Below are 144,179 nucleotides of genomic sequence, written 5' to 3'. Positions count from 1 at the left end.
GAGCCTTGTAGTATCCCAAACAGAGGCTGTAATCTTTGGGAGGCTTGGCCTATTTGAAAATCTGATGAAAAATATGGACCATCTCCTAAGGAAGGAATAGGGGTGCATACGACAAATCCACATTTTGCATGTAATATGGAAGAGCCATAGAAACCCCCCCACCCCTCCCCCCCCCTACACACACACACATACACAATAATCCGTGGATCTCAGAGTAAAATTTTCTGTTCTGGAAATGTTCTTTTTAATGACAGTGAGCCATTAGAGGTTTTTTACCCCTTTTTTTATTTTAAAATCATTTTTATTTTCAATTATAGTTGACATACATTATTACATTATTTTCAGATGTATAGTCCAGTGATTAGACATTATATAACTTACTAAGTGATCATCCTGGTAAGTCTCATACTCACCGGACACCATACATAATTATTAGAATGTTATCGATTAGTTTCCCTGTGTTGTACTTTCTATCCCCATGATGTTTCTGTAATTGCCAATTATATTTCTTAATCCGTTCACCTTTTTCACACATCTCCCAACCTCCTTCCATCTGGCACCTGTCAAAATGTGTCTCTATTTCTGAGTCTGTTTCTGTTCTGCTTCCTCACTTATTTTGTTCTTTAGATTTAATTGTTGATATATATGTGTTTGTTGCCATTTTACTGTTCATATTTTTATCTTTTTCTTCTCTTTCTTTTTAAATTTTATTTATTGATTTTAGTGAGAGAGAGAGAGAGAGAGAAACATCAAATTGGTCCTGTATATGCCCTGACCAGACCGGGGATCGAACCAGGAACCTCTGTGCTTCAGGACGGTTCTCTACCTAACCGACCTATCCAGTCAGGGCTCTTCTTCTCTTAAATAAGACCCTGTATCATTTCATTGAGTACTGGTTTGATGATGATGAACTCCTTTAGCATTGGCAGGTCTTAAACACGTAAGTGGAAAAGTCTGGTTCATTATGTTTTTAAATTAAATTTAAATGTTCAAAAATTGAAGTGTATTTAATGTATATTATATTAGTTTCAGGTGTAATGATTCAATATTTGTATGTTCTATCATATTTTTTTCATTTATTGGTTTGAGAGAGAGAGATAAGAAGGGAGAGAAAGATACCTTGCTTTGTTGTTTCACTTATTTGTGTATTCATTGGTTGAGTCTTGTCTGTGCCCTGACTGGGGATGGAACCTGCAACCTTGACATGTCCGGGCGACACTCTAACCAACTGAGCTGCCCAGCCAGGGTTGTATATATTATTGCAAAATGACTGCCACAATAAGTCCATGGCACTTTTAACTCTGCCCCTTTTCACCACTGAAATTGACATACTTTATTTCCATAAATTGGAGAATGTTTGAATTAGAAGTGTTAGCAGCAACCTAGTGCTCCCAGCCCCTTCATGTCAAAACTGAGAGAGCTCAGATGCAGAGGCAATATGCTCACAAATCCTCTTTTAAAATGCCATGACCGGCCCTGGCCGGTTGGCTCAGCGGTAGAGCGTTGGCCTGGCGTGCAGGGGGACCCAGGTTCGATTCCCGGCCAGGGCACATAGGAGAAGCGCCCATTTGCTTCTCCACCTCCCCCTCCTTCCTCTCTGTCTCTCTCTTCCCCTCCCGCAGCCAAGGCTCCATTGGAGCAAAGATGGCCCAGGCGCTGGGGATGGCTCCTTGGCCTCTGCCCCAGGCGCTAGAGTGGCTTTGGTCGCGGCAGAATGATGCCCCTGGAGGGGCAGAGCATCGCCCCCTGGTGGGCAGAGCGTCGCTCCCGGTGGGCGTGCCGGGTGGATCCCGGTCGGGCGCATGAGGGAGTCAGTCTGACTGTCTCTCCCCGTTTCCAGCTTTAGAAAAATACAAAAAAAAAAACAAAACAAAAAAAGTAAAATGCCATGACCTTGCTACCATGGAGTTTCCTGCCATTTCCTCTCCTGTGGTCAATTCCCATGGAGGAGTGGAAGAAGAGCAGATGTGATTCAAGTGCTCTGGGAACCTTCAGCTATTCTTCTGCATAAGGTGGGATTTATGGGTTAAATTGCATTCTCCCCCCAAAACTCCTATGTTGAAGTCCTAAGCCCCAGTTCCTCAGAATATGACCTTATTCATAAAGGAGGTCATTGAAGATGTAATTAGTTAAGACTAGTAAGGTGGTGCCCTACTCCAATATGACTGCTGACCTTATCAAAAGGAGAAATTTGGACAAGGAGGCGTGCACACAGACAGAAAGACATGTGAGGACAGAGGCAGAGATCAGGTGCCAGGGCTGCCAGCAAAGCCCCAGAAGCTGGGAGAGCGGCCTGGAACAGAGGGTCCCTCAGGGTCCTCAGAAGGAACAAACGCTGCTGACACCTTGGTCTCGCCCCCTGCCTTCCAGAACTGGGAGACAATATGTTTCTGTTGTTTACGCAGCCCGCTGGGTGAGGCTTTGGTACAGCTGCCCTCGCAAATGCATGCAGCAGAGGAAGTACCTACCTCTCCTGTCTGGGCACAGTGCTGCCCAGACACATGCTGGTGACAGAGTCTTATGGGAAATTGAATGAGCATTCTTTGATTAAAAAAAAAGGCAGGAGGGAAGGGACGTGAAGCATGCTGAGGCCCAGTCACAAAGGCCAGCTGGCCGTGGTCAAGAGGAGGCAGGTTTGCTTGGTTAGGAGTGAGCAGACTTCAGAGCTGGGAAATGATGAGAAATGAGGTCACAGAGTGGAGCCGGATGCTCCAATAGCTCACAGAAAACGAGATGGGCTTTGGATGGATTTGGTCACGGAAAGAGGGCCTTTGTGGGTAGAGGGCTTGAATGCCTTTATGAAACCTACCTTAAATAAACATACAGTCTAAATAAAAACAGTGTGTTGATGTAAACATACAGTCTTTAAAGGGAGTTTGCCTGGACCAATTCATTGTCACACACCCTTTGTATTAGTCCACTAGGGCTGCCATAACAACACAGCAAGCCTGGGCGGCTTAATCAACAACAATCTGTTTTCTCATGATTCTGGAATGTCCAAGATCAAGGTCCCAGACCTCCTGAGTCCTGTCTCATTGGCTTGCAGACAGCTGCCATCTTCCTGAGTCCTCACGTGGCCCTTCGTCCGCAGGCGCACATCTCTGGTGCCTCTTCCTCTAGTAAAGACACCAGTCACATTGGATTAGAACCTATCCCACAGGCCACGCTTAACCTCAGTTACCCCTGTAAAGGCCCTATCTCCAAATACGGTTACACCGGCGATCAGGGCTGCAGCGTATGAACTTGGGGGGTAACACAATTCCTTCCCTGGTACCTCCCGTGAAATGCTCTGCCGCTGTCGTTGTGAATGGAGATAAAGAACTGGAGAACTGCAAGGTGCACCACTTTAATATTACCTTGGAAAAGGGAGCAAGAGCTGCTAGCTGGCAGGAGATTGAACAGGAGGACCGGCCAAAAGGGAGACATCATGCAAGTTAGTTGTGGCAGAGAGATTTTTTAAAAATTGTAAGTGGTGAGTGAGGGATTGAGAAATTCATGGCACTTATGTGATGGGAGAGAGTACAGGTGAGAGAAAAGGGAAAACTGGGTTATAAAATTGTGGGAGGTGCCCACTGGGCCTGCCTTGGCACTCTCAGGGACCCCAGTGCAGTTCAGTTACTGGTGGAGGCGGGATGGTGCTGCTTTGAATGCCAGTATGTAGACTGGATTGTGTGGGGGGCTGGCTTTTACCTGAGTTACAAAAGAAGCCAAGTGCACAAATCAGGAAAGAGGGGACAATATGGGTTCTACCCATGATTTGCACATTTTTGAGTCAGGTGCCAGAGTAACAGACACCACTACAACTAGATGCTTTCAGCAAGACAAAATGTGAAGCAAGAAAAAAGAAGAAAAGGAAAAAAGAAAAGTGAGTAGCTGAGACATTAAGCATAGACAGAGGATTTCCGTGATGGTGTCAGTTGGCACCACTGCTCCCTCAAATAGGTTAACTATGACTAATTCTTTTTCTTTTTTTTTTTTTTTAAAGAATTCTTGGGATGACGTCAGAGTAAAGGCGGGGTAGGAAGCGATACCGATAAATCTCCCCCAAAACTCAACAAGATCTTCAACCAGAAACAGAAAAACCTATACTTGGAGCTTCCAGATGCTTCGCAATACACCCAAAGGTATGATTGAGTGAAAAATTGGCTAAATATATAACCAAACCCCGAAGGAAATAGGGAGTAAGAAATGCTCCACCTTCCTCACTAACCTAAACAGGGCGGCTTTCTCTGGTAACTGTGAATATAGAAACTGAGGCGGGCAAAGGGGGTGAATACATCCAGGCCACGGCACAAACGGCCGAACCAGGCTGTGGCACGGAGATCCAAGCCGAGGAAAATCTGATCCTGTGGCAACCCGGGCAATACAAGCTAACACTCGCGCCAAACCCAAACAAAGAAAGACAAGCGGCGCGGACATTTTACCCGGTCTCCTGGTTGGTGCGCAGTTAGTGGGCAAGAGATTTCTTCCTAAGCCCCGGAAGTGGGTGCCCGTGTTGCCCCACGGAGAGGCAGGGTCAGAGGCCTTTCTGTGGGCCGAGGGCAGAGTCTCTGGGCAGCCCCAGCGCCCTGGGAAAGCCACGCATGGGAGGGAGTGAGAACTAATTCCAACGGTGGAGATTTTCCGTACTGGAGGGTGTTTCACTCAGAGGGAAACGCGGCCGGCCTCATATCCTGGTTTGCACGCGCAGATAAGGAGTGAGCGATTCCTCTGAGTGCTTCGGCAGTGCGCGCCCGTGTTATCGCACAGAGGGGTAGAGTCAGGGGCCTTTGTGTGGGCCAAAGCGGAATCTCGGGCCGCCCCAGCGCCTTGCAAAAGCCGCACACGGGGACGGAGCGAGACTCAATTCCAATGCTGCAATTTTTCCCTGCAGTTGGGGGTTTCACTCAGAGCGTGAGACTGCTGGCCGGATATCCTGGTCTACGTGCACAGCCAGTGAGTGAGAGTTTCCTCCAAGCACCTCGGAAGTGGGCGCCCGCTTGTGTTACCGGACAGAGTGGCAGAGCCAGAGGTCTTTGAATGGCCGGAAAGCCCGCCTGATTATGCTAGCAGCTCTGACTGACTGAGCCTTACCCAGAGCCCTGTGCTGAGTGGAAATAGAGTGGGGAGTTGCCAGCTCTTTGAGCCTCTTACTATCCAGGCAGAGGCAGCAGCAACCCCATAGCTGGATTATCAGGCTACTAATTGAGGAAGGAAAGACTAGGAGAAAGGCTCCAGGAACACGGACTCTCTCACTGTCGGAGCCTATAAATGCTAATAGCCTCGACTGCCAACGAGACTAAAGCACAATACATGACATTGCCATAGAGACTTATCAACTGCAAACCTCCACCTGAGCGTGGCAAAGGGGCAAAACCCGGGGTACAGAGTCACCGACCAGGAAGAGGGAGAGAAAAGAAAAAGCAAGAAGATAACCTCTCAAAATCAAGAATAATCTGCAGACTTTATAACCTATCCCATTTTATTATATTTGTTCGTTTGTTTCTCTTATCTTCATTCTTGATACTTTTTTTTTCCTCCTCCAATTTGGCCGATTAACTCTCTACCGGTCTTACTCTCTCCTCTCCTTGAACTACACTACCCATAAGTGTTACATCTCCCATTATCTTTTCTCTTCTCTTCCTTTCTCTCTATGAGGGTTGCACTCCAAAACCCTTAACTCTCTCTCTCTCTCTCTCCTTTCTTTTTTCTTCTTTTAGTGGTTCCCTCTTTTTTTTTCTCTCTCTCTCTCTCTTTCTTTTCTCCCTCTATATTAGTTTCTTCCTTTCTCCTTTACATCTCCTCTCATTCAAACCTCAATAACAAACAAATTATCTTATCTGGGACTCAAACTTATGTTTGTGGCATTTTGGGGGGTTTTTACTTCACCTTTTTAACTCACTAGCAATGCTCCCATCCCTGGCTCTCCATATTATCTAGTTCTTGTTCCACTAAATACAATAGTAATTTTTTAATTTGTCCCCCCATTTTTCCATTTTCCTCTTAATCCTCTCATCATAACTCTTAGACAACCAACACCTAAAAGCAAATCATTTTATTCTTGACCCAAATTTTTTCCTTATTTGCTTTTTGTGGGTCCATACACTCTTTTTTTTTTTTTTCTTTTTTCTTTCTTTTTTTTTTTTTTTTTTTGCCCCTTTATTACTTTTCCCCAATTCAGGCCCTCCATCACAGGCATTGTTTGTTATAATTCACAGTCCACCACAAGATTTTATCAAGAAAGAGGGGAGAGGAGAGGAGAGGAAAAAAGGAGGGGGGGAATAATTTCCTTTTTTTTTTTTTTTTAATTTTTATTTTATTTTATTTTTCTTTATTTCATTATTAATTTTTTTTAAAAAAACAACTCTTTTCGATTTTTTTTTATTATTTTTTTAAACTTTTTATTCTTTATTAAATCTCATTAATACTATCAACAAAACCACCCTCAGATGCCATTAAGGAAGAGAAAATCGAATATCATGGATACAAAAGAAAGAGAGGTAACACAGCTAGATGAGGAAAAATCTATGGAGAAAAAATTTAATATATTGGAAACCTTGGAGCTAAATGACAGAGACTTCAAGTTAGAAATCCTAAAAATCCTCCGAGATATACAAGAAAACACAGAAAGGCAATTTAGGGAGCTCAGAAAACAACTCAATGAACACAAAGAATATATGTCCAAGGAAATTGAAACTATAAAAACAAATCAAACAGAGATGAAAAACTCAATTCACGAGCTGAAAAACGAAGTAACAAGCTTAGCTAATAGAACAGGTCAGATAGAAGAGAGGATTAGTGAAATAGAAGACAAGCAACTTGAGGCACAACAGAGAGGAGAAGAAAGAGACTCAAAAATTAAAAAAAATGAGATAGCCCTACAAGAATTATCTGACTCCATCAAAAAGAATAACATAAGAATAATAGGTATATCAGAGGGAGAAGAGAGAGAAAATGGAATGGAGAACATACTCAAACAAATAATAGATGAGAACTTCCCAAGCCTGTGGAAAGAACTAAAGCCTCAAGTTCAAGAAGCAAACAGAACTCCAAGTTTTCTTAACCCCAACAAACCTACTCCAAGGCATATCATAATGAAATTGACACAAACCAACAGCAAAGAAAAAATTCTCAAGGCAGCCAGGGAAAAGAAGAATACAACATATAAAGGAAGGCCCATTAGATTATCATCAGATTTCTCAGCAGAAACTCTACAAGCTAGAAGAGAGTGGACCCCAATATTTAAAGTCCTGAAAGAGAGGAACTTTCAGCCACGAATACTATACCCATCAAAGCTATCCTTCAAATATGAAGGAGAAATAAAAACATTCACAGATACTGAAAAGATGAGGGAATTTATCATCAGAAAACCCCCACTCCAGGAATTACTAAAGGGGGTTCTCCAATCACATACAAAGAACAAAAAAAAACAAAGCCACAAGTAAAAGCTCCAAGAAGAACACAATAAAACCACATTTAAACTGTGACAACAACAAAAAGAAAGAGGGGGAGAAGATGGAGATTAACAGTAGCAAAGGACGATGGAGTGCAAAAGTACTCACAAAATAGTTCGCTACAATGAACAGGGTAGGGACCCTTTTCATTATTCAAAGGTAACCACCATTGAAAAAACCACCACAGAAGCACATGAGATAAAAAAGATAGCAACAGTGGAAAGATGTATGGAATACAACCAAATAAAAACAAAAGATAGAAAAACAAAAGAGAAGGATCAAACAAGACACAGAACTAACAGAAAGCAAGATATAAAATGGCAATAGGGAACTCACAAGTATCAATAATTACACTAAATGTAAACGGATTAAACTCACCAATAAAAAGGCACAGAGTAGCAGAATGGATTAAAAAAGAAAATCCAACTGTATGCTGCCTACAGGAAACTCATCTAAGTAACAAGGATAAAAACAAATTCAAAGTGAAAGGCTGGAAAACAATACTCCAAGCAAATAACATCCAAAAAAAAGCAGGTGTAGCAATACTCATATCGGATAATGCTGACTACAAGACAGGAAAAGTACTCAGAGACAAAAATGGCCATTTCATCATGGCTAAGGGGACACTGAATCAAGAAGACATAACAATTCTTAATATATATGCACCAAACCAAGAAGCACCAAAATATATAAGACAGCTACTTATTGATCTTAAAACAAAAACTGACAAAAATACAATCATACTTGGAGACCTCAATACACCGCTGACGGCTCTAGATCGGTCATCCAAACAGAGAATCAACAAAGACATAGTGGCCTTAAACAAAACACTAGAGCACCTGGATATGATAGACATCTACAGGACATTTCATCCCAAAGTGACTGAGTATACATTTTTCTCCAGTGTACATGGATCATTCTCAAGAATTGACCATATGTTGGGCCACAAAAACAACATCAGCAAATTCAGAAAAATCGAAGTTCTACCAAGCATATTTTCTGATCATAAAGCCTTGAAACTAGAATTCAACTGCAAAAAAGAGGAAAAAAATCCCACAAAAATGTGGAAACTAAACAACATACTTTTAAAAAATGAATGGGTCAAAGAAGAAATAAGTGCAGAGATCAAAAGATATATACAGACTAATGAAAATGACAATACGACATATCAGAATCTATGGGATGCAGCAAAAGCAGTGATAAGAGGGAAGTTCATATCACTTCAGGCATATATGAACAAACAAGAGAGAGCCCAAGTGAACCACTTAACTTCACACCTTAAGGAACTAGAAAAAGAAGAACAAAGACAACCCAAAACTAGCCGAAGAAAGGAGATAATAAAAATCAGAGCAGAAATAAATGAATTAGAGAACAGAAAAACTATAGAAAAAATTAATAGAACAAGGAGCTGGTTCTTTGAAAAGATCAACAAAATTGACAAACCCTTGGCAAGACTTACCAAGGAAAAAAGAGAAAGAACTCATATAAACAAAATCCAAAATGAAAGAGGAGAAATCACCACGGACACCGTAGATATACAAAGAATTATTGTGGAATACTATGAAAAACTTTATGCCACTAAATTCAACAACCTAGAAGAAATGGATAAATTCCTAGAAAAACACAACCTTCCTAGACTGAGTCAAGAAGAAGCAGAAAGCCTAAACAGACCTATCAGTAGAGAAGAAATAGAAAAAACCATTAAAAACCTCCCCAAAAATAAAAGTCCAGGCCCTGACGGCTATACCAGCAAATTTTATCAAACATTCAAAGAAGACTTGGTTCCTATTCTACTCAAAGTCTTCCAAAAAATTGAAGAAGAAGCAATACTTCCAAACACATTTTATGAGGCCAACATAACCCTCATACCAAAACCAGGCAAGGATGGCACAAAAAAAGAAAACTACAGACCAATATCTCTAATGAATACAGATGCTAAAATACTAAACAAAATACTAGCAAATCGAATACAACAACATATTAAAAAAATAATACATCATGATCAAGTGGGATTCATCCCAGAATCTCAAGGATGGTTCAACATACGTAAAACGGTTAATGTAATACACCATATCAACAAAACAAAGAACAAAAACCACATGATCTTATCAATAGACGCAGAAAAGGCTTTCGATAAAATACAACACAATTTTATGTTTAAGACTCTCAACAAAATGGGTAGAGAAGGAAAATATCTCAACATGATAAAGGCCATATATGATAAACCATCAGCTAACATCATATTAAATGGCACTAAACTGAAGGCTTTCCCCCTTAAATCAGGAACAAGACAGGGTTGTCCACTCTCTCCACTCTTATCTAATGTGGTACTAGAGGTTCTAGCCAGAGCAATCAGACAAGACAAAGAAATAAAAGGCATCCATATCGGAAAAGAAGAAGTAAAGGTATCACTTTTTGCAGATGATATGATACTATACATCGAAAACCCCAAAGAATCCACAAAAAGACTACTAGAAACAATAAGCCAATACAGTAAGGTCGCAGGATACAAAATTAACATACAGAAGTCAATAGCCTTTCTATATGCCAACAATGAAACAACTGAGAAGGAACTCAAAAGAATAATCCCCTTCACGATTGCAACAAAAAAAATAAAATACTTAGGAATAAACATAACAAAGAATGTAAAGGACTTATATAATGAAAACTATAAACCATTGTTAAGGGAAATCGAAAAAGATATAATGAGATGGAAGAATATACCTTGTTCTTGGCTAGGAAGAATAAATATAATCAAGATGGCTATATTACCCAAAGCAATATACAAATTTAATGCAATGCCCATCAAACTTCCAATGACATTTTTTAAAGAAATAGAGCAAAAAATCATCAGATTTATATGGAACTATAAAAAACCCCGAATAGCCAAAGCAATCCTAAAGAAAAAGAATGAAGCTGGGGGCATTTCAATACCTGACTTCAAACTCTATTATAGGGCCACGACAATCAAAACAGCATGGTATTGGCAGAAAAATAGACACTCAGACCAATGGAACAGAATAGAAAGTCCAGAAATAAAACCACATATATATAGTCAAATAATTTTTGATAAAGGGGCCAACAACACACAATGGAGAAAAGAAAGCCTCTTCAATAAATGGTGCTGGGAAAACTGGAAAGCCACATGCAAAAGAATGAAACTGGACTACAGTCTCTCCCCCTGTACAAAAATTAACTCAAAATGGATCAAAGATCTAAACATAAGACCTGAAACAATTAAGTACATAGAAGAAGACATAGGTACTCAACTCAGGGACCTGGGTTTTAAAGAGCATTTTATGAATTTGACTCCAATGGCAAGAGAAGTGAAGGCAAAAATTAATGAATGGGACTACATCAGACTAAGAAGTTTTTGCTCAGCAAGAGAAACTGATAACAAAATAAACAGAAAGCCAACTAAATAGGAAATGATTTTTTCAAACGACAGCTCAGATAAGGGCCTAATATCCAAAATATACAAAGAACTCATAAAACTCAACAACAAACAAACAAACAATCCAATAAAAAAATGGGAAGAGGATATGAATAGACACTTCTCCCAGGAAGAAATACAAATGGCCAACAGATATATGAAAAGATGCTCATCTTCTTTAGCTATTAGAGAAATGCAAATCAAAACGGCAATGAGATACCACCTCACACCTGTTCGATTAGCTGTTATTAGCAAGTCAGGTAACAGCAAATGTTGGAGAGGCTGTGGAGAAAAAGGAACCCTCATACACTGTTGGTGGGAATGTAAAGTAGTACAACCATTATGGAAGAAAGTATGGTGGTTCCTCAAAAAACTGAAAATAGAACTACCTTATGACCCAGCAATCCCTCTACTGGGTATATATCCCAAAAACTCAGAAACATTGATACGTAAAGACACATGCAGCCCCATGTTTATTGCAGCATTGTTCACAGTGGCCAGGACATGGAAACAACCAAAAAGCCCATCAATAGATGAATGGATAAAGAAGATGTGGCACATATACACTATGGAATACTACTCAGCCATAAGAAATGATGACATCGGAACATTTACAGTAAAATGGTGGGATCTTGATAACATGATACGAAGCGAAATAAGTAAATCAGAAAAAAACAGGAACTGTATTATTCCATACGTAGGTGGGACATAATAGTGAAACTAAGAGACATTTATAAGAGTGTGGTGGTTACGGGGGGGAGGGGGGAATGGGAGAGGGATAGGGGGTGGGGAGGGGCACAAAGAAAACAAGATAGAAGGTGACAGAGGACAATCTGACTTTGGGTGATGGGTATGCAACATAATTGAACGACAAGATAACCTGGACTTGTTATCTTTGAATATATGTATCCTGATTTATTGATGTCACCCCATTAAAAAAATAAAATTATTTAAAAAAAAAAAAAGAATTCTTTTATTTTTTGAGACAAATGCATTTTTTTTTCAGAGAGTCAGAGAGAGGGATAGACAGGAACGAAGAGAGATGAGAAGCATCAATCATTAGTTTTTCATTGCGCGTTGCAACACCTTAGTTGTTCATTGATTGCTTTCTCATATGTGCCTTGACCGTGGGCCTTCAGCAGACCGAGTAACCCCTTGCTCAAGCCAGTGACCTTGGCTTTGCTCAAACCAGATGAGCCCGTGCTCAAGCTGGCGACCTCAGGGTCTCGAACCTGGGTCTTCTGCATCCCAGTCGGACACTCTTATCCACTGTGCTACCGCCTGGTCAGGCTAATTCTTTTTCTTAATTTCACATTTTGAAATAAACTTATTGGAACCGTTTAAAATCTGAATTAGAAGCAAAGAAACCTTTGGGTTTCTGAGTAAATACAGGCCTCGTTGCCATCATTTCAGTTGTAGTCACATTACAGTAGTAGAACCTGATACTTTCTGAGTTCTAACTAATCTCAGTCCAATTAGGAGGAAACCAAGACTTAAAGAGGGGCAGTTGCTTGGCCAGGGCCCCCCAGCCTGTGAGGCCTCTGAGGTGTGTGCAAGGTGATTGCGGCGCTGCAGGTGGGCCTGCGCCCGCCTTCCCTTCCTCATGTTCTGTCCACAGAAATGTGCCACAACTTAATGAATGGAGGAAATTAATGTGCATCTTCTGAACTCGTAGATTTAGAAAATTGCAAAGGTTGTCACCTTTGATGCTTGGTGTGTGTGTGTGTGTGTGTGTGTGTGTGTGTGTGTGTGTATAGGAAGAGAGGGAAAAAGGAGGAAGGCAAAAAGGAAGAGGAGGAGGTAGAAGAGGAGAGCGGCTTCAACTTCAACATAAGACATTTTGCTCCAAAATTTTATTTTTAAATTAATGGCCGTTTACCTCAGAGACAGGGTTATAGCTTAAGAGCCCAGGTCAGGCTGGGAAAGTACATTTAATCGAATTCCCAGGAGCAAGCAGTATCACAGAACCCAAACCCCATTTAATGACAGTGTTTCTGTGGAAACCGTGTTGAGGATTCTGACTTGAAATGCCAGGGATATGTGTCCCTATGGACCTTCCTCTTCTCCCCTGCCCGCCTGCAGGTAACTCCCCTAATGCCAGGTGCAGATGGAAGCTTCTGTGCTCAGGAGCAGAGGCATGCAAAATCAGTAGTGGTCAGGGATGGGCTGATAGATAGGGCTGGGAGCAGGCCTGGGCCCCTGGGGGCAGTGGGGAGTGTGACAGGGTACTTTTTGGGGCTTGGGATGCTCCCATACCCACCTTTTAGTCCTTTAGCTGGACCCAGCAATGGCCACCTGCTTCCCTTCTTCCTACTACTCCCAACCCAAGCCTCCAAGAATGTTTTTATCTGGTCCCTTCTGGAACAACACTTGGGACTCCATGTTTCTTCTTTATATTCCTGTCCCTGAAGCAAACACTCGACATTGTAGAAATTGAGTCACCTTTAGAAGAATAGTCAGACTTTGGCTGTCCTTGCATTTTATATTAAGACAGCGGTGCTCAACCGCTTTAGGCGACCCCTGTGTTTTGGTCATTCAACCCCCACCAGGGTCGCAACCTACAGGTTGAGAACCGCTGTATTAAGAGAATCCCTTCTGGTGACAAGTTGGATAAAGCTTGGGACCACTGGGTAGGGAAATGGTTGAGAAATGGGGACATTACTGTGACCAGTACATGTCCCCTGAGGAAGATTTGAGTGGCACAAAAGGGCCACTAGCCCCCAAATATCCACACTTGATTTTTTTTTTTTTTTTGTATTTTCCTGAAGCTAGAAACGGGGAGAGACAGTCAGACAGACTCCCGCATGCGCCCGACCGGGATCCACTGGCACGCCCACCAGGGGGCGACGCTCTGCCCACCAGGGGGCGATGCTCTGCCCCTCCAGGGCGTCGCTCTGTCGCGACCAGAGCCACTCTAACGCCTGGGGCAGAGGCCAAGGAGCCATCCCCAGCGCCCAGGCCATCTTTGCTCCAATGGAGCCTCGGCTGCGGGAGGGGAAGAGAGAGACAGAGAGGAAGGAGAGGGGGAGGGGTGGAGAAGCAGATGGGCGCTTCTCCTGTGTGCCCTGGCTGGGAATCGAACCTGGGACCCCTGCACTCCAGGCCGACGCTCTACCACTGAGCCAACCGACCAGGGCCACACACTTGATTTTTTTTTAAAGAAAGAGGCAGTGTAAGAAGGCTTTTCCATTTGTAGATTGCTCGAGAGTCATGATGCTGTAGACATCATCTTAGCCAGAGTTGCCTAATGAAAATGGAGCTTTGGGGATTAATGGAGAAGCTAGCTATCTGTACTGATATCTTGCTAAATTATAAAATGCTCTTTTATTTCTCATTTCCTCCTGTAATGTTTCACTTTTCTACTGACTATGTGATGAATTTTTAGTAAAAAATAATGAGAATTGAGACTTGTCACAGGTTGGGTTCCCCAGAGAGCAGACTCTGAGATAGACACAGGATGTGTATTAGGATGTGCTCTTAAGGTCAAGCCCTGTGGAAGGGAGCGGTGGGCATGTGAAGAGGCAGTAGTCCATCTGTCATACTGGCCCAACCACAGTGTCAGGGGTGATCTGGAGCTCTGTCCTGATTTGGGCCAAGATGGCCGGGCATTTCTAACCTCACATCCATAAGTCATCGGATGCAGGCCGCCTGGGCCAGGTGGTTCTCTGCAGTTGAGGCATCTCTGTAAGTGGCCAATGGCTGGAGGCTGCCTGCTGATACCACTCCCGGCTGCTGGAGCTACAAGGCCATCACTGAAGGGGCTCGGGTGGTGTGCCAAGGTGTCTCTTTCAACACTCAAAATCGAAATGGATCAGAACTAGGAATTTAGTGTGTAAAATCAAAAAGCACACCTATTTAAACTGCTGTTTCCTTTTGTGCAACTCCTTCAGCAGGAGGAGCAACAGACTGCAGTCTGTGGGCCAGCAGTTTTCCACAACTGTGGCTGAGCACAGAACCTGGGCTGAGACCAAGACCTTTCTATTTCCACCAGGGCAACCTCCAGCAGACACACCATGACGATCAGGGAAAGAAAAGCCTGCCTAGCTTCAACACTTGTCTTTAAGGTATGAAATAAATTCAATTATTTATTGATCCTGACTGTAAAAGCAACTCTAAAGAATATGCAAAGTACAAAAATGGTATAATAGCAGGAAAAATATTCACCAATAAGTCCACCCACTAGAACTAATCAGAGAATCATTGTTAACATTTTTGTGTATTTTTCTTAATCTTCTCCGATATATATATCCCCCCCCCCCGTAGTGGAGTTCATGTTGGACTAATGGCAGTTATAATTAGGAACATGAACTCTGAAGGCAGAAAGATCTGGTTTGAATTCTGTCTCTGCCACGTATTCATAATGAGATATTCATTCAAAAAATAATGATTCTGTAGCACTGGGAATATGAAGGTTAAAAAGATAGTCTTTCCTTCCTGAGCTCACATATTAATGGAAACTTACTCTTTCTTCAAGTCCCCACTTTCTCACCTGTAAAGAAGAGATAATAATACCTACTCCTCAAGGGTTCCATGAGCATTCTTATCTTGTTAAATGAGATAATGTATATTAAATGCCCGCATGGAGTAGTTGCTCAAAAAATGACAACATGTAAATTTTGCCTTTTTTCTCTGAATATTATGTCATAGTTCCCCACGTCATAAAAATCCCCTCTGTTGGGGGCATGATGGGGTTCTTGCAACATCAGTGGGGATACAGGTGTTTGGCTTTCCTCAAGGAGAACAGCCTTTCGAACTCCAGCAAAGCCAGCAGCGCAGCCCGTGGGAGTTCAAGGGAGCCCTGTTTGCCCATTTGCTTTCCAGCTGGAGGGGTGACAGGGCTTTCTGAATCAGTGATCTTTGGATAAACTCATATTCCCCCTTTCACTTCTTCAGCTCTCCCACCTTAAAAAAATTTACTAATTTGAGAGAGAGAGAGAGACAGAGAGAGAGAGAGAGAGAGAGAGAAAGAAACATCAAGTTGTTGTTCCACTCATCCATACATTCATTGGTTGATTCCTATATGTGCTCACACCGGGGATTGAACCAGCAACCTTGGTGCATTGGGCTAACACTCCAACCAACTGGGCTACCGACCAGGGCCCTGCCACCTCTTTTGTAGGAAACTTATTCCACTGAGTTCTTTCTGTTTGGTATATCTAGAGTGGGTTTTGTTTTCCTGCTGGGACCCGATGAAGCTCACCGTTGTGTTCCATCTTGGTTCCCCATTTTAAATGCAACATCTAAGAAATCGACAAAGGTCAATTGGATAATTGTGAAAAGAACTGAAGACTTGAAAAATGGGGCAGATAAGCAATTGTAAAAGTGAACAGGCAAAAGGCTGATGGTAATCAATAAAGGATTTAAAAATCTGAAAAGTTGTTCTAAGACTTTGACCATTTATTTATCATCTCCGTTAAGAAAAGAACCAGAGGAAAATTTCACAAAGCCAGGAAATTAGACTCTTTTGGAGAAAAAAGCTTTCTAATCATAAAGATGGGGCTAACTATGTCCTAGTCTGTGGTTCTCATTTTGTGCCCCAGGGGACACTTGGCAATGGCTGCCTTGTATGTTCCAGTTGGTACAACTTGGGAGGGGATGCTACTAGCATGTAGTGGGTAGAGACTGGGGATGCTGCTAAACATCTTATCATGCACAGGACAATACCTACAACAAGGGATGATTCAGCCCAAAAGGTCACTAGTGCTGAGGTTGAAAAACCCTGGTATAAATAAAGTAGAATTTCTAGGCACTGCGAAGTATTATTACCAACTCTACAAAATGCCTCTCCTGCTTGTCTTGCTGACTTTTTAAAAATAACAATTTTATTGAAACATGCAGTAATTCATATATCATAATGTTTGCCCTTTTAAATCTTACAATGCAGCGGTTTTTAGTTTATTCACTAAGCTGTGCCTTGAACACCACTAATTCCAGAACCTTTTCACTGCCCCCAGCCGGAATACCATACTCATTAGTAGTCACCCTCCATTCCCCTTCCCCAAAGTCCTACAGTGCTATCTGGTCTTGGAAAGCAACAAGCACTCGTAAATTACTTTACCATGTATTTTATAACAGTATTTGCTTTTTTTTTTTTGCAAGAGAAACAGAGACAAGGGCGGGGGGGGGGGCAAACAGGAAGGGAGAGAGATGAGAAGCATCAACTGGTAGTTACAACACTTTAGTTGTTCATTGATTGCTTTCTTATACGTGCCTTGAGGAGGGAGGTTGGTTCCAGCTGAGCCAGTGACCCCTTGCTCAAGCCAGCAACCTTGGGCTTCAAGCCAGTGACCATGGAGTCACATCTGTGATCCCACACTCAAGCTGGTGACTTCGCGCTCAAGCCGGCCACCTCGGGATTTTTGAACCTGAGTCCTCTGCATTTCAGGTCGATGCTCTATCCATTGTGCCACCACCTGGTCAGGCAGCATTTCTTTTTCTTGAAAGACACAATGATTATTTCCTTGCTTTGCTTTGCTTGATTTGTAACATGACTGAAGACTTTTCAAAAGTTTTAGATCAGCTAAGAAGACATTGCCCAAGGAGTCAAGTCTGTCGTAGGGGTTTGGGCTTGAGATTTTGCATTTCTCACAAGCTTTCAGGTGATGCCACTGTTGCTGGTCTAAGGACCACATTTGAGTAGGGAGGGGATTGACAAGAGTAGCAAACGTGCCTGGATGGGGGACTTTTATAGTGTAACCTGCTGTATATTCTCTTGCACCCACTAAAATTTTTTTTATTAAGCTATAATTCACAACCTATATAATTCATGAACTTAAATAACATATTCCAGTGGTTTTTAGTATATTAACAGAGTTGTGCAACTATCACCACCATCAATATTTTTTGTTTTTATTGTTGTTTGTTAAAAACAACATAGAAATAGCATTCAGACTTCCACCCCTTTAAAGTGCTCTTCTCTCTCTCTCTCTCTCTCTCTCTCTCTCTCTCATACACACACACACACACACACACACACACACACAATTTGCTTTTTCTTTAACATAGCAATATATCATGGATTTCTTTCCTAACCAGTACATAAAGATTTCCTTCCTTTTAAAAATGTCTTAATTTAGAAATTAAATTTAATGAGGTGGCATTGATAGGAACACAGAAGTTTCAAGTATATATCTCCATAGCATGTGAACTATTCATTTTGTTGTGTGCCCTTCACCCAAAGTCTCCCATCCAAGTACTAACCAGGCTTAGCTTCGAGATCAGATGAGATCGGGAGCGTTCAGGGTGGTATGGCCGTAGACCATCACCCGAAGTCAAAACACTTTCTGTCACCATATATTTGGTCCCCTTTACTCCCCTCCGCCCCCAAACCTTCTATATATTCTTACCTCTATCTGGTTCGCAGAAGAGAATGACATATAGGTAGGCATATCCCCAAATATAAGAAATAAAACAAATAAGAAAATATATATGACAAATATATATATGGCCTGGTGTAGTTTTAAGTCAATTTTTTGGAAGGTTCTATGGTGCAAGTAATAAGTGAATTCAGTGGAGAATGTTACTTATGTGTAGAATATTAAGTATCTCTATTTTGGAATTATCATGGCAATATAAGTTAATGATTTATGTTGTGTGTGTGTATGTGTGTGCATATGTGTATTTGTAGCTGGTCCTAATTAATGTTGGAATACTGAGGCTGGCTAGCTGTAATTTGGTTGTGACTTAGTGTGAAATCCTGAATTTGAAATCATAAAGCAACATATATATTTCTATCAAAGTAGCATTTTCCCTGACATTTTAACCAAAAATTTCAAAATACAAAATGTTTAAAGAATTACAGAGTGGACATCTACACATACCCACCACCCAGATTCTACAATGAACGTTTTACTCTATTTTCTTCAGCACATATCTACTCATCCATCCATCCGTCTCTCTACTCATCCACCAATCTATCTTGTTTTTTTATACACTTCAAAGTAACTTGCACTCACCAGTACACTGGTGAGTTCTGTTTAAAAATGTGGACACTTTCTCTTTCTTATTTTAGTCTATCTTGTAAAAATCATATTTGACAAAGATGTAAAATCAGGTAGACTTGATCTTTTGTCATCATATTAAAAATGAAATCTGGCCCTGGCCGGTTGGCTCAGTGGTAGAGCATCGGCCTGGCGTGCAGGAGTCCCAGGCTCAATTCCCAGCCAGGGCACACAGGAGAAGCGCCCATCTGCTTCTCCACCCCTCCCCCTCTCCTTCCTCTCTGTCTCTCTCTTCCCCTCCCGCAGCCAAGGCTCCATTGGAGCAAAGATGGCCCGGGCACTGGGGATGGCTCCTTGGCCTCTGCCCCAGGCGCTAGAGTGGCTCTGGTCGCGGCAGAGCGACGCCCTGGAGGGGCAGAGCATCGCCCCCTGGTGGGCGTGCCGGGTGGATCCCGGTCGGGCGCATGCAGGAGTCTGTCTGTCTCTCCCCGTTTCTAGCTTCAGAAAAATACAACAACAACAACAAAAAATGAAATCTGTGAGAATTTGGTAGCAAAGTTGCTGGAGAAGCAAACTGTACAGAGTGTGCTCTGTGATACACATTATTTAATGTGCTTCAGATCATATCTTTGTCTTCAGTTGAGGATGTAATAAAAACTTATACATTTTAAACTGAATAGCTGTGTCCCTTGACAGTAAAAAGGCTGACAAATGAATAAAATAAGCATTGTACCTTTTCATTTCCTTCAGTATGTTGGAAGCCAAATTGGATTTTTTTAATCTGTAAAACTGGTCAAGAATTTCTTTTAGAGAAATGAAACCAAGGCTCAAGGCAATTATACAGGTAGATGAGGTTCATGCACAGCTCCCATACCGTTCTATTCCAACCTACCCCTCCAAATGGTAGAGCCTCAATTTACCTAGTCACTTTGTGGTGATCTTTCTTTTCTTCTTCTTTAAAAAATTATATATATTCTTCAGGTACTAGGCTGAATCCTTAATTTTCCTTTCTTGGGTATCAACACAGCACAAAATAATGTGAAGACTCATTAATCAGTTCATTGATTCATTCATACTTTCAACAAATGCTTAGTGAGTGTCATGTCCTGTGCTAGGCATTAGGAAAACAAAAATGAAGAAGACACAATCTGTATTTCCAATGCAAAGCAATGAATATGGTACATTGATCAATATATAGATGACAAAACTGAGTAACTGAGACCTGTTAGATTTTTCTCACTTTTCCAATGGCAGTAACTGTTGTTTTTACCCATTCTCTGCTTTATGTTGTACAGAAACCCAATAGGAGCAAACACGGAAAACCAATGTTATACTAATGACTCATTATTATATCAGAACATTTTTAAAAAGCAAGAATTGTTTTACAGTTTTGAGAAGAAGCAAGATCAATATGTTTTCCATTACGTGTGTATTTATATAACTAGCAGAGAATTCCAAAGTGTCTTATAAACAGTATGTGAAATTGCATTGAATCAGGTCTGAATTAACCTAGAAAATGAAAGCTATAGCCGTTTTATTACATTTTAGTACTTAGACTCTATGAACTTGTTTCCTTTAGAAAGTAAATGCTGTGTGTGTTTTTAATTTTTTCATATTTAATTTAAATCTTGAGAGAAGATTTTATATGCTGTATCTCAGTCTATCTGCGTATTTTCAAGGCAAGGACATCATTTGGGGTCATTTAAAATTTTCAGAACCCTTTGAGAGAAGGCTATTAGTAAAGTGCTTCTTAAGTCACCTCATACTAGAGCTAGACAAGTAAGCAAAGGACAAAGATGAAATGGATGATAGCGCTGCTTCCTCTTATAGCTTCCTGCATATCATTAGCATTGATTCTCATAAGAAGACAGTTAACTGATGGCTTTGAAAGGCAGAGAAAAGTCTTCCTTGCAGACCTGTTGTGGGAATAAATGAGGCAGTGTAAGGAAGTTTCTGGCACATAGCACTATTGTCTAAATGGTTTCTATTGTTGGAAAGTTAGCTTAGCTGTTAAGGATTAGGTTTCTGGAGTCTGTCGCCCAGGTCATCTGCATCCTGGATGCACCGCTTCCTGCCTGGGTAACGTTGGGTAAATAACTACAACCTTGTCTGTAAAATGAGGATACAATCAACTTGCATTAATTATCCATTGCTGCATAACAAGTTATCTCCCAACTTAGTGGTGTAAAACAATAAACTTTTATCTCATAGTTTCTGAGGGTCTGAAATCCAGGAGTGGCTTAGCTGGGTGGCTCTGGCTCAGGAGCTCTCGTGAGGTTACACTGAGGATGTCAGCCAGGGCTGCGGTCACCTGAAGGCTTGACTGGGGCTGAAGAATCTGCTTCCAGAATGGTGCTCTCACTCCACTCAGCTGTGGGCAGTTCCTTGCTTGCTACTGACAGGATTCTTCAGTTCCTCATGCCCTGACACTTCAGTTCCTCAAGCCCTGATCTCTTCAGACCATGGGGCAGGAAAATTTTTGGCTCAGAGAGTCCTGAACACCACATATTTTAAAATGTAATTCCATGAGAGCCATACAATGACCCGTGTACGTGAAGCATTATCTAATAAAAATTTGGTGTTGTCCCGGAAGACAGCTGTGATTGGCTCCAGCCACCCACAACCATGAACATGAGTGGTAGGAAATGAATGGATGAGAATGTTTTATATTTTTAACGTTATTAATTTTTTTTATTAAAGACTTGTCTGCAAGCCAGATGCAGCCATCAAAAGAGCCACCTCTGGCTCGCGAGCCACAGGTTCCCGAGCCCTGCTCCAGAGGGTATCTTGAGAATATCCTCACAACATGTCGCTGGCTTCCCCCACAGTGTGCGATTCAAGAGAGAGAGAGCAAGGAGGAAGCTGCAACACCTTTTATGACCTAGTCTGGTCATGACCACCTGTAGCCCACAATTAAAGGGAGAGGTTTTAGCTCTATCTTTTGTGTGTGTGTGTGTGTATGACAGGGACAGAAAGAGTCAGAGAGAGGGACAGATAGGGACAGACAGGCAGGAAGGGAGAGAGATGAGAAGCATCAATTCTTCGTTGCTGCACCTTAGTTGTTCATCGATTGCTTCCTCATATGTGCCTTGCCCGGTGGCTACAGCAGACCGAGTGACCCCTTGCTCGAGCCAGCAACTCTGGGCTTAAGCTGGTGAGCCTTGCTCAAACCAGATGAGCCCGTACTTAAAATGGTGACCTCGGTGTCTCGAACCTGGATCCTCCGTGTCCCAGTCCGACTCTGTCCACTGCGCCACTGACTGGAGAGGCTAGCTCTACCTTTTGAAGGGAGGAGTAGGGGGGAAAATTTGTGGGGATATCTTAAAACCACTCCATGACTTCCTGGAGGTATTGCAAGGATTAAATGAGATAATCAATGCAAAACAATGCCTGGCACACAGTAAGCACTCCACAAATATTGATTAATATTATTTCTTTTTTCTTCTAATTTTATGTATTGATTTTTACAGAAAAGAGAGAAAGAAAAGGGGGAAAACAGGAAGCATCAACTTAGAGTAGTTGCTTTCTGTACATGCCTTGACCACACAACCCTGGGGTTTCAAACCAGTGACCTAGGTGTTACACGTCGATGCTTTATCCACTGCGCCACCACAGGTCAGGCAATTAATATTATCTCTAAAGAAAGATGAAAAGACTGCTGTTTACTTAGCAAAAATGGTTTCATCCGGATTAAGACATTAACATATGGAAAACAAATTTAGCTCTATTGGTATTTTAAAATCACGTAGAATTGTGAAAGTTCAGTTGAAACAGGTACCTGAAACAACGAGTATTTTTGACACATTTTCTGGCTTTGAGCATCTTTCATAATTCTTCGTGCAGGGTGTTGGGGAGGAAGGGGAACTGGATGTTAGTACTGCTTTTATACCTAAAACCATTAGATCAGGGTGTACAGAACTTATAGGCCAGATACAAAGATGCTAGAATTACTCTTCATTATGTGCCCAGTTCTCACTGTTATTTTCCTATTTTTATCTATAAAATTAGCTGGTTTGCTTCTTACAAAGACAAAGGCAGTACCTCTCCATTATCTTATTAGCTACTTCTCTTGAAATAAAAAGTCCTTCTAGATCAGTAACGGCATGCCTTATCACCACCACATTCCAGCTCCCTGGATACCACTGATCTCAGGTGATCTGAACATACACTAAGGTAGCTCAGAGAGTCCACCTCAGTGGATGGAAAATGGTCAGCTCGTGTGCCTGAGTCACAAGCCTGGCAGTGACAATGGTGGGAAGGGTAATGGCAGGAGGGAATGGGATTTAAATCAAATATAACAATTGAGTTTTAACTGGATTGATTTTTAATAGCTGAAAAAGATTTAAGAGTTGTTAAAACTGTCCAAGATGTGAAGGGACACGAAAGGCAACTTTGCCATAAAAACATGGTTCAAAGTAGTGACTGAAGAAAAATAAACTGCTTCAGTTTATAGCCTATGGGATTGAGCCTCTCAGTAACAGCTAATCCTTATAAAGTCCTTACCGCTGCTAAGCATTACAAAAACAGTCACTCACCTAGACCTATAAGGTGAGCACTGTTATTATCACCATTTTACAGAGGAGAAGTTGAGTGATCTCCCCAAGGACATAACTAGAGCTGGCATTTGAAGGTAGGTGATCTATAGTAGCTCTGGAATCTATGGTTTTACCCACTAAGCTATACTGCTTTACCAACCATCCACTTTCATATGGCACTCTGCTCTAATGTGGTTTTCCCTCTTGGGTCTTTTGAGGCTGACATTTTTGTTCTTTCTACACTGTTTGTGGTTAAGCTCACTGCCTGGAGGACAGAGATAGAGGTTTTAATAGTTTAAAATGAGGTACTGGACTTATATTTCTCAAATGACATTTTCCCAAATGGTATGACCTCTAAATGAAAACATGTAAGATCTGACAGTCTGATTTAAGTTCTGAGCAGGGCCAAGGAATAACTAATGCTCACCTTTTCCTATAAACACTACAAATTTACACAATGATTTGATTCTTAAGCTTTCTCCTAGATCTTGATTGCATTTTGAGATGTATGGCCAGATGGGCATTTCATAAATGCTTTTTGACAGTGATTAGAAGGCTTATTTAGTTTTTTAGACTTGTCTCATATATATCCAGGATAAAAATATCTTTTTATTTTTTCCTCTTTTCCAAGTGAGAGGAGGGGAGATAAAGAGACAGACTCTCTCATACACCCGGTCCCAGATCTAAATGGCAGCGCCATCTGGGGCCAATGCTTTGCCTATATGGGGCCATGCTGGCAACCAAGCTATTTTTAGCACTGAGGTAGGGGGTCCATGAAGCCATCCTCAGTGCCCTGGGCCAATGCGCTTGAACCAATCGTGCCATGGCTGCAGGAGGGGGAAGAATGGGGGGGGGGAGAAGGGGAGGAGGGCTGGAGAAGCAGGTGGTCATTTCTCCTGTGTGCCCTGACCAGGAATTGAGCCTGGGACATCCACACACTGGGCCAATGCTCTACCACTGAGCCAACTGGCCAAGGCCAGAAATATCTTACATTTTGATGATCACCTGGTTATTTATTACTGAGACCCCTAATGAGTAGAACGCATGGGCTCTGTCATCTATAGTGGGATGCTTCTGAGGCATCAAATAGAAACTCTGACTCTAAGTGTTTTAATCCCAAGGAAAAAGCAGAATTTGTTTAAGCAATTCATGGTGTCATCAAAAATCCAGCTTTTTTTTTTTTTAATCTTTCTATTTTTCAACTCTGCCTTCCTTAATGCATAGGCTTTCATCTAAAGCTAGTTTTCCTTCTAGTCACAAAATGGCTGCCAGGGGCAACTGGGGTACTTCCTTGTTCATCTAACAGGATAGACAGGGAAAACCTCTCTCTCAAACCAAAGGATGTTAAATACTTTCCTTTAGGTTAATTGGGCCCCACATAGATTGACTAAGATTAATCAGCATCTACAACCCTAGAAGTGTGAACACAGTCTGGGTTCTCTTAGGAAGGGGGAGGAACAAATAGATCGTAGAGAGGCTCTGAAACTGTTTCTTCATCTGGAAAATGGTGACCTAACAGTAAATCTTGCAGAAAATCATGAAGCTCAGAAATAATGTATTTAGGGTTGCCAGATTTAGTATATAAATATAGAGGATGCCCAGTGAAATTTGCATTTCAGATAAACAGCAAGTAACTTTTTTTTAGTATAAGTATATGTGCACCTCTTAGAAACACTAGAAATTTACATATTAATTTGAGTCTTAAGCTTTTCTCTTAGATCCTGATTGCATTATGAGGTCTTGTCCCAGAGCAGGGGTCGGGAAACTTTTTGGCTGAGACAGCCTTGAACGCCACATATTTTAAAATGTAATTCTGTGTGAGTCATACAACGACCCGTGTATATTAGGCATTATCCAATAAAAATTTTGTGTTGTCCCAGAGGACAGCTCTGATTGGCTCCAGCCAGCTGCAACCATGAACATGAGCAGTAGGAAATGAATGTTTTATATTTTTAACGTTACTATTTTTTTTTATTAAAGACTTGTCTGCTAGCCAGGTGCAGCCATCAAAAGAGCCATAGGTTCCTGACCCCTGTCCCAGAGGGACATTTCAAATAAAAAACATTTTTTTTACAATGATCAGAAAGCATATTTAATCTACCCTTCTTCTACATGTATCCAGGATAAAAATACATACTTATACTAAAAGAATTTATTCATTGCTTATCTGAAATTCAAATTTAATGGGCCTCCTGTATTTTATCTGGCGACTCTAAATGTATATAATATTCCTGGCACAAAGCAGGCATTCATTCCGTGGTAAATATTAGTGTTCTTTCTACACAGGAAAAGAGCTCAGTTGAATGGCAGCATGGTACTTCTTAACTCTTACAAATCTTCTAGAAAAGATAATTTTGATGAAAATTGCAATTAACTGACCTGGATGTGACTCCAAGAAATCCTTCACCACTACTAAAAACCAAATCAAAGCAAATATCCCTAAGTGGAAGGTTATATGTGTATATCTGGCACATTATAAAGCATTTAATATCACCACTTAACACTAAATTGAACTTTCACTAATAGATATTCAATTATTGTTTTTTCCTTACCTTGTTCTGACTCTATACAGATAAACCATTCTACATTTAACATACAGGGATGAAAATGGAATGACTGCCCCAGTAATTCTGGCTCCATATGGGTGATGCTTGAGGTCATAGTACGGTTACTTTGCATCTGGAGGAGGCAGGAGACTTGGCAAAGCTCTGCTGTTGCCTCTTACTCCATTTTCCTTCACTGCTAATTCACTGTTCCTACCTGTAAAATTTTCTAACATGCTTCCTGCAAAGCTGAAGAGAAAGCAGGTACCTTTATTTCCTCATCAAATATTCACCATGTTATGATAAAGAAAACTCTTGGCTTGGCGCAGAGTGGCCAAACCCAGCATATTGTTACCAGATTCATGACAGGAACAGAGTAAGTGAATTTCATTCAAGATATCTATTGGCCATTGCAGTATAGTACTGTATATTTCTAATTTGGAGGCTGCTATGACCTTACACACTGCCTATTTTCTGTGCTTTTCTGAAAAGAGAGAGGAATCCTGTTTTTCCTCTTTTTATAGTGGAAATTATTATGCAGCTTTACATAGATTTTGCTTGCGATGTCTTTTAAAAATTGTTATTATTAATTTTCAAAAAGTGGCATTGGAAATGTATCTCCTTTCATTTCATCACCTCTGCATCCTCATTGGAAACCTGATTCATGGTAGCTATTAAGATCTTTACATTTGTACTGGTTGCTCGATGACTTCATTACTTTCATGCCATTTGGGGAATCTTGCATGGTGGAGCATTGGACCTAAGTGGAGCTGTGGGTTGCTGCTGCTGTTGCCGCAACAGCCGTTTGCCTGCATCCAGCTGTTGTGTAAGGAATTCTCGGATACTCGTTCTTTGCTCCTAATTCACCAGGGATCACAGGCTGATGGATGAGTGTACGAGTGTGTGTGTGTGTGTGTGTGTGTGTGTGTGTGTGTGTACACGCGTAGCTGCAACAGTTGGACAGCAGCAGCAATGGACTTCGAAATTATTTTTACCAACGACAGGGATAAAGCGTCTTTTATCCTTTATTTCTAAGCAGTGTCTCAGTTCCCGCTCCAAATGTGCTGTCCCTGCTCTTCCCGGACGCCCTGTGCCCCCGCACGTGTCCCTCCGGAGCGAGGCCAGGATAGCAGCGCTGCAAGTAGGATTCCCCTTTTTATTCCGCAGTGACAGGCGGATTCCCGGGTCTGCTCCGCCCCGCTCCCCTGCAGCCACCCCTTTCCCAGTCACCATTTTTCCCCCCAACCGCGTCCCTCCCTCCCCACCGACAGCTCGCCGCTCGGGCCCCGCCCCTCGAAGCCACCCAGCCCAAGTTGCTGGGGCCGGGCGGGGCAACCAAACTGGCGCGCGTGCGCGCACAACAGAGCTTATACAAGGAGCCAGATCTCCTTGGCTCCGAGGACCCGAGCACGAGCGGAGCGGGCGGGGCGCGCGAGCCCGAGCCCGGGCACGAGCGCTCTGTCTGCATTGGCTCCTACTAGAAGTAGGCGAGGGCTGAGGCGGGACCTGGCGGGGCTTGAGAAGCTTTCCCAGTGGCTCGAGTGGACGGCCGGGGCGGGGTGGTTAGCGAATTAGGCTGCGCGTTGGCTTCGAGGAGAGGGCGGGGCCGGAAGTTTCGATTAGTTGGCGCTGCCGCTGGGGAAGGTAAAGCGGAGATGGCGGCCTCAGGAGCGGTGCGGTCGTCGGTCGGTCTCCAGCTGGAGGTGAGTAGTCCCGCCGCCACCCGCTCGCCAAGCCCTCTTGTCCGCGCATCGGGCCCTCGCCCACCCGGCCTCTCCCTGGCGAGGGCACCCGCCCGGTCCTCTTGGACAGATGTGGGAAGGGGCGGCGGCGCGGGTACCCCCGGAACAGGGCGACGCGGCGAGGACGCCCCAGCCTGGAGTGGCCCCTTCTCCGTGCCCATTGCACCCCTGGAAACACTTCCCCGCCGAGGGGCTGGGGCTGGGCCTGCAGCTTGGAGTGTGGGGAGACGAGCGAGTGTGAGGAGGGTCGGCGGGTCGCGGGTCGAGGCCGCCCCCCGGGACTCCCTCAGCGGCGGGTCTGCAGCGTCCCCGCTGTCCCCGCGGCACTCGCTCCCCGGGCTTTGCGGCGAGGGAAGCCCCTTCCCGCGGGCTGCGAGGAGGAGCCTGCGCTCCGGAGCCCCCCGCCCGAGTTCCGAGGGAGCCCAGGACCCGCCGGGGCAGCAAGCCGCGGCCCCGGCCCTGCTGACCTTGGCTGCCCGGAAGGCTGGGCGAGAGACCCACCGCTTGCCCCGCGTCTTCTCCAGCCTCTCCCGAACAAGTTTCGGGCAGTGCTATGAAGTTCACACGGCCGGCGTGGTGGGAGGAGGCAGAATTGGCCATTCCCCAGTTCTTCGTACCCTTTGTACCCTCAAAGAAATGAAATCCTAGGGTTTGGAAACATCTCCCAGAACGAACAGGTCCTACTCTCATTGACTTGTCTTGTGCCCACGTTGGCGGAAAAAATAACCTTGACCATATTTCGGGGTAAAGGCAGATCTTCCTTGAGGGTTTTGTTTTTCGCTTCACTTGAGTGTTAAAGCACAGATGCCTGAAGAGGAAAAACCTGACCTTAGTATCTTAGATTAGACGGATGCTGTGATATTTAAGTAGTTGCAGAACAGCGTTCAGTTTTAACACCATCTACTTTATTCGGTTGAAATGTAAGCTGATTTTACAAAGTCTTGCAGACAATAATTTCTTTTCGTGCATCTGAATTAGGTTGGTATCCACGTAATGGTTATGTAGTTAATGTGAAAGATTAATTTGTATTGAGAGCATTTGACTGAAACAGGAGGCATAAATACGAATAGAATAGGATTCTCGTTTTAGGTAACATCTACTGGAACGTTTCCAGCTTCTTGTTTTCTTGCTGTAAGGTTAACAAAAGACATTTTTACCGAAGCTATTCGGAATTGTATGTGAATGACATTTCGATGTAAATTTGTTTTTACTTCCTTTAAGGGTTTTGAAATATTTTGTTCATAAAATGTGAAAAAGCTGTGTTTACTTGTCTCTGTGTTTAGTGTTGGGGGGGGCAATATAGTCTTATATTTAACAACCCAGTTAGGATTTATTTATAATACATTTTTAAAAGGTATTTGTATTTTTGAGAACATGATCGTTGAGTACCCTTAGCAATTCTTTTAATTTCTTTATTAAAAGTACTATCTTAGGTTTGAGCATTTTTGGCGTTGACACTGGAACCACCAGTTTGACACCACCAGTGGGTGTTTCTGTTGACAAATGCAGAGAAGAGAACGTTTGGGAAGTAAATCTTTTTTTTCCTAGGGGGTTGGAGGGGTGGGGTGGGGTCCCGGTGGGGAATGAGCCAGAGAAGAAAGAAGCTGTGGGGAAAAAAAAAAAGCAACCTGTACAGTGTATGCTGAGCATTTCACCAGTATAAGGAAACCTAATTGGGCTAAAGAAAAATTCAGTTTGGTTGTATTAAATACTAGAACTCCCAAAGGAGCATGGTCAATAAAGTTAATCATGCCAAGAGTGTTAAATAATCTACCATTTCAGAGGAGTTGGGAGGGTCTTCAGTTGGAGAGTCAAATCTCTTTGAATCATCTTGCCTTTTTAACATAATGCAGCGATTAATTTGATATATGTAACAGTTTAATATTTTAATTTTGTTTCTTGAGCATGTTTCCTAAGCCTAATTGTTTTAAAAATAAAACCTGATGTATTTAAAAAAATAATTAGAAATGAGCATTCTTTCTCCGGAGAGGATTCCTTTTTTTTTTTTTTTTCCTGTTCAGATTTAGAATTTAGTCATGATTTTGGGGCTTGTGGTAGGGATTTTTTTACCCCTTAATGTCAGGTTTTTTATTTTTACTTATGCAGGTTCCCTGGTCTAAATCTGCCATTATTTTCATTGTAGTTTTTTTGGAGTTATAAAGCAGAGTGTGGCATCTACAGGATGCCCTGGGGTTTTATAAGAAAAGGCTCCCATGGAGGGAAACTGCGGGGCCATCTCACATAGATGAGTAATAGAAGGTTAACTGATTGCGAATCAGATGTCTTCTGTTCCAAATATGCTGCATGGAGTTAAGGCTGTCTCATTTAATGAGGAGCAAATTTTATGTGTTATTTCTACTTTGAAGTTGCAGTATTGTTACATTACAAACTGAAATACAGAGGTGGAGAAAATTCAAGTATGCTCTTAGTCCCCAGCTTTGCTTTACCTCTGTGTCCAAGAATCTATGAGAGACTCTTTCAAGAATAGTTGCATTGTTGGAAATGACAGTGACTTCTGTTGGAGAAATTTAACCTTTCATTATGATTTATGTTTCATTTCATCTTGTGATAGAAAAGTCAGCTGTATCTGAGAATATTTTAAGGAAATGAGCAGGGAAAAGGAGCCTTCTCTGCTGTCTGTTGAAAGTTGACCATTTTCCCCTTCCATTTTGATAACTTTGGTTATCTGCTTTACTTCTTCTAGATATTAGAAAGTATGCTAATATAGTGCTTTATTTTTGGCAGTTAATGTGGAGACATGATTTTTCATGCAATAAATTGATTTTAAATAATAACAGAAGGCATTTAATAACAAATGAATTCACATGCATAGATCCAAAATGTGGGGAAATCCTTTAGGAAACCCTTAACTTTGGTACAAGAAACAACATTTGAAGTTAACATTAAGTTGCTTTCTATAATAAGTAGAAAAGGATTTGATCATTTATATTCTAAAGTTTTATTTTTTGGCAGCATCAAATTTCTTGCTAGAGGAGGAGAAAGAATCTCAAGGACTCTCGAAGGTTCTTTATCATCTGATGATGGTGTCAGTTGGATCACATATTTCAACTTATGAAAATAATGTAATTAAAAGACTACATTTAAACTTTCTGTTTGCAGCAGGTTTTTCCAATTTACTTTCAATCATAAACTCAACGTTAGAAATTTTTTTGCTGGCGATACATCACTTTAGTGTTTGGATTGCAATTTTTGATAAGTTTCTACACTGGTTCCGTTACATAGAGCAGTCCATGAATGCTGAGGTCGCTGGTTCGAAGCCCCGAGCTTGCCTGGACAAGGCACATATGGGACTTGATGCTTCCTGTTCCTCCCCCTTCTCTCTTTTTCTCTCTAAAATGAATAAATAAAATCTAAAAAAAGTAATATTACCACTAAAATTTAAGGTTGGTATTGCAGAGGAAAAGCAAAAGTTTTAATTGTTAATAATCAAAAATAGTTGAGGGGGAGACAAAAGCTAATTTTGTACAAATCGATTTCATACTTTGCCAGTTATTTCTTTCTAAAATAACCTGCCCTAGATCCTGAGGATCTGTCCTTCATCAAACAAATCCTAATCGAGTGTCCTATGTACCAGACTGATAGAGGCTGGATGGATGATACATAACACAGGGAAGTAGGCCTTGCCCTCATTGACGGTCTTCAGGTGGAGGCAGAGCAGTACAGGGCGCGATGGGAGTGTATTGCAGATAGGGGTGGAGTGTCGGTTCTGGGAGGAGCAGTAGGAAGGCCATACTGAGGAGGTAACATTGAAGTCAGACGCAGAGGATGAGAAGGGCTTGGTCTAGTTAAGGAAATAAGTTTTTGTGACAGAAGGTGCAGATGCCCTCAGGCAAGGTTATGTGAGATAGAGGCTTTTGAAAACCAGAACCTTTTAAAGAACGGAAGCAGTCCAGAAAGGAGAGGAGCAGGTGATGAAGCGGAAGTAGGCAGGGCCCAGGTCTTGAAAAGGCTTAAAGGCCAGCTGCTGGGTTTTTGAACTTGTCCTAAGTCTCCTGGGAAGCTATTGAACGTTTTCAACCGGGATGTGACAGGAAATGAAATGCCACAGAAAACAAGAGTTTTAGCTCAATGGGAACCTTGATAATTTACCAAAAAGGTCATATCTCTGCAAGGTAAAATATTATTTTCTAACCTCATTAAAATCAAGTTTTTGCCACTGCTTCCTGAGTGATTGTCATCTGTGATACTCGCTTCATTGCTTTTATAGGAATGATCTTTAATTTTCTGAAGGCTCCTCCTTTTCTTTTATCCTTCCCCATTTTGTTAACCTTATACAGGAGTACCATTTCTGTTTATAACTGAGTTAAATTTTTCCCCCTAATAGTTTTAGCTCTCTTCCACATTTAAACTTAAAACTCGGCTGGGTTCCCCCCACCCCAGATACATACCTTTAACTAGCTCAGGATATTTAATACTTTAACAAAATGTTTCATTTTGCTTTATTCTCCCTCCCCCCAATGCAGTGGCTTAGGTGTAATTTTAATATTTTTCAGCATTTGTGCTGTCTCATATTAATCAGATCTCATTTTGAGCACTTACAGTGTTTTTAGAGATTTTTTTAATATTGTTTAAGATACTAATCTTTCCTGACCAGGCAGTGGCACAGTGGATAGAGCGCCGGACTGGGATGTGGAGGACCCAGGTTCAAGACCCTGAGGTCCCCAGCTTGAGCGTGGGCTCTTCTGGTTTGAGCAAAGCTCACCAGCTAGACCCAAGGTCGCTGGCTTGAGCAAGGGGGGGGTGTCACTTGGTCTGTGGTAGCCCCCGGTCAAGGCACATATGATAAAGCAATCAATGAACAACTAAGGAACCAGAACAAAGAATTGATGCTTCTCATCTCTCTCCCTTCCTGTCTGTCCCTCTCTCTGTCTCTGCCCCCACCCATACAATTACTAATCTTTATCAAGAGTACCACTTTCAAATCTGGTTCACGTTCTGTGCCCATATCATCTTTCATGTTAAAACTGGTCTCTGTTGAGCACTTTATGTTCAAGTGAGCTTAAGTATAGAAAGTACTGTGAAGGTGTTGTTTTATATATACTTTTTTCCTCCTTCTGTGTAAATGTCCCTATATGCTCAGTTCTTTTTTGGAAATCTTCAGCCCTACTAAATTTTTGCTTGCCTTGTTGATTGAAAAGTCATTCAGGGGCCTGACCGATTAGCTCAATTGGTTAAGAATGTTCTCCAGAAACGACAAGTTTGCAGGTTTAATCCCTGGTCAGGGCATACACGGAAAGCAACCAACGAATGCACGACTGAGGGGAACAACAAATGAATGCTTCCCTTCCCCCTTCCTTTTCTCCCTTCCTCTCTCTGTCTCTGTAAAAGCCAATTTAAAAAAATTAAGCCATTTGGTTGGAGTGTCCTCCTGGAGTGTGGAGGTTTCTGGTTCGATCCCGGGTCAGGGCACATACAGGAGGAGCAGCTCGATGTTCCTCTCTACCTTTCTCTTTAAAAAAGGAAAAGAAAGTCATTCTGGTCTTCCTTGCTGTAAGAGTTTGTGCCTGTATGAAACGCTGCCCCCCCCCCCCCCAACACACATAGAATGTCCACAGCACCACCTCCTCCTCCAGATCTTTCCTTTGAAGTCTACATTTTGATGCCTCTTCTAACTTAGCTCACTTTGGTCTTGAGTTCTGAAGCTTTTCTGGACCATTCTATACCTGCTCTGTATTCTTATTTCTTTAATCTTTTTTCTTTTCCTGGTGCTTGCTGGTCACTTGAAGAGTTTGCAGTGGCTTGTGTCATTACTTTTTTCACTTCCTACTCAGCCCACGACCTTTATTTTAAAAGAGTTGCCTCATTTCAGATTTTAGAGCTCGGAACTGATGTTTTTGTGCGAGTGGTTTCTGTAGCATCTAAAACGACTGCTCTTGATTTTGAGGTGTGCTTTCAAGTCTGTTCCTCTGTGCAGGATTGGTGAAGGAAGGCCACATTTGTCTTTCTTTGGCTGAGTTTATGATAGGGTATTGATTTGGGTGTCTTGGTGTCAGGTGTTGTTCAGGCAACTGAAAGGGTGTTAGCATCATGGTAAGTGCTGGAGATACAAAGCCAAGCTGCAATGCCATGCTCTAAACAGGTTTGTAATGCAGCAGAAGAGGCAGAGAACAGCGACTGAAGTACAGGATGGTATGAAGTGCAGGACGGGATGTACGTTTAGGTGGCAATGCAGGGTGCTGGTACTTTAGACAAGAGGTGCACTTAGCTCAGCCATGGAGGGGACTGCTGAAGGCAGTGATTCCTGAGTGCCTGTGAAGAGTCTTAAAGGAGGCCCAGAATGTCGGCAAGGGTTTTTCAAAGATGGTGTGTTCACAGATATGCATCTAAGAATGAGCATGTAAAACTGAGGGAAGAGCAGAAAAATAACATGTTTGTGTATCACATGCCTTGCTTTGATGCTTCTACCCCAGTTATATCCCAGGGTCTTGATTTTCTTTTCAGCCATCTTTTGGCTTTTTCTGTCCATTTTCAATTTTACCTGAGACTATAGAAAAGAAATACCATGACCAGGAATTTAAATAGGAGATGGGCCTCCGGAAAAATGGACAGGCAGATGGTTTTTTAGTGCCAGGTCGTGGAGGCTTGGAATGTTGTCTGCTGTTGCCCCAGCATCTAGTGCATTGCCTGCTGCTTAGGAAAGGCTCAATAAATGTTTCTCTTCTGAAAGGCACCTCCTTGCCCCGTCCCCATCTCCTCATGTCAGTGCCTTTTTCCTTGTTCAGTGGCTTCTCTTTGTCAGGTGCCTACCTAGAGGATCTCTCTGCTCACCTTATCGACACGCTTGTCCCATATCTAGTCACTGGGCGTAACTGTTATAATTGGGTCCACATTACTGTATGACTGTGCTATGCATACAGAGCTGCTAATGGTTCCATGTGCGGCTCCTGAAACTTCTGATGTTGACAGTATGGCAGGTGAAGACAGTCTGGCAGGTGCCACAGTTGGCACCTCTAAGAGTGACATTTCTTTGAGTTTTTTTCATGAATGATTACGAGTTCATTGAAGTGCTGAGCTGTACTTCCTAATAAACTCTTGTGTGTGCATGCATATGCGTTTATATATATCTGCATTGTACATTACTTGCCATTAAGCAAAAATGACATTCTGGGAAGATGTTTGCTTATTTGTCATGTGGCTTTACACACCACAGATGATCGCTAATGTCCCTCAGATTGGGAAGCTGCTTTTAAGGGTGTTGCCACTTTGAGGTCAAGTATTTGTCTTATAGAAAGGTCCTCTGGGGATGCAGTGTCTTCACCAGATAGTTTACTGTACAATAGTAGCTGGCTAGTTAGATGGAGGGGGTTTTAATTATTTACTTATTTATTTTGGTTTATTTGTTTTTTTAACACGGGTAGTAGACTTTTACTTACTTACTCTACATTTTGTAATTTGCCATAGTATGGGTCCCACTTTCCCAGAAAATGCACACCCGCAAGCTCTTTTACAGCCAGGATAAAGGCTTATGAACTAGGGTGGACCAGTCATTTTCACAGAGTAAGACTTGTACATAGAGGTGAGTATTGTGCAATAGACATCATGTACGTTTGAATTGGTATTACTGGCAGGAGTGTTCGGTTTGTAAGGCGTGGCAATGGCAGAGCTTATGGGATTCAGTCGAGTGATGTTAGTGCTGAGTGGTGGCAATACTTTTTTTTTTTTTTGCATCTGACTTCTTATTCTCTGACCATCTGGGATTTGTGGGTAGATGTCATATTAGTTTTGGAATATTTTCGGCCATTATCTCTTCAAATATTTTTGTTCCATTCTCTCTCTTATTTCTGTAATTCCAGATACCAGTATAATAGAACCTTTGATCTTGTCCCATGGCTCTGAATGTTCTGTTCTGTTTGGTTTTCACTCTGTGTTTTGGTCGAGGTAATTTCTGTTGACCTATCTTCTTTTGGCTGAGTTGAGTCCACTGAAGATCCTATTGAACACACTCTTTTCTCTTAACCATGTTTTTCATATGTAGTATTTCTATTTTATTTTTTCTTATAGTTTCCATCTCTCTGCTGAATTACCCTTCTGATTTTACATACTGTTCTCTTTTTGGGTTAGAGCCCTAGACATGTTACTCACAGTATTTAAAATTTCATGCTAGGTATTTCCAACATCTGATTCTCTGTCTAGTTCTGGTACAGTCTTTTTTTTTTTGAATATTCTTTCTTTGCCTTTTCTTATACTTTGTGGTTATTTTTTGTTGCAACCCTGATCTGTTTTGTAGAACATTAGAGAAAAATGTACATAATTTTTATGTCTGTGAATATGGGCATATCTTTCTCCTAGGCAGGGATCTGGATTAATCTAGTTAAGAGTTAGGCAAAATTGCCAAAAAAAAAAAAGAAAAGAAAGAAAATACTGACTTTTGTTTGCTCCAGATCCCGCTCTGGACTTGTTATAAATGCTCACCTGCATGTTAATGTGTCTGCTGCGTTCTGGGCTCTGAACAGTGCTGAGGTAGTTCTCTGCGATTCAGGTGGAACGAGAGCCTCGTGGCTCCGTCGGGGGGCACAGGACAGCAGGTCGGTTCTGTTCCGTTTTCTGTCGCCGTCATTGTTCATAGTGTATCTGGATAGCAGTTTGTTTTATTTGTGATGTTTGTTGAATGAATAAGTGAGTGAATGAACAAACAAATGCACGGGTAGCGCCCCCACATGCCTTTCTAGTTTCTGTGCCCTGGAGCAGCCACCAGACAGAGGAGGCGGGTCTTCCTGCACCCGTGGAAGAAGCAGGTGATGGTGGGCGAGGCAGAAGCAGGTGATGGTGGGGGAGGCAGAAGCAGGTGATGGTGGGGGAGGGCTCTCAGAGGGCAGTCTCCCTTCAGAGAAGCTGCCTTCAGGAACTTGCCCGTTGTGTTGTCTGCCCCTTCGGTTTTTATTCTTTCAGTACTCTGCTTCTGTGTTATGCTCTTAATGTGATCGAGGTATGGGAAGTTTCTGTCCTGTGGAGTCCCCTCAACCGTCCCCCTCAGGAGAAAGGAGGGACCTTGGTTGCCCTGTTTGTACACCAGATGTTAATACAACCCAGCCTTGGGGACAAAAAGATGTTCCTATTTGTGTCACACCGTTCTGAAAAGCCCGTGAGGTCTTGCAGGGGAGGAGGCGGTAAGGAATGAGGCCGTGGAACCTCAGATTGAAAATAGTCCTGGTGGGGAATTAGACATTGCACCAATTTCTTTCTTCTGAACTGTCTTTAATATCATCTAGGGTTGGTGCTAAAGCCACTACTTTTTTGTTGTTGTTAGAATCTTTAGATGTCTGCTGTCTCAAACGGCAGCCACTGTCTGCATGTGACTGTTTAAACTCGAGTCAGTTAAAATGAAACACAGATGTAAAAGTCAGTTCCTCCATTGCACTAGCCACGTTTCAAGTGCTCTATGGCCTTGTGTGGGGGTGAGGGAGTTCTACTGAGTGGGACACCTGAATCCATCTTAACACAATAAAGTTAATAAAAATTAATTTAAAAACCCCAACAAATCAATAAGGGAAAGTCAAACAATCCCAAATAAAAATGAGCCAAGGCAATGATCAGGTAATAGTGAACAATGTTAAATACATTAAAAATATATATATATATATATATATATCATACTAATGATCCAGTAAATGCAAACGATCATTAATAAAAATTAAGAAAAAGAGGAGCCCTTTGCCTCACCTCACCTGTATTTTACTTTTTAAAACTATGTAATGTATTACTTGAAACAATAAAAATGGTTTGGGAGATGGAAACATATGGGATATATGCCTCCTGTGAAATTATAGAAATTTTAGTGTGGTCAACCTTGGTCATTCTGGTATTTGGGGCAGTTTTTTAGAACCCGGAGCCAATGAAGTGGTTCAGAATTTCTGCCACTCAAATGCCCCGTCACCTCTAGTACCCATCTCAGCCCCTGGCCCAGTTATTGCAGGCCTCCCTGAACACCGAAGAGGACTCAGGAGGGAACTGCAGCTTCTTTGTCATGCTCAGTGGTTCTGAAAACATGCTTCAGACTTTCCCCTTCATTCTCGTGATGGTACAGGTCAAATTTCTCGGGAGTGGGAATGTCAACCACCAGACCAACCGGGGGGAAAATAGCAGACCCTTTGGTGTATATTCCCGGGCTCAGTGGCTGCAGGACACGTTTCTGCTATCTCCCTCCCTACGTGGGCTCTCCTCTTCCGAGTTCTCGGTTTGCTTCTCTGCACGTGTGTTGCCTTGAATTTTCAAGGGATGTCAACAGGAAAACGGTTCCTCAGATTTTGTGATGTGGAAGAAACCTCATAAATAACTTAATACCCTCATTTCACAGCTGAGTAGTCTCTGATCCAGAGAGAGCGTCTTATCATTAACGAGGAGCAAACTGAGGACCATGAGTCTGCTCTTTCTCATTTTTTTTTTTTTTTGATGCCGTGTACGTGCACAGTGAGGCGGTGGCCTGGAGGCAGAATGGGGCAGCGACGGGGACTGGGAGCCCGGCCAGGTTGCCAGCACCTTCCCAGCCACGTGTGCTGAGTGTGGTCTGCGGCACGTGAGCCCTGTGAGCTCGGAGATGATGAAAGGAAAGGAGGCGGGAAGGATTGTGCATGTTATCTTTCCGGGAGATGCTCTTCGTGGAGGCTGCACCTGACTGGACCACTCTGGGAGGGGGGCGCTTGGCAGGTTTGGTGCTCAGGTCCACCCTGAGCCAGCGGTCTCTGGGCCATCAGCACCACCACCGCTGTTCATGCTGTGAGCCAAATAGTGAAGTCCTTCAGCAACAACCCGTTCTGGGAGTTCCCTGCATCCTGACTGTCCCTTCCCGTGAGATGAGCTCCCATCCCACTGCCTGCACACAGCAGATGGGGGATTACAAGCTGGCCCAGCTAGGAGCGTGCCATCCACAGGGCCGACTTGCCCAGGCAAGACTTCATGCACCAACAGGAGCACCACCTCCTGCAAGAAGCCTCCCTGGATTTCTCCCACACCATGAACATACAAACAAGAGGCGGAGTGACCCTGTCAGTTGTGTCCTTCTTGTCTCTCATCTCTCAGCAGTTATTTGCTCATCACTCCCTGAATTTTCGGAGGTGTCTGTCACTAGAAGCCGAATTGTGCTGAATTCTAGAAATACCGCTTTCACTTGGTGTGCGTGAGGGTGATGTAGAAACGTGTCTGTTGTTCGAGCAGGGTTTTCAGTTGCGGAAACGACGGGCTTGGTCCTGAGCTTGCGTGAACGTTGGCACAGGTGTGTGTGTGCACGGTATAAACAGTCATGAGCCTGAAATTCAGCCATGACCGTGTCTGCCACCTGCCACGGACATTGCTTCGGCTCCTAATGCCCTGACTCGGGTACGTGCCTTCTTATGGAACCATCAAGAACATATCTGTACTTCAGCATGTGCCCATGGACACTGTTGCCTCACTTTGGGTATTTTTTTCATTAACAGGTGACTGCAGACAGAAGACAGGCGTAAACACAGACCCGAGAAGGAAGGAAGAAGGGATTTGCCCCCGTCTGGCTCGGAGTAAGTGAAGTTGTCCGAGGGATTTGTTATTACAGAGGGAACGGCCTGTCACCCTCTTTATGTCTCTGGTGTGGGAAAGTTAAACAGGGCTGCACTGGCTGTGCCTACCGGAAACAGAGAGGTCTTTAGGTTTCTCGTGGCAGGTGATTTTGCCTACACCAGCACGTCTTAACAAAACTTTTTATTTAGATCCGGAAGTCGGGGGTTCCAGGGAGGAGAGCGGAGGTGGTGATTACGGCGTGTCTGCTTCCTAGACGTTGCTGCCTCCGGTTTCTCTCCCACAGCCGCTAGGAGCTCCTTGTTTTTTCCCAGGGGGGCTGATTGGGAAGACCCACCGGCGGGTGGAGGCGGGCTCCTGTGGTCGCATGCGCTGCTCGTAGGACGAGCTTGGGAAATGACAGGCGGCGGTGTCACTGCTTGGGGGACCAGCCAGGATGCTTGATGGCAATCTTGGCTGGCACCGTGCTGCTGAGACGGCGTGGCTGCGGCAGGGACCCCCGGGAGGCGTTTCTCTTCCGGCGGATCCGCACGTGGGCTCTTGTGTTGGAGAGACTCCATGCTCGCGGGGCCGGGCCCTCCTGGGTCTACAGCTGCCAGATCGTCACCTCTCTGTCACCCAGTTCCTCACTCAAATCAAGAGCACCCTTTGCAGACCGCGCTGTATGAAAACAATCTCCCGTGTCTGGCGTGACTGCCCCTTGGATCTGCCGTCGCTGGAGCCCCAGGGAGTGTGGAGTGTGTGAGGACGAGTGAGACTGTCTGTCTGGGGGCTCGGCTGGTCTCTGCACCGAAGGGCTCAGCGCCCGTGGTTCCGATAACGCGGGTTCCGTCAGTGCGAGGGCGGGGCGAGGCGAGGAACCAGGGCTGGCTTCAAACCCACCGGGTCCCCCTGTCAGTACCGGCCTTCATCACCTGCGCCCTCAGGGGCTTCCGGGAAGGTGGGTGCATCCACTCAGCTGCACCGGGCAGGGAGCACTGTGGTGAGAAATGACACAAGTTTGGCCCCCATACACTGACTCTGATACTCAATACAACTAGCAATTTGGGAGGAAATATGGGTATAGATTTGGGTTTCCATTCCTCAGTTACGTTTTTCTTTGCATTAGGAAATGTATTTTTGACAACACGATTATATGTGTAATTTTATAGGCATCTGTTAATTCCGTTTAACTGATTTAATTGACATTAATTAAACTTACGTTAAGGTAAATAAATTGTTTTTATGTGCTGTAACTTTATTAAATCATTAACTTAAAATGACTTATTTTGAAACATTAGATGATAAATCAAAGTTTCTTCATTTAATTGACTTAATGCATTTGTATTAAACTTAAATTCCTATCTAAAGAGAAAACAATTTGTGTAATGTGCATTTCATGGTGGGTACTAAATTGGAGTTTGATGATTACTTAGAATAATTATGGAATTCTCCAAATTTCCCACCTTTATAAGACACCCATGTGACTAATTAGCAGATTTTTTAATGGAACCCACAGTGTGAAAGTAGTCCCTGAAGAAGAGACTTTAACTCAAAGATCGTGCCTTCCGTTGACACCTATTTAACTCAGATTTACAAAGGATTCTCTTTCTATTGTGATGAACTTCACGTGACACACTATTTACCACCATAACCATTTTTAAGTATACATTTTGGGGGCACCAAGTATGTTCATGTTGTTGTAGAACCATCACCACCACCTGTCTCCAGAACTCTTCTCGTCTTCTCAAACTGAAACCCTGTCCCTGTTAAACACCCCTCACTCCCTCCCCCCCAGCCCCGGGCCACCACCATGCAACTTTCTGTGTCTGAATGTGACTGCTCTGGGTACTGATCTAAGTGTAATTATTCCATTCTTGTCCTTTTAACCTAGTTTATCTCTGGTTCGTTCGTGTCGTAGCACGTGTCAGAATTTCCTTCCTTTTCAGGGCTAATATTCCACTGTGGGCGTGGACCACCCTTTTCTGTTGATCCATCCATCCATTGACAGACAGGTGTGCCTTTTCCCTAGAAGCATTTTAGAGTTGGACGCAGTCAGCTTCTGACAACAGTTGGGTCGTAGGAAATGATTCTGGTTGGTGTGTGGTGAGGTCAAGGCGTGCCCACACTCAAACCCCGGGACTTTCTTCATGTCCTTCCTCGGTACTGTGAACACAGCCCTCCACTGCTTAAGGAAGTCCTCTGAGGAGAGCTGACATGTCCCCCCACCTCTACTTCTTTGTTGCCTTGAACTCCCAAGGAGAGCGCAGTGGAAGAAATATTTAACGTCTCCAGAATGGCTCCGCACGCCAGCCCACTTCCCGCCATGATCTCTCGCAGTGAGGTGTCTTCCTCCCACCATTCCCTTCTCTCCTTATGGCCGCAACTCCCTCCAACATCTCACGTGACAGTGCCCCATCTGTCCCTCACTTTACTGTCCTCTTTCCCCCTCCTGGGACTTGAGTTCCTGGCAAAGTACAGGTGGTCTACGGGTCACGAACAAGACATGTTCTGTGGGTTTGCTCTGAAGTTGAATGCGTGTGTAAGTTGGACCTGGTCCATTTACCTATGAAAAGTAACTTAGATGTCTGTCTTCACCTAGTGTTTATTTTTACCTCTCTGTGCCTGTAAATACTTAAACATTTTCCAGTATACCCTTACACAATCTTGGATGATGCAGACGATGACGGACTTGTTGGAGAGGCTGGGACAGGTGTGTTAGAGAGTCAGGTCTGGTTCTGCTGCTGGAGTCAGAGTCTTGAAGTGTAGACATCAGGGAGATGCGTACAGAGCTTTTCTCCTCATCATCCAATGGCCTGTAGCATCTCCAGTCTTCAATGACCGTAAGGTAAACTTTGGTGAACCTCTCTGTGTCGGGATCTTGCTCCTCTAATGTTGCCATTCCTCCTTCAAGGAGACGAAAAGCGTCATCTAACTCTTGTGTAGAAAACTATTTCTCAGTTCTAGAATTTCTAGGCTTCTGTTTTCTTCCATAAATGCTGTTCTCGCTGCTCTAGTTCCATAAGGTCTTCATGGGTTAGTTCTTTGCCGTGGGGTTCAATGAACTATGATAGCATGATAGCATGTTCACGGGTGTCCAGGTGCAGTTGATTACCAATCTAACCCTTAGGGCTCTGCGTTCGTAAGCGCAAGTTGTACGTGAGTCAGTTGTTTGTCACTTGGGGACTTACTGTCTAGAGTTGGCTCTGCCCGTATGAACTTTTGAGACACTTTGCCATCAGCACGGTGACATCTTATCTTTTTTTTTTTTTTTTTTTTGTATTTTTTTGAAGCTGGAAACGGGGAGAGACAGACAGACTCCCGCATGCGCCCGACTGGGATCCACCCGGCACGCCCACCAGGGGGCAACGCTCTGTCCACCAGGGGGCGATGCTCTGCCCCTCCCGGGCGTCGCTCTGTTGCAACCAGAGCCACTCTAGCGCCTGGGGCAGAGGCCAAGGAGCCATCCCCAGCGCCCGGGCCATCTTTGCTCCAGTGGAGACTCCGCTGCGGGAGGGGAAGAGAGAGACAGAGAGGAAGGAGAGGGGGAGGGGTGGAGAAGCAGATGGGCGCTTCTCCTGTGTGCCCTGGCCGGGAATCGAACCCGGGACTCTTGCACGCCAGGCCGACGCTCTACCACTGAGCCAACCGGCCAGGGCGTGACATCTTATCTTTAAGGAAAAGACTCAACTATTCTGCAGTGGAAGTTGGGAACGGAGGCACCATCGCCAGAGACCAGCGCTGGGTTTGGACTCCGCCCGGGCCCCTCAGGGCAGCGCTGAATCCTGAACCCACCGCGGCTCCTTCCCGGGGCTGTCTTCCCAAGTCTGACAGGTGTGTGTGTCACATGACCGACGCAGGAGACGTGACAGGGATGTCTGACACGGTGGTGCAGAGCGGGGTGATGGGATGGACACTGACTGACCTGGGCTGTTCCGTGGAGAAGGAGTCTACCTCTGAGTGATGGCTCGTGGGCACGCAGGTGGGTTGTCCGGACCGGAGGGCTGCCTCAGCCCGGATGTGGTGAGCTTTTCTGTGGGGGGTGCCCCAGGTAGGGGAGACTGGAAGGAAGCTCCTTGAGACAGCTACAAAGTCTTTATTGTCCTTGGCTATTTACTTTCTCGAGGTGCTCTGGTCTTTATTAATTAGCATGTGTCTTTATTAATTAGAAAGGGAGCGAGAGAGATTGATTTGTTTTGCAGGGCTCTCTCTGGTGACGATTTTAAGTCCTTCGAAACAAGCATCTACCCGGTTATTTGCATCTTGTGACGGGCAGGTCCTCACGGTCAGACTTGGCGGCCGGTGCCCTGGGCTGCGCTGGCTGCTGGCATCGCTGGTGAACGTTACTCAGGGTTCATGTCATCCGCCCTTTTACGCGGATGGAATCGCACGTCGGGCGCTGCTGCTGCCGACCTCCCCCTTGGCGGCCCTGTCTTTGAGGGTGGGGCGGGGCGGGGCGGGGCGTTCTCTGACCTTTGATAGGCTTCCCAGCGACTTCCAAGGCGTTTTTCCTCGGGACGCCACAGGGTTCGGTTGGCCAAAGATCCGTTCCTCGGAAACGCCGTATGTCACTGCAGATCTCCTGCCTTCGACTCAGCGCTTTTCACGGTGGTTGCTCGGGGTAGGGTGTTGCCGCTCTGCAGCCATTGGCCCTTGTCAGCAGGCGTAGGTGGGCCGTTAACCTTGTCGTATGAAATTCAGAGGAACAGGGAGCCACTGGGTGTTTGGCTCTTGAGTCCTGGAAGCTCTGCCGCCGTGACGAGTTGTGGAACTCTGAAGAAAGGAACTCGGGCATGGCCAGATTGGCCACAGAAATGCGTCTCCCTGTCACGGGTGACAATTCTTGCCACATGGCTTCCCCGGGAAGGGCTGGATGCTGAGCGACTGCAGGACTGGGCTCCCTGGGAGAGGAAAGTGAGGGGTCCGGTGCCCACGCCACCCAGTCGTCCATGCCTGGGCGAGGGTACCCAGGTGCCGGGAGGCTGTGGGGTCTCAGTGGCAAAAGCAAGGTCTCGGGTTTTAGAGATTGAGGAGAGTGAGTGCCCCGGGTCCTGTGGCAGCCGGGGGGGGGGGGGACAGAAGAACCCAGCAGAGAGGGAGAGTCCTGGGACTTGCAGAAGGTGGGGAGGTGTGTCCCGCCCGCCATGTGGCGGTGTTGAAAGTGGCAGGAAAGCCGATGCGTTTGGGAATCCTTCTGCGGACTGTGGCTGGTCTGAGTGCAGCACAAAGTGTGTGTGCCTGCTGCTTCGACCCAAAAGGTTCGTTTGGACGCTGTGCCTCCCCAGGATGTGGCTGGAACTGACTACGTGTTGGAGAAAGTTACGAAATTCTTCTTCTTTGGCCAGAGGGAGGGGCAGACCAGACACAGACAGGAAGGGAGAGTGATGAGAAGCATCAACTCATAGTTGCGGCACCTTAGTTGTTCATTGATTGCTTTCTCATATGTGCCTTGACTGGGGGGGTTCCAGCTGAGCCAGTGACCCCTTGCTCAAGCCAGTGACCTTTGGGCTTAAACCAATGACCATGGGATCATGTTGATGATCCCACGCTCAACCTGGTGACCCTGCACTCACGCTGGATGAGCCCGTGCTCAAGCCGGCGACCTCAGAGTTTCGAACCTGGAAGCCTCAGCTCCTGAGGTTGGCAGTCCTTGCACTGCACCACCACTCGTCAGGCGATGAAACTCTTAACAGTAACCGATGAGCCCTCCCCCACTTCCCAGTTGCTGCAGACTAAGGCGCTGCTGCAGTTAGAGGTGCCCCCCCAGGCCCCCAGGTCAGAGCACCACAGCTGGTCCTCCAGAGGTGGTCCTGACGCTGAGAAATGCAGGTCTTCAGTGTCCTAATTAGTAGCACACATTGCGATTGGGATTGCGATTGAGCGGCGGCCTTGCTGAGTGAGGCTGGAAAGGACCCCGAGAGGCGGGAGGCTGAGCTGCCGTCCACCGGGAGCATGAAGGGAAGGAAGTCGGCCGGGCAGCAGGCGGCGGGCGCCCTGAGCTCCGCACAGACCAGCCGCCCGTGGCCGGGGGCAGCGCGGCTTTGGCCGGCTCACCACTCCTGGCGTGACGGAATTGAAGCGGCTGCTTCTAACGCTTCTAACTCTCAGGGCCACTGATTCTTGACCGCCTCAGTCGGTCTGGGTGCTCAGACCACAGGCACAACCGCTGATGTCGATGATAACGGAAAAATGAACCGCCACGCCTCTATTCCATGAACCTCATTTTGATCCTGTCGGCAAAAACTGTAGATTTCAGGAGGACAGATTTCAGATGTTATTTAACGTGAAATTCCTTGACGCAAGGACTAGCAAGCATTAGATAAGGGGTTCGGGCAGTTTATTGGGGTGTTTCCCGACTAAATATTTGTGACTGTGTGAATTACCCTCCGTGCCAGCCAGGGGAAGGAAACCCACAGAGAAGGGGGTGTGTGTGTGTCAGATCAGTGCCTTCCCAGCAGAGTTGAAGCGTCTTGTTGTAACAGAATCCATCTCTGCAACAGCATGATGCAAGAGAGCTGCAACAGGTCTGAGATACGCAGCATCTTTGCGCTGGGGGACCCTCTCCCAGGCGTCACCCCGAGTGCCGGCCATAACTGGGCGTGGTGGGGGCTTCAGGTCACTCCCCGCAGTGGGGCCTGACGCTGTCATTCCGAAACAGTTTCTCTGTCCCCGTCCCTCGGGGCCATCCATCCTGGAGAGTGAGACGCAACTTGGCGATGTTGGCTTGCACAGTCCCTTCTCGCAGTCCCTGCGAAGGTAACGGGTAGGTTCTTCCATGTCGTCTCCACCAGGTTGCACGGGAAGCAGGCAAGAGTTCACCTTCTGCCCCGGGTCATTCCTGGGATTGGGCTCAGCGGGGACGGGCTTTCTAGGACTCTGGTTAGCACTGAGGGGGCATTTTACCACCACCGCCCCAGACAGCGCCTGGCACTGTCTAAAGGTATGCTTGGTTGTCCCAGTTGGGGGGCTGCTGTTGGCACTTGGTGGGGGGGGGAGGGCACGGATGCTGCATAACACCAGACAGCGCTCAGGAAGCCCCCACACCCCAGAGAAGGATTGGCCCCAGACGCAGCAGTGCCCAGGCTGAGAAAGCTAGCTCCAGGATACTTCTCTCTTGGTGAGCACTGCAGGAAAGAATTTTCATCTGCCAAAAGGGGGTCTCCTTGCAGAACACCAAGCCCCTAGCCAGTCAGACACATGGGGGTCCAGATTCTGAAAGGAAGCTGGAACTCGGAGGGTCACATCAAAGGAAGCCTGCTGCAGGCAGGATGGAGGGAGAGGCCCCTGGGAGCTGGGGGTGGGGCTGGGGGGCTGCTCAGCCCCCAGGGTCCTGGCTGTTTCTCCTTCCATTTTCCATTTTGATAACACCCAGGTTTCTGCTGAGAGATGGTGACCCAGTGCTACCCCTTTCAGGTTCCATTTCTTTCCAGGGTAATTTAGACAAAGCTGGCGAGGGACTGTGAGAATCGGGCCCGGGGCGCAGCTACGTAAATGTACTGAGAATGGACCACGTCTTGACAAGAGCGTGGCTAACCATGTCCCAGAGTGTGGTGGGGGATGGGGGCCATGGAAACAGGGACTGAGACCTCCGTGGCACTGATTCAGTGTTTCAGGGTTTCCGGCAGGACAGTCACGTCCTTAGTGATCACTTCAGAGCTGTAAATTAATGCTGAAAAAGTGTTTTCCTAGTGGTATAAGTGCGAGCGAGCTCCGGGGCACTGGGGTCCTGTCCTTGGTCACGAGAATTAGGTCTGTTAGCAGAAGGTTTCCCTGTGAGCCGTTTCCCTGTCACAGGAGGGCTCTTCACAGCACTGACACACGTGGCCAGGTCGATGATGTCATCCTCCGCCATCATTTTGTAATGCCGAACAGGTTACTGCCGGGCACGGCCCACTGTCTGCCTCTCTTTCCGGGGATGGCATGCTCTCTGTGCCAATGGACAGCTCCTTTTCCTGGTCCCAGCTGATCTCGGCGTGTATTTAAATGTGTGTTAACAATAAATCCTTGTTCGTCTGAAATGGATGTATGCGTTCTGGGATGATTTGCTCACGGCTGGCTTTGTGCCAGTTTTTGCAATTAAAAAAAGGTTTTTTTATTGATTGATTTTAAAGAGAGAGGAAGGGGGAGAGAAAGAGAGAGAAGCATCAGTCTGTTCCTGTATGTGCCCTGACTGGGGATCGAACCCATGACCTTTGAGTATCGGGATGATACTCTAACCCAGGGGTCTCAAACTCGCGGCCCGCCGAACAATTTTGTGCGGCCCGCAGACTAGTCCACGAAGTTCAAAATATTTTGGATAAAATTAAGTAAGCCTAGGGGTCTACTTGTATTTTTCATTTCTCTAGCATCCTAGCTAGATATTAGCTTAGTTAACAGCAGTTGTGATGCGAACTACAGTTTCTGGTCGTTTTGTGACACTGAGTAAACTGCATGTACGATTGTGCTTGTTGTACTGATTTTTTTTTGTTTTCAACTGCAGTGAGAAAAGTGTTGCGTAACAGTTGCCTTTGGAAGACCTAGTGCGGCCCGCCGAACGGCTGTGATCTTGCACTGCGGCCCACATGCTGAGTTGAGTTTGAGACCCCTGCTCTAACCAACGCAACTCTTAGACCATGGCCAGTTCTTGTGATTTTAATGGTAGCAGGAGAGAGAGGAGCAGCTGAGCATCAATCATCTCAAAGAGTGCCCCGAAGGGAGGGAACAAGGGAGGGACACAAAGCCCCACACCTCCTGCTGGGGACAGAGGACCCTGGGCTTTCTCCTGTGGGGTGATGACAGAATCTGGAGGCTGCACCTGCCTGCTGCTGGTCAGGGAGGTGACATCTCAGCCAGGGACAGTGATGAAGAGGAGGTTTCCAGAGTTCAGATGAAGGCGCCTTGGGCTAAGAGGGTGACCTCCTAGGACATGTCTGGGAAATGGGTTTTTGGTGCAGCTGGGACATGGGAAGATGCCCAGGGGTCAGGGGCTGGCCTGGAGCACAGGACAGGAACCAGCTAGCTTATTTATTAATGACTCAGATCAGCCCGACCTGTGGTGGCGCAGTGGATGAAGCGTCGACCTAGAACACTGAGGTCGCTGGGTTGAAACCCTGGACTTGCCTGGTCAAGGCACAAATGGGAATTGATGCTTCCTGCTCCTCCTCCCCTCTTCTCTCTCTCTCTCCCTCTCTCTCTCTCTCTCTCCCTCTCCCTCTCCCTTTCCCCCTCTCCTCCCTAAAATGAATGAATAAATAAATGACTCAAATCAAGTCACTTGGTCCCCTGAGGAACAGCTACGATGATATTTTGAATGGGAATAGAAACTAAATTTTCCGTGATTTTTCCAGCATTTTTATTGCTGGCTCCTGTTTCCGTCTTCTGGTTTCCACTTTTTACTGAGTAGTCTGTGACTTCTCGACGGCTCTGGTTCCCAGTGGCTCTCTGTCCCCAGACCACCTTCGTTTATTTCCATGTGTCCACTCCACAACTGCCCCCTGGGCACCTTCGCCCGGCTCACTAAGGGTGTTGTAAGTGACATCAGTCGTGTCCCGGGTCTTGTGGTCAGCTGTGGCTTTTTATACGTGGGACATCCGACCCTTGTTAGCTGTGATAATTAGGGAAATCTTGACCCTTGGGGGTCGTTATTTTATGGCCGTTCAAAGAGAAGACCCAGGAATTATGACAACTCTCAAGTCCGATCACATATTCATTTCTTTTTTAATTGTGATAAAGTAGACGTAATGACATTTTAACCGTTTGTAAGCACACACAGTTCAGTGGCATTAAGCACAGTCACGCTGTTACACAACCGTCTACACCTCAGACGTTGTCATCATCTGCACCCAAAAAACTTTGACCCCATTAAACCATAATTCCCACTTGAAAGAGGAACCCACCTCTGACTCTGTCTCACCCATGTCCCCTCCCCCAGTCCCTGGTAACCTCTGTTCTGCTTGTCATCTCAGTGAGTTTACTGTTGTAGGTCCCCTGTATATGTAGATTCATGCAGTATTTTTCCTTCTGTGTCTGGCTTATATCCCTAAGCATAATGTTTATCAGGGCTGTCCATGTTGTAGCATATATCCAAATTTCACTCCTTTTCAGGGCCAACAGTCCATTACGTGGTCATACAGATTTTTTGGAATAGTGGTAGGTACCGTACCCATGTCGGGATGGTGGGGGGAGCTATTGTGTCCACACTGGATCTGTTTGACGTGATGTGCCATGTGGGGCATGGCACTTTGTCCCTTTGGGGGCCATCCGATCGCTCCCGTCCAGCCAAATGACTGACCGAGTGAAGGCATTCATTCATTGACCCGTTATCAGCTAACGTTTACTGTTACCAGCTAACGTTTACTGAGCGTGTACTGGGAGTCAGGCACGGGGTGGGTGCTGGGTGTGCACCCCTCTGCAAACCCCCGTTTCCTGTCCTCTCTCTGACGAGAGAGCCGCCACAGCCGTGAGAAGAGATGGCTTGGAGAGCGATTCATCGCCAGCATTCGGAGCTCCTTTTTAAGTGGGATTTGTCTGCTTCCCTGATTATTGTGATGCAATCAACGGGAATCCTCCACTGGAGGCAGGAAATCAACGTGTGTGTCTCTGGTGCCAGGTGGGTGGGCATCTTCTTGGTTTCCGGGGGTCAGTAGCCACTACACACCCCATCCTGGTGTTGTTCATGTGTGACTGGGAAATGAAGACACGTCTCTCAGAGAAGTGGTGATGGATGAAGCTGTGATATATCTATTTTAATGTTCTGTGTTGTAGAGCAATCAAGTGCATTTTTAGTCTAAATGGTTGGTACGTAGGCAACAAGATGGTGGGTGAGTGTCAGTGGCTGAGCTCAGGAGCGCACACAACTCTTCCTGGGGTCTCCTGAGTCCTGCTCGCTGCCTGGAACCCGGACCCCACCTCTGAAGCCCAGCTCTGTCCGCGGGTCGGGGGGATAGACCTGCATGGTGCAGCCTGGGTTCCTGTGTCCATGTGTGCTGCAGCCCTCTCGAACACCGTGGAGTGTGTTCAGATATACTCTGCCTGTAAGATGTTCAGGATGCGTGGACGGAAGGGGTGCTGGGTAATCATGCTCCCTTGTTGGAGCCATCACCCAGATGGACATTCATTGAGCAGATGGACCCGCCTGTGACTGCAGGCATCACCTGCCTTGACTTGGCCCTGAGGTCTGGGGAGAGGAGGTGTGGAGCCATGTGGGGTCCATGGCACATGCGCGCCCTTGGTCTACACTAGGGCTTGATGGGTAGGTCCTGCAGCTGCCGGGCTAGCGGTCTCTCCTACTGCTTCCTGGCCCACCTCCTTTCTCTCACCAGTCCCGCCCACCAGCACCCATTCCCCACCTGTGCACTCCTCCCTCCGCCCCCACATCCAGTGTCCTCTCCTGTCCCTGCATACCCCACCCTGTGCCCATCTGTCTGCCCACCACTTGTCTCCCTCCATGCGCCCCGTAGTCCCCCTCTGCCTTTCAGCCCTCCTCGCTGTGACTGCTCCCCTCCAATGCCCACACCTCCCACGCAGCTCCTCTTCCCTGTCCCCCCCCCCCCGCCTGCCCCGTGCGGGAGACGGTGGCTTTGTGGAGCCCCTTCCCCACTGGGCAGTCTCTCTGCAATTTCCCACCCACGCCCCGTGGTGCAAAGCAGGCTCTGGCTGGCCCGACGTCGCCAGGGACATGGTTTTCGGAGGGGGAGGCAGATAAGCAGGAACAGACTTCCAGTCACAGAGCAAGTCCCAGTGATGCGATCGTGTTCACGTCGTCAGAACTTTGCAGGGTGGCTGGTGGTCATTGCATGGTGAGGGGTAGAAATGTGGGATTGCTGTTGTGCACCTGGAAGTAACCTCATGTTGTGTGTCCACTCTCTCTGTGAGGGAGACAGGCACTATTTCTGGGGGTCGAGCTGTGCTGAAGGTGCTGTCGTGTGCCCTGAAGCACCAGGGAGGAGCCGTTCCCTTGGTGAGCAGGGCGGCTCTGGCACGGACTTGTTCATGATTTCCATCAAAATACCTTAAAACAGTTTGTTATGTCGGTGTATGACATTGTAATCACCTTCCCACTCTAAGTTGTCTTTCTTTTCAAAGGAGCACAATCGGACCTGACCAGGCGGTGGCGCAGTGGATAGAGCGTCAACCTGGGATGCTGAGGTCCCGGGTTCTAAACCCCGAGGTCACCGGCTTGAGTGTGCGGTTGTCAGCTTGATTGTGGGATTTTTTTTTGTTTTTTTCTTTTTACAGAGACAGAGAGAGAGATAGGGACAGACAGACAGGAACGGAGAGATGAGAAGCATCAATCATTAGTTTTTCGTTGGCGTGTTGCAACACCTTAGTTGTTCATTGATTGCTTTCTCATATGTGCCTTGACTGTGGACCTTCAGCAGACCGAGTAACCCCTTGCTTGAGCCAGCGACCTTGGGCCTAAGCTGGTGTGCTTTTTGCTCAAACCAGATGAGCCTGCACTCAAGCTGACGACCTCGGGGTCTCGAACCTGGGTCTTCCGCATCCCAGTCCGACGCTTTATCCACTGCGCCACCGCCTGGTCAGGCATTTGTGGGATTATTGACATGATCCCAGGGTCGCTGGCTTGAGCAAGGGGTCACTGGCTCGGCTGGAGCCCCAGGTCAAGGCACATATGAGAAAGCAATCAGTGAACAACTAAAGTGATGCAACTATGAGTTGATGCTTCTCATCTCTCTCCCTTCCTGTCTCTGTCTCTCATTTAAAAAAGGAAAAAAAAAAAGAACACACTTTCTTGCCTCCTTAAGTCACAAATTTCCTAAACTAAATCAGATATACTTAGGATTTACATAGTAAATTGACAATATTAGGTAGGAACTTTCTTTTCCTCTAAAATGAAAACAAGAATCACTGTTTGTACCATTTGGCCATGGGACGGTTTAGCCAAGCGGAGCCGGGGTATTTGCTGGGGGTTTCCGGGAAAAACACCAGCCTACTTTCCAAAGCTGCTTGAGTCTGGGAGGTAAATGATTTACCCCACAGACCCAGCTCTTACTGGAAGAGAACGATTTGGTGGTGGCAAGAGAGAGCCGTGCAGGTTGCTGGGCGTCTTGCTTGTTGGCACGCCTGCTTTAGAGAAAGGTTGCAACCTGGTGAGTTCGAGTGAATGACCTCCACCTGGTGGCTGAGGCTGAGTTTTGGATGAATTGAGATTTGCAGCGGGGAAAACTCGCTCCTGGGTGGTTTGACAACAATCACAGCTGTCGACCCAGATAGGATCGGTTTTTCTACCCAGGGAAGTGAGTCACCACATATGTTTAGTGACCCTGGACGTCTGAAGGAGTCCCAGTCGTGAATTTTGTCCACCGCCCCTTTGTTTGGGCTGATGTTTGCACAGGGTCAGACTTCAGGGAAGAGTTCTCGGGACGGAGACCGCAGAGGTCGCAGGCCCTGCCGATCATGTCACGTCGGGGTGTGTGCTGTCAGTGGGATGTGTCGCTCACGAGCTACACCCCATCGCTCGCGTGCAGCCATGAGCTGTGGGTTTCACCGATGTCAAGGTGGTGGTTTTGCCTTTCCATGCGCTCCTCCCTCAAAGCGGGTGCTCGGGGTGGTGGGAACATGCTGTTTCTCCTCCCGGACATTGATTCTATTTTCCCTTAGAGGGCATCAGGGCAGGTGACCCGACCAACAGCTCTTCCTTGGAAGAGGGTCCGATCGTCCCAGTTGGGACCAGCTTGCCTCTTCTTCCCCACCCACGGTGCACCCTCTGCGATTCCCGGTGTTGGTTTTGGGAAAGGGCAGTGGGAATTTAAACATCTGTGACGCCATCTTAGGGTGGAATCGTAAGTGTAATGACAGTTTACATAAGCTTGGCACGGGCAGGTTTGGGACCCGTGGACACCTTGGGTTTTTACAAAGTACGCAGTTGACCAGATCGAGCAGAAAGCACCCTTGGCTCACCGGGAAGGGAGGAGGCACCAGCCCATTGAGCCCGGGGCCCAGTAGGCAGCTGTCAGCACACCCACAAAATAGGCTGTTAATTTAGCGAGAAGGTCAGGTGGAGGCCTTGTTAAGAGACCCCCCCCCCCCACATGTATTTTTAGAAGCAGCAAATAAATCCCAACCATAGATATTGAGTGTTGTGTTTATGGATGTGAGCATCATAAAAATCCCGACAGGTGATGCGGAGGAGGAGGCTGGTGAGCGCCTGCTACCTAGAGGTGGGAAGAACTTCCCAACACGTCGCCCCGTGCAAGGGGAACCGTCCTGGGCGTCCTTAGAGAAAAGCACAAATATGTAGGTAAACAGCTTTCTTCGTGGTCCTGTTGCCACTCAGCAGAGGACGAATGCCTGATTGATTCTTTGCTTGCTGGGGTTTTCGTGACTCTTTCCTGGTTTTAAAAATAATGTGCCGTGAGCAGTTTGAAAAAAATAACATGAAGCATGAATAGCAAATAAACAGCTCTATACCGACCCATAGAAATTCCCCATTGGTCTTTTGGTATATTTTGGTGTGTGTATGTATGAGACATATACGGTATGTTCATCTTTGTGACACGTGTGTTGCACTTAACCTCACAGAGTCTGCGTATTATCACCCGCCAGCGTGTATGGAGGTGTTTCTGAGCGCCCACCCCATGATTCATGTAACGTTATTGGAGAGTTAGACAGCTTTCTCTTTGTGCCTTAGGCTGGATTGTTGGGAATCAAGACCGACGGCCACAAAGGGTGTTCCTGAAAGAGGGGCAGTTGTATAGAATCCCTGGGGCTGGTGGGGTGGATTGGGGAAGAGAGGACAGCCCCTGCAAATAGCTCCTGAGACTGTGCCTGGTGGAGCTGAGACGCTGGGCGTCTTTTCTGCCCCGGGTCTTTGGTCACTAACGAGATAGACTACTTCATCTCCTCAGTCATTCACATTTCTTTTTCTGTGAATCAGACCTACCTCTGCTGGTTTCGCCAAAATGCCGGTTGTTTTGAGGATGGCTGTGCTGGAGTTTCCAGGGGCGTTGACCTCCTGAGGTTGGCCACGCTGGGGCTGCGTATCAAACCAGGACTAGCTCCAGACACAGGGAGGTGGGTTTGCAGAGTGACGGCTCAGACTGCTCTCACACCTGACCTGCTGTTCACTCTCTGCCCGCCGGTCCTCGCAGGCACTGTGGGCATTCAGAGTCGCGGTGGGCTTGTTAACGAGAGTTGGCGTGTGTGCATGTCAGGAGGCTGCGTGGGGTGGGCTCATGTCATCTTTTCTAGGATGCTTCTCAAAAGATGGTGTTTTTCTAGAATGTCAGGAAGGCACAGATTCCTGGGTTAGCCAATAAAAAATTGTTTTCCCCCAAAACTGTATAAATTAGTGTGTTTCTCCTTGTCAGTAGCCAGAGTTCAGTGTTTCCTAAGGATGTGTGTACATGTGTGAATGGATGTGTGTGTGTGAAACATGTTTTACTGTGCAATGAATATCTGTTGTGTGATAAGCATGGGGCTATCTCTGAAGTGGGGGGGGGCTGTTATGTAACCTCCCCCTGACAGGAGGGAGCTGTTTGTGGTCTGTCTTGCTTTGAGGTCGTCACTCAGACGTCTCTGTCTTAACCACCACCTCTCCCTCCCTCACTGTTTCCTAACATGGCTCAGAACCAATTCCACGTCCCTTCTTAACAGTGTTCCGGTATCGCTTTTAATTTTTTTATTATTCTCTAAAGGATGCTTTCCAAACTTGGAAATGAAAGGAGTAGGGGAAATGATGCAGAAGTTATTGTCAGTTGCTAAAAACAAATTTTTTTCGATTATTTTGCAACGTAACAGATGTGGCTTCCTCACGGTGCGGTGCGTGTATATTTTTGCTCAGAAGCCTGTGGACGCGGTTGGTCACAGTCTAGGCAGCACTGAACTGAATCATTCCCGGCCAGATATCGGGAGATGAGCTAATCCGCAGAGGGATGGCCGTATTTCTTCCATACCAGGCATCGTCTGGGGACCCAGGGTTCGTTTTGCCCCCGCACACTGGGCGTTCTCTTGGGTCTGTCCCGTGCCGGGTGTGCAGAAAATGGGGCAGAGGAGCCGCAGCGCCCGCTGCCAAGTTCATTTCTGAGTTGCGGCTTAGGTGCAGTGGCGTCAGTTTCAACTCCATTCCATGAGGTGCTGGGGTACTCCCACGGCTCCAAATTCTTTCTCCTTTTCGTTTGTATCTATTAGGGCGACCGGTGCCAGTTTCCACGCTGGACAAACAGAATCTGGATTCTCTCCGCCTTAATCATAAGAGAAGTTAAAAAGCGCTCTTGCCATGTTACATAAGATGAGTGGCTGCCTCTAAATGACAACCCATCTTATGGGTGTCTTGTCACTTAGTTCAAGATAGAACTTAAATTGGCCATAAACCCCCTCTTGGTCAAACAAGGACACAGGCAGGCACTGCGTTTATCACCGTTGGTGAGATGCACGTAGGTGTTGAGGCTCTGGTGCTTATCATGGGCAAGGCTCAGTTAAATCTTAGTGACAGCCGAAATGGGCAGGTGGGATGTCATCGCTACAAGGAGATGTTTCCTCACAACAGTGGCAAGCGTCACCCGGAGCAGTCCTGGCTGAGATACCTGTTCAGGGTCACCCAGTCCCCATGAGTGGTGTGCTGGGGTTTGAGCTGTACTGTTGAGCATCGCATGAAGCCCGTCGGTGGTGTTATCACCTTTGAGGTTCCGCGGCAACCGGCAAGGAAGGGTGGCCCAGCTATGGTAATGCCACCCGGTTTTCCAGATGGGGCAGTGTCACCCAGAGCTCCGCAGCGAGCACCATGAGTCCACGGGCCACCCTGCTGCCTCAGAACATGGAAATCGCACAGAGGGGATCGGTGGGGTGTTCGCTCCCCACGTGGGCGATCTGATGATCTATGACCTTGGCATTCGGAGACCCACACACTTGCTCCTGGGCCTCGCCCATGTGTCTAACGGAACTTCTGATAGTTCACTACAACAGAAAAATAACCTCCGCCCAGGCCAGATAGCTAGCTCAGTTGGTTGGAGCATGGTCCCAAAGCAGAGGTTGCCGGTTCGATTCCCAGTCAGGGTACATACAGGAACAGCTCGATGTTCCTCTTTCTCTCTCTCTGAGTGCATGCAGCACATGAGCCCTGAGCGAGGGGTGGTGTCGCTTCCTGAAAGAGTGACGTGTTGGTGTGGGAAGATGAGTGAAGGGCTCCAGTGTTGGCATTCGTGATTGAAGTGCCGGCTGCATCTCCAGATGGACACGTCCTGCAGGCTGGTCCAGGGAGGAGTGTGCAGCTGGGAGGAGTGGGCTGAGCTCACTGGGCAGGTGTATGGCATGGTGGTCCTGCCCACAGACACACTGCCGTCCCCGGGACGTGCCCTGCAGCCACCAAGATGCCTCTCAGGCACCTTAAGGTGCCCCAAAGTTTCCAAAGTCATTTGATAACAGCTTGTATTTTCATTTTTTCTTTTTCTGAAGCTGGAAACGGGGAGAGACAGTCAGACAGACTCCCGGATGCACCTGACCAGGATCCACCCGGCACGCCCACCAGGGGCGACGCTCTGCCCACCAGGGGGCGATGCTCTGCCCCTCCGGGGCGTCGCTCTGCAGCTACCAGAGCCACTCTAGCGCCTGGGGCAGAGGCCAAGGAGCCATCCCCAGCACCCGGGCCATCTTTGTTCCAATGGAGCCTTGGCTGCTGGAGGGGAAGAGACAGACAGAGAGGAAGGAGAGGGGGAGGGGTGGAGAAGCAAATGGGCACTTCTCCTGTGTGCCCTGGCAGGAATCGAACCTGGGACTTTTGCACACCAGGCCAACGCTCTACCACTGAGCCAACCAGCCAGGGCCAGCTTATATTTTCAAAGGGATTTACACACCTCTAGGTCAGAATTCAGTGAGCCTGCGGTGTGGATAATTTGGGGGAGAAAATGCATTAATGTGTTGTTAAACGCCACCCCACTTCTGCCAAGAATGATGCTTAGATTTCCTTCCTTTCTGACTCTGTGGCTTTGGCCTGTGGTGACTCAGCCTCGAGCGGGTCACCTGTCATCTTTCTCGGGCTTGCAGGGTTCGTGCTGACAGTCCCAGCTCCAGTCCTGAACATCCTGTAACAGTATAACGTGTTCACTTTGTGAACAACTTGTATGATTAACCTTGATTCAGCAAGAACATCCGTCCCGCTTCCCAGCCGCCGAGATTAATGTGAACGGAATGAACCGAAATGTGTCCTCCTGCCTCCATACAGCAGAATTCTCCAAGGTCAGGAGCTGGTCTGGGTTTGACTCACCCTCAGATACTCCAGAAGCGGCCAGGATTCTGGGCTTGCTTCTCAGGGAGGCCTCTGCCCCACGGAGAAGATTCTCAGACCCTCTCCCATGGGGTAGGAATATTTTAGATGCTGGCTCATGGAAGGACAGCGGCCATTTATTCTTGACTTGCTAGCTGCAAAGTGAATGGCAGACACCCTTGTGAACTTCACAACCAGTTTCATCTTTCTGGGTCCTTTTTGTTTAAAAAAATAGTATTATTTTGCATATTGATTTTAGAGGCAGAGAGGAAGGGGGAGAGAGACAGAGATCAGTCTGTTGTTCCACATCAGTTATGCATTCATTGGTTGATCCTTCTCTGTGTCCTGACAGGGTATCAAACCTGTAACCTTGCTGTATTGGGACAATGTTATAACTTATTAGCTACCTGGCCAGGGGTCTGAGTTTTTCTTTAACCAACAGCAGGATCTTTGGGGGGAAATGCATCTGTATTAAAGGTTCATTTGAATTCTTTTGTTTTGATTATAGTAAAATATACATAACGTGAACTTTAACCATTCTTCACCATCTTTAACTGTACAGTTCAGGACCATTGAGTACATTTGCCAACCATTTCCAGAACTTTTTCATCTTCCCTAATAAAAAGTATGTACTCTTTCAGTAGTAACCCTCTTGTGGACAACTGTAGGAATGTCATATAACCGGGGTCATACGAGATTGGTCCCTGCCCTGGCTGGATTGCTCAGTTGATTAGAGCAGTGGTCCCCAACCCCCCAGCCACGGACTGGTACTGGTCTGTGGGCCATTTGGTACCGGTCCGCAGAGAAAGAATAAATAACTTAACATTATTTCAGTTTTATTTATATTTAAGTCTGAACGATGTTTTATTTTTAAAAAATGACCAGATTCCCTCTGTTATATCCATCTAAGACTCACTCTTGACGCTTGTCTTGGTCACGTGATACGTTTATCCGTCCCACCCTAAAGGCCGGTCCGTGAAAATATTTTCTGACATTAAACCAGTCTGTGACCCCAAAAAGGTTGGGGACCACTGGATTAGAGCATCATTCTGAAGCACAGAGGTTGCTGGTTTGATCCCTGGTCAGGGCATGTACAGGAGCAGATCGAAGTTTCTGTCCCTCTCTCCCTCTCTCCCTTCCTGTCTCTCTAAAATCAATATAATAAACACTTTTTAAAAATAAAAGATAATGCCCTGGCCGGTTGGCTCAGCGGTAGAGCGTCGTCGGCCTGGCGTGTGGGGGACCCGGGTTTGATTCCCGGCCAGGGCACATAGGAGAAGCGTGCATTTGCTTCTCCACCCCCTCCCCCCTTCCTCTCTGCCTCTCTCTTCCCCTCCCGCAGCCAAGGCTCCATTGGAGCAAAAATGGCCCGGGCGCTGGGGATGGCTCCTTGGCCTCTGCCCCAGGCGCTAGAGTGGCTCTGGTAGCTGCAGAGCGATGCCCCTGGAGGGGCAGAGCATCGCCCCCTGGTGGGCAGAGCGTCGCCCCTGGTGGGCGTGCCGGGTGGATCCCGGTCGGGCGCATGCGGGAGTCTGTCTGACTGTCTCTCCCCGTTTCCAGCTTCAGAAAAATACAAAAATAAATAAATAAATAAATAAAAGATAATGTTGGTCCTTTTTGTCTGGTTTACTTCACTCAGCACAATGCCCTTGAGGTTGGTCCCTGTGGTAGCAGGTGTCAGAATTTCATTCCTCAAGGCTGAAGAGTATGTCACACGCGCACACCACACTTTGTGTATCCCTTCACCCATCGGCGGACACCTGGGTTTCTCCCATCGTTGACTATTGTGAATGATGTTACTGTGGACCTTGGGTGCACCTGTGTGGTATTTGCACCTGTTTGACTCTTCTTTCAATTCCTTGGGCTCTATCCTAGAACTGTGATGGATGGATCACACGGGAATTCTGTGTGTAATTTCTTGAGGGACAGTCGGGGTCCCTGTTAAGCAGCCTTTGTGAGCTACGTTAGGGATGGAACCTGACCCGACTCAAGTTCTCTAACACAGGCATTTGCAGGCTGTGGCCCACAGGCTCTTATGCTGGCAAGTGCCCACCTCCCTCTCCTTTGTGGGCCAGGAGCTGGACCATGAGCTTCTGTGTCCCCAGGTCCCTGTCTTCCCAGATCACAGCTTGTTCTGGGTTGGCAACCCCCCCCCCCACCTGTCCTGTTTGAGTCCTTCAGTGCTGGAGAAGGAGGTTCAAGGCACACGATGCAGTTCCCCCCCCCCCGAGATGTTACCCCAAGGGGTGGACAGCGGGCTCCAACACCAACCAGCTCGCAAATGACCGTAGGTAGCAGCGCTACTCACTGTAGCCAGACGGAGGTCACGAACCAAATGCCCATTGACTGATGCTGGATAAACAAAGTGGTCTGTCTACACAATAGAATATTACTCAGCCATGAAAAAGGGGCGAAGTGCTGATCTATGCCACATCGCGGATGAGTGCCTGAAATAGACAAGCACACAGAGATGGAATGCAGAGGGGTGGTTGCCGGGGCTGAGGCGGAGGGGTAGGGAGTAACTGCTTCATGGGTATGGGTTCCCTTTTGGAACAACAGGAATGTTTCCCACCTTGACACGGGGGATAACCACAGAACCATGTCAACGTACTAAGGAGTCTATACTCTCGACGTGGAAGGATTGTTAGTATATATTCGTACCACGCCATGCCAAGACCTGATGGCAACCAGAAAGTCAGTCCCTCTTACATTTAATATGCTTACACATAAAGGATGTATTACATCTGTGCAACTTATTTGTGTGTCACACAAATATTTTGCAAACACGTAAATTTATTGCCAGCACTGTTTGGGTACTAATAGCAGGGAAATCGGTGATGACTGATTGGAACGTCATATTGCTCATTTTAACTTATTATTTCTAGCAACAAACTAATTAATTTTGACGTGTTGCGTAACCAGATCCATGTTATTAACCAAAGTCACATTCCCCCGCCCTCCTTCTTTCTGTTTGGCGTTTATAAAACATGGGTGATGTTAATTACCCTGAATGAGTTTAACAACATATATAAAAGATAATCTTCAATTCCAAGACTCTTCATTTGTGAGTTACCATCTGTTTTGGGGCCAGAGAATAAGAACTTGATTCCATAGCCCTTTTTTTTGGAACAGCTTGTAATAAGAGCTGTTTGTATATTAATTACTTATTGAATTATTATGGATTTTAATGTTTTAACTTCCAAGCAATTTGGGGCTTATTTTGGTGACATCTGTTCATAGTTTGACACTTTATGGTATTTAGCAATTTTATCATAAGGCTACCCCCCCCCCCCCCCAGTAATTCACAACCCAATCCTGAAAACAGTAATTCTGCTTCGGTTTACTATGAGGACTATTGTCGTACTCTGTCTCCACAAGCGGAATTTTTTTCATAATGAAGTATATTTTTATTTTATAAGCAAAATCTGTGTTCCCTTGTGTCTGCTCTACTCTGGTGCCCTTTAATTTCTGTTCCAAGAGTTGTCGACAGATGTTTCAATGTCATTGGGGTTCACTGCCCCAGTGGTAGATTAAAAAAAAAAAAGTCACCCTGGAGATTCTTTCTTTTATCCCATGTCCTTAAACAATATTTTTATTTTAAATGTGCTATAATGAACCTGCGTGTGGAAACTTTTTTGATCTCCTTTCTTTAAACGGCGTAACTGTAGAGGTGACTCAGTGAGAATTACTTGAACCACCTTAAAAATATCTTATGGATTTCTGTGTCAGTTCTCTTATAAAAGACACCTTCATTCATAGCTTCTCGTGTGGGCTTGAATTTTATTTATTTATTTATTTATTTATTTATTTATTTATTTATTTGAGTGAGAGAGATAGACAGGAAGGGAGGGAGATGAGACTCATCAACTCATAGTTGCGGCACCTTAGTTGTTCATTGATTGCTTTCTCATCTGTGCCTTGACCCGGAAGGGCTCCAGTCGAGCCAGTGATCCCATGCTCAAGTCAGCGACCTTTGGGCTCAAGCCAGCGACCCAGGTGGGACCATGCTCAAGCTGCCTACCCCATGCTCAAGCTGACGACCTCAGGGTTTCAAATGTGGGTCCTCAGCATCCCACATCGACGCTCGATCCACTGTGCCACCGCCTGGCTTTGGCACCGGCACCATTTTTATCCCTTAAGGCTGTTGGAGGAGAACTTGGAGGAAATGGCGGGTGTTACGTGTCTTGAGTTCTTGCACTGGTTATGGGAGCACACACAGATCGTTTAAACTGCAGGCGGCTGGGTTCCCTCACTACTGAAAACATTGTAGAAGGGAAAAGGTGACCGTCACTGAGAAAATGCTGATGGACTGCTTACTGTGTCTGCTGGCTGAAACGTAAACCCAAGTTCTGGGTAGGCAGGATTGTCATGGGACGCAAGCCTGGCATCCTCAGAAGTCAGGGCGGACAGAGACCCTGTGAAAGGGGAATGTGTGGTTCAAGAATGCAGAATTGCCTGACCAGGCGGTGGCACAGTGGATAGAGCGTCAGACTGGGATGCGGAAGACCCAGGTTCGAGACCCCGAGGTCGCTGGCTTGAGCGTGGGCTCATCTGGTTTGAGCAAAATTCACCAGTTTGGAGCCAAGGTCGCTGGCTCAAGCAAGGGGTTACTCGGTCTGCTGAAGGCCTATGGTCAAGGCACATATGAGAAAGCAATCAATGAACAACTAAGGTCTCACAACAAAAAAGATGATTGATGCTTCTCATCTCTCCGTTCCTGTCTGTCTGTCCCTGTCTCTCTTGCACTCTTGACTGTCTCTCTGTGTCTGTAAAAAAAAAAAAAAAAAAAAAGAATGCAGAGTTGAGACACAGTAGTGCCTCTTTTTTCTTTTTCTACTTTATTTTAGGGACACCAGGGGGAAACAAAGACTTGAATGGGGCTTCTGTGCTTTTCTGAGCACGGTGTGTACACACAGACATGCCTGTCGTCACTGCTATTAACGCCGCCCGAGCGATGTCTACAGTTTCTCTCACGTGTGCTTCCCTCTCTTGAGGGTGTGCATGGTTTAAATTATCGGTGGCAGATGGTCCCATTCTGTGTCTCACTGAGGATGTGCCGATATAAAGAAACAGTCTCAACAACAGCAGAGGAAGCACATGGCCCCTCTCAATAGGTGACAGCTGTCTTCGGTGACCTTGCGCAGGAAAGGGACATAGGAAAGAGTGACATTGCTTTAAGAGAAAAAAACCAGATTGGGGTCGTTGTCAACCAGAGCCAAGCAGCGTCACGTGAGCTCGGGTACACCTCTCGGCGAAGCAAAGCTCCCAGGCACACGCGCACCACGCGGGAGAAGGGCTGTGTCTGGGGTCTCTTTTATAATGTCACTAATCCCACTCCCGGGGGCACCACCCTCATGACCTCATCACTTCCCAAAGCTACCACCTCCTGATGCCGTCCCCTGTACATGAGGTTCCCACGTGTCAATTTCGGGGACACACAGACCTCCCACTTACAACGTCCCCGGAAGGGCTTTAAGTCAGCGGCGGCCTCAGTCCAACCCCAGCAGCACTCTGTTACTGACAGCACCCCCAGCGGAAAGACCCCACCCACAACTTCTGAAAGGTAACAAATGATTTAGAAGTTATCAGACTGATCACCTGTGCCTGGGTGTGTATCGCCTGGAAAGTGGTTTTAACAATACATGGTTTCGGTAGAGAATGAAATGCGATCTTTTAAAAAAAAATTGTTACTCGTAAACTCATTTGCATTACTAAGTATTCTGTGTGTTGTCTATGAGCAGAGGTTTTGTATGTTGGTACGAGTCAAAGGCTGCTTTTCATGATGAAATCGGTAATATGTGTAACGGCCTGACCTGAGTGCCTGTCGCACAGGGCTGTCCCCGAAATCTGACTCAGTTTCCTCCCAGTACAATATCTAGGTAGTTAATGGGAGCAGGACATGGAGTGGACGCCCCGACCTGGGCATTCATGTGAGCAAGCTGTCCACGGCTGTCCCCACAGGCTGTCAGGCTGCCCAACAGAAAGGGTTCCCATGACCAGCCCAGCCCCACCCCACCAGAGAGCGCATCCACCCACTTCAGCCACTCCGTCAGCGGCCGCGAAATCACCTTTACACGTCCGCTCCGAGGGGACCAGTAACGACAGACGCTGAAATTCAACTTGAACGCGGGCACTCCGGCTCGAGCTGCAGACAACAGGGCTGAAGGGGTGGAAATTATTTGCGGTTTCCTCCACACCGGAAGGAAGAGTCTGAAACAGGTCACCAAATCCAACTCTGAGTGAAACCGCTCCTGGGAGCCCACTCTGGCCCGTGACTTTTCTGTTCTAAGCCACCCTCCTCAGCAAAAGAAACATCCAAGCATCGCATTTCTGTTCTAAGCCACCCTTCTCAGTGAAAGAAACATCCAAGCACCACATGCGGATGGTGTGGGAGGCGTTCCTTCCCACTCCTGAGCACCTGGGAATTGGCGACTGGTCCAATTCCCCAGCCCATGCCCCAAATATATATTGATATATCTGTACCTGACGCTGGTTTTTTTTAATGTGACCCTGAACAGCTCTGACAATTCAGGATCTTTCCCAATCACCTGGAAATCACGCCTTTCAAAGGACATCACACCACACTCCAACAACACGTTTTAAGTGGGTAAAGAGAGATTCGCGACTCCAGCACCTCCTTGGGAAAATCCCATTGAGTCCACCCACCGGCATCATAGCCCACCCTCTACCCCACCTCTGTTCCCATCGCTCACCTCTGGAACATCTGTCGGCAGCCTTGCAGTTAGATTTCCAGGTGGATGGTGTGGGAGGTGTGCCTTCCCACTCCTGAGCACCCAGGGCACAGCGTGTCTCCAGGTTCTCTGCCTCTGCAGGATGGATGACAACCCCCGTATGGTTCCCGGTGCAGGTCCCCAGAGGCTCTGACACAGGGCAGGACCCACACATGGGTGGCCATGCTTGTTCTTTTTCTCCTCCTTTAGCTAAAAGCAAACAAACAAAATAAATCAACGTCCCATCAATACTTTCCTAATTAGTAGCTGAACCATCCTGAGAAAGGTAAATTATCCATTTACAGAGAGAGACTCTCTTGGTCTGTCCAAATCAATGAAGCTAAAAGACACAGAGACAGTTCATTTAAAAATTGTAAACAGAAACACAACATCTTGCAAGCAGTGATCAGCAAACGACACCCGTGGGCCTAATAAGGCACTTTCTGGTTTTTTTATAAATAAAGTTTTATTAGCACATGACCACACCCGTTTGTTTACTATTGTCTCTGGCTACAAGAACCACGTTGAGAAGTTCCACAGGGATCCTATCTAGTATAAAGCCCAAAATATAGTAGTTACTATCTGGCCAAAAAAGTTGCCAATTCCTGCTCTAAAAGAGTGTCCAATCCCTGCTCTAAAAGAGTGTCTAACAGATACAGTGTAGGCTACATATGCAATTTCAAATTATTTTTAGTAGCCATATTAAAAAGAAAAAAGAAACAAGTTAATTTTAATATCTTTTTAGCCCAGTATATGCAAAGTAGTATCATTTTGACTGACATATGATCAGTCCTTAACCTTAAGCTATTAATACGTCTTGGAAGTCTTACATGACAATTCAGACTAGTCCCAGTCCAAGAGCGGGAAAGCCACTTGTGGCCGGTGCCACCACACTGGTCACTGTAGGTCTACAGGGCCGGGTGAGTGAGAAGGGACACAGCAGAAAGAGAGTGGAGTTGTCAAAGAAGGCTCCGGCTTCACACACGTGAGATGTGGGATCACAGCCATCTTGCTGATGCTCGGTCTAACATTCTCATCCTAAAATACCGTTCACTGTGCACCTGCACTCTGAAAGGAGCCAGGTGTCCACATTTCATCTGGCTGCCCACAACTCAGCCTCTGAATTCCTCCACTCAGTAAAAATTCAAGTGGGAGGTAGCAGAGGGCAGGGCACGGGGTCCCCGCTCCTCTGCTCGCTGAGCCACAAGTCGCCGATGAATCGATTGTAAAAGTGCTGGTGTGTGCACACCCATCCACCTCGGCAATCATTCACCACAAGAGGCATCCAGCCCAAGTCCCACCAAGACGCCAGGGACCCCTTTACACGGGAAAGAAAAAGGGCCTACTGTGAGAAGTCACACTAAGAGTGAACTATGCATCACTTCCCTTATTCCTCAGAGGGAAAGTGTATGGCTGTCTCTTTCAGCAGCCTAGGAGGACAGAGCTATGGACGGACAGTGAGGTGAGCCAAGGGACACTTCAGAACGGGAGACGCATTGGGAATCCACGCAGAAACGCCAAGTGTGCAAACCAACCTTTGCGCTGTTTCCTATAATCGGGAAAAATTGGTGGCAAGATTCAACTTCCTCCACCACAGAGCCTTGCGATCTGCCCTCTTCTTGGTTCTAACGTTCTAGGCCCGGGCTGCACCTCTCAGACCGTGGGGAGCCCGGAGCCGGCAGGGGAGAGCAGGGCTTGGTGAGGCAGTCCAGGACTCGGCAGGCGAGGGTGTCATCGGGCAGCGGTAGCCTGATCGAAGCTGTCTACACAACGTGAACAAGAGGGACCCGAAAATGATGGAGAAGACGATTCTAGCAGCTATGACAGCGTCCTTTCCCTGAAAGATCATTTGGGAGAGTCCTCCACACAGAAAAGACAACGGAGAGCCTTCACGTCACCCCTTTTCCAAATCCACTGCCGCGCGGAGCTCAAGGCTCGCGGCCCGTCCCCATCCACCGGCTACGCGCCCAAGCTGCTGCCGGGAAGGGCGGGGCTCACCGCTTCGTGGGAACAAAACTGTGTTTCAGGCCGCGTGCCCGTGAACGCGGGCGCGGACATTCACATCCAGAAGGCTGCCCCGTCCGGAGACAGCGGAGCTGTCCGAGTTTCGGCGTTTCCCCTCGTTCTATGTTATATGAGCTGATAGGTCCTCCCACGCGCACGCAGGCCGCCGGAGGAGGGTTTGCGGACAGGCCAGAAGGGCGTGCACACCCGCCGAGCTCCCTCAGGCTTGGACGGGAGGCCTTGTCTTCGTTTCCTTTTCCTGACGGCCTGCCCACTGGGGAACTGAAAGCCCTTCCTCTATCCTGCCACCCGAGAGCTCCGTCCAACACAGCAGGCGCAGAATGCACCACCAATACAACAGCCTGCATCGTCCACGGGCTTAACGAGTTCCCTTCCTCTCTGTGCAGGGGCGGGGTCCAGAGAACAGGCCGCCTCCTTACAGGAGACGACAGAGCAGCTCCTGTGCGGTGGGAGGCTTTTAAGCCCGGGGGATTTTTCTATCTGCGCCATCTGAGAAGCGTTCCTTTAGACCGAAGGTGTCCCCTGGGGAACCGAGAGTGTATCTCTTGGACTGCTGTCCAGACTTCAGCACGGGCTGCTGCAAAGGGCTAGAGCCATGGAGGACGAGTGCCTGGCGTCGCCCTGCTGGCCAACTGGGATTCCTGCCCCAGGACTTTCTGAGAGGTTCAAGGCCGCTGGTGACGCACGCCAACCTTGTCGGGCTCTCACGGAGCCTGAAAAAGACCAGTGGGCCCCGCCTTGGAAGTTTAGAGTAAAGAGATATATAGTAAAAGTAAATGAATAAAGTAAAATTAAAAAGGAAAGGAAACAGTCTGCCCACGAGATTCTCGGTCTTCTTGGACGGAAGGGACTGTCCAGTGCCCGCACCTCCACGCCACGTGTGAGCGACACGGTATTTGTTCTAGAATTCTCAGTCAGGTGTCCCCTTCACAGGGAAGAACGGGGGCGGGGGGCACAGAGCAGGTGACGCAGCGGAGGGACTGCAGGCTGGAGAAAGTCTGGCAGGTTAAGGGGGGTAGGTCAGGCCCTGAAGGGAAACAGGGCACCACAAGAGGATCTGAAGCAAGGGAGCATGTGGTGGGATCACAGAGCAGGCCTAAACACTTATGCATAAGTCCTAACTCCTGGCACCGCAGGATGACCTCATTTGAAATAAGGTTCCTTTGTGGATAGAATTCAGGTAAGGATCTTGAGATGAGATCATCCCAGATTTTGGGTGAGCACTAAGTCCAACCACCAGTATACCCTTTTGAAAGAGAGAGAGAGATTTACAACAGAGGGCAAGAAGACCATGTGCAGATGGAGACAGAGATTGGAGTGGCAAGTCCACAAGCCAAGGACAGCTGGCAACCACCAGGAGCTGAGAGAGAGCATAGGGCAGATTCTCCCCAAGAGTTTCCAGGGGGATCAACCCTGCAGACAGCTTGTCACAGACCTGGGGCTCCCAGGACTGTGAGAGAACACATTTCTGCTGTTGTAACGCCCCCGCCCAGTTTGTGGTGGTGAGACCCGGGCCCTGGGAAATGAACACAGAGTCCCAGGATGAGATCGGCACTTTGGAAACATCACTGTGGCTTCTTCCGTAGGGAGACGGGGCTTGAACCATGAGATTGGGTGTTGAAGGGAGACCCATTAGGAAGCCTGCCGCAATCAGGAATCCAGGTGCGGACTGAAGGACCAGCACTGCGGCGGGGATGATGACAAACGTGATGTTATCGACGCAAAGGCCCATCACCGACATTGTCACTCTGTTCCACACGGTGAGGAGGGAGGCGTGATTGAGGAAGGAAGGGGGTGCAGGTGGAGGTGACACCCAGAAAAGAAGGGCAGCTGGACCCCAGGGACGGCAGGGGACCAAGGTGCTGATGCGGGAAGATCCATCGTGGCCAAGTCGAGGCATGAAGGACCGTCTGCGAGGACCTTCCCCCGGCCAGGTCATCTGTACCGGGAGGGGCTGGAGGGAGCCCTGACAAGGCAAAGCAGCTTGGGGACAGGGGGGGGGAGGGGCTGGCTCTCGCTCTCGCTCTCACTCTCGCAAGGGCCCCGCTGGGTTTGGAGAGCATGACGCGTAGGACAGGCACTCACACGGCTGCGGTCTTCCCTCAGACGCCACGGGCAGCTTGGACGGGGACCCAGGGGTGGCAGATGGCAGTGCGAGTCCAGGACCGGGCTTCCTCAAAGAGCGTTATGTTTCGTTCGGTCTGTTTCCCGGGGAGCTCTGGGCTGACTGACTTTAATAGGTCCTCGAATGTAAACACCGGGCACAACACGTCCTTCCTGATGGAGAAATACAGCATTGTGGGGCCGTCCCATGCTACGCTGGCCGGCAGTACACACGGGCTACAGTTAACAGCTGACGGGACTGTCACCGAATGGGGGGGTGACAGAGGCCAGGCCCCCCAGGACACATGCTGTGTGACTCCATGAACATAAAATTCATTCTGGCCCTGGCCAGTGGCTCAATGGATAGAGCGTTGGCCCGGCATATGGACGTCCTGAGTTCGATCCCCAGTCAGGGCACACAGGAGAGGTGACCATCTCCTTCTCTCCCCATCCCTCTCCCTTTCTCTCCCTCTTCCCCTCCTGCAGCCCGTGCCTCAATCAATTGGCGCATCAGACCCAGAAGCTGAGGATGGCTCAGTTGGTCCGAGCACATCAACCTCAGGCATTAAAATAGCTCAGTTGATTCGAGCATCGGCCCCAGACTGGGTTGCCAGGTTGATTCCGGTTGGGGCATATGTGGACATCTGTCTCAAAATTCATTTTGTTTCAGGGCACAGACATGAAGTAAAACTATAGAGAAAATCAAGAAGATGATTCCCCCAAAAGTCAAAATAGTGGTAACTTGCCCTGGCCAGAGAGTACATGTGGTTTGAGCGTTGTCCCAGTTTACAGGGGTTGCCGGCTCAATCCCTGGTCAGGGTGCATGCAGAGGTACATTCGATATTGCTCTCTCTCAAACGTCAATACATTTTTTAAAAAGTTAAAAAATAAATAGTGTCGACTTCTAGCAGGGTAAACTAGGTGGTGATCATGAGAGTAGCTGGCAACAGCCTCCTTGGCCTGGGTGACTCATGGCTGTTCCTTTCCAAGTATTCATTAAGATGTGTTTATTTGAAGGCACTTGTGTGCCCACGGGTCACACGTCATTATAAAAGATGAAAGGAAATGAGGGTAATTCTCTGTGAGTCTAGTAGCATTCAATGGTCATTTTAAATTCTCTACAAAACACAGACTAGTATTCTAATAAGCCATGAAATGTTTTTCAGTGGCAAGGATTAGCAACCCAAATCAAATCTGGCAGAAAGAAAGAAGGGAGGGAGGGAGGGAGGGAGGGAGGGAGGGAGGGAGGGAGGGAGGGAAGGGAGAAGTAGAGAAGGAAGAGAGACAAAGATATGAAGGAAAGGAGGGAGGGAGGGAGGGAGGAAAAGAACACATTGGTTCATATAACTGAATAGTTTTATGCATGGCCTTCAGGCATGGCTGGATCCAGGTGCTCAAACGCTACTGAATGGCACCTGTCTTTTGGCACGCCTTGGCTCGGAGTTTCTCAGGACCCCAGTGCTATCTTCCGCATCAAGGATAAAAACGATGGCTTTTGTCATCACTAGGTTCGCATGCGACCAGCTTAGTGAACCCAGCAAGCAAATAAGCAAACAATCCTCTTTGTCAGTAACTGTAGCAGAAGTCTGCATCTGGCTGTCTCTGTCATCATGGGCTCCAGACTCTTCCCTAACCTGGCACTTGTAGCCGAGCCTGGTCAAGTCTCCCCCTGGAGCTCCGTATCACAGGGCCTGCGAGTGACAGCCAGGTACTCCTGAAAGCAAGGTCTACTTGTCCGAACCAAAGGGGGGTGAACACAGGGGCAGACAAAAGCCAGCGCTGTCCACTACAGATACTTCCAGTGCTCTGTGTGCCTTCACGCAGAGACTTCATTTCCTCTATTCAAACCCCACCTCTCCCAAATAAAGAGCAAAGTCGAACAAAACAATGAAATACAGAGACAGACCCAAGCATTCAGAAGGAAACCAAGGGACTCAACAAGTGAAGGATCCTGTTCTCCTCAACCTTTGACCTCTCGTGAAGCGCCTACTGGACGTGGGGGCCAACGCTATGCGTTGGTCAGAAGGTATAATTCCCAGGGGCGTGCTGGTGACCAGCGTCCTGCTGGCCTGGCTCAGGCGAACAGATGGTGACCGGACTGACCCAAGTCCCTCAGCCGCTGCCCAGGGACCAGGAACTTCTGCCCCACACCACAGCCTCAGGGCATAAATGGAAATGAGTGTGCCCCCTTGCAGTGAGCAAGGACACAGATTTCCCCCAAAGGGAGAGGACAAACGTTGCTTACAGTGACCCGGCCAGCCAGGCACCAAGGCAATCGGCAGCCACAACGCCTCCTGGATTACAACGGTGGTTCCCTGAATTCTCCGTGCCGCTGTTGACTTCACTGTCAAGCGAGGACTTCCGGACGGGTCTGTGCCAGTTTAAAAGCACCCTGAGATGCCAACCCCCACAACTCCTTCTGGGTTAGAGCGTCGGCCGGCCGGGAATGCTGAGGTAGCCGGTGTGAAACCCTGGACACGGCTTGCACAAGAAGCAACTACTTCCCACTCCTCTCTACCGCCCCTCCCTCTCTCCCCTCTAAAATCAATTTAAATATTTTTTTATATATATATGAAAATGTAACTCCGACACATCAGCCTCGGGACATCTTGTGTCTAAGAACCGCTGCAGGAAACCCACTCTATCAGAACAGCCCCAGCTGGATAGCTCTCCCCAAGCAGAGTGACGAAAAAGAAAATCATGTCTCTTTTTATCATTACCAGTAATCCTTTCACAACAAAAGGCTTTGCAGTTTCTGTCACATTCCCAGATCAAGATGGACTGATGACATGTAAATTAGCACCTAACTCCCCCACCCCACCCCATTACTCATCAAGCATACCTGAGGCTCCCTCCCCGGTGCAAACCCAAAGCAGCCCCCACCAAGATATTTCTCAGAATAATTCCCCCCAGTGGCATTTTCGATGACCCTCAGGCTGCAGGGAAGATGAAACACAGAAGTCATCTCTTTTTAAAATCTCTCCTCTCCCAGAAGAGAGAATTCAAGATGCAGGTGGCAGTTAACAGCTGCCCTGGAGGACCCTCTCCTACCAGACCTGCTGCTGTCCCCCGAGGGCACAGCCCAGGGGCCAAGGGGCACCCCAGGCCAGGTCTTCTTCCCCACCCTGCTCCCTTCTTGATAGGGACTGAACTATAACCCCCACCACCACCACCACTGCTCAATCCGTATGTTGAAACCCGGACTTCCAGTAGTTAGGAATAAAGAGTTGATCACATGAAAATGAAGTCATTAGGGCCCTGGCCAGCTGGCCCAGTGGATAGAGTATTGGGGAGAGCCCTGCTCTTTAGACTGAAGTACACAGCAACTATAACCTGACCACGTGCAGGACCACCCTGGGCCGAAACTGACCCGTGGCCCCCAGACCCTGTCTTTGCCCTGTTTGGTGCCTCCTCCCTCTATAATCAAGCCCCCAGACCCTTTCTAGACACCCGACTGGACCTGGCTTCCCTTGCCCGTAACACGTGGTGACCTATGCATTTGCCAAGTGTTGGCCAGATAAAATATATTATGCTCACTTTGTTAAAGATGGCGCTGCCCACGTGGAGGCTGTTGCCCAGGTGATATTAATGTGTGTCTCTGTGGGCTGTGGGCAGGCAGAATCCTTGTAGCCTGGGGCTTGGTTTTGGGATTACTAGAAAGCCCGGCGGTCATATGAAATGACCGCTGTTCTAGATATTATAAATTGTAATTAAAATGATTTGTGCAAAGGTGTCTGCTAATTCAAACTGAATTACCCAGGGCAGGCGGCGAGGACGCCCCTTTGCTTACTGCCCCACGGGGTTTCCCCCTTCTACTTGCTTAATTGCTTAAAGTAGAGTGCAATGAAGGAAACCACTGGCGGTACATTTCTTAAGAGCCACCGCTTGCTCAATAAATAAAGGTGACTTAAATAATAAAATGTTAATTCACATGTCAAAGATCTCTTTGTACACATTTTTTTAATTTTATTTTATTAAATTTAATGCAGTGACTGATAAATCAGGGTACATATGTTGAGAGAAAATATCTCTAGATTATTTTGACATTTGATTGTGCTGTATACCCCTCCCCCAAAGTTAAATTGTCTTCTGTCACCTTCTATCTGGTTTTCTTTGTGCCCCTCCCCTCCCCTAACCCCTCTCTCCTTCTTCACCCCCTCCCCCCCTCCCTCCACCCCCCACCCCTGTTGCCATCACATTTTTATTCATGTCTCTGAGTCTCATTTTTATGTCCCTTCTATGTATGGATTCATCTTAGTTTTTTTTCTGATTTACTTATTTCACTCCGTATAATGTTGTCAAGGTCCATCCATGTTATTGTAAATGATCCGATGTCATCATTTCTTATGGCTGAGTAGTATTCCATAGTATATATGTACCAAAGCTTTTTAATCCACTCATCCACTGACGAACACTTGGGCTGTTTCCAGATTTTCACTATTGTGAACAATGCTGCCACAAACATGCGGGTGCATTTCTCCTTTTCGAGCCGTTCTATGGTGTCCTTGGGGTATATTCCTAAAAGTGGGATAGCTGGGTCAAAAGGCAGTTCGATTTTCAGTTTTTTGAGGAATCTTCATACTGTTTTCCACAGTGGCTGCACCAGTCTGCATTCCCACCAGCAGTGCAGGAGGGTTCCCTTTTCTCCACATCCTCGCCAGCACTTATTCTGTGTTGTTTTGTTGATGAGCGCCATTCTGACTGGTGTGAGGTGATATCTCATTGTGGTTTTAATTTGCATTTCTCTAATGATTAGTGACCTTGAGCATTTTTTCATATGCCTCTTGGCCATCTGTATGTCCTCTTTGGAGAAGTGTCTATTCATCTCTTTTGCCCATTTTTGGTTTGGGTTGTTTGTCTTCCTGGTGTTGAGTTTTACAAGTTCTTTATAAATTTTGGTTATTAACCCCTTATCAGACGTATTGTCAAATATGTTCTCCCATTGTGTAGTTTGTCTTTTTATTCTGTTCTTGTTGTCTTTAGCTGTGCAAAAGCTTTTTAGTTTGATGTAGTCCCATTTGTTTATCCTGTCTTTTATTTCGCTTCCCCGTGGAGATAAATCAGCAAATATATTGCTCCGAGAGATGTCCGAGAGCTTACTGCCTATGTTTTCTTCTAAGATGCTTATGGTTTCACGGCCTACATTTAAGTCTTTTATCCATTTTGAGTTTATTTTTGTGAGTGGTGTAAGCTGGTGATCTAGTTTAATTTTTTTGCAGGTAGCTGTCCAATTTTCCCAACACCATTTGTTAAAGAGGCTGTCTTTACTCCATTGTATTTCCTTACCTCCTTTGTCAAATATCAGTTGTCCATAGAACTATGGGTTTATTTCTGGGTTCTCTGTTCTGTTCCATTGATCTATATGCCTGATCTTATGCCAGTACCAGGCTGTTTTGAGTACAACAGCCGTGTAGTATAACTTGATATCAGGAAGTGTGATACCTCCCACTTTATTCTTGTTTTTTAGATTGCTGAGGCTATTCGTGTCCTCTTTTGGTTCCATATAAATTTTTGGAATATGTGTTCTATATCTTTGAAGTATGTCATTGGTATTTTAATTGGTATTGCATTGAATTTATAGATTGCTTTGGGTAATATAGACATTTTAATGATGTTTATTCTTCCTAACCATGAGCACGGTATATGCTTCCACTTGTTTGTATCGTCCTTGATTTCTTTTATCAATGCTTTGTAATTTTCCGAGTATAAGTCTTTAGTCTCCTTGGTTAAGTTTACTCCTAGGTACTTTATTTTTTTGGTTGTAATTGTGAAGGAGATTGTTTCCTTAATTTCTCTTTCTGACTGTTCATTGTTGGTGTATAAAAATGCCTCTGATTTCTGAATATTGATTTTATATCCTGCCACTTTGCTGAATTTATTTATCAGGTCCAGTAGTTTTTTGACTGAGACTTTAGGGTTTTCTATATACAATATCATATCATCTGCAATTAATGATAGTTTTACTTCTTCTTTTCCAACTTGAATGCCTTTTATTTCTTCTTCTTGTCTAATTGCTGTGGCTATGACTTCCAGGACTATGTTAAATAAGAGTGGTGAAAGGGGGCACCCCTGCCTTGTTCCTGATCTTAAGGGTATTGCTTTTAATTTTTTCCCATTGAGTATGATGTTGGCTGTGGGTTTCTCATAGATGGCTTTTATCATGTTGAGGTATGTTCCCTGTATTCCCACTTTGCTGAGAGTCTTGATCATGAATGGGTGCTGGATTTTATCAAATGCTTTTTCTGCATCTATTGAAATTATCATGTGGTTTTTCTCCTTATTTTTGTTTATGTGATGAATCACATTGATTGATTTACGAATATTGTACCAGCCTTGCCTCCCCAGAATAAATCCCACTTGATCATGGTGTATGATTTTTTCCACATATTGTTGGATCCGGTTTGCTAATATTTTGTTGAGGATTTTAGCATCTATATTCATCAGAGATATTGGCCTATAATTTTCTTTCTTTGTGTTGTCTTTGCCTGGTTTTGGAATCAGAATTATGCTCGCCTCATAAAAGGAGCTTGGAAGTCTTCCTTCCTCTTGAATTTTTTGAAATAGTTTGAGAAGGATAGAAGTTAGTTCTTCTTTAAATATTGGGTAGAATTCCATTGTGAAGCCATCGGGCCCTGGACTTTTCTTTTTTGGGAGTTTTTTGATAACTGTTTCGATCTCATTTGTTGTAATCGGTCTGTTTAGGTTTTCTGATTCTTCCAGATTGATTTTTGGAAGATTGTATGTTTCAAGGAATTTGTCCATTTCATCTAGGTTGTCTAGTTTTTTGGCATACAGTTCTTCATAGTATTTTCTTACAATATTTTGTATTTCTGTTGTGTCAGTTGTTATTTCTCCTCTCTCATTTCTAATTTTATTTATTTGAGTCCTCTCTCTCTTTTTCTTGGTGAGTCTACTTAAAGGTTCATCAACCTTGTTTACCTTTTCAAAGAACCAGCTCCTAGTTTCATTGATCCTCTGTATTGTTTCTTTAGCCTCTATGTCATTTATTTCTGCTCTGATCTTTATTATTTCCTTCCTTCTACTACATTTGGGCTTTACTTGCTGTTCTTTTTCTAATTCTTTTAGATGCAGGGTTAAGTTGTTTATTTGAGCTTTTTCTAGCTTCTGAAAGTGTGCCTGTAGTGCTATGAACTTCCCTCTCAGCACTGCTTTCGCTGTGTCCCATAAATTTTGAGTTGTTGTATGCTCATTGTCATTCGTTTCTAGGAATTTTTTTATTTCTTCTTTGATCTCATTCTTAATCCATTCATTATTTAACACCCTGCTATTTAGTTTCCATGTGTTTGAGAATTTTTGAGCTTTTCTGCTGTGATTCATTTCTAGTTTCATGCCGTTGTGATCGGAGAAAGTGCTTGATATGATTTCAGTCTTCTTAAATTTGTTGAGAGCACTTTTGTGCCCTAACATGTGGTCTATCCTAGAGAATGTACCACGAGCACTTGAAAAGAATGTATATTCTGCTGCTTTAGGTTGAAAGGATCTGAAGATATCTATTAAATCGAGTTGATCTAGTGTTTCCAATAAGTCTGCTGTTTCTTTGTTAATTTTCTTTCTTGAGGATCTATCTAGTGATGTTAGTGGGGTATTGAAATCCCCTACTATTATAGTATTGCTGTTGATCTCGCCCTTTAAATCCATCAAAGTCTGTTTTATATATTTGGGTGCTCCTATATTAGGTGCATAAATATTTATAATAGTTATATCTTCCTGTTGGATTACTCCCTTTATCATTATGTAGTGGCCTTCTTTATCTCTTACTATATCCTTTGTTTTAAAGTCCAATTTGTCTCATATAAGTATTGCTACCCCAGCTTTTTTTTCATTTCCGTTTGCATGAAACGATTTTTTTCCATCCTTTTACCTTCAATCTATGTGTGTCTTTTGTTCTAAGGTGTGTCTCTTGTAGACAACACATGTATGGGTCCTGTTTTCTTATCCACGCAGCTACCCTATATCTTTTGATTGGATCATTTAATCCATTTACATTTAAGGTTATTATTAATATGTAGTTGTTTATTGCCATTTTCTTCTTTAAAGATGTATTCCTTTTTTTGCTATATTCTTTTCCCACTTTGATCTGTTTACAACAGGCCCCTTAACATTTCCTGCAGTATTGGTTTGGTTGTAATGAATTCCTTGAGTTGTTTTTTGTCTGGGAAGCTTTTTATTTCTCCTTCGATTTTAAACGATAGCCTTGCTGGATAAAGTAGTCTTGGTTGTAGGTTCTTGTTCTGCATTACTTACTTTGAATATTTCTTGCCATTCCCTTCTGGCCTCAAGTGTTTCTGTTGAGAAGTCGGATGTCATCCTTATGGGGGCTCCTTTGTAGGTGATAACTTTTTTTTCTCTTGCAGCTTTTAATATTTTCTCTTTATCGCTTAGCTTTGGTATTTTAATTATGATGTGTCTTGGTGTAGGTTTCTTTGGGTTTCTCCTTAATGGAGTCCTCTGTGCTTCTTGGACTTGTGAGAGTTTCTCTTGCATTAATTTAGGGAAATTTTCAGCTATGATATGATTGAACAACATCTCTATTCCTTGTTCCTTTTCTTCTTCTTCAGAAACCCCTATGATGCGGATGTTATTTCTCTTCATGTTGTCACAGAGCTCTCTAAGTGTTTCCTCTGACTTTTTGAGTTCTTTTCTCTTTTCTTCTCTGCTTTCATGCCTTCATTCCAGTTGTCCTCTAACTCGCTGATTCGATCCTCTGCTCTATGTATCCTGTTTTTAATTCCTTTCATTGTGGTCTTCATTTCTGATATTGTATTTGTCATCTCCGACTGGTTCTTTTTTATACTTGCTATTTCTTTATTTAGGTTTTCATAATGACCATCCATTGTTGTTCTAAGATCCCTAAGCATCCTTACAATCATTATTTTGAACTTCGCATCTGGAAGTTTGATTATTTCCATATCACTCAGTTCATCTCTCAAAGGTGTCTCTTGTGGTTTCATTTGGGTTGCACTCCTTTGTCTTCTCATCATGGTGTTTTATTTGTAGAGTTGGTTGAGTCTAGGCTTGGTATTGTCTGCCTCCAGTTTTCAGTTGTGTTATTTCTAGGTCTTCTTGGGTTGGTATCAGCTATTATTTGTAATCCACTTTCGGATATGGGCAGCTTTGAAGTCTTGATTTGTTTGTTTTCTTAACAGGTGATAGTCTTGTTAACTGATCTCAGCAGGGGGCTTCCTTGAAACTGTAACCAGGAATGCTGTGGGTGTAACCTGAGACACTGAAGGTCTCTTCCACCAACTAATCTCACTGGGGGCAGGGTTTTTTCTCAGCTTCAGTAGGGGGAGGTGTATCTCAGATCTCCATGGAGACCTGAGTTACTGCCCCTCCTCCCCACTTCTTGTTTTCAGCTGTGTCTTGTTGCGCTGATTGGAGCTGGATAGATGTCCGGAGATCTCTGATCCGGAAGCACTTCAGCTCTGTTTTGTGAAAGGTTCAGTCCCTCCCCCAGCTATGGCCACCTCCAGCACGAATGAGTCAGCTTTTTTATTTCGTTTCTTGCATTCCTTAGCCCCTCACAGTCTGTCCCTCTCCCTGTCCTTTCCACTTGGGAGATAAGCTGGTCTTTTCAACCCACCTTGCTCCCTGGTCGCCAGGTAAGTGGCTGTGAGCAGTAGTTTCTGCTCTTTTTCCTCTGTGAAATCCTCTCTGGGCTCTCAGCCTCACCCCCCCCCCCCGTTCCTGTAAGCAGAGGAGATTCAGACACTCCTTACCAGGATTATTGTGGCTTCCTCTTTGCTCCTTGGTTTTTGAGAGCTGTTCTTGTAATTCAGTGTTGGTTTTTCATGCTGATTTTTTCTAAATTGATTTGTATTCCTGTTTGGTGTTTAGAGCTGGGCGTCTGGGCGTCCGCCTACTCCACTGCCATCTTGGAGCTCCACAACATGTCTTGTGTAGATGTTTCCATCATTTTTAAGCTCGCCTTGCAGAGGACCATCAATTATTTTTAATTTTACATCCGTTAATTCATGAACTCTTGAACAGGCAACATAATGTTGACCGTGTCCAAAAGCAGGCTCAGGTAAAAAAAATGCCAACACACTTAAGAGTTTGGCCCTGAGGCTTATTGATGGTCATAGTAAAGGCAAGTTTTACAGGAAATTGTCTACGTCTCAATTGAAATGGCAACCCTGTTTGAGATGGAGCCAAATCAATTCTTGGAATGACATGTATTTCACCTTTAGAGGAGCCGACTTAGCTATTATGACATTATTTTTCAATTGGAGAACCTCTAGTCTTGTACCATTGCAAAGACCTGTTCTGGTGTTAAGATTTCTTAACAGCATAATAATTGCTCCAATCTTTAACCTCAATTTGTGAGGTGGCATGCCAGAAGGCGGGACTATTTGAATGCCGTGGCAACTTCACCCCATTGGCTAGTACAGTTACGCAAGCAACCAATAAGCTATCGGCGACAAACAGACACTTAAGCCGCATATAATAAAGAAACCTTTCCCACCCTTTTTGATGTGGGGTGATACAATCCCATCATGTCTCTGATGGGTGACTTTGTATTAGAGCGGTGTTTCCCAACGTGGGGCCCACGCCCATAGGGGGGCAATTTTATAGTTAAGGGGGGCAATTTGAAAATGGACTCCACACGACTTTAACTCTTTCGCCCCGGGCCATTTAAATGCAATGCTAGATATGGGTGCCAAATTTAACAAAAAATGCAATTCTTAAATAATTGTGGTAAATAATTATTAAGTATAATTTCGTTTGACGAGACCAAAATATCAACTGAGTGATTGGCGTCGTCAAGTAAACTTCGTCCTGGGTTCACCGCGGAGCGTGCCGTCTGCCGCGGGGAACCCCGGACGTTTTAAAAACTCGCTAAACAACGCAGTTAATTCTCACCTAATTGGCCCATCGCCAGTTAACACATCATTCAGTTGGTGTTAATTTGAAATAAGTGTCAGTCAAAACTGTTGTAAAAGCTCGTTGATTTAATAAATATACATATATATATTGTATAGATATAATTGGTAAGTATTTGATATTATTTTTATCAATATTAAACTCTTTATTAAGTACTTCTTGCATCGGGGCTAGAAAGCACTAATATTTTATAAATATTACTGGGGCTATAATAATGCATGCACGACAATTTTAATTTTAGAAGCATAACTTTCCAGAAAATTTTGTCAAGTGGAAAAAATATAGATACCTTTTGATTTGCGGTGGTAGTGTAGTAAATGTGTTATATACATTTAAATAAATATGAATTTTTAGTATACGTTTACTACTATGTCACATTGAATATATTTTAACACATATTTTAATATTAGTTTTTAATTGATCTTGTTTTTATTATAGCCCATAGTAAAATGAGTGGTGCAAGTAAGAAAAAAAACTCGTCAATATTCGGAGGAATATTTAAAATTTGGGTTCATACCCACTGTTCACAATGAGCGGATTCCTTTTTGTCTTTTATGCCAGCAATGCTTGACCAACAAATCAATGAAATGAGGTCGTCTTGAGGCGCATTTGAAGGCGAAACATAGTGCTCATATTAATTCAGATTTGAGTTACTTTAAAACTTTAAAGAAAAATTTTGAAAAAAGAACAACATTAAAGTCTCTATTTACCGAATATTCATACTTCAACTAATAATCGTGTTCTTGAGGCTAGTTATCAAATTTCTTTATTCATCGCTAAAACTGGAGAAAATCACACTATAGGAGAGAATTTAATAAAACCGTCAATATCAGCATTTCTTAAAACGGTTCTTGAAAAAGATGACCAAGATGTAAAAGCTATGCCACTCAGTAATAATTCTGTTAGCAGAAGAATAGACGAAATGAGTGAGGATATTGAAAAACAACTTATTGAAAAGCTGAAAACAAGAAAATTCTCCTTGCAAATGGATGAATCAACTTTGAGAGACAGTGAGGCATTATTGATAACTTACGTAAGATATATTGATAAAGGACATTTTGCTGAAGAAATGTTGTTCTGTAAAAGATTAGAAAGCACCACTACCTCCAAAGATATATATAATAAGCTAAAAAACTACTTAGATGTCAATGATATACCAATGAAAAATATAACATCTTGTGCTGCAGATGGTGCTCCCAATATGATGGGCAAGAAAAATGGCTGCTTAAAATTGATGAAAGATGCGAATCCAGAAATGATTCTTGTGCATTGTGTTATTCATAGGGAAAACTTGGTAGCTAAAAACATCTCGCCTGTTCTGAATAAAGTATTACATACAGTAATAAAGTGTGTTAATGCTATTAAAGCTAGTGCCAAATGTGAGCGTCTTTTCAAGCTATTTTGTGAAGAACAAAATGAAGACCATGTGAGACTTTTACTTCATACTGAAGTAAGATGGTCCTAAAGGAAACTGTTTGAAAAGATTTATGGAACTGTTTGATACTCTTAGGGATTTTTTAAGCGACAAACCTGAAATGAAGTATCTGTTAACAATAGATGGTAAAGCATTTGTGAGTTATTTAGCTGATATCTTTGAAAAACTAAATATATTAAATAAGCAACTTCAAGGAACAAATAAAACTCTTGTTGATGCAAAAGCAAAGATATTTGGTTTCATTACCAATATTGAGTTATGTCAGAAACATATTAACAACAAAAACTTGAAACAATTTCATTGGCTCCAAAAATGTGAAGTAACTGATACCACTTTACTTGTTATTGTCAATCATTTGAATATTCTATCGGCTGACTTAAAAGAAAGATTTTCTGATTTAAAACAAATTTATTTCCCAACATGGATGATGCAGCCAATGTTAGTGGATTTGTCTGATATATCAAATATGCAGTATCAAGAAGAACTCGCAGAATTGCAAAATAAAGAGTCAGTTAAAGCTTTATTTAATATCAAAGGAGTGATGACATGGCTTTGTGAGGAAACAGAAATCAAATACCCAAATTCAACCAAATGTGCAAGAAAACTATTGCTACCGTTTCCATCTTCATTTTTAGCTGAATGTGGATTTAGTGCTGTAAATGATTTATTGGTAAAAGAAAGAAATAGGCTGGATATAACACAACGTGGAGACTTGAGACTAAAGCTAACCAAATTGGAACCTAATATAAAATCTCTGTGCAGCAAGCATCAAGTGCAAGGATCACACTAAATTAAAATAATAAATTAATATAGAAAAATCTGTATTAAAATTATTTGGAATTTAAATTTCTGTTTTTCATTATATGTTTTTTGAAATTTTACTTACTGTGTTTTGTTAACAATTTCATAGTGATTTCTTCCTAGAACCTATCATTTATGTTTATTAAGTGAACAAATCAATTTTTTAATGTTAAAAATTATGTATGTTACATAGGGGGGACATAAAAATTTTTGAAAGGTTAAGGTGGGGCATGGCACAAAAAAGGTTGGGAAACACTGCTTTTACACCATGATGATGAGAAAACCTGGTGGAAGTAGGCAGACTCCTCGCCGAACAGTGAAGGTTGAGGGAAAACTGTGATTTTATTTGGTTCATTACGCACTGTTTTCGTTATCATTGATTTTTTTAAAATTAACTAGAATTGGAAATTCGGGTTTACATGACAAACCACAGTAAAAACGTTACCGAAGACCCTGGCCGGTTTGCTCAGTGGTAGAGCGTTGGCCTGGCATGCAGGAGTCCCAGGTTCGATTCCTGGCCAGGGCACACAGGAGAAGCGCCCATCTGCTTCTCCACCCCTCCCCCTCTCCTTCCTCTCTGTCTCTCTCTTCCCCTCCCCCATCCAAAGCTCCATTGGAGCAAAGTTGGCCTGGGCGCCGAGGATGGCTCCATGGCCTCTGCCTCAGTTGCTAGAATGGCTCTGGTCGCAACAGAGCGACCCCCGGAGGGGCAGAGCATCGCCCCCTGGTGGGCAGTGCGTCGCCCCTGGTGGGTGTGCCGGGTGGATCCCGGTCAGGCGCATGCGGGAGTCTGTTTGACTGCCTCCCTGTTTCCAACCTCAGAAAAATACCAAAAAAAAAAAAAAAAGTTACCGAAGCTTCTTAAAAGTATAAATTTGAAGAATCTCAATATATGATAACATTGAATATTAATTAGTAAATTCAGGTGAGCAAACTGTTCTAGAGTATTTATGAACATATATTTAAAATATAGATGAATTTGTTAGACAGAAGAGATAAGACTTTACACCTGCAGTGAATATGCATTTTCTGAGTTTGCAGGAGACATTGTTAATTCAGATGGTCAGAATGGCTTCCTGTTGTATAGCTGAGTTTCTGGGGGCATGGAAATATCATTTGTAAAGCTCGGGAAGAGTTTCACTGGGTTTCCAATGCTCATTAGCTTTAAAAGTCTAAGACTATAATAGTACTGAATATTGAATGGACATTTTGCGCTGATAAGGGTCTATGCGTCCCCTGGGATAAACATTTTCTACTTTAGAAGTAGAAAGTGGCCCCATAGAAGTAGGAAGTGGCCCCAGATTCAGCCCATGTCTAGTTGAGCCTTTATCTTGAGACTCCAAACTGAAGGGAGGGACACACTCATGGCAGAAAGCTCTGCATAACTAAAAGGAAGTTAAGAAGATGAAAGTGGTAGTTTATTGTCATTCTTGTGTAAGGAAAGAGGAAATGTGGATGTCTGCAGCATGTGCTGCCATTGGCATTTGGAAAAGCTGCTTTCAAAAAGACATTTCTAGCTCCAGGTGTATTTTAGTGTGAACCACAGAGTCAATACTAGCAAAACTTTCCGAGATTGGTTGAATCAGTGGCTAAGCTCTCAAGTGGGGTTGGCACCTGTTTTCTGTAAAGACCCTTGATCTGTAATTATTGGAATGAAGTGGTTTGTTCCTATGGTAAATTATTATATACTATAGTGTAACAAATTTATTTTTTGAAATTATGTGTAGCAATCTTTTTCAAGTAAAATTACAATGTAAGGTCATTGTAGAATGTAGTTTTGTTGTATGGCACGTAGTAAATGCTAAGTTGGTAAATGTTGAGTGATTAATGATATGATTTGTTTTACTTCTAGGGGAAAGCTAAAAAATTTACATTAACATTAAAACCCTATTTATATCTGGATTTGGAATATGGGATGTATTTTGTCTGAGCTGAGATCTGCTTTTACTCTTTCTTTCAGGTACTAAGTGAGACATATCTTAATTGGGTTACTCAAGGACTAATGACTAAACTGTCTCAGCATGACCTGTCGAGGAGGAGATGGACTTGGCCGTGACCCCTCAGGAGATGGACTTGGCTATGACCCCTCAGGAGATGAACTTGGCCATGACCCTGCAGGAGATGGACTTGGCTATGACCCTGCAGGAGATGGACTTGGCTATGACCCCTCAGGAGATGGACTTGGCTGTGACCCCTCAGGAGATGGACTTGGCTGTGACCCCTCAGGAGATGGACTTGGCTATGACCCCTCAGGAGATGGACTTGGCCGTGACCCCTCAGGAGATGAACTTGGCTATGACCCCTCAGGAGATGGACTTGGCTATGACCCCTCAGGAGATGAACTTGGCTATGATTCCTCAGGAGATGGACTTGGCTATGACCCCTCAGGAGATGGACTTGGCTGTGACCCCTCAGGAGATGGACTTGGCTATGACCCCTCAGGAGATGGACTTGGCTGTGACCCCTCAGGAGATGGACTTGGCTATGACCCCTCAGGAGATGGACTTGGCTATGACTCCTCAGGAGATGGACTTGGCTATGACCCCTCAGGAGATGGACTTGGCCATGACCCTGCAGGAGATGGACTTGGCTATGACCCTGCAGGAGATGGACTTGGCCGTGACCCCGCAGGAGATGAACTTGGCTATGACTCCTCAGGAGATGGACTTGGCTATGACCCCTCAGGAGATGGACTTGGCCATGACCCCTCAGCTGCACTCGACCATGTTAGCTCTCATCCCCATAGTATATGCATGGTGTCGGACTTTTTCTACCCGAATATGGGAGGCGTGGAAAGCCACATTTACCAGCTCTCTCAGTGCCTGATTGAAAGAGGACACAAGGTCATAGTTGTCACCCATGATTATGGAAATAGAAAAGGCATCCGTTACCTCACTAAAGGCCTCAAAGTCTATTACTTGCCTCTGAAAGTGATGTACAACCAGTCTACAGCCACAACCCTCTTTCACAGTCTGCCATTGCTCAGGTACATATTTGTGCGGGAGCGAGTCACCATAATCCACTCCCATAGTTCCTTTTCCGCCATGGCCCACGATGCCCTCTTCCACGCCAAGACAATGGGGCTCCATACAGTCTTCACGGACCATTCCCTTTTTGGATTTGCTGATGTCAGCTCGGTGCTCACAAACAAGCTTCTAACTGTATCTCTTTGTGACACAAATCACATCATTTGTGTCTCTTATACTAGTAAGGAAAACACTGTGGTAAGAGCAGCACTGAATCCTGAAATAGTGTCCGTCATTCCTAATGCTGTAGATCCTACTGACTTCACTCCAGACCCAGTTAGAAGGCATGATAGTATAACTGTTGTTATTGTCAGCAGACTTGTTTACAGAAAAGGTAATGAAACAATAGCTACGATTGCGCTGCGTAGACTTTGTTCTTATAGAAAGCTGTTAAATACTTGCATATAATTGTTTGGCTTTTATTGTGTTTTATGGCTTTATGACTACTTCTGCTTTAAATATAACAAAGAAAGGTCGGATGTTGTTTTATACATTCAAAAAGAAATTTTTGGAGCGGTGGTGAATGCCACCTTCTTCCCAACCTTTGATGTTTTAATAGTTGCTTAAAAATAAAACCAACCTAATGCCATTGAATAGATAGGACTTTTTAAAAGTTAAAACAGCCCTGCTAGTGTGGTAAAAAGTACAGGTCCCAGCCCACCACCAATTTCTAATTGCAAAGGTAATGACTTTTCTTTGCAGATATTTTGAAAACAGAAAAGCACAAGGTAAAAACCTAAAATCAGCTGTACTATTCAGGGGTAACTGTAGTGAATATTTTAATTCAGAGCTTTCTTGTGTTTTTTACACCTATATTCAAAATCATTGAGCTTGTTCCACACAAGACTGTTTTGTTACTTGTGTATTTCATTTAAGTATTTTATTTAATCGTAGATCAGACATTAGTAACATTGGCAGGTAAGTGAAAGCACAGAGCTCACTCTGTCCCATTGTGCGATCGAGGACAAGCTACATAACATCTCGGAGTCTCAGTTTTTTCATTTATGTCATTTGGGCAACAATGGCCTCTTGTGATGGTTCCTCTGAAGTACTTAACTCAGTTTGTACTTGAGGAGTGTTCCTTGTTATCAAAGGAGACTCTTAGTGCCCCGTGTCACTTAACAGACACTGAAGTAGAATTTGTCGCGCCTCAATCACTAAGCCTGAAACTCTCTGGCTAATCCAATCATAATGGTCTCCTGCTCTTTGAAAACCTATGCAGTAATCAAACTTAAAGCAGGGAATCATTAAAATGATAATATATATTACCTCTCCTTAATATTTGAATTCAACTCAAAGTATTAATGTGCACTTGAGTTGCCAATAGTTTGATGTAGGCTTGCAGGCTTAAGAGGACTGGTCCAGTGATTTGAGCTGCATCTTTCCTGCACGGTTACCTTCAAACAGCATCATTTACAATCGCCAATTTGGTGTCTTTTTAAATGAGATAGAAACCTAAAAGCATATGAAGTAATGTGCTTCCCAGATTTTCATTTGATTTTATACTGTGGTATAGGGTACCCCTTAATCTGACAAGAGCTTTTTTTCTCCGAGTTTATTGAAGTTTCCCACAGTTCAGCTTGGTTTCATAGAAACTCATTTTGTCAGTTTTTGTGCTTTTTAATTACATTATCCAACGCAGTAACAAATGCATCTGGCAGCAAACAGATTTGGGGCAACACAGCGGGTTCTTGGTGTAAAGCTTAGCTGTGTGAACAGCAGTGTTCGAATGTACTAGGGAGAGTGGCACCAGATCCGCTATGGCCATTGTCATGGACAGCCATGGGTGATCAGGCTCTTATGCAGAGGTTGAGAAAACTGTTACTGAATTCTTTTCTGGGGTGAAAGCAATGACATGCTCTCATCCTCTAATCAAGAATATGTAATAGGACCAGCATTCTGTATTCTGAATACCTTGGGATATTGCTAATGTGTTTGTTGTAACTTAAAATGTTAAATACAATGTATTTAAAATGTTTTTTAATCAAATAGTATACCTTTGTGAGATAGATAGCTAATAAAGTATGATGCATCCATGGTCAAGGATTAGAGTAAAATTAACTGTTTGTACAATGATCAAGCCTGTAAGCTGTACTTCACTAATTATGGTATTTTAACCAGCTGAGCTAACCACCAGTAGGGTGAACTTACAGCCTTTCCTGTTTTCAGTAATTTAACAAATACTTATGGAACCTTCTCCATATGTCAGGCATCATACAAAAAGTAATACAGTATTCTGAGAAGAAACAGACACATCAGTAGCCCAAAAGTGAGTAGTTATATTAATGATCTGTTAATAGTTAAATTAATTTTCTTAGTTTATTAGGACCAGATATCCAAGATCCACTGAAATGTATTAAGTAAAGGACAGGATAAATCAAAACCCTTATCAGCCAGGTTTCCTGGCTGGCTTTTTCTCTCTTTTCTTGAGCCCCTTTTTGCTCCGTTAGGGTTTCGCAGGCACCCCCCACATGCTGTGGTGGCAATGATAACGTACATTTATGTTCTGTGGCTGGTAAAGCCTGTGCATGGTACACTGCTCCACTTGACCCTCCCAGCGGTAGGGTATGTGTTATCTGCATGTAACAGGAAAACTTGAGTCTCAGAGAGGGTAAGTAATCCGCTCAGGTTACACAGTAAGTAATAGAGATAACAAGCATGAGTTCAAGTCTTCCTGAATTAAGATCTCCAGTTCCCTCCAGCCCCCTCCCTCTACCATTATCTTAGGTATAGATGCTGTAGACTCTTCAAAATACTGAACTTTAAAAGCAGTTTGAGTCACAAACTTCCCTGTCCGTTTTGAGTGACTGGTGATTGAAAGTCCTTTCTTACGTTCCATTGTGTTAAACTTTTCTTAGAGGCACAAGAACATTTTTATTGGGGGGGAGCAAAACCCTTTATTTTTAGAGTAATAATATAGATAATTGACAGTTTTAGTGCCATTTCTTATAAAGTAGTCAGGATTACTGTATTTAAAGTATATTGCCTGACTTTAAGCACTCAGTAAATGTTAACTATTACCAGCAATTATGATTATTACTCTATATATGGTTTTTATTTTCATTTGAAGAGGATTCTTTTTTTTTTTTTTTTTCCATTTTCCTGAAGCTGGAAACAGGGAGAGACAGTCAGACAGACTCCCGCATGCGCCCGACCGGGATCCACCCGGCACGCCCACCAGGGGCGACGCTCTGCCCACCAGGGGGCGATGCTCTGCCCATCCTGGGCGTGGCCATGTTGCGACCAGAGCCACTCTAGCGCCTGAGGCAGAGGCCACAGAGCCATCCCCAGCGCCCGGGCCATTTTTGCTCTAGTGGAGCCTTGGCTGCGGGAGGGGAAGAGAGAGACAGAGAGGAAAGCGCGGCGGAGGGGTGGAGAAGCAAATGGGTACTTCTCCTGTGTGCCCTGGCCGGGAATCGAACCCGGGTCCTCCGCACGCTAGGCCGACGCTCTACCGCTGAGCCAACCGGCCAGGGCTGAAGAGGATTCTTAACCTTTGTTTTCAAAGGCAGAGAGGGAAAAGGAACGAAACAAAAAATTACAGGAGGTTAGATGTTAAAAGTCATTAAGCCACCTTCTGATTTATTAGAAATCCAACTGAAAGATTTTATAATAGACTTGAAACAAAGGTAGCTCTTAAGATTTTAATGAGAAGCCATAAGTCAGAAAAGCTGCATGTGAATTTATGTTTGCTAATGCAATCATCTTGAAAATACAATCAGAATTACTTAATAAAAATGACCTGTCTATATTATATCTGTCTCCCACCATCTTTGTTTTAACATAATGAGTCTGCCTGTATTTGGGGAGTTAACAGTGTGATTCTGGTGTGTCTGTGTAAGCATTTAAATTGGTAAAACAGGTTTTGCATTTTTACTTGGCACAATTTGTGACTGTTGAGTTGACTTCTCAAATATTGTCACCATATCTATCACTTTGGCTAGACACTTTCAGACTAGTAGAGCATGATTTGTTTTACTGCTCCACATCACCTGCGGTTGTGTTTCATTTGAGGAAAAAACAAAGATGAATCCTTTTGTTCTATGGCAGCGGTAGGCAACCTCTCTGTTTTGGTTGTTAGACCCCCGCCGGGGTCGCAACCCACAGGTTGAGAACTGCTGTTCTATGGGATGTAATGGTCTGGCAGCTGATGGGTCCTGCCCTCTTCATCACTCTCCTTCAGGGAAGCGGGCTGTAGCAGGCTTAGATGGACTATTTTAAATTTGCTAATAGCATAGTATTCACTGTCGAATCCTTTGTATAAATTGCATTATGTACAAAGTGGAGACAGCAGTTTATTGCTTAGTCCTTTCCTGTGTCAGGGCGTGGAGTTAGATAATGGACTATAACTGAAAGAGACGTTGGACTTGAGGTACGTAGGTCTCTTAATACCCTGTGTCGGGAAACTCCCATCAAAGAGCTCACTCACTAAAAGGCTGCAACAAGATCTAGATCTCCTCTCAGCTGCCCTGCAATGTAGAATACTTGAACTCAAATGTCAGCTACCTCAGATACTTTCTCCAGAAGTAGGCAATATGTAAACACAAATGAAGAACTTAAAAGGACATTGTGCGGAAATGAAATTCCAGTGGTACACATACTGGGTGTATGACAGGCAACAATGAATCAGTGTGTACATGTTCACGAATGGCAACTCTTGGGGGACCTCTGGCAGTTGGGGAAGGTCCCACCCTCCCACAAAAGCTTTAAGAGAATTTGTGTCTCTACTTAAGGAGGGCATAGCTAATCCTTTTCAAAGTGAGTCAATTCTCAGTAGTTGCGATGATTTTTTTAAGCTTAAATAATAGTATGTCCAACATTTAACTTCATTTTCTATTTCCAGGGACTGATTTGCTTAGTGGTATAATCCCTGCACTCTGTCAGAAATATGAAGATTTAAATTTCATAATTGGAGGAGAAGGACCAAAGAGAATCATTTTGGAAGAAGTACGAGAAAAGTACCAGCTACATGACAGGTATTGATGGATTCCATATGGTCTTAGGCGAGGAGATTATCAGTTACCTAAACTTGGTATTGGCTACATTCCTGCATTAAGTGAGCTGCTTCTCCTCCATATGTTTGATTTAAAATGTAACTCAAGGCCTATTTAAAATATTTTATATAAAATAGGAAACCCTAGTTGGAGAATTCACAATTTTAGTTTTTTCGTGAGCCAACTATTACTTAAGTTTATGGGACAGTGATAGGAGGCATTGTGGAACGCACAAAAAACCAACTGCTTGGATTGGAAATGCTTGCAGATTTTCAAGCCATACTGAGTCATGATGTAAATAGCTTGGCCCCATGGCTCTGTGGCCTCTGCCTCAGGCGCTAGAGTGGCTCTGGTCGCAATATGGCGAAGCTCAGGATGGGCAGAGCATCGCCCCCTGGTGGGCGTGCTGGGTGGATCCCGGTCGGGCGCATGCGGGAGTCTGTCTGACTGTCTCTCCCCGTTTCCAGCTTCAGAAAAATGAAAAAAAAAAAAAAAGAAAAAAGTAAATAGCTTGGCCCCAATCATGTCAGTTCCGCTACACATACAGATTTGGACATTTCTGTTCCTCAGTAACTTAGATAACATGTGAGGGCTGTGCTTGTGAAACAACAGTTTAAAGGGACATTCTCCTGTTTAGAAATGGCATGTTAACATTTATTCAGCAAAGGATATTAATATTTTCATTAAATGCAAACTCATTTTGGAAACGACGGCATTTGATATGTGGATGAAAGTTAGAAGTGTGTACCCTGAAAATTAATTTTCTAAATAAAAAATAGATAGATAGAAGAAAGTTAGAACTATGTTAGCTCTATGAGTTTTAACCAAACAGCTTAATAAGACTGTTTCTTTTAGGTCAGAGTTTGGCAATATTAAGCTTTTGAAGTGGAAAACATTAGAACCAGTAAGATTCGAAGTATAATATTATGAATAGCACACTTGGCTTATAAATTACATATTGTAGCATGATTTTCACTGTCCTCTTTCTTCTCTCATTTCAAAAATCAGAGTGCATCTCTTGGGAGCCTTAGAACACAAGGATGTTAGAAATGTCTTAGTTCAAGGACATATTTTTCTTAACACTTCCCTTACTGAAGCATTCTGCATGGCAATTGTGGAAGCAGCCAGTTGTGGTTTACAGGTAAAAAGCTTTGAGGACTTACATTGTTGGGGTTTCTAAACATGTATTAGAAAACTACTCAGACACATTCTGTACTACTTTTTAAGTTGGTTTTGCTAATTTTCCTTAGATATGAATTGTGCTGGATTTTATGTTCTTTTTTGTCTTTAAGGTTGTAAGTACCAGGGTTGGTGGAATTCCTGAAGTACTTCCAGAAAATCTTATTATTTTATGTGAGCCTTCTGTAAAATCTTTGTGTGAGGGATTGGAAAAAGCTATTTCCCAGCTGAAGTCCGGAGCATTGCCAGCTCCAGAACAAATCCATAACATAGTAAAGACTTTCTACACCTGGAGGAATGTGGCGGAGAGAACTGAAAAAGTATGTCACCTGCCAGAGGAAAGGGTATTTGGAGGCTCTTTATGAATCGCTGATGTTTCACATACTGGTTGACTCTTTCTTATACAGGTTTACCATTTCTGTTCTGTTGCTTAAGTTTATGAAGTCTCTTCCCAATGACAAGTGAACCATGCACTTTTGGTACGTGCTGGACCTTATGTTTCTTGTCAAAGCATTGCATTTGACATCTGGAAGCAGCAGTAATGCAATCGACATCTTTCATTAAACAGGGCATAACGAAGTTACAGAATTTTCTAGAAGTCACTGCCATTAGAGGCAGAACTAATATTAACATCTCCTGTGAGACATGTTCTTGAGACTGTTTCTAATTCTGAAGTGTATAGGTCTATTAGAAAAATATATGGTTCCACTTGGACTGATTGTAGCAACTCTGTAACTTGCAAATACTATTTCAGGCTATTTCCTAAAACTCTTGTGTCACTTTTGCTAACTGCTGTGATTTTCTACAGGAAAAGGATTTTTGCATCTTTGCATTGATTGAGAACATAAGTTAGAATTCAGAATGCACCTGACAAATGTCGGAAGTATGATCACAGATAAAAGGCACCAATAGAGAGAGAATTTCCAAAAGGACAGGTACAGGACACAGATGAATTCCCTTAGGTGGGAAAGGATGATTGTGGGGAATGCTTCCCGCTTTCAAGTTAGGGACTTCATTTATTCTGCTCAGTTTTGTCCTTCATTGAATCTCATTCCTTTGTGTGCTTCATGCCTCTTATTCCCACATAAAGCACTAGGTGGAAACAGTCTGCTTTCTAGTATGTAGAAATGATGACCAGAAGGTCAATCAGTTGGGAGCAAGGAGAAGATAGTAGTTCAGACGGGTGCTCTGTGCTTTCACTGTGGTCGGTGGAGCAGCTAGTTTCTAGCCAGAAAAAGCAACATGGAGCAGCAGACTGAGCTGAACAGCTCTCGGCTGTAGGGCTCTCTTATTTGGTTTACGTGATAAATTCTTGGACACAGGATGAATTCCTTTGAATATAAGTGCAGAAAACCTCTTATCTCTAAAAATCGTCATACACATTTTCCATTGAAATGTGCCCTTGCCGGTTGGCTCAGCGGTAGAGCGTTGGCCTGGCATGCAGGAGTCCCAGGTTCGATTCCCGGCCAGGGCACACAGGAGAGGCGCCCATCTGCTTCTCCACCCCTCCCCCTCTCCTTCCTCTCTGTCTCTCTCTTCCCCTCCTGCAGTGAGGCTCCATTGGAGCAAAGTTGGCCCAGGTGCTGGGGATGGCTCTGTGGCCTCTGCCTCAGGCGCTAGAATGGCTCTGGTCATGACAGAGCGACGCCCAAGATGGGCAGAGCATCATCCCCTGGTGGGCAGAGCGTGGCCCCCTGGTGGGCGTGCCGGGTGGATCCTGGTCGGGTGCATGCGGGAGTCTGTCTGACTGCCTCCCCATTTCCAACTTAAGAAAAATGAAAAAAAAAAAGAAATGTGAGGTATTTGCATTAACACTTTTTTTTTTTTTTTTTGTCTTTTTCTGAAGCTGGAAACGGGGAGAGACAGTCAGACAGACTCCCGCATGCGCCCGACCAGGATCCACCCGGCACGCCCACCAGGGGCAACGCTCTGCCCACCAGGGGGCGATGGCTCTGCCCCCCCCCCCCCCCCCCCTCTCCGGGGAGCGTCGCTCTGCCGCGACCAGAGCCACTCTAGCACCTGGGGCAGAGGCCAAGGAGCCATCCCCAGCGCCCGGGCCATCTTTGCTCCAATGGAGCCTTGGCTGCGGGAGGGGAAGAGAGAGACAGAGAGGAAGGGGGGGGGGTGGTGGAGAAGCAAATGGGCGCTTCTCCTATGTGCCCTGGCCGGGAATCTAACCCGGGTCTCCCGCACGCCAGGCCGACGCTCTACCGCTGAGCCAACCAGCCAGGGCCTGCGTTAACACTTTTGATGGAAATGACTGAAATACTCTCACCTTCTAGAGGTTTTACAGTATCTCCACCCTTATGAAATAACTACTATTTTCCTTTGGAAGTGGGAGTGTAGTACTGATTACCTGCTGGGAGTACAGGTCAGAATCACCCAGGAAACCTTTCCAGGAGCTGTTCATTCCATTACCCCCCCCCCCCCCCCAGTCTTCCTTGATTGTAATATAACCCGTTAAGAGCTAGGAGCAGAGGTAGAATTGGGGAATGGTTGGCAGGGACATTTGGTTAGACAGCTTTTTTCAGTGATACGCTACTCTGCTTGGGAACCATGACTCTTTAAGTCAGGGGTCCCCAAACTTTTTACACAGGGGGCCAGTTCACTGTCCCTCGGACCGATGGAGGGCCGGACTATAAAAAAAACTATGAACAAATCCCAATGCACACTGCACATATCTTATTTTAAAGTAAAAAAACAAAACGGGAACAAATACAATATTTAAAATAAAGAACAAGTAAATTTAAATCAACAAACTGACCAGTATTTCAGTGGGAACTATGCTCCTCTCACTGACCACCAGTGAAAGAGGTGCCCCTTTCGGAAGTGCGGTGGGGGCTGGATAAATGGCCTCAGGGGGCCGCAGTTTGGGTACCCCTGCTTTAAGTTATGACTTCACCCTCCTTGACCAGAGTCATGTAAACCTCAGAAGTCTGAGCTACTGTAGGTATTAAATTTGGGTCAGAGCTAAGAACTCTGGTGACAATATGTCAGCATATATTAAAGGAGCTAATTAGGACTTTTTTATTTTATTTTTATTTTTTCCTGTATTTTTCTGAAGTCGGAAAAGGGGAGAGACAGACAGACTCCCGCATGCGCCCGACTGGGATCCACCCGGCACGCCCACCAGGGGGCTTCGCTCTGCCCACCAGGGGGCGCTGCTCTGCCCCTCCGGGCCGTCGCTCTGTTGCGACCAGAGCCACTCTAGCGTCTGGAGCAGAGGCCAAGGAGCCATCCCCAGCGCCCGGGCTATCTTTGCTCCAATGGAGCCTCAGCTGCAGGAGGGGAAGAGAGAGACAGGGAGGAAGGAGAGGGGGAGGGATGGAGAAGCAGATGGGCACCTCTCCTGTGTGCCCCGGCCGGGAATCGAACCTGGGACTCCTGCTCGCCAGGCCGACGCTCTACCACTGAGCCAACCGGCCAGGGCCTAATTAGGACTTTTTTTAACCACAAATTTTTTTTTTAGTTTTGCTTAAATTAATAGTAAAACATCTGTATTTTTTAGTTTTATAATCTATGGTGACTTATAGTAGTGTTTTTCAACCACTTGTTCATGGCCCAGTCCTCCGGGAATTCCGTGCCAGTCTGTGAAAGAGTTAACCACCCTGATGTTGTATGAAAACTATAGACCCAGTGATCTTAGTTGAATTTGCTTATGCTCAGGGTGATTTCTGCTTTAGTGGTCCTGGAAATAATTTTTCTATTTATACCGGTCCCCAAGTGTAAAAACAATTGAAAACCACTGATTTATAGTATACATTCAGAAAAAAGTTGCCTGACCAGGTGGTGGTACAGTGGATAGAGTGTCAGCCTGGGACACAGAGGACCCAGATTCAAACCCTGAGGTCGCCGGCTTGAGTGCGGGATCATCCTGCTTGAGTGTGGGGTTACTAGCTTGAGCCCAAAGGTCGCTCTGGCTTGAGCCCAAGGTTGCTAGCTTGAATAATGGGTCACTTGGTCTGCTGTTGCCCCCCAGTCAAGGCACATATGAGAAATCAATCAATAAACAACTAAGTACCACAATGAACACTAGATGCTTCTCCTCTTTCTCCCTTCCTGTCCCTATCTGTCCCTCTCTCTGACTCTCTTTCCCTCTGTCTCTGTCAAAAAATAAGAAAAGAAAAATTAAAAAGTTAATCCTGGTCTGTAATTGTTATACCTAGCATTCTCTTCACAGTAGTAAATTACTTGTCACTTAAGATCATAAATTGATTTAGAAATACAGGTGGGCACACAGGACAGTTTGTTGTGCCCTTTTATTTCTACCTGTCCCCACAGGACATTTTGATCCCTTTCAACTCCTCCATCTTAGTTTCACTGTGCTTTTTGGGAAATTGAACAATTATGATTCATCTGTCTCAGCAAAATTGTGATTCAGAGCTATTTCAAATGTCCTCAGAGGAGAAGAGCTAGATGGAAACATCCTGTGTCATTTATTTGCCTGTAGAACTTGTACTGTGTGTTTTATCTTTCTTGAGTGCAGGAGACTGTTTACAGATCTGATACATGAGAATGAGCCAAGTAATTGTCAAATGCAATTTAAAAAATGAATGCTGCCTGACCTGTGGTGGCGCAGTGGATAAAGCGTCGACCTGGAAATGCTGAGGTCACCGGTTCAAAACCCTGGGCTTGCCTGGTCAAGGCACATATGGGAGTTGATGCTTCCAGCTCCTCCCCCGTTTCTCTCTCTCTCTCTCTCTCTCTCTCTCTCTCTCTCTCTCCTCTCTAAAAAATGAATAAATAATAAAAAATAAAAAAAATGAATGCTGACTCATTTGATGTATTCAAAACAAGTATGTGTAAAGATTTTTTTTTAATTTCTGAGTTTAGTGCTTAGCAGTACTTTAAAAAAGAAGCCTCCTACTACCATTCTCAGCAATAAACTTTGTTTTCTTTGCAAGTGTTTGACCTACCATCTACTAAGATTTCTCCCATCTTTTTTCTTTTATTTGGAATCCATGAAATGTTTCTGTATATTCTCACCATCTGTGCTCAGCAGCACAGTCTCATGTGGCTATGGAAGGAAGAGCCACTCTGTACCCAGAGAGAAGCACACTAGATTGTCACTGAGTGTGATGTGATGTGTTGTGATGTGATTGATGTCTACGAGATAGCGGGGAGAGCTTCTCAGCTGAGCCAAGGAATCTTAGAAGGCCATTTCTGCTGAATTAAATGTATGGCCTCCACCAAGGCGATCTAAGGGCAGTTCCAACTTCTCAGGTCTTTAGAATCTTGTAGTTGCATTAACAATGATGGTGATCTCGGAGACAGGAGTCGTGGCATATTCGTCTTTGTATCACGTGGTGTCTAGCGCAGGGTTTTGTCCAAAATAAGCACCCCATGAGTGTTGAATCAAAAGACAGTAATTACTGCAATGAATTTCATTAGCCACATAATTCCTATAACAACAACAAAATGTAAGTGACTTCTGTTTACATCTATTAAACATTCCTGACCGTGTTTATTGTGGATCAGAGTGCTCATTCTCATCCTCTCTCCTACCAGGTGTACAACCGCGTGGCAGGAGACATTGTGTTACCCATGGACCAACGACTGGAGAGACTCATATCTCGCTGCGGCCCAGTAACCGGCTGCATTTTTGCTTTGTTGGCGGTATTCAACTTTCTTTTCCTTACCTTCCTGAGGTGGATGATTCCAGATTCTACCATTGATGTTGCAATAGATGCCACAGGGCCAAAGGGTGCCTGGCCTCATCAATATCCTTACAGCAGTAAACAGGGCAGGGATGAAGACGTCTAAATCCAGGCAGAAGAAATCCTGGATCAGAAGATTTTAAACATTTGTAATAGTTCTATTAAGACTGTTGAAAATAACCTTGCTTTTTTTTTTTGGAAGTTAATAAGTTGTGCTACCTCTATATCATTCAATGTTTTATTCTGAGGACAGATAACTCATGCAACTCCTGAGTGTAGAAACTTCTTGCACTTACTTAACATTTAGGAGAAAGCCTATGTCACTCGGGTATCGATTTTTTTCAGACTACTGAAATCCCTTTAGCAGAGATGTTTTCACATGTTCTGGGAGCTTTGGGTGCTGAAGGGCCAAATGTTATCTGGGCATTGTTTTGGCCAATTCTAAATGTTCTTCCATTAGATATTCACCAGATGTTTACAAGTTTTCTTTAGGGAAGTACAATAGGACTATGAACTATAAGTCATGTCCATACACCTTTATAAGATATTTAAGTCATATTCTTAAACATTTACTGAGGACACTCAACAAGAGTTACATATAATGAGCAGGCTTCTTGAATAAAAAGGTCTGTCAGTTATCAGCTTTAAGCGCCTACTCTGTGTGTTAAACTGGATATTTCCTCTATGAAGGACCATGGTGCATGCACTGTTTATCACTCAAATGGCTCACTTCACTGTAGTCGCAGTGGACGTGAAGTGGTAAAACATCCAACATGCCAAAAATGCTTGTGCTTTTCATGCCAGGGAACAGTTGCTGACGCTTCAAGTACTTCTTTGAACCTGTTATACTCATTCTTCTAGGTAGATCCTTCATGTCCAGTTGTGTATGAAAATGCTTTTTGCTTTTTATTCACTATGGACCGATATCACTGTTGACACAGGTGCAGAGAAGACCTCCATATCTTTCAGTGCATAATTGAGTTCTCTGTACATGCCTTCGTGTTTTCCAAGCAGAATATATGAGGCGTGCCAGCTCAAACTCAGCTGCTATCCCTGTACCTTTGAGAGAAGTCACTCCCTTCAGTTGTGGACTAGCTGATGTCTGATGAGTATTGTCAGTTTGCAGAAAAAGTCTTTACCTCTGAATGTTTTATTCATAGTGAATTGAATTTGAAACTTTTAGAAATACAAGTCACTGTGGATGGATGTGTTGTTAACTGTAATTGTTGTTGTCCAGAGCCATGGGTTTTTAAACCCCAAATTATCCACATGGTGTGTCTTATTGAACTCTTTCAAATAAGTTTTTTATGATAAAGGACTGACATGGAAAGAATGTGGTGTGTATGAGTACACTCAGATTCTGGCAGTATTGTGATTGTGTACAGGCTTTTTTAAAATGACACTATTTACAAAACTTTTTGGAAAGTATCTTCCCATGCCTATTAACCAGTTGCCACTGCTATAAAAAATGTTTATGTTTCATACTAAAACACAAATGCAAGGGTGCAATTTTTAAAATCTAGAAGTTAGAAGTTTTTTCATTAAAGAAAAATGGACTGATCCAAACCGTTAAATCTTATTGGAATTTCCATGCACAGAAACTGACATATAATTATGGAATGAACAGTGCCAAATATTCATGATAAAGCAAGAAACTAAAAATTGTTTCTGTTCAACGGTTTTTAAAGGCATACTATTTTTTCCTATATTTTGGTTTTGGGCAATTTTTCTTCCAAATCGTCATTATTGAGTTGTCATTTATTTCAGATGGATGCAGGATTTAAAGTTTTTCTTACTTGTAAAATATATGATATACAAATTAAACTTTTTATTTTATTTTTTTAATAAATGGAAGTAAATTTGCTTGTTTGAGTAAATCTTAGCTTTCAGGCTTCCCGGATACTTTAATTGTAACTGTCAGTGTTGCACTGGTCAATATGTGGAAACGTATTGTTCTATCCTGCTACTTATATTTATTTGAAAAGGAACTTGCAGCAATGAGGAGTTTATGAAAAATGTATTGTATTTCCGTTGATGTTACAAAAAGTTGCACATGTAAAACTGATTTATGAAAACGTGCTACGTGTTCTATAAAAATAAATACCAAAATGACATTTTGACAATTTTCTGAGTTTGTATTATGACCGAAATTTTATTTACTAGTCGAACAGCTTCCGCTGCTCCCTCCCTCCTATGCTTTCTTTTCAAAAAAAAATTATTGAATTTTTTGGGGTGACATTGGTTCATAAAATTATATAGATTTCAGGTGCACAGTTCTACAACACGTCATCTTTTCAGTACAATTTGACGCATTGTCGGTCTCTTAGTAAAACAGGAAATATCCTTCCAATGATGAATCACTCTGCTGTCTTTTCTTTCTGGAATACTCTTTTAGTCGTGGAGCAGCAAATTCAATGTGGCTTTGTTTGCTGGTCCGCACAAATCCTGTTTTGCTCTGTGCTCAAGTTACCGCATGAGACAGATGGATTCATCTATTAAGTATTGTGTTTGTGAACTACATAATTACACTTTATCTTATAAGTTATATTAAAAGAAATTTGAATTTTGGTTTCATTTACAGGAACCTAGCTTCTCCCACCCCATTTGTTGGAAGCAGTAGAAAGCAGCCCCCTATGTTGATACAATACATTTTTTATGTTTTGTTTTTTATTTTTGTACTTTTCTGAAGTTAGAAGAGAAGCAGGGAGGCAGACAGACAGATTCCCGCACTCGCCTGACGGGATCCACCCAACAAGCCCACTAAGGGGCAATGCTCTTTCCATCTGGGTTGTTGCTCCATTGCAATTGGAGCCATTCTAGCACCTGAGGCAGAGGCCACAGAGCCATCCTCAGTGCCCGGGCAAACTTTGCTCCAATGGAGCCTTGGCTGCGGGAGGAGAAGAGAGAGACAGAGAGGAAGGAGAGGGGGAGGAGTGGAGAAGCAGATGGGCGCTTCTCCTGTGTGCCCCTGGCCGGGAATCAAACGTGGGATTTCAACACGCTGGGCCAATGCTCTACTGCTGAGCCAACCGGCCAAGGCCGATATGTTCATTTACACTGAAAAGTATTTTTGCCAAAGTCAGGGAATCATGGTCTGTGTTTACGTTTGTGAAATATTTTTAAATCCCCCTTTATCCTCTGCATTCCCAAAAGAAATGCTCAGATGAGGTTATAACGTCTTGTGGCTGGATTTTTAAAATATGATGTTCTGAAAATTAAAGTTCTATTCAGCATTGAATAGACTTGTACTTATCAGTACTTGGGGAAGTTGATTTTTCTTTATCATTTATGCTTGGCTGTGGCTCTGGTTCAGCTGGGTGTGGGAGCGGTGAAAAGCATGGCGATTTGGTCCCTGTAGGGACATCTGGTAGTGAGTGTCTGCAGGAGATGGTTGCTTCTCCTGTGTGCCTTTACTGGGGATAAAACCCAGGACATTCACATGCCAGGTCAATGCTCTACCACTGAGCCAACCAGCCAAGGCCCATAATCAAACATTTTTATATTCCTATAGCGAACATATAAATATTCACACCAAGTAAAAATACAAAATAAAAATAATGTTGCTTAAAATGAGTCTGGCCATGTTTTGCTGAAAAGAGTTTGTGTCAACTTTGGGGAAAACTTGGTTTTTAGAATTTGGAGAATTTATACAATGGCAGATAAGAGATTGTAGAACTATTGCACCCCCCCCCCCTTTATTTTTATTTTTTAGTGTGCACATGAGAGAGACAGGGACAGACAGACAGGTAGGGAAAGAGATGAGAAGCACCAACTCATAGCTGTGGCACTTTAGGTGCCCATTGATTAGTTTCCCATACATGCCTTGACCTGGGGGTTCCAGCCAAGCCAGTGACCCCTTGCTCAAGCTAGTGACCTTTGGGCTCAAGCCAGCAACCATGGGGTCATGTCTATGATCCCATGATCAAGTCGGCAACTCCACGCTCAAGCCAGCAACCTCACACTCAAGCTGGCGACCTCAGAGTTTTGAACCTGGGTCCTCAGTGTCCCAGGCCAACACTCTGTCCACTGCACCACTGCCTGGTCAGGCTGCAGCCCCCCTTTTAAAGGGATGTTTTGAGCTAAGTCTGAAAGGTTGATTCTATTCTAAGTGCTACACTTAAAATTAGTTGTCCTTGTTCTAAATACAAAGGGCTGACCTTGATTTGATGGGCACGCCTCTGCCTAACTCATCAGTGTGACTCCTTTCTTCCTTTTTTCCCATTTGGACAGGATTTTTCTGTTTTAGGTGCATTCTTGCCCAATCCTCTACCGAGCCTTCTACTCTTGTTTAGTTGTGCTGGTTGTTTCCTCAGCTTTGGCCCGTTCATCCTCTGAGTGGTTATACGTCACAGATGCCTGCTGGCTTTCCCTAGTTGGGGCAGCCAGTCCTCAGTAGGGACTCTGCTGCCCCACCTGTCACTGACTCAGCTCTCCTGTTCCTGGTGGGTTCAGAGGAACCTTCTTTCTAACACACCACAAAAAGATGTTTATTGACCATAGTTCATTCCCGACCAGAGCTGAGTGTTCTAGAGAGTGTGCATTTCAACTCAATTATCTTTTTTTATAATTACCTTTGTGTTACTTAAAGTATCATTAATTCCTCTAGATCCTTGCCTAGGTTTTGGTTCAAAGTTCCTTTTGAATTTTCTTTCCTTTGATAAATGCTGCAGGAGAAGAGATTGCTTCATATGATTTTAAAACTTGAGTAAAGAGAATAAAGATCGTTCCATATGCACTGGAGATTATAACTAGGTAGCTGGTTTTTAAAAAGTAACAAACCAGTAATCTCAAGTACTTGTTGGAATTAGAAAGGATAAAAATTGCAAAAACTTTAAAATATTTTTAAAATGTTTATTTTATTGATTTGGGAGAGAGAGAAAGGGGGAAAGAGAGAGACAGGAACATCAATCTGTTACTGTATGTGCCCTGACCAGGGATTGAACTGGCAATCTCTGAGCTTTGGGACGATGTTCTAACCAACTGAGCTATCTGGCCCAAGCAATTGCAAAAACTTTTAAAAATAATAATTGATTTTTATCTTGAATACTTAAACTCCATCTGAACCAATTTTCCATCGGAACCAATTTTGTTATTGAAATCTCTGGTTTTCCAAGTTTTCATGAAATTGTTATTCAGAGTCTGAGAAGTAGAGATATAAATCCTATTCTGAGAAAAAGTCAAGGGGAGGATGAAAAAGTACTTGAACATTTTCCGTACACTTCTCGTCAGGAACAAGTAAACATATTTGTAGAGTAAACGATCTTGATAAGGGGTTTGCAGCCCTGTGACACAGGCATTCTGCCAAATAATTAAAAATAGACTGCCTTAGAAGAGAGTGACTTGACTCCTAATTCAGCATTCATTTATTTGGAAAGCTTGGCTGCATATTTCCTAAAAGGAGTGGAAAAGCTCTCTAGCTGCCAAAATCACTTTTATCTTTAATTTCTCACAATTAGCTCTAATGTGCAAAACGAGAACGATAAGAGTGAGAGGCTATGTATTGGGAATAAGAGGAGAAGAACAGGAGAGCCCACCTTGTCAGTTTTCTGGAAAAGAGTTGTGAGTGAAAACTCTTCAAGGTCCTGAGCAAGAGCTGGAAAATAATGGGATTGGAAAGGTGACTTCCTTAAGAGTGGTTTTGTTACCAGTTGGGAAACAAAAATGATTTCTACATTTAAGGCAATACAAATGGTTTAATGCCCTTTATCTATAGAGAGAAGGTGGATGTTAGCAAAGCACTCCAGACAAGTCAGCCCACCATGAGGACAGGCAGGATTTAAACACAAGTGCTTCTTAAAACCAGGACAGGATGTGTTCTGAAGTCTCAAACCTTGGAATTCAGTCCTATTTTTCCCACTTATTAGAAGTGAGATATCCATATGGGGCAAGAGGATTGTCATACATTTGGAGTTATTCGAGTTCTTTTTTTTTTTTAAACGGTTTTATTTTTAGAGAGAGAGAGGGGCAGGAGCAGGAAGCATGAACTCATAGTTCCTTCTTGTATGTGCCCTGACCTGGCAAGCCCGGAGTTTTGAACCAGCCTCCTCAGCATTCCAGGTCGATGCTCTATCCACTGCACCACCACAGGCCAGGCAGTGCTCCAGTTCATGATGGAAGGCTCTTCCCTCTCTTGAAAGCCAAGGGATTGGGGCTCCAGGAAAAGTGTAAGGTCAGATAGGGGCACCACGCAGGAGGGGAGCCTGGTATTTCACTCTCATATTGGAAATCCACTTAGGCAACACGCTGAACTGCTCCCTGTCCTACCTAGTTAGGAGATAAGAGGTTCGGAAAGCAGTGGTGGGTTAGTGAGAAACCCAGGACAACCTGCTATTCCATCTTTCTTGGTGGAATGGAAGATGGCTCCACAGGCTTGCCATGATCTCAGAAGCAAGAGGTAGCAGTAGGGGGCATCAGTACACTGCACTGATGTGGGACAATAGGAGAGGTGGTCAAATGCCCATGCATAGAAAACGGGCCAGGGAATGTGCCCTTCTGTTGAGGCCAAGTGAGTAGGACTGACCTCCTCTTCCAATTAACCGGGAAGACATCTTCCCTGTCCCTCTCGCCTTTCTGCACTCCCAAGCCACCAGAGGAGCTGGCACTTAGAACAAAGTGGGGACATGTGAGGGAACATTGCTGATTTTCTGCCTCTAGCTGCTGGGGTGGCAGAGTGGGCCACCCCTTGCCCAAGAGTTGGCAGAGGAGTAGAAAGTGCAGCTTTAAAGTGGTCTGATCAGTAGACTGGTCATTTTTAAAATCTCCAGATTCAAGCCTGATGTAAATACAGACAAGCACATAAACCCTAAGCAAACAATTGGATGAATTTCACAAAGCAGACACAATCAGTTGTACTACCTCCTGAGAGCAAGAAACTGCGTGTTACCAGCATGGCCCGCCCCCGACCCTCTTCCAATCAGCCCATGCCCCTCCTCAGGGTACTTTGGAGTCTTGACACCCAGGGTGAGTTTGGCCCTTTTTTCCACTTGCTAGAAAGGACTCACACTTCCTCTCCTCAGCCTTTGGATTGGCAGGTCTCTCCGGGTTGTGTACAAAGGTGTTATGGGACTGAAGAGTAACAAAATTTCTAGAAATAGATGCAGATGTGATGGTTCCTGCTTCCCAGGGAAAGGGGCACCACAGCCCACTTGGAGGCAAGTTTTAGAAATAATAAAGCTATTTTATGTTGATATTCTCAGTTAATAATAGCAAATTTACTATTTAAATGTTATTTTAGATGACGTTGGTTGACTGGCTATTGTTAGAACAGAAGAATAACAAATAGCTGTGTGTTTGCTTCTTACATTGGTGAGGGTGCTGCGTTGCCACCCAGGGGTGAAGACTGTCCTTGAATGTCAGTGCCAGCATCCATTTCCAAGTGGTTAGGGAAGAGGGCAGCGTGTAACGGTGATGTAGGCTTCACTTTGAATGACATGGAGATGTATGAGAAGAAAACCAAGGCCAAATAGTTGAGGATTATATGCATACATTATCTCATTCCCAGTTTCTGCAAATTATAAATAAATGTCCAAAAGATTTAAAAATACCACCCATTAACTTTTAACTGACTCAGGAACAAGTGAAGATGCAAACAATTGTATCTTTTTTTTTTTTAATAAAAGCATTACTGCCTGACCAGATAGTCGCACAGTGAATAGAGAGCATTGGACTAGTACCCAGAGGACCCAGGTTTGAAACCCTGAGGTTGCTGGCTTGACTGTGGGCTCACCAGTTTGAGCGCAAGGTCATAGACATGACCCCATGGTCACTGGCTTAAGCCCAAAGGTTGCTGGTTTGAAGCCCAAGGTTGCTGGCTTGAACCTAAGGTCACTGTCTTGAGCAAGGGGTCACTCACTCTGCTGTAGCCCCCAGTTAAGGCACATATGAGAAAGCAATCAATGAATAACTAAGGTGCCGCAATGAAGAATAGATGCTTCTCCTCTCTCTTCCTGTCTGTCTGTCCCTATCTGTCCCTCTTTCTGTCTCTGTCACAAAAAAATAAATAAAAGCATTACACATTCATATGTGAAGTATGAAAGCACTAGTGATGTTATTTCTGTATTATATATACACACACATTTTAATTTTATAAGTAATTTCAAAATGACAGAAAAGTTATGAGTAGTATGAAGAATTCCTACTTTTCTTCACCCAGAGACCTCATTCATGCTTACCCAACTCTCCTAATGTCCTTGTTAGCAAAAGTTCTAATCCAGGTACACATGTTGCCTGTAGGTGTTGTGTCTTGTTAGCCTCCTTCAGCCTGGAACAGTTCCTCAGTCCCTCTGAACTGGTTACAGGCCAGTTGTTTCGTAGAATGTCCGTCTGGTTGAGTTGGTTCGCAGTGTCCCTATTAGATTCAGGTTTTACATTTTGAACAGGAATATCACAGGTAGATGGTGGTTTGTTTTATTTTTTTTGTTTTTTTTTTTCATTTTTCTGAAGCTGGAAACAGGGAGAGACAGTCAGACAGACTCCCGCATGCGCCCGACCGGGATCCACCCGGCACGCCCACCATGGGGCGATGCTCTGCCTACCAGGGGGCGATGCTCTGCCCATCCTGGGTGTTGCCATGTTGTGACCAGAGCCACTCTAGCGCCTGAGACAGAGGCCACAGAGCCATCCCCAGCGCCCGGGCCATCTTTACTCCAATGGAGCCTTGGCTGTGGGAGAGGAAGAGAGAGACAGAGAGGAAAGCACAGCGGAGGGGTGGAGAAGCAAATGGGCGCTTCTCCTGTGTGCCCTGGCCGGGAATCGAACCCAGGTCCTCCGATGGTGTGTTCTTTCCATTGTGTTCCCATTCATGGTACATGATGTTGCTTGTTGCATTCCATCAGATGGCACATTGGCAATTTGTTCCCATCACTTCTGATGTTAACTTGGTTTCGGTCGTATCTATAATTTTGTTTTGCTGTATAGTTACCTCTGTTCCCTTTAAACTAGTAATTATTATTTTTTCAATGTTTTGATGAGTTTTATTGGTGGTGAGCGCTTAGTATCTTTCCTTTTCTTTCCCATTTTATCAGTCTCTTCCTTTTTTCTATCTTATTTTTATTAATTTTAATGCAGTGACATTGATAAATCAGGGTACATAAGTTCTCAGAAAACATCTCCAGGTTATTTTGACATTTGATTATGTTGCATACCCCTCACTCAAAGTCAAATTGTATTCCATCACCTTCTATCTGGTTTTCTTTGTGCCCCTCTCCTGCCCCACCCCTCCCTCTCTTTCCTCGCCCCCTCCCCACCCCCCTGTTACCATCACATTCTTGTCCATGTCTCTGAGTCTCATTTTTATGTCCCATTAAACTAGTAATTATTTTATGGGGAGATAATTTGAGGCAGATTCTATTATTTCTTCTACATTTCTAAGTTTGAGTCCTACTCTAAGGAAGAACTTTCTCGTATCACAATTTATATAATATATTCATTTATATCACTGAGGACTTACAGATTCCTATTTTATTAATAGGAATTAAATTATTATTTAATATCTTACTATCATTATCTTGATGGCTATATCGTTCCATATTTGGCCAGTGGAAGCCCCTTCAAGCCAGCTTCTGTGGCTTTTTGACATTTCCCATCATTCATTGAGCACTTCCTTAATTTCTGCCAAGGTGTTTGAGGCCCATCTTATATTTTTCCTGGTCCAATCCTAGAATCAGCCATTTCTCCAAAGAGCCCTAGTTTAGGTTTTCACATTTTTATGCTAGTTACTCCAACTTCAATCCAACCCCGTAGAGTACATTCTAGCTTCCCCCCTATTCATACCCCAATGGGTTAGAAATGATAAAGATTGAGTTTCAACATAAGAAGAAAGTTTACTGCACAGCTGGGTAGCTCAGTTGGTTAGAGCATCCTCCCACTACACCAAGGTTGTGGGTTTGAATCCCAGTCAGAACACATACAAAAATAATCAATGAATGCATAAATAAGTGGAACAACAAATCAATGTTTCTTTCTCTCCCTTTCTCTCTAAAATTAATTTTTTAAAAAGCAGAGAGCAAAAATAAAAAAAAATAAAAATGAAAAAAGCAGAGAGCTTCCCGGACTGTTCATAGCCATGATTCTCATCAATTGGAAAAGTTGACTCTTTGAGGCCTCAAGCTATTTCAAATCCACATTAATTCCATCTTTGGTGGGGTTGTTCTTGCCAAGGTTGCAGGTATGAGGGAACCTGAATTCTTTTATTTTTTAATTATTTATTTTTATTTTATTGACAGGAGAGGAGGCAGAGACAGACTCCTGCATGCACCCTGACTAGGATCCTCCTAGCAAGCCCATTAGGGCGGCAGTGTTCTGCCCATCTGGGGCCCTTACTTCATTGCCTGGAGCTATTTTTATTTTATTTTTGTGACAGAGACAGAGAGAGACAGAGGGACAGGTAGGGACAGACCGACCGGAAGGGAGAGAGATGAGAAGCATCAATTCTTTGTTGTGGCACCTTAGTTACTCATTTGATTTCTTTCTCATATGTGCCTTGACTGGGGGGCTACAGCAGACCAAGTGACTCCTTGCTCAAACTAGCAACCTTGGGCTCAAGCTAGTGAGCTTTGCTCAAACCAGATGAGCCTGTGCTCAAGCTGGTGACCTCTGGGTTTTGAACCTGGGTCCTCTGCATCCCAGTTCAACACCTATCCACTGCGCCACCGCCTGGTCAGGCTGGAGCTATTTTTTATAGCACCTGAGGCAAATGCCATGGAACCATCCTCAGCGCCTGGGGCCAGCTCGCTGTAATCAAGCCATGGCTGCAGGAAGGGAGGAAAAGAGAGAGAGAAGCGAGAGGAGGAGGGGTGAAGAAGCAGATGGGTGCTTCTCCTGTGTGCCCTAGCTGGGAATCCAACCCAAGACTTCCACATGCCAGGTCGATGCTCTATCACTGAGCCTGTTGCACTCGCCGAGTAAAACAAACACTGGAGACGTTTGGAGAGTTTCAGACAAAGTTTTATGGCCAAGAGAAAAAGAAAACAAAACAAAGCAAAACAAACTTGTGCAGGGGTGAGCTCAGGTGGTAGTCACAAGAGCCACACCGAGCGCCTACAGTCTAGGGGTTTTTATAGCGTAGCAAGCAAGCAGTTCATACAGAAGCGAATTTGGCGTTTAGCAATTGGCTCCCCCAAATTAAATTTTAGTCACGTGCCTTAGTAACCAGTCATACAGTTGAAAGCCCCAGCTGGAAATGTCCCTATCTATCCCCTAGGATGTGGTTACATTTACTATCTCAGGAGTTTTTACGACGTCCTTATCTCAAGGACTCCTCAGCTCCTAGCCATCCTGGGAGTCTGGGCTCATCTGTTTACTGGACTAGTTCCTTTGAAGTTATTTCTAAAGCCCATTAATGTATTTTATGGCTTTTATTCGAATGTCATAAGCCAACCAGCCAGGGCTAGGAACCTAAAGTCTTAACACCATCCAGATTATCTTGGAAAGGTTGGTAAGATAGACCCTTTGTGTTAAATCCAAACTGTATTACATGCTATTTAGTGTTTGAAGAGCACAGTTATAATTTGAAAAATGCCCAAATTTTTAAAACTGGAATTGGTTTTCTTTTGAAACACATGATTACCATTTGCTGACTAGGCCTGTTTGCTGACAAATTTATGAGAAAAATATGTTTCTAAGGCAGTTCTGAGTCTGTTCCCAAGAGCACTGTCTTACCATGTGTACTGATTAGTAAATTGTCTTGAGCACCTACCATCATGGGTGTACACTATTGGTTTACTTAGACACCAAAGCTTTTGCTAAGTACTGCATTACTATACCCTCATTTTATAGTTCAAGAAATTGAGGTTCAGACCCTGGCTGGTTGGCTCAGCGGTAGAGCATTGGCCTGGTGTGTGAAAGTCCAGGTTTGATTCCCAGTCAGGGCACACAGGAGAAGGGACCGTCTGCTTCTCTACCCTTCCCCCTTCTCTTTCCCTCTTTCTCTCTCTTCCCCTCCTGCAGCCATGGCTGAAATTGTTTGAGCAATTTGGCCCCTGGCACTGAAGCTGGCTCTATAGCAGGGTTCCCCAAACTATGGCCCGTGGGCCACATGCGGCCCCCTGAGGCCATTTATCCGGCCCCGCCACACTTCCAGAAGGGGCACCTCTTTCATTAGTGGTCAGTGAGAGGAGCACAGTGCATCCTGTGCTCCTGGAGTACTGTATATGGTGGCCCCGCAAAGCGCAGCATCGCTCACGTACAGTACTACTTCTGGTGATGCGGAATGCACACGTCACAGCTCCTAAAGCGCATCATATCACCTGTTACAGCTAGCAGTGACAAATATGGAACCGGACATTGGCCATCTCATTAGCCAAAAGCAGGCCCATAGTTCCCATTGAAATACTGGTCAGTTTGTTGATTTAAATTTACTTGTTCTTTATTTTAAATACTGTATTTGTTCCCATTTTGTTTTTTTACTTTAAAATAAGATATGTGCACTGTGCATAGGGATTTGTTCATAGTTTTTTTTTATAGTCCGGCCCTCCAACAGTCTGAGGGACAGTGAACTGGCCCCCTGTGTAAAAAGTTTGGGGACCCCTGCTTAGCCTCTGTCTGAGGTGCTGAAATAGCTCCATTCTGAGCAAGGGCCCCAGATGGGCAGAGCATTGCCCCCTAGTTGGCTTGCTTGCTGGGTCCCGGTCGAGGTGAATTCAGGAGTCTTTCTCTCTGCCTCCCTGCCTCTCTGCCTCCCCACCTCTCACTTAATAAAGAAAAAGAAAAAAGAAATTGAGGTTGAAATAATTTTAGTAACTTGCCCATTCTGGCAGAAAAAGTGGTCAAGGTAGGACTTGAACCCAGGCAGTGTGGCTCCACTGGCCCCATGCTTAGCCATCACAGTCAACTGTCCCTAACAAAGCTCTTTAGGGAAAAACTTGAAGAATTATGTCATCTGAAAAAAGGACATTCCGCATTATGAAAATAGATAGGCTTCATTTTAAAAATGAAACAGATGACCCTGGCCGGTTGGCTTAGCGGTAGAGCGTCGGCCTGGTGTGTGGGGGACCCGGGTTCGATTCCCGGCCAGGGCACATAGGAGAAGCGCCCATTTGCTTCTCCACCCCCCGCTCCTTCCTCTCTGTCTCTCTCTTCCCCTCCCGCAGCCAAGGCTCCATTGGAGCAAAGATGGCCAGGGCGCTGGGGATGGCTCCTTGGCCTCTGCCCCAGGCGCTAGAGTGGCTCTGGTCGTGGCAGAGCGATGCCCCCGAGGGGCAGAGCATCGCCCCCTGGTGGGCAGAGCGTCGCCCCTGGTGGGCGTGCCAGGTGGATCCCGGTCGGGCGCATGTGGGAGTCTGTCTGACTGTCTCTCCCCGTTTCCAGCTTCAGAAAAATACAAAAAAATAATAATAATAAAAAGAAATAAAAATGAAACAGATAATTACCTAAGGAATTTAGAACAAGACCATTCTCCCTGACCTATTAGAATCTCCATGGTGTGTGACAAACTGTCAAGTCTTTAGGGTAAGGGCAAGGGTGAGAGGCAGGGGAAGATGAACTTTATTTACTTATTTAGAGCTATTGATTCAAGCACTGGACTACATCTACTGTTTGTTAAAACTGCCCCCCAAAGCCAGAGAGAGTGTGCGCTCTCTCTGCACCCACCAACAAACTAATGGACTGTACATTCTTGTGGCTGGTCACCCTGAAAGTAGCTAACAAGAGAGCCTGCTGCTTGGTACATTTCCCCTCCCCTTCCCCCCAAACCTCCTCTCCCAATGGGTGGGCAGCATGACTGAGCTGCAGGAAGAGGACTGCAGGCCTTGACTCTAAGCTTGATGTTTTTCAGACTGCTGGGCTGATCGATCCCCACTTCATAAAGCTGCAGCCCAGGGACGCTTACTGGCTCTTAAAACTTGAATTGCACAGGTGAGGAAACTGAAGACTCGATCCTTTGTGCTTATGTTCTAAGCACACACCTTCTGTATTAGCTTTCCCCATAGCAGAGGTCTTGCTTGTCGGGTCCCAGCATGATCATTCCAGGTGTGTGTATCCTATTACAGCTCACCATTATTCCTGTTGCCTCTCTTTTCTTGGGAAACTGGTTCATTTTCTGCCTGTTTTCATCTTTCCCCTTCTGGGCCTTCCTCTACTTCATGGAAGTTTCCATATGAGGCTGATGCGGAATGCTTTCAAATTTATTTTGCACTAACTCACTTGATACTCTCCCAGAGTGCCTTAGAAAGAGCATCCCCCAAGTTGCATTAGTCAGCTATTACTATGTTCCAAGTTGTCTCGAAACACAGGGACTGAAAACAAACAACAAACTAGATTCTCAGTCTCTGTTGGCCAGAAAGCATCTTAGCGGGGTGGTTCTGGCTCAGTCTCTTGTTGTGGACCATAAATGGCAAAAAGCCATTTTAGGCTTAGCAAAAGGATAAGTTTTCCCCCCTCCACCTCCATATTTGGCTATGATGCTGAGCACCCACTTCACTTGCTTCCTTAAGTTGCTGGAAGCAATATACCTGCGCTTCCTCTGACTCTTTCTTTGTTTCAGATGTTGGCAGATTTCAGTAATGTATCCTGTTTTTGCCTTGGGAGAGTTCCTGTCTCAGCCTTGGATGTGCAACTTTGTATCAGTGCCCTTGATTTGCATAGGTCTATATAATAAAGTGAACTGGAGCTATGAGGCACTCAGATACTGCCAGGCATTTTGAAGAGTCCTCCCGGTCCCTCGGTCCCTCGTTTTTGTTTTGACAAAGTGTGTTTCCTAATTCAGCACTGTTATTAGAAGCCGCGCTGGTCCACGGCAAGTGGTGCCTGAACAGAAGACTTGAGTATGAGTACGAGGAAACTAAAACTGAAGGAAGGTGATGGAACTCCCCAAAGTGAAGTGCGCACAGTGAGTAAAGAAAGTTTTTGGGGAAAGTGTAGTTGGGAGTAAAAGATTATGGGACAGATAGGGTAAAAAATAAGGGACCTTTATGTAGAAATGTTTCTGTATGAAGACAAATCGTTGTCTGAAGAGTATCAGGGTGAGCTGGAAACAGAGGGATGTGAATACGAGGATAACTTGGAGTCTGAGGATGACTTGGGGGATGAAAAATCCGTGGCTATGGCTGTGTTAGCCGCGGGGCCTCTGCTGCCCTCAGCTTCTTCCTACATTCAACCCTCTGCTCCTCTGTTCCCTTATCGGGCTGATTGCAGAGTCTATACCTCAAAATCTGGGAAATCCCCTCTCCAACAATCTATAGACTAGGCTCGAAATGTAGGGGAAACAATAGATGATGGCTTTACCTGTTTTCCTATTGTGGAAAGACAAGATGGTATGGGGAGACTAGTGCGAGAACATGAACCTGTACCTTTTACTCTAAAAGAGCTTCAACTTGCTTGTATTTAGTATGGGCCTACTGCCCCTTTTTCACTTGGTTTATCAGATACTATTAGTGCAAAAACTCTTCCCCCAAATGACTGGAAGGTGATTGCTTGTGCTTGTCTCTCCGGGGGTGATTATTTGCTGTGGAAGTTGGACTTTCATGAAGGGGCTGTTGAGGTAGGGGAGAAATCTCAGCATAGTCAACCTGAGCCACCGGTTACAGCAACTACAGAATATGAGAATGGATAGGAGACTCAGGTATTAGGAAAGTTACAGCTTTTCCTGTCATGGTCTGATTTTCTTTAATGTTTTAACTACAATCTTCTGAGCTATCATTTTGTTTCTTTCTTATTCTTTGCCTGGAAATTGAGGCAGGGACCTGTGTTGGATCTGACTATAGAAAATATCCCAGCAGCTGCTGAAAGCAAATTTTTGGGGGGAGATTTTGTTTAGTCACATCCTTAAGCCCCTCTGACAGAAAATGCCCTGACTAATATCAGGCAGGCATCTTTCTAATCTGGATATGCTCTGAAATTCTGGGTTTCTCTCTGGTTTGTCTAATTCTTGTTTCTGTTTAGTTTTTGTTTAATGTTGTCAAAATGTGTCTGTTTTTAAGGCCTGAGTTAAGGGGTTTTTTTGCATGCAAAAATTGGAAATGCTGGCTCTAATATTTAGAAAAAATAAAATGTTTTTAGAACTTGTAAGGAGTGCTCATTTAAACTTAAATAGAATAGAATGTGGATCCTTAAGACTTACTGATTTAGTTAGTGCTTTGTTAGGTGTGTTCAGAGTCAGGAGCCAAATAGGCAATTTAAGTATTAGGATTAATCAAAGTTATATGTTATACTTGTGTTTTTTGTGCAATAATTGTCTTGTTTATGTGTAAGGTTATACTCAGGAAAAACAAAGGAATTGAACAAAATTAAGCAGGGCCCTAATAAGTCATTTCAAGAATTTGTCTCACGGCTAATTCAGGCAGTTAGGAGAATAGTATAAGGATGCTAATTCTGCTTCTCAGGCCACATCCTGCAAAGGAGGCTCCAAGGAAACTGGTAATTTGGCTCCTCTGATTTTGCCAATTGGATTTAAAAATAATAGGTCAGGAATGCCCTGAAATGGAACTAACAATACAAGGACATAAATTCAAAGTACTATTAGATACTAGAGCTGATGTATCTGTTATTGCTAAGCTACACTGGCCTTTTTTCCTGGCCCACTCATGCAGCAGCCACAGAATTACAAGGTATAGGGCAGAGTAAACCCCCTCAACAAAGTTCTAGTTTTTTACAATGGGAAGATAAAGAAGGTCATTCTGGATTTTTTTCAGCCTTATGTGCTCCCTGGATTGCCAGTTAATTTTTGGGGTAGAGATGTTTTGAAAAATACGGGAGCACTGCTTGTTAGTCCTAATAGTTTAGTTAGCACTCAAATGTTTGATCAGGGATTTTTGCCCACTAAGGGCTTAGGAAAAGAACAGTGGGGAATTCTTACCCCCATAGAAGCAGCACTCAATACTAGAAGGCATGGATTAGGATATCAAAATTTAGCATAGGGGCCTTGGTAGCTCCTGCTACCCCAACAATGCATTGTGCAGATCCAATTACTTGGAAATCAGATAATCCTGTGTGGGTAGACCAATAGCCCCTTTCACAGGAGAAACTTAGGGCAGCTGCTTAATTGGTACAAGAGTAGCTACAGCTTGGGCACATTGAACCATCTAATAGTCCATGGAATATGCCTATATTTGTCATTAAAAAGAAATCAGGGAACTAGAGGCTATTATAAGATTTGAGAGCAATAAATAAGACTATGGAAATTATGGGTCCTCTCCAGCTAGGACTTCCTTCACCTACTGCCATTCCATGGAATATTCACCTTGTAATTATTGACCTGAAGGATTGCTTTTTTACTATTCCTTTAAGCCCTCATGATTGCAAGCATTTTGCATTCAGTGTTCCTTCACTTAATTTCCAGGCTCCCATGGAGCAATACCAGTGGAGAGTTTTGCCTCAAGATATGGCTAATAGCCCTACCTTGTGCCAAAAATACGTTTCTCAAGCTATCTCTCCAGTATGAAGGCAGCACCCTAAGATGTACATAATTCATTATATGGATGATATTCTTATTACTCATCCAGATAAAGACACTGTGTTGACCATTTTGCAACAATTAGAATATTCTTTGAAAGAATTAGGACTTTATATAGCTCCTGAAAAGGTACAGCAATCTTTACCTTTTTCTTATTTAGGCCAAATTATTGAGGGACAACAAATTCTCCCACAGAAAATAGAAATCAGGACAGATCATTTTCAACTTTAAACAATTTCCAGAAACTGTTAGGAGACATTAATTGGCTTAGACCTTCCTTGAAATTAACTACTGGAGAACTGAAGCTGGTTTTTGATATTCTTAGAGGCTCAGCTGAACCAGCTTCTCCTCAGCTACTTACACCTGTGGGATAACAAGCTTTAAAGCTTGTAGAAAAAGCCTTGCAGCAAGCACAATTAAAATGCATAAATCCTGAAGAATCCATTGCCTTACTAATTTGTCCCTCAGGTTACATTCCAATGGGACTATTGTGGTAAGCTTCACATCCTATTGAATGGATTCATTTAGCTGTTCTCCATATTTTGATCTTGTCACCTCCTTGATTATCAAGGGGTATAGGCGACCCTTACAGCTTATAGGTTTTGAGCCTCAAAATTATTGTTGTTTCTTTTTTCAAAGGATCAACAACAATGGCTCTGGGAAACTTCCACTAAATGGCAAATTGCTTTTGCAAATTTTACAGGCCAAATTGATTCTCACTAGTTACTTATGGTTGTTTCCACTATAGAGACTGCTATCTTAGGGACAACTGCTGATGAACTATTTCAGCAATTTCTCCTTCTTCAAAAACTTGTACGTCAACATAGAGCTCCATGTTTTATAGGACATACTTGAGCTCACTCTATGCTTCCTGGTGCTTTTACCACAAGGGAATGCCCTTGTTGATCAAACTACCCAAAAGAAAATTATTGGAGCAACCATGACAGATCAAGCAATTCAGTCTCATACTATTCATCACCAGAACGCTGCAGCCCTACATAAATAGTTTCAACTTTCTCGGGAAGCAGCACAGCAGTTTGGAAAATCCTATCCGAGGCGTCCTATACTACAATCTGTCCCTTCATTTGGAGTTAACCCCCAAGGACTCCTACCTATTAACTTTGGCAAATGGATGTTACGCATACACCTTCATTTGGCAAACAGTCCATTGTCCACATTACAGTGGATACTTATTCTGGATTTACGGTAGCCTCTGCTGGGACAGGAGAGCCTGCTATGCATGGGATAGCTCATTGTCTGTATGTATTTTCTATTATTGGACTTCTTGATGTGATTAAAGCTGACAATGCTCCTGAATGTGTAGCAAAAGCATTTACTGTATTTTGTCAAATCTTTTGAATTATGGGTATTTCTTAAAATCTATAAAGTCAAGGTGTTATTAAAGTGTACCCAGCAAATATTTAAGGTCAATTTTAAAAAAAATATAAAAGGGGGAGTCATATCCTGGAATTCCTGCAAATCTACCTTATCTTTAAAAAAATTTCTTTTGAATGCTGATGAACAGGAGATGCCAAATCTTTTTCTCCTGCAAAATTCTACCCTCTTTTATTTGATGCAGCTAATAACACTGTTTTGTCTTTTTCTAAATAGCTCCAGATATATGGAAAAGGTTTATATAGGCAGATGGGGATCCTCAAACCCCTCAGCAAGATCTTCTGAGCATGGTTTTTAAGATACCTAGAGGCAGAAAAAGCCCAAAAAAGATCAGGTGAAATAATAGCTCTTGGCATATACCCTCAAAGGCTCCAACAATCCAACAGGGCCTCATAGGACTCCATCTGGGTCCTTCTTCAATAGTGGAAAGAAAGGTCATTGAGTCAAAGCCTGCCAGGCTTACATGCTTTTGCTGTGAGGTAGAAGGAACACTGGAAGGTAGGCTTCCCCCTTGCTCCTCTAAGGAAGGGTTCAGTCTCTTCCAGCCCTGCTCCAGCCACCTATGACCTAACCTTGCCCAGAATGCTGGGTTAGCCACTGAAGGCTGAAGGTGCCCAGGGCCGTCGGCCCCATCTACGACACTGTGGACGAGCCTGGGGTATTTCTTCCAAGTAGCAGGTAAACTGATCTCAGTTATACAAGGGCCACTTAACTATGTCTTGCCTGAATATTCAGGTTTCTAATTCTTCCCTCAAAGATCTCTGTTGTGGGTGTTGATAGTCCTATTTTCTGCTGCTTTGTTTAATATATAGTTTTCCTTTATTCCTCCTGCCTCATTGCCCCACCCATATTTTAGGCTAGGACCTACTCCTAATTCAGAGCTCCTTTTTTCCTTTTTTGCCAACTTACAAATTTACCTCTGCCACCCAGCTTAGTGTATCCCAAGGTTCTCCTCACCACCCCATGACTGTAAAGCTCCAGTATAGGACCCCTGGGTTCATCTTTCCAGTTTAAAGAAAACAGAAGCTCCATCTTCATGTGTGCTGCGGATGGCTTTTCCAGTCTACATGGGTCATTACCAGCAAGAAGCAGCGGTCATTGGGACTTTGACATTAGCTGCAGAGTGTAGAAGTGTGACAGCAATTCCAGTGCCATGTGGACTTCTCCTGGATGTGTTTCCTGGACTCCTGCTCCTGTGACAGCTTTTGATGGACTGAACTGGGGTTGGGTTGCATTTGCAGAAATTTGACATGTTGTTGGTGCCAACTTGGCCTTGGTGAACATGTTAAGGACACTACTCTTTTATGGATTCTTGTTGTATTGGCCAAGACTTTGCTTAAAGGCTTTAATCACTGTAATGTATTAGAATGTTTGTTTGGGTATCTGTTAGCATTGACTATACTAATTTTGTGTTTGTTCTGTATTTTTTCAATCTGCCTCCAAATTAGAATCTGGGAAACTAGGAAATCAGATGAGTGCAAATCTCAGCACACAAATTAAAAATAAAAAAGAAAAGGGGGATATGTTGTGGACCGTTAATGGCAAAAAGCCATTATAGATTCGAGGCTTAGCAAAAGGCTAAGTTCTCCTCCCTTCATCTCCATATTTGGCTATGATGCTGAGTATTTGCACCCATTCCACTTGCTTCCTTGGGTTGCTGGAAGCAATATACCTGCGCTTCCTCTGACTCTTTCTTTGTTTCAGATGTTGGCAGATTTCACTAATGTATCCTGTTTTTGCCTTGGCAGAGTTCCTGTCTCAGCCTTGGATGTGCAACTTTGTATCAGGGTCCTTGATTTGCATATGTCTATATAATAAAGCAAATTGGGGCTATGAGGCACTCAGATACTGCCAGGCATTTTGAAGAGTCCTCCCAGTCCCATAATTTTTGTTTTGACAAGTGTGTTTCCTTAATTCCGAACCATTATTAGGAGCCGCACTGGTCCACGGCAGTCTCGGCCGTCTTTCGCAGGCTGTGAAGTGTCAGCCAGTGCTGCAGTCCTCTCATTGCTCGACTAGGGGAGGAGCTGCTTCCAGCCTTACTCATGTGGTTGTTCAGCTTTAGCTCCTCGCCACGTGGCCTCCCATAGGGCTGTGCCTGCATTGCGAGATGGCAGCTGGCATCCCCCAGAGAGAGCACACAAGAGTACCTAAGAAGGTCTTAGCATAACCTACTCTCCAAAGTGACATCCCATTACTTGTGCCATATTCTCTTCATTAGATGTGAGTCAGTAAAGCCAACCCACATTCAAGGGGTAATTAATACAAATGACCCAGCACCAGGAATCAGGGATCACTGGGAGCCGTCTTAGAGGCTGCCTACCCTAGGGATTCACTATTTCAAGAGTAGACATTAAGATATACTGACAAATGGGTAAATCTTACTCTTTTGGGAAGATTTATTAGAGTCTTAGTTATTAAGACTAGTGTATTTTTATTTATGACTGGATCCCTTGAACAGTGACTAATGGCATAGTCAATATTTATGAGATGAATGAAAGTGTCCGTGCTTCATTTGCTTTGTTTATTTTAGCACCTATCTGTGTACAGAGGATGTGAGTCATATCTCTTTTCCATCCTACTTAACACCGAACCTAGCTTCCTTACTGTTTTGAATTTAAACAGCTGGGCACACTGCTCTGTGTGTGTGTGTGTGTGTGTCTGTCTGTATGTATGTGTGCTCACATGCCTTTTTTTCTCTGTGTTGCATTAGTTCTTGAGAAAGAGGCAAAAAGAAAACTGCTAGTAATTATGAAATAGGCTTTGTACTTAATTTTATCACTTGCTTATTAATTTTTAAGCCTTTTAAGTTTGATTTGATTTGATTATTTTTCATATGTAATATATTTACATAGTTCAAAAATTAAAATGACATAATGATGAAAAGTCTAACATCCACCTTCTCCCTCTCATACTCCCACTTCAATATTTTTATTAGTATTTTTATGTTAACATCATTTTTTTTTTTTGTATTTTTCCAAAGTTGGAAACGGGGAGGCAGTCAGACAGACTCCCGCATGCGCCCGACCGGAATCCACCCGGCACGCCCACCAGGGGGCGATGCTCTGCCCAGCTGGGGCATTGCTCTGTTGCAACCAGAGCCATTCTAGCACCTGAGGCAGAGGCCATGGAGCCATCCTCAGTGCCTGGGCCAACTTTGCTCCAATGGAGCCTCGGCTGCGGGAGGGGAAGAGAGTGACAGAGAGGAAGGAGAGGGGGAAGGGTGGAGAAGCAGATGGGTGCTTCTCCTGTGTGCCCTGGCCGGGAATCGAACCCGGGACTCTTGCACGCCAGGCCGACGCTCTACCACTGAGCCAACCAGCCAGGGCCTGTTAACATCTTATATACTGTTTAACCATGGTACTTGAGTCAAAAATGAGAAATCAACATTGGTACGATGCCATCAACTAAACTACAGACTATTGAGATTACACCAGTTTTCCCATTAATGTCTGTTTCTCTTCCAGGATTCAGTCCAGGATACCACACTGCATTGAGCACTACTTTATTTTTAACTACATAGGATAAGTATGTCGGTTTCTATAGCGTGCTGAAATGTCTTAAGAAGTACTGTTCGTAGAGAAGTTCAGCTTTTCCTACTACACCCCACTTCCTTGCCTTTACTCAGTAGCCAAAATGTATTAACTCAGTTTGATTTGACATTAAGATAGAGCATGGTGTGCTGTAAACCATTAAACTGAGAACCGGGAGTTCCCGATGATCACTCTGACTAGCACAACCAGCTGGGAAGCCTCAAGCCTTGCTACTAATTGGAACTTCATGCTTCTCTATTTCCTCATACTAAGTGAAGGGGATTCACTCTTTTTTTTTTTTTCATTTTTTCCGAAGCTGGAAAGGGGGAGACAGTCAGACAGACTCCTGCATGCGCCTGACCGGGATCCACCTGGCATGCCCACCAGGGGGCACCATGCTCTGCCCATCTGGGGCATCGCTCTGTTGCGTCCAGAGCCATTCTAGCACCTGAGGCAGAGGCCACAGAGCCATCCCCAGCGCCCGGGCCATCTTTGCTCCAATGGAGCTTCGACTGCAGGAGGGGAAGAGAGAGACAGAGAGGAAGGAGAAGGGGAGGGGTGGAGAAGCAGATGGGCACCTCTCCTGTGTGCCCTGGCTGGGAATCGAACCCAGGACTTCTGCACGCCAGGCTGACGCTCTACCACTGAGCCAACTGGCCAAGGCTGTTAATTTTATTTTTAAACTCAGTGGCTGCATTCTTCATTTCATGAACTGTAATGCTTTTAAGTGCTAATAAAGATTTTTTTTACATTTTATATCGAAATTGGGTTTGTACATGTACAACTGAATAGTAAATTCTTCAGTGGGCAAAGTGATTTTTCCTTATGCCAATGTGATTGTGTAGTTTTATTAGGTAGTGTTTCCTTAAGTTCCCCTTAATCAACTCACATGTAATGGTTAGAGCTAGGTTGGGGAGGGCTGTTTTATATACTCTAGGGATTTCTAACCTAATTTGATGGAACTGATTTGACTTGTTTTTACTAAGTATTATTATCTTCCTCAGCCCAGGGAGTCTTCTAACTTGATTTCCTATAAGTTCCTCTCTCAATTCAGGTCAGCAAACATTTATTGAACCATCTGGTAGTTGCCAATGTTTTAGAAACAAAGGTAAGAAAATTGCCTCTCATTGGGTAAGTTGAATTCTAACAGGGAAGACAACACAAAAAGAGATCATTTTGATACACAGTAAATGCTTTAGATCAGTATAGGAACAGGAAAAAGGAAAGCCTAGACTTGAGAAATATTTAGGAAGTAAAATTAGCAGAATGGTGTGATTAATTAGATGAGGAGACAGAACAAATTGTATAATGCCAAGTTTGGGGCTTGGGAAACCAGGAATATTTTTCACCTGGTCACCGAAGCTTGGGATCCAAGAGGAGGAACCTGTCCTCACTGCCCAGGGCCACACTTGAACTAATTGAGCCACTGGCTGTGGGAGGAAAGGGAAGAGGGAGAGAAGGGGGAGAGGAAGGGGGGCAGAAGCAGATGGTCACTTTTCCTGAGTGCCTTGACTAGGAATCGAACCTGGAATGTCCATATGCCTGGCTGACACTCTACCACTGAGCCACTGGCCAGGGCCTGTCCTACATTTCAGTCCTATCAGAGCCTCCCCAGGATAATGCCTTGCTCCCCTGGTATTCTTCCCAATCTATTGCTAACCTTCAAAGATGCCTCATTCTCAAGTGCCTCCTGCATCCCTAGAAGGTGCTGAGAATGGTGTATACACCATGTTGATGGCTATTTTCTTTGTGCCTTTCACTTGGTCATGGTCTTTTTAGGAGTCACAGCTGGCATATGTAATCTTTATAGATTACAGTAGTACAGAAAGGAAATTTGTAGCAAGAAAGACAAATTCTTGGAGAATTGCTGAGGAAATTTTTTGCAAGCATGGATTTTAGGACCTTAAAACTCAGCTTATTTCTCTAGTACTTTTGGTTTGTGCTATATTTATTCATGATTGAGGGTAGCATCAGCTCTATTTTAATGGAAAATGGAAATAATTGTTGCAAATATTTATTGAATGTTGACTAGGTAATGTTCCAAGTATTTAACATACAGTTAACTGGATATGCTCAATAATCTTATAAGGTGTATTCTTTTCTGATCCTCATTTTACAGATAAGGAAACATAAGCACAGAAAGTTAGTATCTCAATCAAGATCTCTGAACAAATAAAAGAGAGAATTGAGATTTAAACCCAAGCTAATGGTTCCATAGGCCATGCATGTTCTTAATCACCACACAGGACTGTTCCTCAACATTAGGAGGCTCTTAAGAAGCTCTGGAATACCCACGAATACATTTTAAAAAGCTTTGTCCCATTTTGCCTCATTTGGGGTATTATTTATAGAAATGAGAGTTGATAGGCTACTGGTGCCTAAATAACAATACTGTAGTGATGTAAGTTCCCTTGCCCAATCACCTGCATGGGGAATTTCTCCAGGCAGGTATATGGGAACGCAACTTGGAGATGGTGACATAGAAATAGCCAATCTTCTGGGTCTGTCTTTGCCCATCATCAGGTCAATGGAATGACTGTTCATGGAGCCACACCCCTCTTCAGTGCTTGCTGCAGTGGCAGTGCTGCATGTGTCAACGTGCTGCTGGAGTTTGGAGCCAAGGCCCAGCTCGAGGTGCACCTGGCTTCCCCCATCCATGAGGCAGTAAAGAGAGGTAAATGAGCCATCCAGAAAAAACTCTAAATTTTTATTTGAAGAACTTCTGTGATTCTCCCAGAAGCTTCTATTTCCATTCAATGCCTACTTTAGGTTCATTTAACATTAACTCTAGAGTTGGAATTTTCCAACTGAGCACACACAAAGAATCACTTTGGAGGGATTACAGGCTTCTCACTTTGGCCACAACAAGCTAAAAATTTCCCTTCTCAGGAGATACTTGTAAGTTAACCTGCAGAATTATCAAGGGCGGCTGGTGTCCTTGGTATATCTTGGACTTAAAGCTACAATTATCCATGTAAATTTTAGTTTCCTCTGTATATCTGCAAAGTCGGAACAAATTTCTAGGGATACTCTGTAGTGGATTCAACTTTACTGCTTGTGGGTTTAATTCCAAGCTAATTTAACCTCTCAAGTCATCTCAAAATTTTTAACATGTCTCAGTTTCTCTCCCCAACAGTTTAATACAGCTGTGAGGACTCAGAGACTTAGGAACCCACCCTTTGTATGTGTGTCCCTGGTTGAGACAATTATTTAATTATAATATAGCTGAATTTGGAAGTCCCTAAGGGGAGTCTCAATATATGTCATGAGAAATGCCATCTAAACAGCTCCAAAAAGATTCTTAGTTTCCTAAGAATACTTGAGATTCAAACTGGAGTGAGGAAATACCCCTTATCTGCAGAGCTGAACAAATTGAGGCTCTCACTTATCCAGCAAAGTTTTTCTTTGTTCAAACTCACAGTTAAGTAATTTCAATTGAAATAAAACAAAATTTAAAACCAGCCATTTCACATTGAGAGTAATTGGCTCCCAGCCCTTCCTGATTTTGCTAGCGGCCCTTACTGGCAGAGCCTTACCCAGAGCTCTGCGCTGAGTGGGGGATAGAGTGGGGATTTGCCAGCTCTTTGAACCTCTTACTTTCCAGGCAGAGGCAGTGGCAACCCCATAGCTGGATCATCAGGTTGCTAATTCAGGAAAGAGAAACTAGGAGAGAGGCTCCAGGAAAATGAAATCTCTCATTCTTGGAGCCTGCAAATGCTAACAAGCCCCAACTACCAATGAGACTGAAGCCTAATCAATGACATTGCCATAGAGACTCATCAACTGCAAATCTCTACCTAAGCGTGCCACAGGGGCAGAGTCTGGGGTACAGATTCACTGACCAGGAAGATGGAGAGGAAAGAAAAATGAAGAAGATAAACCTCTCAAAATCAAGAAAAATCCACAGACTTTATAATTTTTTCCTTTCTTTTTTTTGTTTCTTTCATCTTCTCGTCTTGATTATTTTCTTTTTCTTCCACTTTGGTCCTTTTATTCTCTACCCATCTTATTCTTTTCTCTTCTTGAACTACACTACCAATAAGTGTTACATTTTCCATTTTCTTTCTTTTCTTCTTCTCTTCTCTCTATGAGTGTTGCACTCCAAAACCCTTAACTCTCTCTCTCTTTTTGTTCTTTTTTCTTCTTTTCATTTTTTTCTCTTTTTTCCCCCCTCTATATTTGCTCTTTCTTCCTTTACTTTTTCTCTCATTCAGTCCTCAATCATGAACAAATTATTTTATTTGGGACTCAAATGTTTTTTTTGTGGCTTTTTGGGTTCACTTTTTAACTAATTAGCATTCCTCCCAACTTTGGCTCTCCATTCTATCTAGTTTTTGCTCCACTTAATACAATAGTAATTTTAATTTTTTTTCTTTTTCTTGTTTCCCTCTTATCGCTGTCATTATATTTCTTAGTTAACCATCACTAACAAGCAAAGAATTTTAGTCTTGACCCAAATTTTTTTATTTTTGCATTTTGTGGGTCCCTACCTCTTTTTATGCACCTTTATCACTTTTTCCCAACTCAGGCCCTTTGTTATAGGTAGTTTTTGTTCCGTTTAGCACAATATAATTTGCAGTTTATTATGATTTTTTCTCAAGGAGAAGGTTAGAGGAGAGAATAAAATGGGAAATAATAAATTTTCTTTTATTTAATTTTTTACTTTTTATTTTTTATTAATTCTCATTAGCATTATCAACAAAACCATCCTCAGATACCATTAGGAAAAATAAATAAATATCATGGATACAAAAGACAGAGAATTAGCACAGATAGCTGAGAAAAAAATCTATGAAGAAAAAAATTAATATATTGGAAACTGTGGAGCTAAATGAAAGAGAATTTAAAATAGAAATCCTAAAAATACTCAAAGATATACAAGAAAACACAGAAAGGCAATTTTGGGAGCTCAGAAAACAACTCAGTGAACACAAAGGATATGTTACCAAGGAAATTGAAACTATATAAACATATCAAACAGATATGAAAAACTTAATATATGAACTGAAAAACGAGGCAACAACCTTAGCTAATACAACAGGCCAGATAGAAGGTAGGACTCTTGACATAGAAGAAAAGTAACTTGAGGCACAACAGAAAGAAGAAGAGAGAGACTCAAAAATTAAAAAAAAAAAAGAAATTATAATATAGCTGAATTTGGAAGTCCCTAAGGGAAGTCTCAATATATGTCATGAGAAATGCCTTACAGCTATTCTCTGACTCCATCAAAAAGACTAACATAAGAATAAGAGGTATATCAGAGAAAGAAGAGAGAGAGAAAATGGAATGAAGAACATATTCAAACAAATAATTGATGAGAACATCACAAGCCTGTGGAAAGAACGAAAACCTCAAATTCAAGAAGCAAACAGAACACTGAGTTTTCTTAACCCTGGAAATTGTCATTTCAAAATGATTGTTTTTGTTGTTGCAGTTTAAATTTAGTTTTATTGTGTACTTGGTGGAATGTTTACTTGTGTTGTTGTTTTGTTTTGTTCTTTGTATCTGGTTGGAAAACCTTTAGTATTTCCTGGAGTGGGGGTTTTCTGATGATAAATTTCCTCAACTTTTCTGTATCTGTGAATGTTTTTATTTCTTCTTCATATTTGAAGGATAGCTTTGATGGGTATAGTATTCTTGGCTGAAAGTTCCTTTCTTTTAGGACTTTACATAGCCATCTTATATATTTGGTTGCTCCTTGGTTTGGTGCATATCTACTAAGAATTGTTATGTCTTCTTGATTCACTGTCCCCTTAATCATTATGAAATGACTATTTTTGTCTCCGAGTACTTTGTTGTCTTGTAGTCAGCACTATCAGATATGAGTATTGATACACCTGCTTCTTTTTGGATGTTATTTGCTTGGATTATTGTTTTCCAGCCTTTCACGTTGAATTTCTTTTTATCCTTGTTGCTTTGATGTCTTTCTTGTAGACAGCATACAGTTGGATTTTCTTTCTTAATTCATTCTGCTACTGTGTCTTTTTATTGGTGTTTAATCCATTTATATTTAGTGTAAATATTGACACTTGTTTGTTCTCTATTGCCATACTTTTAAAAAATAAATGGGTCTAAGAAGAAATAAGCACAGAAAGCACATTTCAAAAGATGAATGAAAATGATAATACAACATATTAGAATCTTTGGGATGCAGCAAAAGCAGGAATAAGATGGAAGTTTATATCACTTGAGGCCTATATAAACAAACAGAGAGTTAAGTAAACCACTTAACTTCACACCTTAAGGAACTAGAAAAAGAAGAACAAAGACAATTCAGAATCAGCCAAAGAAAGAAAATAATAAAAATCAGAGCCAACATAACTGAAATAGAGAACAGAAAAACTAAAAGAAAATTATAAAACACAGAGCTGGTTCTTTGAAAAGATCAACAAAATTGACTAACCCTTGGCAAGACTCACCAAGAAAAAAAGAGAAAGGACTCATATAAACAAAATCCAAAATGAAAAAGCAGAAATCACCACAGACATCATAGATATACAAAGAATTATTGTAGAATACTACAGAAAACTATATGCAACTAAATTCAACCATCTAGAAGAAATGGATAAATTCCTAGAACAATACAACCTTTCTAGACTGAGTCATGAAGAAGTAGAAAGCCTAAACTCACCAATTAGCAAAGAGGAAATAGAAAAAAAATTATTAAAAACCTTCTCAAGAATAAAAATACAGGGCTAGACGATTATACTAGTGAATTCTATCAAACATTCAAAGAAGACTTGGTTTGTATTCTGCTCAAAGTCTTCCAAAATATTGAAGAAGAACCAATACTTCCAAACACATTTTATGAGGACAACATAACCTTCATACTGAAACCAGGCAAGAACAGCACACACAAAAAAAGAAAACTACAGACCAATATCTCTAATGAATACAGATGTTAAAGTATTAACAAAATACTAGCAAATCAAATACAACAATGTATTAAAAAAATAATACATCATGGTCAAGTAGGATTCATTCTAGAATCTCAAGGATGGTTCAACATATGTAAAATGGTTAACATAATACACTATATAAACAAAACAAAAAACAAAATCCACATGATCTTATCAATAGAGGCAGAAAAGGCATCTGATAAAATACAACACAACCCCATGTTTAAAACACTCAACAAAATGGATATATAAGGAAAATATCTCAACATGATAAAGGCCATATATGATAAACCATCAGCTAACAACATATTAAATGGCATAAAACTGAAGGCTTTCCCCCTTAAGTCAGGAATAAGACAGGTTTGTCCACTCTCCCGACTCTTACTTAACATGGTGTGAGAGTTCTAGCAAGAGCAACCAGACGAGATAAAAAAATAAAAGGCATCCATATCAGAAAAAAAAGAAGTAAAAGTATCACTTTTTGCAGATTATGTGATCTTATACATTGAAAATCATAAAGATTCCACAAAAAGCTTATTAGAAACATTTAACCAATACAGTAAGGTTGTAGGATACAAAGTTAATATACAAAAGTCCATAGCTTTTCTATATGCCACAATGAAACATTAGAAAACAAACTAAAAAAATAATCCCCTTCACAATTGCAGCAAAGAAAAATAAAATACCTAGGAATAAACATAACAATAAATATAAAGGACCTAGATAACAAAAACTACAAAGCATTATTAAGAAAAATTGAGGCCCTGGCCGGTTGGCTCAGCGGTAGAGCATCGGCCTGGCGTGCAGAAGTCCTGGGTTCGATTCCCGGCCAGGGCACACAGGAGAGGCTCCCATTTGCTTCTCCATCCCCACCCCCTCCTTCCTCTCTGTCTCTCTCTTCCCCTCCCGCAGCCAAGGCTCCATTGGAGCAAAGATGGCCTGGGCGCTGGGGATGGCTCCTTGGCCTCTGCCCCAGGCGCTAGAGTGGCTCTGGTTGCGGCAGAGCGACGCCCCGGAGGGGCAGAGCATCACCCCCTGGTGGGCAGAGCGTCGCCCCTGGTGGGCGTGCCGGGTGGATCCCGGTCAGGCGCATGCAGGAGTCTGTCTGACTGTCTCTCCCCGTTTCCAGCTTCAGAAAAAAAAAAAAATGAAAAAGATACAATGAGATGGAAAATGTTTTTTGTTATTGGAATGGAAGAATAAATATAATCAAGATGGCCATATTACCCAAAGCAATATAAGTTAATGCAATTCCCATGACACTTTTTAAAAAATGGAACAAAAATCATCAGATTTATATGGAACTATAAAAAACCCTGAATAGCCAAAGCCATCCTAAGGGAAAAGAATGAAGCTGAAGTCATTATAACACCTGACTTCAAACTATATTATAGGGCCACGACAATCAAAACAACATGATCTTGGCCAAAAAATTGACACCCAGACCAATGAAACAGAATAGAAAGTCCAGAAATAAAACCACACACACACACACACACACACACACACACACACACATATGTATATATATGTATATATATGTGTGTGTATATATATATATACACATATATATATATATATATATATGGTCAAATAATTTTTAATAAAGGGGCCAACAACACACAATGGAGAACAGAAAGCCTCTTCAACAAATGGTGCTGGGAGAACTGGAAATCCACATGCAAAAAAATGAAACTCGACTACAGTTTGTACCCTTTTACTAAAATTAATTCATAATGGATCAAAGACCTAAATGTAAGACCTGAAACAGTAAATCACATAGAAGAAGACATAGGTACTAAACTCATGGACCTGGGTTTTAAAGAGCATTTTATGAATTTGATTCCAAAGGCAAGAGAAGTGATGCAAAGATAAATTAATGGGACTACATCAGACTAAGAAGTTTTTGCTCAGCAAGAGAAAACTGACAACAAAATAAACAGACAGCCAACTAAATGAGAAAAAATATTTTTAAACAATAGCTCAGATAATGGCCTAATATCTAAAACAACGAACTCATAAAACTCAACAAATAAACAAACAATCCAATAAAAAAATAAGAGGACATGAACAGACATTTCTCCCAGAAAGAAATACAAAAGGCCAACAGATATATGAAAAGATGCTCATCTTCATTAGTTATTAGAGAAATGCAAATCAAAACTACAATGAGCTACCACCTCACAGCTATTAGATTATATTATCAACAAGACAGGTAATAACAAGTGTTGGAGAGGCTGTGGAGAAAAAGGAACGCTCATTCACTGTTGGTGGGAATGGAAAGTAGTACAACCATTATGTAAAAAAGTATCATGGTTCCTCAAAAAACTAAAATAGAACTACCTTATGACTCAGCAATTCCTCTACTGGGTATGTACCCCCAAAACTCAGAAACATTGATATGTAAAAACACATGTAGCCCCTTGCTCACTGCAGAATTATTCACAGTGGTCAAGACATGAAAACAAGCAAAAAGCACTTCAATAGAAAACTACATAAAAAAGATGTGGCACATGTATACTATGGAATACTACTCAGCTATAGGAAATGATGACATCAGATCATTTACAACAAAATGGTTGGACTTGATAACATTATACGTAGTGAATTAAGTAAATCAGAAAAAACCATGAACTGCATGATTCCATACATAGGTGTGATATAAAAATGAGACTAAGAGACATGGACAAGAGTGTGGTGATTATGGGGCAGGGGGAGTAGAGAGGGAGGGAGAGCGGGAGGTGAAGGGGGAGGGGCACAAAGGAAACCAGATAGAAGGTGATAGAGTACAATTGACTTTGGGTGATGGGTATGCAACAAAATTGAATGACAATATAACCTGGACATGTTTTTCTTGAACCTATGTACCCTGATTTATGGATGTCACCCCATTAAAATTAACAAAAATAAAAAACCATTCATTATTTATCCCTCTGTTTCACAGACCTAAGTACTAATTTACACACAAATAAGACAATTGCTCTACAGAGACATAAAGATGACACATAAGTAAATCTGGTGAATCCTAATAGTGAAGTTTCTAATTAGCCACCAATTTCACAGACAAAGAACACAGAGTATAGTAATGAGCATGAGAAATCCTCAAAGGGTGCAAACACAGAAACAAGTTTAATATCCAAAATTTCATTCCATTTAAGTTTGAATGAGTGCTCCTTCCATTTTCCAATTTTAAAGCAACAATGCAGAAATAAAACTATTTTAATTAATTCAATATTTAGAGCCAGCATTTCAAATTTTGCATGGAAGAACTTAATTCAGGCCTCAAAAATTATGGCTATTTTAAGTTGATATTATTCTATACATTTTATTAGCATAGATTTCCCACATATCCAGAAGTTACCCCAGGGGACTATCCTTAAAAATGGATAGGGTGATACCCATTCAGTTTCAAAATCAGACAAAAACTAAACAGAAAACAGACTGAGACAAATTAGAAAGGAACCTGAATTTTCAGCATGCAATCAGATCAGAGAGATGCCTGCCTTATCTCAGTCAGACTGTTTTGTGATGTGTGGTTCTGGAGGATGGAATAGCAGAAACTTCCCCAAGTGAAGATACACTCAGCAGCTGATTGGGAAGTGCTGCAATCAGATCCTCCAGGGTCCCCTAGCCTTGGACTAATTTCAAGGCAAAAGACACAGAAGAAACAAAATGCTTTTTCAGAGGGTTGAAGCTAAAACATTAAAGAAAATCAGAAAAATTCAGGATTGTACAATAACTGAGAAAGCTGTAGCTTTAGTAGTATCTAGGTCTCTACTATTAATACACAGAGGCAGTTTTCTATTAAGGAAGAAATATGACTCTTCCCTGGTGCAGTATGTAGGAGTCAAGGGAGGAGAAAAAAGTTTTTTGTTCTCCTCATCAGCCTTCTCAAATTTCATTGCTGCCCTAATTGGTGGTTCAGGTTGATTATGCCAAGATTCCACTTTTACTCACTGTCATGTTGTGAGAAGAGAAACAGAAACCTTTAATCCTTGTTCAAACTGCTTTTTCAAAACTTGAACTACTTGCTCCCGTAATTAAAAATCTGTTTCCCTTACCAGGGTACTGTGGGTCCTACTCTTATACAACAAGAGTTTCTGCAATACTTTAAGCTCTACAGTATTTGGAGCAGCATGGTGCAATTGTAAATTTCTAACATAAATGTGCTACTGCATGATGAGCTCCTGACTCATATTGGATTCGCTGTTTGACCTATTTGTTTTGGTTCCTTCCTCAAGGGGAGTAGGGACTGTTCCTCACCATAATTCTCTGTAAGATATAACTGCTAAACTACTCTTCATGCATGAATTCCACATGATTATGTTGGGAGACACCACTTGTAGTACTCCAGCCCACTGGGAACTACCAGTGTTAAGTGGAAAAACCTGCTCAAGACACATAGTGATGTCAAGAGAAAGTGGGGGAGGCTTTCCAAGAGGGGCAAAGCCTTCCTGAATTTCCTTCTTTATAAGTTTTTATTAATCAAAAGCTGAACAATGGTAACAGAATTACAAGGGAGGGAGATCAGGTGGTAACAGAAAAGAATTACTAATCAACTTTTGTTGCCATGGAGATAGGAAAATTTTTGTCAGTATATTCTTTAGCTAATTAACAGGCATGAAGAAAGCAGCAACCTAAAACCTCTAGGCTAATTTTCTAAAGCCTGCTCACGTGCATTTTTTGTTCTGGCACAAGGGTCACATACTCACAGTTTCTTAGTGTTTGTTTCCAAGAGACATTCACTCAATTATTTTAAATAAGGTTCTACAATCCAAGTCATAGTGATGTCAAGTTTACATGGGTTATTTCTTATAATTAATTTGGTTTTTGAGTTCACTAAATTGCCTATTAGTGTTTTCTCATAACTCATTGACTCTTTTTTAACTTTAATTTTTAATTCTTTTTCATTTAAATCCAAGGATTCCATGTAATTCAAACAGCTTTTTAGAGACTATAATTTTTTTACCTGTCTGAACAGAGTCATTATTATGTGGATCCATTGTATTTGATGTCTACTTTCTTGATGGCACTTGAGCGTAGAATTGTGAAGAACCCTAACAAGAAACAGGTTGTTTCTCCACTAGGTTTCACTGTATCACAGTTTTGGGCTCTGTAAACTTCTTGGGCAAACCTGAGCTGAGAGGTTGCTGTCATATTGATGTAGGCAGGGCTACAGTCTCATTGTTGGGGGGGGGCATGTTGTGAGGGCTTTATACATTCAGTTTATAGCTGTGTGGGTTTAAATATTTAGCAGTTGTGGTTTTAGGTCTCTGGGTATTCATTCCAACATCTCAGCAGACCAGGTGATTCACAGCAGAGCACTTCTACCTCACAGTGGAGAGGGTGGCCAGAGTTAGCTGTGTACCACATCTTTATTCAATGCTTTATCAAGAAACACTTTGGTTGTTCCTATGTCTTGTCCAGTGTGAATAATGCTGCCATGAAGGTGTTAGTGCGTGTGTCTTTATGTACTATTGTTTTTTAGTTTTTTTGTTAGAAACCCATGAGAGGGATTGCTGAGTCATAGAAGAAGTCTACTCTTTGCATTTGGGGAACCATCATCCTTTCTTTCATAATGGCTGTACCAATTTACATTCCCAACACCAGTGAAGGAGGGTTTCTTTTTTTCAGGGCCTCTCAAAGACTTGTTATTACAATATATGTCTTGTTGATAATACCCATTGAACAAGTGTGAGGGGGCATCTCATTGTAGCTTGATTTGAATTTCTTATTTTGCTATTGAAGATGAGCAACTCTTTATATTGCTGTTGGCCATTTCTTTGATCTTCAGGGAGAAGTATCTTTTTGGGTACTCCATCATTTTAATCAGAGAGTTTGTTTGAAATTTTTGTCACTGAGCTTTGTAAGGTCTTTATATGTTTTTTACATTAACCATTTATCAGAGCTATTATTTGCAAATATCATCTTTCATTTATTTGACTGTTTTTAAATTCTTTCCTCTAGCTGTGCAAAAGACGTTTAGTTTTACATAGTCTCATTTATTTAATTTTTGCCTTACTTTTCTATCCTTTGGGGTCTAATTCATAAATTGTTTTCCACAGCCAAGGTCCATGAGTTTATTACCTGTTTTCTTCTATGTCATTTATTGTTTCAGATCATATGTTTAGGTATTTGATCTATTTTGAATTAATTTTTGTGCAGGGGAGAAACTATAGTCTTTTCATTCTTTTGCATGTGGCTTTCCAATTTTCCCAGCACTATTTATTTATTTATTTATTTATTTATTTATTTATTTATTTATTTATTTATTTATTGTGTGTTTTTGGCTGCTTTGTTGAAGATAAGTTGTCCATAGACATGTGTTTTTATTTCTGGGCTTTTGATTATGCTCTGTTGTTCTGTATGTCTGTTTTTCTGCCTTATAGTATGCTGTTCTGATTACTGTGGCTCAATAGTATAATAGGAAGTCAGGTAGTGTGATATGATACCTCTGGTTTTATTCTTTTACTTCAAGATTGCTTTGGCTATTCACAGATATTTATGGTTTCATACAAACTTGGTAAGTTTTTTGCTCTATTTCTTTTTAAAAAATTGACATTTTGATACAGATAGCATTAAATTGCTTTGTGTCATATTGTCATTTTAACTTTGTGAATTTTTTCAGTCCATGAACATGATATATTTTTCCATTTCAGTGTCCTTTTTTAATTTCTTTCAATAATGTCCTTCTATTTTTGGCAGAATTAGAGAACAATAAATATGAAACCTTTGAGTGTTTGTCAAAATTCACTAGTATAGCTGTGTGGTCTTTGACTTTGTGTTTTGGCAGGGTTTTGATAGTTGTTCTTATTTCCTCTCTTCTTATAGGTGTTTATATAGGTTTTCAACTTCTTCATGACTGAATCTAGGATAGTTATGTAGTTCTTGGAACTTATCTATTTTTTCAACATTGTTGAGTTTGGTGTCATGTAATGTTTCATAGTATTCTACCAGAGCCTTTGTATATTGATGATATCTATGATCATTCCTCTTGATTCATTGTGGATTTTACTTACATGAGTCCTTTTTTTTTCTCTCAGTGAGTCCAGCCACTGAGTGTGCCTACTTTCTTCATCTTTGCAATGAATTAGATGTTGTTGTATTAATTTTTCCATCATTCTTTTTTGTCTGTTTTATATAATTATTCTGTACTATTTACTATTTTCTTTTTTCTGGTGATTTTGGATTGCCTTTGTTTATCATTTTCTAGTTCCTTAAAATGTGATGTAGGTTATTTACTTTGGATCTCCCTTCTTTCTTTCTTTTTTCTAAACATCTGGCTTTTTTGTTTTAGGGTTTTTTTTTTTTTAGATTTTATTTATTCATTTTTAGTAGAGAGAGAGAGAGCAATGGAGAGAAAGGAAGGCGGAGCTGGAAGCATAAACTCCCATATGTGCCTTTGCCAGGCAAGCCTGAGGTTTTGATCTGACGACCTCAGCATTCCAGGTCAACGCTTTATTCACTGTGCCACCAGAGGTCAGGGTCTCTTGTTTCTTGATATAAGCCTGTAATGATATAAACTTTTCTATTACTGCTTTTGCTATATCCATGAATTTTGATAGATTGTGTTGTCCTTTTCATTTGTATGTACTTTTTAATAATCTCTGTTTTTCTTTCTTTCTGACCCAGTTATTTTTTAGAAGTATGTTGTTTGAATTCCACCTTTTTGAGGGCCTTTTTATTTCCTTTTTGCAGTTGATTTCTAATTTCTTAGCCTTATGCTCAATAATATGCTTGGTATAATTTCCAACTTTCTGAATTTGTCAATATTTACCTTGTGGTCCAACATGGGGTCTATCCTAGACAGTGTTTCATTAGCACTCGAGACAAATGTACAATGTGACATTTTAGACAATATGGCTTGTATATTTATTTTATGTCCATTTCTGGTATGTACATTTTGTCCAGGGTGTTGTTTAATGCCAGTATTTCTTTATTGACTTTCTGTTTGAATGATCTATCTAAAGCTGTAAATGTTGTGTTGAAATCTCTAAGTATGATTGTGACTTTGCCTGTTTCTATTTTTAGATCAGTTAGCAGATGTCCTCTATATTTTGGTGTTCTCTTGTTTGGTGCATATATAATAAGAATTGTGTGTCTTCTTGAGACAATATCTATATGAGTGCTTTCCTCTCCATCCTTTTTTTTTGCTAATTCTAAGCTGTATCTTTTGCCCTATTATGTTATTGTTGTCACAGATTATTCTTGTTTTTATTGTGATCTTGTCATATTTTTTTAATGGTAGTTTTGATTGTTTGGTTTTTTCTCTGTAGCTGGTCAAATACCCCTTTAATATTTCCAGCAGTGGATGTTTTCTGATGATAAAATCTCTCAGCTTCTCTATGTCTGAAAATATATTATGTCTTTTTGATGTTTGGAAAAATATCTTTGATGGATATAGTATATTCTTAGCTAGAAAAACCTCTCCTTCCATACTTTAAATGATTGGGTCAACTGTCTTTTGTCTTGATGAGTTTCTTCTGAGATATCTCATGATAACCTAATGGAACTACTCCCATATATTATACTCTTCTTTTAACTAGCTGCCATGTGGATTATTTCTTTGACATTGATGTTTTTCAGTTTTATTAGAATGAGCTTTTCAGTAGGTCTGTGCAGGTTGAAGCAATTCAATATTCTGTTTGAACCTCATATTTGAGGCTTTAACTCTTTTTGCATTCTTGGGATGTTCTCATCAATTATTTGTTTAAATGGTATCTCCATTATGTCCCCTCTCTTTTTCTGCTATATCCATTATTCATATATTGCACTTTCTGAAGAGGTGAGATAGTTCTTGTACAGCTCTTTAATTTTTAAAAAATTCTTGAGTTTTCTCACTCTCTGCAGTATGTCCAGTTGCCTGTCTTTGATATGACTGATGCCTCCTTCTATCATACCTGTTTTATCAATATAAATTGTTACCTCATTTTTAAGTTCATGTAATGAGTTTGTATCTTTTTTTTTTTTTTCATTTCAATCTCCTTATTAAAGTACTTTTTTTGCCCTAATATTTTTACCTCACTAAATTGCCTATCAATGTTTTCATCCAAATCATGGAATATATTTAAACTTCAATTTTGAATTCTTTTATTTAAATCCAAGGCTTCCATGTAATTGAGATGATTTTTACAGTGGGTGGTTTCATTATCTATCTGAACTAAGTTTCTGACTTGTGTAGCCATAATATTTGAATTCTTTCCTAATGGCATTTGAGAGTGGTATTGTGATGAACCCTAACAAGAACCAATTGGTTTTTCAACTAGATATCACTGTATCACAATTTAGGGCTCTGTGAAATTCTCAGACATAACCTACTTGAGGTGTTGCTGTCATAACTATATAGGCAGGGCACAGTCCCATTCGTGGGTGGGACATGTTGTGACGGCTCTATAATTTCAGTCTACAGCTGTTTGGCTTTACAAATTTAGAAGTGGTTCTTTCAGGTCTCCAGATATTCATTCTCTCGTCTCATCAGACCAGGCGTTCTGAGGCAAAGCACTTCTGCCTCTCAGCAGAGAAAACAGCCACAAAGAGTAAGCTGTGTACCACATCTTCTTCATCCAATGCTCTATCAAAAAAAAACTTTGGTTGTTTCAGTGTCTTGTCCACTGTGAATAATGCTTCAGTGAAGGCAGGAGTGTATGTATCTCTGTGTACTGATGGTTGTGATAGATACCTAATAAAGGGATCGCTGGGTCATATAAGAAGTCTATTCCCTAATAAAGGGATTGTTACCTTGGGAACCACCATGTTTTTTTCCATAGTGATTGTACCAATTTACATACCCATCAGCAGATAATGAGGGTTTCTTTTTCTCTTCAGCCACTCCAACACTTGTTGTTACAGGTCTTGTGGAAAATGCTGATCTGAAAGGTGTGAGGGGTCATCTCATTGTAACTTTGATTTTCCTTTTTTGATTAGCTAGTGAAGATGAGCAACTCTTCATGTAGTGCTCAGCCATTTGTATGGTCTTTTAAAATAAGGGGTTTGTTCAAGTCCTCTCCTCAGTTTTTAATCAGACTGTTTGGTTGTTTGTCACTGAACTTTGTGTGGTCTTTATTTATTTTTTATATTAACCCTTACTGAAGCTATTGCTGGCAGATACTATCTTTCATTTAGTTGAGTGCTTTTTTGTTGTTGTTCATTTCGCATGCTATGCAAAAGTTTTTCAGAATGACACAGTCCCATTCATGTATTTATGCCTTTACTTCCTTTGTCTTTGGAGTCTAACACATAAATTCTTCTTTATGGCCAAGGTCCACGAGTTTAGTACCTGTTTTCTTCTAAGTCATTTATTGTATCAGATCATATATTTAGATCTGTGACCTGTTTTGAATTAATTTTTGTGCAGTTGGCAAACCATAGTCCTTTTACTTTTTTGCATATGACCATCCAATTTTCTTAGCACCATTTATTGAACAAGCTTTCTTTTAATCATTGTGTATTTTAATGGCTTTGTCAAAATCAATGTTTCCATATAAATGTGTTTTTATTTGTGGACTGTTGATTTTGTTCCATTTATGTGTATGTCTGTTTTCTGCCAATACCATGCTGTTTTGACTATTGTAGCTCAAAAATATAATGTGAAGGCTGGCAGTATGATAAGTTTGGCTTCATTATTTTGTAATTTCTTGTTTCACTACATTGAATCTTTGGTTTCATTTTTTTAATGTTTTTTGGAATTTCTTCTAAGAAATCTAATAATGACCCAATTGATATTCCTTCATATTTTATCTTGCTTATTTTGTTGTTGCGTTGCGGATAATTTAAATTGATTTTTGACAATTTTCCTAAGATGTGTCTTAAACAGGTTGTTTGGTTTGAGAATTATCAGTGTTCCTTTTGCTTTTAGATTTGATGCTGTAACTCATTCCTTAGATTTGTGAAATTCTCATCAATTATTTGTTGTATAGGCTCTCCATTTTCTTCTCTTCCTCTTCCTCTTTTGCTATACCCATTAATTTTTTATTTCTATTTTTGATACAAGTAGACATTGCCTGTAGAACTCTCTGAGTCTTTTGTTTGTTTGTTTTTTCTGTATTTTTCTGAAGCCGGAAACGGGGAGAGACAGTCAGACAGACTCCCGCATGCGCCCAACCGGGATCCACCCAGCATGCCCACCAGGGGGCGACGCTCTGCCCCTCCGGGGTGTTTCTCTGTTGCGACCAGAGCAACTCTAGCGCCTGGGACAGAAGCCGAGGAGCCATCCCCAGCGCCTGGGCCATCTTTGCTCCAGTGTGGAGCCTCGGCTGCGGGAGGGGAAGAGAGAGACAGAGAGGAAGGAGAGGGGGAAGGGTGGAGAAGCAGATGGGTGCTTCTCCTGTGTGCCCTGGCCGGGAGTCGAACCCGGGACTTCTGCACGCCAGGCCGATGCTCTACCACTGAGCCAACCGGCCAGGGCCTCTCCGAGTCTTTTTAATTCATGAGTCTCTCTTCTCATCTTTCTGTAGCATCTCTAGTTTTATGTCTCTGATTTTACTTATTCTTCCTTCTATCTGACTTGTTGTATTAACTAAACCTACTATGTCTGTTTTCAGTTCATATATTGATTTCTTCATTTATTTCTGTTTTTAATGTTTCAGCCTTTTTCAAGAGCTATTAGTTTTACTCATTAATTTGGTTACTGAGCTAATTAATTAAGTTGCTTTTTTCAGTCTTTACATACCTCATTGCATATTTTCAGAACTCTAATTTTGAATTCACTATGCTTTAACTCCAAGGATTTCTTGAGATAGAGATTATTTTTAAAATTCATTTTTTTTCCTGGATGGCATATGACAGTTGTGATTTTCATGACTCTAAGAGGATAAAAACTAAAATACTTTAAAAATTAAAAAATATTATAAATATAAAAAATTATGACAAGAAGAGAAACCTATTGGGAAAAAAAGATCAAAAGCAAACTAAATAATTATAAAACCCTATAAAATATAAAAATTAAAGAAAATGAACCCAATGATGTCACAGAGTAAGTGCTGGCTGTGTATTAGCCTTCAAAAATATGTACATGTGGTGTGTTGTTGGAGGCACTGTAGGGTGTGTATATGGGTCAAAGTTGTATATTTTATTGGGAATTTGGTAAAACTTTGAGTGGCTACATTTTGCCATTTTGTTTTTAGTAAATATTGCATCAAAGGTGAAAAGTTCAAAAGACTAGAGAACTGGAAACAGATATTGTGGTCCAGTTTCCCTAGAGACATTGACTATTTCAGGTGGAAACATCATATCAAGAAACAGAAAGACCTATCATTAGAAATCTGCAAGCAAAAATCTTTATGTAACTAGCTTTTTCATTTTTCCTGGTGGTATCACCTGAGCAAGTTATATCTTCAATGAAAATGAGTAAGGGGCCATGTGCTCAGAGACAAAGGGGATACCAGCATGGTGACCTCACATACTCAGAGATCTAAAATAACCACACAGAAATGTCTGTAATAAGAACTTTCTAACTAAAAGCAGTTCCTGGTTGTAGTCATATCCCAGGACCATATTTAGTGCTAACTAAAGTAAATGCTTACCTTAATTGAATTCGTTTATTATCTTTTTTTATTTAAAATAAGGTACCTAATAACATACATTTGAAATGTAATGTCATCTCCTCTAGATCCCTCAGGGCACAACTACTCAACCAGATCAGATACAACAAATCCTTTATTGTTTTTATCATGTTAATTGTTTAATGTTTGCTAATGTATACTCACCAATGTATTTATGTATTGTTTTTGTTATTGCTTTTTATTCAATCCTAGAGATATCCCTGCCTTTATTTTTATAACCTTTCTAATACAACCCCAATAGTTTTTATAAGACCCACTTATGTCTTCCATTTTCATTATGGTGTTTAAATTATTTGGTTAAATTGCCATTTCTCAGAGCATTTTCTTAGTCCATTGAAGTTTTGCTTTTCAGTGGTTTGGCTCAAATAAACTCATAAATATTCTTACAGATTGGGATATTTCTTTTTTACAATTTGTATTCAGAAAATTAGCTTTAACAGGTGACAGTGATCAATAAAGTTACATAGGTTTGGTCCTGGCCAGTTGGTACAGGGTCGAGTGTCAGCCAGCATGTGGATGGATGTCCAGTGTTTGATTCCAGGTCAAGACACACAGTGGCTTCTCCACCATTCCCCCTCTTCTTTTTCTCTATGTTTCTTTTTTTCTCCTGTAGCCATGGCTCAATTGGAGTGAGTTGGCTTAGGCACTAAGGATGACTCCATGGACACTGCTTCAGGGGCTAAGAAAAACTTGGTTGCTTAGCAATAGAGCAAAAACCTTAGATGGGCTTGCCTGATGGATCCCAGTTCCAGGGGGTATGTGAGAGTCTGTCTCTGCCTACCCTCTTCTCATAATATAATAATTAAAAAAGTATAAAAGTTTCAGGTAAACATTTCTATAGCATTTTAACTGTTGATTATGCTGTATACCCATCACCCAAAGTCAAACCATTTTTTAAACTTTGCTTATGCTAACATTTACTTGCTGTAGTGCAATGGAATTCCACAGAAGTCCCAGGATCACTTTAAATATCTGGACCTGTGCTTTGGTACTATCAGGGTTGATTATGTCTTAATAGCACCTCCTCTGGATCTGATGAATTTAGGTGCACTTCTCTCGAAACTCAAACCTTTCTGTTTTATGGTTAGTGGCTCTGACTTAATTTTAGCTTTTTATGGGAAATCATTTATGTTTAACTAAAGGCAAAGTGTTGAGAGAACCCAAGTGAAAATGCACAGGAAAATAATAATAAATGACTGTTTTTAATTTTGGCATTTTGAAATGGAACTACTTACCTAAGAGTCTGAGAAACAATTTTTAATACACAAAACCTAGAATCTGGGCTTTCTAGCACTTGGTCTGATATGGCTCCCCTGATGTCTCTTTTTCCTTGTTTTGATTATTTATGTTGGAGTCTATGAAAGTACAAAAGAAACAGAGTAACAGGCTTTATTGAAAGAAAGAAAGAAAGGAACCCTGCTGGGCACTTCCCCCAGGGGAGAAGGGCACTGATTACAGACTGTGAGGCAAATTTTATAGGGCTTTGGAAAATCTGAGGGGGTAATGAGTCAAAAGTTCTGGTATGTTCCCTTTTATGGTTTTACAATTTCAGCTTTCTGATATGCTCCTCCTTGGGCGGTTGATCAGCTTTCTGAAACTTTTCTGCCTGAGGAGCAATAGTCCAGTAAGTAAGGGTGAGGTCAGGCAGCCAGGTGGAACAACAAAATAGTAGTAGAATTTTATATATTTATCATTTCTCAACTCTTGGTATGATTAAAAAAGGAAAAGAGGTGGGGGAAGGAGAGGGTATGGGGTTCAGGAAGGAGGGTTGTCTCCTTTGTGACCCCCCCAGGGCAGTTGGAGTAGGGGCTGTAAAAGCATTTGACTGTAGGTAATCCTGGAGATTTCTCTCATTTGAGCCTGTAGGAACTTGATAAAAAAAAAGGGGGTAAGCATTAATATTAGATACAAAATTAGGATTGGTCCTATAATTGGTCCTAGCATAGAGAACAAGGAGTTTTTCACCATTGTTCAGAGTAGGGGTGTATTTTTAGGGTTCCATATTTTCCTTTTTCACAAGGGCAGTTTTCCGGGTTGGTGTGTAGGGTTAGGTAGATTTCTCCAATTTTCTGATAAGCGAAAGTCTGCATGTGGTTTTCTAAGAAACTATTAAACAAACATAAGATACAGGGTCCAAAATTTAGAAAAATAAATAGGAGTGTGTGGACCAATGATAAGCAATAGTCAAGACACAGTTTGTGTGAATCCACTGATTGCATGTTTATGAATTCACTTGGCTGCAAAGAGAGAGAGACAGAGACAGAGTAGTAATAAGACATGGCAGTGCCCAGTCTCCATGCCCCTAGACCTACTTTTATAGAGAATTCTAAAGCAACAAGAAGAGGGATTACCTGTACAGCTTGTTTAGTCCATAGATAGATGGGTAGTGTACTAGGAACTGAAAGAGGCTCATGGGGTAGAATTAGGTTGATATCTGGGGTGAGAGAGATTAGGGTACAGTTTCTGTCTGATTAGGGAGACACATATAGGTGTTATGCTGTTTTTCTACTTTAGGCACCGTGGGAGATGTCAGCATCATGGTGTATGGAACTGTCCATATGAAAGTCAGTTCTTGGATGATGTACTGCTGGAAGCGCCTCTTGGAGAGTCTTTGAACAGTTGCTGAGTAACCTCTAAATCCTGCAAGTGCTTAGGGAAAATGTGGTTACATTTCTACACTTTGTAGTTAGAGTTTAAGTCCTAGTGACCACTGCTTCTAGCTGGAATTAGCAGCAGGTCCCAGCCTACAATAGGCATGGATCACTAAGATAAGAGGAATAAAGGAGATACTATACATTAAATAAAGTACCAAAATCAGATTGTCAATACCCACAGTAGAGATCTTTGAGGTATAAATAAAACTTAAATATTCAGGCAAGGCATAGTAGATGGTACTTGTGTTTAGAAGAAATGAAATCAGCTTATCTGCTCCTTGGAAGAGACACTTAAGGCTCGTGAATGATGTCCTTGGGCCTTCAGCGGCAATTCCCAGAAAGCTGGGCAAGATCAGTTCACAGGTAGCTGGAGCAGGGCTAAAAGAGACTGAACCCTCCCTCCATGGAGCAAGGGGACAGCTTACCTTCTCGTGTCCCTCTTTCCACAGCAATGATGTGTCCCTGATCAGGCCCAGAAGCCTGGCAGGCTTCAGTTTAATGACCTTTTTTTCTACTCTGGAGCAGGGCCCTGATGGAATCTTATGAAGCCTTCTAGAATGTTGGAGTCTTTAAGAGCATATGCCAAAAGCTGGTATTTTCTGACTTCTTTTGGACTTTACTTGCCTTTTCTGTTACTTACTTGGCCATTATAGACCTTAAAAGCCATGCTCAGAAGATCTCACTGAGGGGCTTGACTAAGAAAGCAAATTTGGAAATCCAGTGTATAAATAAGCCTATTAGACCAAGGAAAAAAAGGATTTGAATTGAGGTGGTAGGTGGCTGGAGACTGTGGAGGGTCTGAATTCGATCTAGGGTGAGACCTCAGGTGGTAGGGGTTAAGGTGATTCTCAGATAGGCTACAGACTGAGAGTGAAGTTGAGCCTTAACAGAGAAGACATAATATTCCTTCACAGTGAGGAAGTTAAGAAGGTTGGGGGTATGTCTCCTTGAGGGAGGCAGGGAGGGCCTGCAGAGGAGTAGGTCATTTACGATTATAAGAGAGTACTGGTTTTGAGTTATCATGATGCTAAATCCTGAGCTAGTGCTTTTCTAAACAGGTGTAGCCTGGTTTTGAACCCCTGGGGTAAGACAGGCCATGTAAGTTGCTGGACTGCATTAGTGTCTGGGTCAGTCCAGGTGAATGTAAACAGAAAGTAAGAGTCAGGGTATAAAGCAGAGGTCCCCAAACTATGGCCTGCAGGCTGCATGTGGGCCCCTGAGGCCATTTATATGGATCCCACCTCACTTTTAGAAGGGGCACCTCTTCATTGGTGGTCAGTGAGATGAATCCTGTGCTCCTGTAATACTGTGTGTGATGGCGCTACAAAGAGCCGCTTCGCTCACGTACAATGCTACTTCCGCTGACTTGGGATGCACATGCCACAGCTTCAGAAGCACTTTATATGACTGACATCTGGTCTGGGGTGGTGGTGCCCCACATCACTGGAAGCAGTGTGAAATAACAGCAGAAGTAGGAAGAAAGGCAAAGCACTATAACCATTTCTACACAGTATAATGGCCCTCATATTCCCCCAAATGTACAACAACATAATGGCCCCTATAACCTCCCTATGCCCAAAAGCCTCCCCCCACATTACTACACACCATATTTTCCCTATTATAAGACCCTGTCTTATATTAATTTTACCCCCAAATGACGGGGGCTGTCTTATTTTTAGTTCCTATTGAAATAATGGTCAGTTTGTTGATTTAAATTTACTTGTTCTTTATTTTAAATATTTTATTTGTTTCTATTTTGTTTTTTTACTTTAACATAAAATACGTGCAGTGTGCATAGGGATTTGTTTATAGTTTTTTTATAGTCTGATCTTTCAACGATCTCAGAAATAGTGAACTAGCCCCTGTGTAAAAATTTTGCTGAACCCTGGTGTAGAGGAATGGTAAAGAAGGCATTCTTGAGGTCTAGGACTGTGAAATGAGTGATGTTTGAAGGAATGTGTGGCAGTTACTTGTAGAGATTAGGAAATACTGAATGGAGGGGAACTATCTCATCACTAATTAGAGGTAAGGCTTGTATGAGGCGATAAGCTTCTGAAGATTTTTGAACAGGAAGGATGGGGGAATTGCAGCGAGAATCATGAAGATGAGTAAGCCTTGATTTAAGAGATGGGTAATTATTGGTTTAAGGCCTTAGAAACAGACACATTTACATATTAAAGAAAGATTTTACATATAAATTATGAATTAATAAATTTAAATGAGCATGCTTACTTGTTTCAATTTAAATTATACTAAAGATATTTTTTAACAAAGAGACAAAACAGATTGCTCACTCATATAGCTCATTAGACAACTGCATTTTTAAGCTTTTTGAGATGGCAGGGAGTTACCAACATAGAGAGTAGAAAGTGAGACAGCAGACGGATGGACAGTGTGAGCAGCTGGATGGAAAAGAAGAAGGATCAGAATCTGCAGGAGGAGGAGGAGGTTGAGGTATTAGTGGTGGCACCTCATGGTCAGAGAAGTCAAAAAGATTTGGAGCTCTGAAGAGAGGGGAGTAGACAAGGGTTAGAAGGGCATAGCTCTAGCCTGTGAGGAGGCGGTGTTGGGGAGAGGAAAAGAAAGGCAGAGCCTGCAGTGTGTAAAAAGGGAGGAGAGGTTTTTTTTTGAAGATTTTTAAATTAAATTTAATGCAGTGGCATTGATAAATCCAGGTACATATGTTGAGAGAAAACATCTCCAGATTATTTTGATATTTGATTATGCTGTATACCCCTCCCCCAAAGTCAAATTGTCTTCTGTCACTTTCTATCTGGTTTTCTTTGTGCCCCTCCCCTCCCCCACCGCCTCTCTTCTTCCTCCCCCCTCTCCCCATCCCCCTCCCTCTTGGCATCACATTCTTGTTCCTGTCTCTGAGTCTCATTTTTATATCCCATCTATGTATGGATTCATATAGTTCTTATTTTTTTCTGATTTACTTATTTCACCTCATATAATGTTATCACGGTCCATTCCTGTTATTGTAAATGATCCGATGTAATCATTTCTTATGGCTGAGTAGTATTCAGTAGTATATATGTACCAAAGCTTTTTAATCCACTCGTCCTCTGACGGACACGTGGGCTGTTTCCAGATCTTCGCTATTGTGAACAATGCTGCCATAAACATGGGGGTGCCTTTCTCCTTATCCAACCATTCTATGGTGTTCTTGGGATATATTCCTAAAAGTGGGAGAGCTGGGTCAAAAAGCAGTTTGATTTTCAGTTTTTTGAGGAATCTCCATACTGTTTTCCACAGTGGCTGCACCAGTCTGCGTTCCCACCAGCAGTGCACGAGGGTTCCCTTTTCTCCACATCCTTACCAGCACTTATTCTGTGTTGTTTTGTTGATGAGCGCCATTCAGGCTGCTGTGAGATGATATCTCATTGTGGTTTTAATTTGCATTTCTCTAATGATTAGTAATGTTGAGCATTTTTATCATATGTGTATTGGCCATCTGAATGTCCTCTTTGGAGAAGTGTCTATTCATTTCTTTTTCCCATATTTTGATTGGATTGTTTGTCTTCCTGGTGTTGAGATTTACAAGTTCTTTATAAATTTTGGTTATTAACCCCTTACAAGAA

At 43.3% G+C, this 144,179-nt stretch overlaps 1 protein-coding gene and 1 long non-coding RNA gene across 4 annotated transcripts; one reads left to right on the top strand and one right to left on the bottom strand.

Annotated features, from left to right (window-relative positions):
• The first annotated feature begins 39,056 nt into the window (after window positions 1-39,056).
• On the top strand, window positions 39,057-98,199 carry LOC136386910 (phosphatidylinositol N-acetylglucosaminyltransferase subunit A-like). 3 transcript variants are annotated; one of them, XM_066358030.1, is made up of 6 exons: window positions 39,057-39,136; window positions 83,273-84,672; window positions 89,182-89,314; window positions 90,341-90,473; window positions 90,625-90,831; window positions 96,020-98,199. In XM_066358030.1, the coding sequence occupies exons 2-6, from the start codon at window positions 83,334-83,336 to the stop codon at window positions 96,272-96,274; spliced, it is 2,067 nt and encodes a 688-aa protein (XP_066214127.1). In that variant the 5' UTR covers window positions 39,057-39,136; window positions 83,273-83,333; the 3' UTR covers window positions 96,275-98,199. The 3 variants fall into 3 exon arrangements, with proteins under 3 accessions (XP_066214127.1, XP_066214128.1, XP_066214129.1); XM_066358031.1 differs by having other exon boundaries at window positions 39,081-39,140; window positions 83,281-84,672; XM_066358032.1 differs by lacking the exon at window positions 39,057-39,136 and adding an exon at window positions 45,818-45,869.
• On the bottom strand, window positions 64,194-70,600 carry LOC136386913 (uncharacterized). The gene is made up of 3 exons (XR_010748049.1): window positions 70,417-70,600; window positions 68,154-68,345; window positions 64,194-64,253 (listed from the first exon to the last, which is right to left on the bottom strand). It is a non-coding gene; the product is annotated as an uncharacterized lncRNA (long non-coding RNA).
• Window positions 98,200-144,179: the final 45,980 nt, after the last annotated feature.

Source organism: Saccopteryx leptura, unplaced genomic scaffold, assembly GCF_036850995.1.
Source record: "Saccopteryx leptura isolate mSacLep1 unplaced genomic scaffold, mSacLep1_pri_phased_curated manual_scaffold_21, whole genome shotgun sequence".
NCBI lineage: Eukaryota > Metazoa > Chordata > Mammalia > Chiroptera > Emballonuridae > Saccopteryx > Saccopteryx leptura.
The sequence above is the reverse complement of the archived record's forward strand: the minus strand, read 5'-3'. Positions and strand labels throughout refer to the sequence as shown.

What these genes read in the sequence shown, in the direction of transcription:
- LOC136386910 (XM_066358030.1), top strand. Translation starts at nt 83,334, where the DNA reads ATGACCTGTCGAGGAGGAGATGGACTTGGCCGTGACCCCTCAGGAGAT. An exon ending in AAGTACCAGCTACATGACAG is followed by an intron (nt 89,315 to 90,340) that starts GTATTGATGGAT and finishes TTCAAAAATCAG; the next exon opens with AGTGCATCTCTTGGGAGCCT. An exon ending in CAGCCAGTTGTGGTTTACAG is followed by an intron (nt 90,474 to 90,624) that starts GTAAAAAGCTTT and finishes TTTGTCTTTAAG; the next exon opens with GTTGTAAGTACCAGGGTTGG.